The 144,179-nt window shown below is 38.2% G+C and overlaps 2 protein-coding genes across 3 annotated transcripts; one reads left to right on the top strand and one right to left on the bottom strand.

The window, feature by feature from the left end:
* Nucleotides 1–41,523: 41,523 nt before the first annotated feature.
* phf21b (PHD finger protein 21B) lies at nucleotides 41,524–96,217 on the bottom strand. The gene is made up of 13 exons (XM_084406757.1): nucleotides 95,727–96,217; nucleotides 69,187–69,405; nucleotides 52,129–52,221; nucleotides 49,194–49,538; nucleotides 48,917–49,042; nucleotides 46,647–46,698; nucleotides 46,105–46,181; nucleotides 45,965–46,019; nucleotides 45,679–45,701; nucleotides 44,518–44,676; nucleotides 44,113–44,179; nucleotides 43,927–44,030; nucleotides 41,524–42,367 (listed from the first exon to the last, which is right to left on the bottom strand). Exons 1-13 carry the CDS (start codon nucleotides 95,778–95,780, stop codon nucleotides 42,104–42,106), a joined length of 1,638 nt encoding a protein of 545 aa, XP_084262883.1. The 5' UTR covers nucleotides 95,781–96,217; the 3' UTR covers nucleotides 41,524–42,103.
* Nucleotides 86,586–133,158, top strand: nup50 (nucleoporin 50). 2 transcript variants are annotated; one of them, XM_084406759.1, is made up of 8 exons: nucleotides 86,586–86,597; nucleotides 114,482–114,562; nucleotides 114,858–114,941; nucleotides 115,026–115,218; nucleotides 127,118–127,660; nucleotides 129,172–129,253; nucleotides 129,337–129,455; nucleotides 132,127–133,158. In XM_084406759.1, the coding sequence occupies exons 2-8, from the start codon at nucleotides 114,494–114,496 to the stop codon at nucleotides 132,324–132,326; spliced, it is 1,290 nt and encodes a 429-aa protein (XP_084262885.1). In that variant the 5' UTR covers nucleotides 86,586–86,597; nucleotides 114,482–114,493; the 3' UTR covers nucleotides 132,327–133,158. The 2 variants fall into 2 exon arrangements, with proteins under 2 accessions (XP_084262885.1, XP_084262884.1); XM_084406758.1 differs by lacking the exon at nucleotides 86,586–86,597 and adding an exon at nucleotides 113,549–113,718 and having other exon boundaries at nucleotides 114,484–114,562.
* The last annotated feature ends 11,021 nt before the right edge of the window (nucleotides 133,159–144,179 follow it).

The following is a 144,179-nucleotide window of genomic DNA, read 5'->3' as shown; positions in this document are numbered from 1 at the left end:
TGTAGCCTATTTTTGTCCAATTTGGTAGCCAAGCAAAATCAGACAGTTATAGAAGTGCACAAGATGAATTGAAAAAACGTTGAGTCAAACCACAGAGTTCTAATTGCCTATTTGAAGTTTAGCTTTAATTTAGACCGTTTATATAAATTAAACGCAATGAGACGAATATTAAGTCAAAATATTGTTATGTCAAAATGATGATGTTAGATACAGTTAAAACATTATGTAAGATTTACACTTTATCAAAGACTTTTAGAGGATTATAAATGTAGGATTTCTATCATAAAGGCTAGTTTAGGGATAGTTTGTTATGCTAATGGATATGACAATGTCCATTTGATCTTGGCAGACTAGATCTGCTATGCATGCTACTCCTGCTGCTGTTATGGCTGCCCATAGCCACCTAAGCTATTTGTTTTGTTGTTGCTTTTTGGAACAATTTATTGTTTTTTGTTTTTTTTTATGCAAAGTGTGCAGCTTATGAGGCCCATTTGAACATTAAGTTCTCATTTCTTAAAGCATAACACATATTCTCACTCTTTACTTGTTCTCATGTATGACACTGCTAGTGTCTTTAGTTGACAAGATACAAAATCATTCACTGCAAAGCATTTCTAAAGAGAGTATTTCTTACGTCCAGTTGAACATGGAAAACGCATACTGCTTCTAATTTCCTGAACAAGTTCTCCAGTCTTCTCTTATCAAGTTATCTCTTCTCTTATCAATATACTCATTCATAGCATTTAAAAAATTGAGGTTGTAAAATGGGGTTTACACAGTGATGCCATAGAATAACCATTCTGGGTTCCACAAAGAACCTTTCAGCAAACAGTTCTTAAAAGCATTATGTTTGATATACACTCACCTAAAGGATTATTAGGAACACCATACTAATACTGTGTTTGACCCCCCTTTCACCTTCAGAACTGCCTTAATTTTACGTGGCATTGATTCAACAAGGTGCTGAAAGCATTCTTTAGAAATGTTGGCCCATATTGATAGGATATCATCTTGCAGTTGATGGAGATTTGTGGGATGCACATCCAGGGCACGAAGCTCCCGTTCCACCACATCCCAAAGATGCTCTATTGGGTTGAGATCTGGTGACTGTGGGGGCCATTTCAGTACAGTGAACTCATTGGCATGTACAAGAAACCAATTTGAAATGATTCGAGCTTTGTGACATGGTGCATTATTCTGCTGGAAGTAGCCATCAGAGGATGGGTACATGGTGGTCATAAAGGGATGGACATGGTCAGAAACAATGCTCAGGTAGGCCGTGGCATTTAAACGATGCCCAATTGGCACTAAGGGGCCTAAAGTGTGCCAAGAAAACATCCCCCACACCATTACCACTGGTGGTGGTTGAGGAGAGATCCCCTGACATGATTGTAAAGCGCTTTGGGTGTACAGTAGTACTGTACATATGAAAGCGCTATATAAATGCCCGATTCTATTCTATTCTATTCTATTACACCACCACCACCAGCCTGCACAGTGGTAACAAAGGCATGATGGATCCATGTTCTCATTCTGTTTACACCAAATTCTGACTCTACCATCTGAATGTCTCAACAGAAATCGAGACTCATCAGACTAGGCAACATTTTTCCAGTCTTCAACAGTCCAATTTTGGTGAGCTCATGCAAATTGTAGCCTCTTTTTCCTATTTGTAGTGGAGATGAGTGGTACCCAGTGGGGTCTTCTACTGTTGTAGCCCATCCGCCTCAAGGTTGTGCGTGTTGTGGCTTCACAAATGCTTTGCTGCATACCTCGGTTGTAACGAGTGGTTATTTCAGTCAAAGTTGCTCTTCTATCAGCTTGAATCAGTCGGCCCATTCTCTCTGACCTCTAGCATCAACAAGGCATTTTCGCCCACAGGACTGCCGCATACTGGATGTTTTTCCCTTTTCACACCATTCTTTGTAAACCCTAGAAATGGTTGTGCGTGAAAATCCCAGTAACTGAGCAGATTGTTAAATACTCAGACCGGCCCGCCTGGCACCAACAACCATGCCACGCTCAAAATTGCTTAAATCACCTTTCTTTCCCATTCTGACATTCAGTTTGGAGTTCAGGAGATTGTCTTGACCAGGACCACACCCCTGAATGCATTGAAGCAACTGCCATGTGATTGGTTGATTAGATAATTGCATTAATGAGAAATTGAACAGGTGTTCCTAATAATCCTTTAATTATATGCTCAATTTGTAAATATATAAATGGACCATATACCAAGTTTGTGATTGAACTCATTACCTTCTATTAGTATCCTAAGAATCAGTCAGCCTAATATGTTTAGTATGTATGTCATAATATGTGCTTTATACGTGACAAAGAATATTAGACACCTTCATTAAAGTTCACTAAAAGTAATCTTCATTGCCACACAGCTTTCACTAATTATCAGATCATTTTAATCTTTTCTTTGGCAGCTGACCACTGCATCTCTTTCTCCACCCACAAACTGCACACAGAGCTGTTATTTCTGTCCTGATGGGTTTGGAGGATTTGGATGAAGTACTATATCCTCATAATGTAGTCAAAGAGGGTGTTTATATAAAGTAACTTGCAATTAATTTATCACAGGAACCATTTTAGGAACACCGTGTGATCAGGAAATGTCCCAGGCTGGACTTACAGTAAACATGGGTCCCCAAGAGTCAACTGCTCTAATGTCATGAGCATGTACAGAGCCCACTGTGCCACAGCTTTCTGGAATTTGTATTTTTACAGAAAATGTTCTGTTTCTTGTTAGCACATCCATCATATTTTTCTTCATTTAAAGGGGTCATTCATTTCTTTGACCTTCCTAAGGCTGACGAACTTAGAACACACAAAAGCTTCTCCTGAAATGGAGCAGTTTCCACTTTGTTGGGACAATCTGTTGTTTGTGGATGAAAACTTGTAAGTATGTCTGTTGTCTAGTTGTGTTTTCTAATAACAGTTCTAAAAATAGCTGCAAGAAGCAATTATCGGGGCCAGTGTAAGGCATTGGCGGGACGAGCAGTTTTAAGGCATTTAAGCACATGCGTAAAAAGATATTATGTTTTATTTAGCAAGCCTGTTATCATCTCAATCATAGATGGAAATGACCATTTACAGCCAATGAAGTAAATTTACCATAGGAAATATATGGATTTAAAGTTTTTTCAGAGTTAATGATAATTCATTGGCCGCCGGCGGACATGTTTTTTGAGATACGTCAATGTACGTATAGACAATAATGGCAGCTCGGACAAAGACACGGCATGCCAATTTCCAAGTCAATCGGACTAACGGTTGCATAGTTATGACCATTTTCATGTCTTTTCAATTTTATAGCGTTGTAGGCAGTGTGAGTACTAGTACCAGCCCTCAAGTTTCAGGTTTCAAATAAAGTTATTGTCCAGCTAAAGTTAGTTTTGACTGATTCACTTTCATTGCAAAGATCATTAGTTATTAACTAATTAACTTAATAATAAGTGAATTATTAATAAGTTAATAATATTTATTTACTGATTTACTGATTTACTTATAACTTTATAACTTTATAACTTATATACTTATATACTTATAACTTATAACTTATTAACTTTAGTTATTAAAGTTATAAGTTATTAGTTATTAACTTATTAACAGTGCTAATATGACACCGTTCTAACAGAAAACCCTTAACGCGCTCCAACCTGCTCATTCGCACAACAACAGTGCCTGGTGGCTCGAGAACGCAAACCTTGAAATTGGTTCCAAGGTGCAAGCCTTGAAAAATGTTAGGAAAAAATAGGTTATCTCTGCGCAAACTTCAAAAACCAAACCTGTGAAAACGCTGACGGCATGCACGTGTATTAGGTGTTTAGTCTATAGGTATGCACGTTTGAATATATATGTGCACAGGCATGTGTAGTCTTTCTTTACAAACTGACCTCAACAAATTGGCCTTTTATATCTGGCCTTTTATAATATTTAAAATTATAATATATTTAAATAAATTATAATACAGAATTATTTATCGCTTCCGCATAGCCATGTGAACTGGAATTATTTTGACAACGTTTTATCTGTAGAGAGGTAAAGGGAAGGGAAGGGAAGGGAAGGGAAGGGAAGGAGGCCTTCACAGGGGAGAGACTAGTTGACACTTTAGGACTGCGTTGTCATCATGTCCAGGCGCAGGTCCTTCATCAGATCTGGATACAGCCTGGATCCGGCGGACTGTGGTAAACCTCTGGATAAACAGAGAGACTAATATTAGCGTAGACGCCATCCTTCTTATGATGTAACGAGTACATCAGGATTTACTAGGAAGTGTTCCCGGTTCCTGTTTGTCAATTACTGTTTGTTTTACCATAGTTTTCAGACAAATATCATGATAAAATGGTGGATAACATTGTACCTATAATGTACAAGAAAAACACACCACTCTGAAATGTCCTGTGAAATCCGTTATTAATTTAGTTCATTTATTTATATATATAGCCACTCTGGAGATGATGTCATCATCCAGCTCAGTTCAGTTCTTGTATAATAGTGTCAATGCAGGCAGATCAATATTATTGTTGAATATTCAATTAAATGTTACATTTACTGTCCCCAACTAAGCAAGCCAAGCTAGTGGCAACAAAGGTGGAAAAAGGCGACAGTAGCAAGGAACCCAAACTCCATCAGGTGGCAGAATGGAGAAAAAACCTTGGGAGAAACCAGGCTCAGTCGGGGGGCCAGTTCTCCTCAGGCCAATGAACGAACAGTGTATGATTATGATTCAGTCAGCAAAAGTCACTAAAAATACTATGTATATATTTATAATTGTAATTTGTATACAAAATATGCCATAGTCATTGCAGCACATAGCAGCACAGATTTATACCAACGAAAAAACAACAACTTTTAAACTAGAAATCATTACTGCGGTTTAACACTATGGTCATTGGAATGAATGAACAAATTATTTACCACAAACCACACACCAGCTATGTGGAGAGGAGAGAGAGTGATAGAGCCAATTCAAAGCATGGGGATTATTATAAGGAGGCCATGATTGATAAAGGCCATTGAAAGGAATTTTACCAGGACACCGGAGTTACACCCCTACTCTTTAAAGGGTTAGTTCACCCAAAAATGAAAATTATGTCATTAATAATTTTGCCAAGAATGAAAATTATGCCATTAATGACTCACCCTCATGTCGTTCCAAGCCCGTAAGACCTCCGTTCATCTTTGGAACACAGTTTAAGATATTTTAGATTTAGTCCGAGAGCTTTCTGTCCCTCCATTGAAAATGTACGTGAACTCACTCGAGGCCCAGAGAGAAGGAAATGAATAGTGGAATAAAGTCGTTATTTTTGTTTACTTTTTGCACACAAAAAGTATTCTCGTCGCTTGATAAACTTAAGATTGAGCCACTGTAGTCACATGGACTACTTTGATGTCTTTATTACCTTTTTGGACATGGACAGTATACCATACATACATTTTCAATGGAGGGACAGAAAGCTCTCGGACTAAATCTAAAATATCTTAAACAGTGTTCCAAAGACGAACGGAGGTCTTACGGGCTTGGAACGACATGAGGGTTAGTCATTAATGGCATAATTTTCATTTTTGGGTGAACTAACCCTTTAAGAGAAGTGCCATGGGATTTTTTAACGACCACAGAGAGTCAGGACCTCGGTTTAACGTCTCATCTGAAGCACAGTTCTTGTTACAGTATAGTGTCCCCATCACAATACTGGGGCGTTAGGACCCCACATAGTCTCAGCCTCAGATGTCCTGTTTAACCATTGGCTGAACGTCTGATGCAAATGGCACACTTATCTGGAAACACTTCTGGAGTTTCGAAGTCGTCATCTGAATGGTTGAATTCTACAGGATGTCTGGGAGACGTGTGTTGTGTTCTTTAACGGTCCGCCTGGAAACAAATGCCGTGACACCAAACTCCCTGATGGAAGAAGAATGCCGTCAACTGTGACAATAAGCGCTTACTGGGATCAACTAATGGCTGGATTTTTATAAGTATGTGAAATTGTGAGATTGTGTGCACATATGTCTACACCCCGTCTGATTATGCATATCCTCATCTGCATATTATTTGCATATGCATATTCATCCACGTGATACCATGTTTAAAGGTACAAGACATTAGGAAAATATGAGATACGGATGTGCCGTCACATTATGTTGCTAAATATCATTTAGTAGCCTACCCTTGCCTTTTTTTAAAATAAATTAATCAAATAGTATAAAATACATTTCTGAGAAAGTTTTTCTCAATCTTTTCCACTGGCCAAATAGTATTTTTAATTGCTTTATATTTTTAATGAAAACAGATAGGCCTTATTGTGCATTATTGATCACTATTTGCGTGAAAATATTTTCTTAGACCATGAGTTCTGCTATATCATGCGTTAAGCAATCCTCTCTGTAGTTAAAACATTAAAACACAGCAACCCACAGGAAAAGTGTTCAAAAGCATTGCATCCACTACAAATATTTCTATTTATTAGAATATATAAAATGTTGTAACTTGTTTTAATGATTTCATGTAATTTAAGTGCTTAACTCTATTAATGAGAATGGCAAATTTAATCTAAATGTGTATATCAGATGTAAAACATAGTTTAAATCATTCTTTTATTTATTTAAACTGTTATTGTGAACATGCTCTGTATTTATGATTAGGACTCATAATTAAGATTTAAAATGGTTTTCCTACATCTGCCGTCAGTCCCTCAGCTCACCATTGGTGTCGCCAAACTGCTCGTACAAATGGGTCAGAGTTTGTATGCAGGTGTGCACAATTTCCCGTCAAGTTTGTTTTTATAAATCACAACTTATGCGTCGGAAGTGGCGTACGCCTCTTTCGGGGCCTGTTTTGTGCTTACGCAACTGTTATAAATGAGGCCACAGACCTTGTGCCGTCAGAAGGTCTGGCTTTGCAAGACTAGGAGCCACACAGACTACAGGGTGAGCACCCCCTGCTGGCCTCACTAACACCTCTACCAGCAGCAAACTAGTTTTCCCAGAAGGTCTCCCATCCAGGTACTGACCAGGCTCAACCCTGCTTAGCCTCAGTGGAAAACCAGTCTCTGGCTACAGGGTGATATGGCTGTGGGCAAACAGGGGGCAAACAGGGGGCAAACAATGGGCAAAAATCATTCATTTGCTCATGGAGAGATACCAGCACTCATTTTAATTTGCGCATACACTCATTCATAGTTTCTGAAATAACATTTAGGCTTAACAAATCACTTTGCAGTTGCTATTTCTCAGTTGCTATGAGTGTGTGTACTATCAAGTTCATACCAAAGACCTGCATCTTTATATGACCCAACAGATAATTAGTTTTTTTCCCCTGTCCTGCTGTGTGAATGAATATGTCAGACTGATAAGGGAACCTCATTTTGTGTCTGGACGCTTGGGAACAAATATCTTGGCGCAAATAGTTTTGGAGGGAAAACCCCCTGAGACAAATAAACATCCTTCAATGTTTGAATTGTGTCCTCCAGGAACTCCTTGGGGCTAAAGAAAGCTTTTATTCAGTGATACAATTTAATCTGAACGTAATTCACCTCACAAATAATCCTTCCAAATAGTCAAGAGTTAAATAGTCAAGGTTTGAAATGAGTCAATGATTATTTTATTTTATTTAGTCAGTTCAGTTGTATGGTAGATGTTGGAGGTATAATTTCCCAAAGCTAAACTCCTGTTGTAGTCTTCAGACCCAAGTTTCCATGCATCCATTCTGTGCCCCAGATTTCATGACTCAAAATATCTGAAAACACATGTCGAACCTTCAGGCATTCAACAAAAAAGCATCCATGTGGAATATCTGAGGGGGAAAAAACAAATATATTAAAGTTAACAAATTTAAATGTTTTTATATTTCAAGGGTAAATGGAAAACAATAAATTAATCAATAAATTAAGACATTAATCAAACAATAAATTAAATAATCATGTGATATAAAATTTTCAGGCTTGTGGCCTTCTCTAAGGACAAACTATGATATTATGTGAAATAACATAGGCAAATAAACTGACATATTTCATATTTAAAAAAAAAGTTTTGAGGTAAATGAGATTCTCAGTTGGATGTGGTTCTTGGTTCTGTCAGAGTCACTCAAGGACATTAACCTCTCTGGTGTGATGTTACCCTAGGGGTTTTTTGCTGTATGTTTTGGATCAATGTCTCAGTGCACTCATGAATTACAGCACGCTTTCCTCCAGGGTTTCAGCTCCTTCTCTTTTTTTAAATTTTCCAGAAGAATCCCCAAAAGACAATGCTGTCACCACGAAAATTCACTGTAGGGATAGAGCTCTGTCTAGGTTGTTCTCAATGTTTTGCCTAAATGTATTGCTGAACATATTGCTTGCTTTCCATACTGAGTCAATAGAAGAGATGTTTTGAAGAATGGTCATGCTACTGTTGTCCATGTAATTACAATGAATGGGTTCGAAAGCTTAAAAGAAAATCACTATAAATGTCTCACAAAAGTCCAAATGACTTAAGAAATCCAATTGCTTTGTGTGAGGGAACGAAAGAGTTTCTGGAGGTCTCTTGAAATGCCTTCTCTTTATAATGTCATTTATGTTTTATGTGTACTAGGTTTGTCAAACATACCGGTACTACTACCGGTACCAGTTGGTACTAAACCTGCAGACAGAGTGAGAATGGCAGGGGAACAGACAACAAGTGGCAAGTATCTACATTTCATGTTTGACAGTACAGTTCTATGTACCGCTTGCCTTTGCCCTATGCAGATAATTCAGTGAGATTTAACTGTGTTGCTGCTATGTCCTTAAATAGCATATGAATAAAGCTGAAATACAGTGCATTCTTTCCTTTATGCCAAAAGGTCAACTTCTGAACTGAAGTCAATTCACAATCACATACTTATGCAAGCAAGCGCTTCTGTTTCTCCCCTCATTGTACTGTAAAATTTTCTCACCGGTGAATGACACATGATGTAATCCAATAATCCAATCCTGGTCGCCTTGCTTCTGGTCTGTGTGTGTTCATGTGTTTTGGAGGAGGCGTTTTGCAGGGAGGGTGGGTGCTTTCAATGCTAGAAGGCTAAAGTTAGCATTTCCCAGATCACCTATTGCACTTTTAAGACAGCTTTTTTAAAATATTGTAACAGGATTTTTCGAGAGAATGTAGACTTTAATGAGCTTGCTTTTTAGAGATTAACATTTTAGTGATTATAAAAGGAGGGCTCTTCTCTTGCTTTCTGTTTATTAACCGATAACAATCTGAATGCAAATTTTTCATAATGTTAAGTACACTGTAAGTTTCTGGATTGATAACTGTTTTTAAATGGGTGATTGAATCGGTAACTGCATGATTGACAGTGGTAACCAACGGACGAGTTTAAAGTACTTTTTTTTTAAGTACTTAATTCAACAGTTTTTGCTCTGGTACCAAAACTGGTACCAAGAACAACTCTGTACAGACCACTGAAATGTTGGTACTGTGACAACAACAATAAAAACTGTTCTCTTGGGCTTCTGGAATAATCTGGTGGAAACATGGTCATTTGAATTTATTGCATGTATTGGGGGTGAATTAAGGGTGATTGGGACATAAGGTCAAATGGGACAGTATAGCTATATAGAGTTTATTTTCTCGCCTGGTGAGTGAAAAAAAAAATATTAAGCTCTAGATGTGAGAGCACATAATCAAAATTGCATGCCCTCATTGGTGTGATATCATGTAGGTGGGCGGGGCAAACATCAAACTGGAAATTGACCCTGCTAAGCATAAGGTGATGAAAATTGCATGAGATTTAGCTTGTTTTAATAACACGGTCATAAAATTATCATAGCTAATATATTGCTCAAACCTTTGATGGAAACATTAATATGATGTAGCCTATAGCTGCAGCTAAATGTGTTAATATCATGTTTCTATTTTCAGAATTAGGTGGTTTTTATTTTCTCCCATCCACCCAAACACAATTTGGGAGAATGTAACAGCATGATTTTGGGACAGTGCTTAAAGGCTATGCTAATTAAGAAAATGATTAACCTTGCAATAGAGAACCATTGTGTATTATCTAAGTATGCTCTAAACTGGTGTTTCTCAGCCTCTTAATTTATGCAAACCATGAAACATTTTACACATTTTTACTCATTTTGTTGCAGTAATACACTATATTCATGTTTCCATGAAAGGTTTGTGCAATATATGAAATATGACAATTTACCCTAATACACTACCTAAGCTAAACCTAACACTAAGCTTAATTTTGACCTTTTAATACATTCCTAACTACATACATACATACATGCATCTTCTTCCGCTTATCCGGGACCGGGTCGCGGGGGCAGCAGTCTAAGCAGAGATGCCCAGACTTCCCTCTCCCCAGACACTTCCTCCAGCTCTTCCGCGGGGACATCGAGGCGTTCCCAGGCCAGCAGGGAGACATAATCCCTCCAGGTCTTCCCCGGGGCCTCCTCCCAGTGGGACACGCCCGGAACACCTCCCCGGGAAGGCGTCCAGGAGGCATCCAGAACAGATGCCCGAGCCACCTCAGCTGGCCCCTCTCGATGTGGAGGAGCAGCGGCTCTACTCTGAGCTCCTCCCGAGTGACCGAGCTCCTCACCCTATCTCTAAGGGATCACCCAGCCACCCTGTGGAGAAAGCTCATTTCGGCCGCCTGTATCCGTGATCTTGTCCTTTCGGTCATGACCCACAGCTCATGACCATAGGTGAGAGTAGAAACGTAGACTGACCGGTAAATTGAGAGCTTCGCCTTGCAGCTCAGCTCCTTCTTCACCACAACAGACCGGTACATCGATCGCATTACTGCAGAAGCTGCACCGATCCGTCTGTCAATCTCCTGTTCCATCCTTCCCTCACTCGTGAATAAGACCCCAAGATACTTGAACTCCTCCACTTGAGGCAGGAACTCTCCACCAACCTGAAGTGGGCAAGCCACCCTTTTCCGACTGAGAACCATGGCCTCGGATTTGGAGGTGCTGATTCTCATCCCAGCTGCTTCACACTCAGCTGCAAATCGTCCCAGTGCATGCTGAAGGTCCTGGTCTGATGGGGCCAGCAACAACATTATCCGCAAAAAGCAGACTGTGTCTTCGACTGTGTCCCTCGCTGGGAGTATGGGGCCCGGGGCCCTTTGCTAAGGGCTGCCCGGTCCCTGTACGACCGGAGCAGGAGCTTGGTTCGCATTGCCGGCAGTAAGTCAGACTTGTTCCCGGTGCATGTTGGACTCCGGCAGGGCTGCCCTTTGTCACCGGTTCTGTTCATAATTTTTATGGACAGAATTTCAAGGGCCGGAGGGTGTCAGGTTTGGGGACCATTCCTAACTAAACCTGATTAATTTAAGCTATTGCAGAGTAGAATGCCACAGGTGAGCCAATGGAATAAAAGTCCTTGCCCAGTAGAAAGGCAGGTCACTTCTTGTTATGGTTATACTTAATTTTCCGCGTTCCACATCATGCACAATCATGTCTGCATGATTACTATTATTAGTATACTCAACCGCGGATGAGGATGCACGCATTCAACACATGCGCAGTACAGTTGCTTTTTGATACTCTACCAGACCTCAGAGGGCAGCAATGAGTCTTGTCATTTGCAGGACATTTGCTCGGAAGAAGAAAAGAAGAAAAGTAGCGGATCTGTCATTGCATACAAAGTTTAGAACAAGAAAATCATGGAGAAGGATATGCTGCTTTGTTTACTGTTTTGTATCACTCATTCTGCTTTCTTCTTTGACTACTGAACAGTACATTACAATTGTGTGTATTGCCACCTAGTGGACACTTCTGTCTCAACACACACCTTGCGCATACGCTGTTGTCCGCGCACCGTACAAGCGGTCACAACAAGTGGGCTGCACATGGGTAGTGTGCGTGGACGTCCTTGGACCCTCCTGATGACGAATATTTACGTTACGCAGACCATCACAGAACGCTAAAGTACACTTTGGGCTCAAGGTGAAACCCAGGCCTCAGTATGAGGAAGCCAGATGCACACTCATCTACCCGGGTAGCCTGCTTTAACTGTGTTTCTGTGCAAAAATGCTTTGATTCTTGCAGTGAAATTATTACTGAGCCTGGGATCCAGGGTCTCCCAGGACACACCTGGAACTGCGATTAAACAGGCCTACAGGAACAATTTGTGTCTGCAAGAGTAGTGGCTTAAGAGAGATTGTCATGCTTTGAAATCACTGCAAATGAAATGGGAGAAACAACACTGCTAGCGTGTATCAGTGCAGCAGGAGAGAATGGCTCGCTACTTGTCATATTCAAAGGCAAAAGGCTTCTGGCTGAATGGTTTTTTGGGGAACCAATCAATACCCTTGTCAAAATATTTGACAGTGGATGGACCAACTCTGAGGTGTTTTTTGGACCGGAGAAAGCACTGTATAGATCACCTGCCCAAAAAAGATCCCCGTCCACATGTGCTTCTGCTTGACAGACACAGCAGCCATGTGTTTAACACTGAGTTCCTTACTCTTATGAGAAACAACAATGTGCATGTTGTGTGCTTCCCTCCTCATACAACACACATTCTTCAACTAGCTGACAGGGCATTCATCAAAAGCTTGAAACATCACTGGAGGGCCGGATCTACACCAGAGAGAATGGTGGAAGGAAGCTGCAGAGACAATTCTTCCTGCCACTGCTCTCAAAGGCCTGGAAAAATGCAGCAACACCACAGAATACACAAGCAGACTTTGAAGTCAGTGGGATCTACCCACTAGATCCCACCCCCATTGACCAAGCTCTTTTTTCTCCTAGTTTAACATAAGAACAGAATGCAGCACCTGAGGCCCCCCAGACCCTTCAGGATCCTCACTCAAGCCCTTCTCCAAGTCATAGGCCAAGTTCTCCTCCAAGCCCTCGTCCAGGTAATGCTTCATCAAGCCCTCGTCAAACCTCTGTGCAGAGCACCCCACACTTTGTTGACCTGGTTAATATACCCATCCTTGAGCCCCAAGCTTCCACCTAACAAGCAACACACATTTTAAATATGTGGCAAGCAAGTCCAAAGGAAAAACAACAATCCAAAATGCCAAGAAGGAAGAGTCGTGTGTGTTTTGTTTGCAGCAATATTGGGACAACCTAAAGAACAACCTAAAAAAGCTGAGGAATGGATCTCAGGTGTTATCTGGTGTCAGTGGTGGTTTCATGACTCCTGTGGAAAAGATAATGGCATAATTGATGATGACACCTCCTTCTCCTGCAAGGACTGCCTGTTTGTTTGTTTGTTTGTTTGTTTGTTTGTTTGTTTGTTTGTTTGTTTGTTTGTTTTGTTTTGTTTGTTTACTTTTATTGTCCCCCTTGGGGAAAACTAGTTTTGCAGCAAAAGGTAACAAACATACAGACATACATTAAAAAACACAATACAAAATACACATCACACACATTTTCATATATATATATTTATTATTATTATTATTATTATTAGTTTATATATATATATATATATATATATATATATATATATATATATATATATATATATGTATGTATATATGAATATATAAAACACAAAAACAGCTCCTATGAAGAGTTCAATAGACCAACAGCCACCGACACAAAAAAAAAAAACCTTAAATCGACAACTGAAATTCTTTAAATAAGGGATGATCAAAATTTTGTACAATTGAATGTGCCTTATTCAAAACTTGTCTATGATAAATATAAATAGGCTGAATTTGACTTACCCCTATAACTTTTCTTTCAACCTTAACAAGACTATTTAGCCTACTTCTATTTGTCAAAGTTAAATTGCCAAACCAAGCTACAGTACAAAAGGGAAAAACTGATTAAATAAAAGACTATTTGTGATTCTCCCATCTGAAAAGCTATTTTCTCTTTGAAATCCAAGGCTTATTGGTTGGGAATACTTTAAACGTCTTATAAGGAACAAATTCAGTGCAAAATATATCCACACACAACCTTTGTAAATTCATTCATCAATATTGCTTATTGATTAATTATATATTGCATTGCAATATTGCTCATAGCTTCTCCAAATACTGTCCAATCTTTACAATCAAAACATCCCTGTATAGCCAGTGAACTATATAGCTCTGTCCAAATTTGTCCCAAAAAAATGTTTTCCTTAACTTTCTCTCTACGCAGCACTGACTTGTACTGTACACAGGTAACAGGTGAACTGTATTATGATCAGAGAAACCCAAAGGTGGGCCAGCAGTAGATTTCATCGCCCCCTTAATAGAGCCATAACAGAGTATCTTATTTTATCTTGTCTTACAAGTAACATTGATAAAAAAAAGTACCGAATGACTCCTTTTGACTACAATTATTAAAATCCCCAAGAATAAAAAAAATTGGGAAAAAAGTTTTTGGTCTGATGGACTGGGGTAATTTTTGCTACAATTAAATGTGTTTGTTAAACAGTTTATTGGGGATGAGGGACAGTTCACCCAGGTTTTGATTCAGTTGACAAATGTTTTAATGAATTTTGGGGGGGGGATTTTTAATCTGTTCAATGAAATATGGGGTGTCAGGATGAAGATGATGAGTCAAAAGTTCCAATGCAAAACGTTTACTAATAATATAATTCAAACAGGTACAGACAGCCAGAAGGTTCACACACACCTAAATACAACAGAGAACAGACCAAGACTGACTGAACTGAAGGAACTTAAATACTAACACAGATGAATACTGATTAACAGAACACAGGTGATGTAGATGATGATGATAATGATGATGACACGTGACATGAAGACAGGCAGACAAGTCCAATGAAAACAAAGGCCCTGTCCCAAATGGCGCATTTCATGAGGACTTTCGGTCCCGTGGACTTAAATTGCGCGTGCTCACTGAGTCTACGAGTCCGTAGGCCGTCCCATTCAGCATTTTACCGCTCTGAAGTGTGCTCAGCAGCGCCCCCTTTGTACCCTTGAAGCGGTCTTCCGTGAAGCCCGCATAGATGCAGGCTCCACACACTTTAACTACCCAGGAATCCTTGCGAAAGGCCAATCAGACAACGGATGGGAGGAGATTTCGCTCACGAAGAAAATATTAAGTTTTTTATGACCTAGATGTACATTTTACCAGTTGTAACCTACAGTTTATACAAACATTATGGTCACCGAGCAGTGGTTGATGTCTCAAACATAATAATAGCGCGATGAATAATACGACCGCATTATGATTCATTAAATAAATAGAATCGAATGTCAGGGCTTTACTGAGTCATATATAAACATAGTATGAATATTGAAACCTGAAAATTCATCTGAAACTCATGCACATTTTCATTATGTGTTAAAATTGTAATCTTAGTTCAAATGGAACATTATGTATTATTATGTACAACTGTATACATCATTTAAATAAGCATGAAGCATTTATTGTCTAATACCCAGATGGCATGCATAATATCAAAATATAGAACTTTAAAATTAGGCTGTGTAGTTGATGTCTGAGCGCAAAAATTAGATTTCTCCTGTCCAACAACAACCAGACCGTTATTTCCGGTGTGACGATCGAGTCTGTCCCAAAAATATCTCTTAATGCGCCCTCGTGGACTCTGGGCCCTATAGGTCTGCACTACATGACGTCACCAAAGTGTGGACTCTGAGGAAGTCCACAAGTCCGGAGTGTGCCATTTGGGACGGGGCCATACTAAACAGAACACAACTGTGACATGGGGGAAGAGAATTCACTGTAATGTATGAATTGTGGATGTATTTAAACATTGAGTATTAAAATTGAACAGAAATAAACACGAAGTCATGAACAGAAAACGAAATCTTGCATATGAATTTATCTTGCGTAATAATTTACACTAGCTGCAATGATAAGATAAGTGCTGTCCAAATCACCCAAAGGTTGTGTCCCAATCACCCAAATGTTTAAATAAAAACAGGTTTAAATAAAAGGGTATGTCACACTTCCTTTCATTATTATATAACCTTGTTTGTTCCTCAAATGGATAGGTGACTTCAGTATTAAAGAAATTAATCATTTGTTGGGCTGTTTTTAATTTAACCTAAAAATAATATATATATAAAAAAAATTAAAAAACTGTCCCAATCACCATAATTCACCCCTATTTATCAAATACTCTTTTGCAGATGGAATTAAATTTCCTGACCAATCAGAACAGATTTTTATGCCATGGTTTCACTGACATTTTCAGGAAATGAAGGTAAATGAACACAACTTGTAATGTCTCTTTGTTTTACTAATGAATAACCTGATCAAGACAAAATAATACTTTTAAAAAAGAGTCTTTGTCTCGTAACAATTTTTTTTATAACAGAGTTCAAATATTTAGCTTAATGGACCTATTTAACCATTGATACGGAGAGATGAATGAGAAAGTTTGCTAAAACCATGCCCGGACAGCAACATAGTGTCGGCCCAGATCTGGCCCACATCTGGTACGCATGGAATCCTCATGTACCAGATGTGGCCCGGATCAGAGCCGACACTATGTTGCTGTCTGGGTATGATCAAGAACATTTTATAATGTCACTCAGAACAGAAATATCAAAAAGGGAAAGTTCACATAACGTGGTTGTTAGTGCAGATCTTGGGGATTGTAAGACTGCACTCTGTGTAATGGACATCAAGGTGAGCTCAGCAGAATCTTATACAGCTCTTCACTACACTGAGGTGTAATATTCCAATCAATATACTGTGTTATCTAGTCCATATTCCCTACATACCTACATTAAATATTTACACAGTACACCCAACTTAGTATGACACTGAGCAAATCTGTTCAATGAAATGTGGGGGAATGGGAAAAATGCATGGAATGGGAAAGCAGTGACATTGCTCAACATAGCACTCACCTTGTAAAGCGGTAATGCCCAGCTCATCATTACTGCTCCATTCTGATCACAGGTCACTGACTCTGTCCTATCTCTCCTTAACCACTTGAAGAAGAGCTTGCTTAGACAAGGATCTGTGATCTGAGAGTCTTTTTGCTCACATTCTGCTGATAGATGTTATGCTGATAAAATAATGAACAAGAATAACACTTTTATAAATTTAAAGGAACAGCAGAAAAAGTGAAAAGAAACTAAAACCAAAAAATGACAAACCATCATAAAAGTATAATACAACTATAATAAAAGTAGCCCATATGACTCAATGTCTCCTGAAGTTATATAATAGCTTTGAGTGAGAAACAGAACCCAATTTAACTATTTATTCACTGAAAATCTTCCTTTCTGTTGTAGCTCCCACATGTGGCTGTAACGTGTAAGCCGGGAGGAGGCAGCGAGAGAATCCAGATACTAACTAACTAAGTTTAATAGACAAAAAAACACAAAATAATCCAAGAACAAGGGTAAAATCTAGTGATGTTAGCCGTTACACTGAAGCTCCGAAACGTCTGTCAAAATAATGAAACGATTTTCAGTGAAGCGTTGTATCGATGCTTGATTCGTTCGATCAAAATCACATGACCAGTAATGTCCGAAGCTTCGTTTCACACACACACCCACGTGCCTGCTTCGTACTCTTATTCAAAAATGTGCAACACAGGGCTTGCACTCGTGGTTTGTTAAGGTGTATTGCGTTGCATTGAACTGTTTGTTGTAATGCGAGAGTTTATTGTTGCAGTATAAAATATTCCCATTCCACTGTGTTTGCATTTCTTAAAGCAGGGTTTCTCAAACTCGGTCCTGGAGGACCACTGTCCTGGGCTGCGTTTCCCAAAAGCATCGTAAGCCTAAGTTGATCGTAGAGACCATTGGTGGCAATTATTCTACGATCAACTTAAGCTTACGATGCTTTTGGGAAACCCAGCCCTGCACAGTTTAGCTCCAACCCTGATCAAACACACCTAGCTGTGAGTTTCTAGTGATCCTGAAGACATTGATTAGCTTGCTCAGGTGTGTTTGATCAGGGTTGGAGCTAAACTGTGCAGGACAGTGGCCCTCCTGGACCGAGTTTGAGAAACCCTGTCTTAAAGCAATGTCACTGTCATTTACATACATACTCCCACTGTTTCAAAGCACTGCACTGGTCCCATTTCAAAACACTTGAAGCACTACCCTCTCCCCAAGCACCAGTAATTCTAAAGAACACTTCTTACAGTGAACATTAAGCACAAAGCTGCCATAAGCCTTACGCATTTGGACTAGTACATTGTTGGTCTGTAGTACGCAAAGATTTACTATAATCGTGTGAAAGTGTGTGCGTGCGTGTGTGTATTTGTGTGTATGCACCTGCATTAATTTACTTCTTCTATTCATGAGTTTCATTTGTTAACTGATGCATGGAGGAGATCCAGTCGGATGATTAAAGCCCTATTCGGACGGGACCAATTTAACACATATATATATATATATATATAGGTTATATGTGTTTGCGCACGTGATATCAGGAAGCAACATGATACGCACATGACGACAGGAGAGTGACGGCGATATGCAAATCGAGTTACCCCTCCCACTTCTGCTAGTTTTACTGAGATATCTTATCTTGTGCGAATTGGCCATTAAAGCAACACCAAGTAGCTTTTGCTCTCGGGGTCCCCCTTCAGTTGGGAAACAGTATTGTCTAATACTGCGGTCGTAAAATCTGTCATGGTAACACCAGGGGATACACGTGCATTTGTTGACAAGCACCCCGAACTCTGCAGAAGGAGTTCTCACTAATGAGGGTAACTATGGTGACAAACAAGGTACAAGGCAAAACAGGAAGTGAACACAGAAAACAACTGGGAACTAAGAATACACTTTAAAAGTCCTACAAGACACAGTACAGGGATCGTTACAGTGGCGCCAATGATTTGGTCACAAGAACCAATGTCTTTTGATGTCAAATGGCATTAACACTCCATTTTGACACATTTTTTGAAAGGCCAAAGAAGCAGATATTTATCATTCCATTTAGGGCTCAACTTGTGCATCCCTTTATGAATTGGGAACGCAGTCAGACAGGTTACACCACACTAGGGTTAGTAGTGTGGCACAATAAGTGAGGAAAACTCAAATCTCTTTCCTCTTGAAACAATGTGAACCTCCGCCCTTCTCTTTTGTCATTTTTGGGCTTGACACTAAAATGGCAAATGAGCAGAGATTTAAAAAGAATCTACTCATACTCTGATAATCAAATTCATATCATTCCATTTAGGGCTCAACTTGTGCGTCCCTTTATGAAATCAGACAGGTTATGATAGTCAGACAGGTTACACCACACTAGGGTATTAGTGTGGTTCAAAAATCAAAAACACAAGAGGAAAACACAAATCTCTTTTCTCTTGAATGTGAACCTTCCCCCTTCATGAGCGTCTCAAGAATGTGTTTGTCATGAAACACTGCTCAGATATTTCTCAAGACTAATTGTTTTAAACAGCCAATGTCAAAATCTCAGTGCACCAAATTGATGGATGGCACCTATTTACAGGTTTTTTTCCATGTATAACTGGGATAATAAGAGCAGTTTAAGCTAACTTAACCACCAATAGATCCCCTCTATATGTATGTGTTGTGGTGGTAAATAGGCTATAAACCATAATTTACAAACAGGGTGGCGAGATAAAGCTGTAAACGGCAAAAAAGTCATCAGGTCCTTGTGGAAAATCAATGGTCCTGGTGCCCTCGCAGGACGTCGGTGGTGGACAAACGGGGTGGCCACTTGACTTTCAGCAGTACTGATGTCTCCCAACAGAGGTCAGCGCTTTTATTAGCCCATTCAAACCACAAACACAAGGACACACTATCAGCGCTCTGATCTGTCAATGCGCACGGCATCTAGGCCAGTGTTGTTGTTGGGAATTGTGTGCTATCACAGGAGATCAGATGTGGCTCAAGCAGGATTACGCTGGATGAGGAACCGCTCACACAGAGGACGTGACGGCCCTGGCGTGTCTTCAAAACCCCCATAACCTGTGTTAACTATCTGTGAGCCATAGTGTGACCACCACAGCCTGTTATATACACCGTACACAGACGATTCGACAAGTAGATGGTCCCTCAATGTCTCCCAATAGATGAACGCATGTGACACGTACACAACAAAATGATAATGAACCCGAAAAAGGGTATAACAAACATTGTTTTGGCTTTACATATGAGGCCAAAAGATGTTTTATGAGCATTTAATACAGTAAACTGCAATACTGCCACCTGCTGGACACCCTGAGTTTTTATTGTTAGACTTTAGAAACTAGCCTGCAATTTGATTGCAACAAGACATTACTCTGACAAAAACAGATATTTGAGGGTCTTATTCAGAAGGACAACTGTATATTTGCATTATGGATGACTTAACACAGTAGCTTAACACATGGAATTAGCAAACATGTGTTACAGTATGTATACAGTAACAGGAAGTGTTATCTGTCACTTTTTATCTGTTGTCTTTTAGACTTTTTTTGAGGTAAAACTATTACATTTTATGCTTTAAATGTATTTCAGGATGTCTGCTATTAACTAAAATTAGTCAAGTCAAGTCACCTTTATTTATATAGCGCTTTTAAAAATACAGATTGTTTCAAAGCAGCTTTACAGTGATAATAGGAAAATAATGCAACAAAGTTTGTTTCCAGAAGAAAATAGCGTCACAGTCCAGCTTAAGTAAATTCTTTGATGGTTCATTTTTGTTGTAAAAAAGTTATCAATTTAGTTCATTTATATATATAGCCACTCTGGTGATGTCATCATCCAGCTCAGTTCAGTTCTCATATAATGGTGTCAATGCAGGCAGATCAATAATATTGATGAATATTAAATTAAATGTCCCCAACTAAGAATGCCAAAATCCAAAGAGCCATTAGGGGTTTATATGCTGATCTGAAAGCAGTTTTGGAGACGTCTTTTACAGCACAGTTTCGGCATGACATCTGCCCAAACTCATTTAAACGCACACTCATTCACGTTTCACATTTCGCATTCATGTATTTATCAAAAGCCATTAGAAGGCAAGGCAGGGCAAGTTTATTTATATAGCAAATTCCATACACTATGGCAATTCAAAGTGCTTTACAGAAAATAATTAAAATAATCACAAAATAAAAGCAAGGAAAATTAAAACAGTTATAAAAGAATTTTAAAGAGATATATGGTACAGTTATAAAAATGATTTAAAAGAATAAACCGATGATACATAGATAAACTTCTCATCTGGCAAACCACTGGTGTATCATATTTTTCACAACTCCCAGTTTTACTCAGAGATTTTCCTATGGTGATTACGCTGTGTCTGTGGTGTTCTTTCGGCGTGCCTACGAAATCTATTGGACGTCTCTGATGGACCCGGTTTTCCCCTAAAATCAGACAGGAGGAGCTCTAGGACTGACTCACAGGGTTACCTCGGGTTCACTACCCCATCAGTCCGCACATCAAAAACCCATTTGTTCGGAAGCTCTAGGAATGGAATCAATCCAGTCCGCACCCCACAGAAACTCGAGTTTAATCACATCAAACTCACTACTCCAACACAGACCCAGGCCATCAGCATGGTTTCATCTCTCTTACCAAATTCTCAAAGTCTATAAGCGTCTTCCATTTGCTTTACTCTTTTATAAACAGCAACTATTTGAACAAGGTCTCTGTGAGTGCTCAACGCAGCCTGTCTGTATTCCCACGGTGCACTAAATATACATGAGAAATTGCCTAGCCCTGTGTCTGTGCTTATTATAACTTGATTATTCATATCCGAGTCGCGCTAGATTTGTGTGACCAATAATATCTGATTCTGTTTACATGAGTGTTAGGGGGTAACAGTTTAGGACCCAAGGATCAGATGTTTGAAAGAAGACCCGGAGTCAGAATTATAATAAATTGAAGAAAAGTTTTACTGAAGATAGTTTGCAGTTTCATCAGCAGAAGTCAGCTTCAAGACTCACACAGGAGTTCGTAGGCCGCCCCGCTTACAGTTACAAAGATCACAGCAGTTATACCCTACACCAAGATCTAAGCTACGTCATTGCTTCAGGTTGCAGTTTCTGATTGGCTAAGAAATAGATTAACATAGTAATTTTCCACACATACAGTATAAAGATAGACGGAAGCATATCTCCATCGGAAGCAAAAGTTTTTGGGGCAAACCTGACCTGTTGAAAAGAGATGGTATTCATCCCTCCTGGGATGGTGCTGCTCTTCTCTCTAGTAATATGGCACATAGACTTTAGAGCTCAAACATAAATTGGGGCTCAGGTCAGGAAGCAGACAGACTGGCTAAACCGACAGTCTGCCAGCCGTCTCATGTCACCAAGGTCAGATAAATCCCATCACATAGAGCCTCTTTCACCTAGATATCATCATAGAGACTGTGTCTGTTCCCCGAATTATGAAATACAAAAAACTTCCAAACCCATCTAAGGGTAAAAATGTAATTGATGTTCAACAAATAAAAAATAGATATAATACAGATGAGCAAATGATAAAGTTCGGGTTGCTGAATATTAGATCCCTTACTTCAAAAGCACTTATTGTTAATGATATGATTACAGACTATAATCTAGATGTGCTGTGTTTGACAGAAACGATTACATTACTTTAAATGAGTCGACCCCGCAAGATCACGGTTATAAACATGAACCTCGTCTGAAAGGCGAAGGGGGAGGTGTTGCAGTAATTTCTAGTAACATTTTCAAAATCACTGCATTGGCTCCCTATTAAACATCGTATAAATTAAAAAATATTGCTGATAACTTACAAAGCACTAAATGGTTTAGCTCCGCAGAACTTGAGCGAGCTCTTAACGCATTATAGTCCTTCACGTCTATTGCGATCTCAAAATTCCGGCCAGTTGATAATACCTAGAATATCAAAATCGACTGCTGGCGGTAGATCCTTTTCCTATTTAGCACCAAAACTTTGGAACAATCTTCTTAACCTTGTCCGGGAAGCAGACACACTGTGTCTGTCAAGCTCTGGCATTTTGTGCACAATTTCCCCGCTTGAAAGGAACAGACACATCATCAACGAAGGCCTTAACTGGATTCCACTCTTCTTTTTATTGCATCAATTATGATGAATGTTCAAATAGGTAGACAGAAGAAAGGTGAAAAACCTTTAACAGAAATAAAAATACAAAATATGTAAATGAATTGCAAATAAAAGCTTATTAAACATCCATTGTTGTCATTTAAGTCTGTATCTCTCAAATAATTCTCAAATAATATTATTAACATGCTTAATACACTTTTAAGTATAACCTGCAACATACACAATTCAGAAAATTAACATTAACACTTTATCACAATGTGTATATGAAATCAGATCACGTTATTTTAACGATCTGCTTAATCACACGTGAACTTCAGAAATAATATTTTATCGTCGCTCGATCTCTCCCGCGATTAAATCAAAATACAAACGAAGGTAAACAAATCAATACACCAGTAACTTAATAACATTAATATTTGCTACACAGAACTAAATTTAGCTTAAAATAGTCACGCACTGGGCAGTTACAGAAAGTAGGTCACAGAATCTTTCCGTGCCGAGCACAGACAGATAGATATATGCTGCGTCACAAACTAATTCGGCATCTGGCGCTACACTAGCGTCATATTCTCCCAATCACATAAACAAACAAATTATTAAAGTTCTCACCGGCTGCCACTTCGGGATTTGATGATGTATTCAATCTTTGTGCACTTTCTCCGTGTCCAGCTGTTCAGTTTTCGGCAGAGCTCGTCTCCGACTCGTCTCATACACACACTCTTTTTCCGGTTTTCCGCCCTTCGCCCCGATTGGCTGAGAGACTACTATAGTTTTTTCCTTTTCTTTTTTTTTCATAATTAATTTATATTTCTTTCAGTTTGACTTGACACCTCCCACTCGATTTTCCTTGGATACAAGAAGAAATCGCAATGCTTTGAAGGCAAACTGCCTGACACTATTAACTGTAGAGCAGTTACAATGTCACCTAAATTACTTGCTCATTTGCTCCTCAATTGGAAGGAGAACCACTAGTCGTCTGACGTCTCTGTGAAGAACAGTACTTGGGATCTTCACCTTGCGCCCTTTAGACACTGGATAGTCTTTTGCTTTAGCTTTTAAGGGCTTTGCCACAGGAACAGGGTAACTTGGGAAGGTTCGGACATTGACATCCCTTACAACACCCTTGCTGTCTTGATTGACACGAATTACTCTGCCAAGTTTAAACTGCCCTCTGAGTGCATTCTGATCCGCTATCCAAACAATGTCCCCAATTGCAACGTTCCTATGCATGGTATGCCACTTGGTCCTCAAGAATAAATTAGGACCCGCAAGTTGACTCCAGTGTCTCCAGAACTTATCCACCACTGACTGCATTGCTTGGAGGCGTTTGAATGGGTAACTGGAAAAGTCGAATGTTTTGACATCACCACTTTGAGATGCTCTCCCCAGCAGTAGTGCATTCGGAGTAACATACTGGATGCAGTCTTCCTGGGTTTGCGCTCTAGCATCGATAGGCCGTTCGTTAGCGAGATTAGCTGCCATTTGAAGGGCTGTTTGGAATTCACTGTAAGTCAGGGTAGACTCGCCTCCACAGCTTTGGAGCGCCCTCTTGACAATGCGCACTGCAGCCTCCGCAGCTCCATTCCTGTGTGGAGAATCGGCTGGATGGATTTTCCACATCCACTCTGTCCCATTTTGTGCTGCTATTTCCTCTAGAGCAGCCTTGTCGATGCCCTCCAGGAATTTGTACAACTCCTGCAAAATCGGTCTTGCTCCAATGAAATTGGTGCCTGGATCTGAATAGATCTTCTTAGGATAGCCCCTAACTGCAGTGAATCTTTGAAAGGCCATTAAGAAACTTTCGGTAGATTGGGTGTTAGCCAGTTCTGTGTGGATTGCTCTGCTCGACATACAGCAAAATACAATTCCCCAGACCTTCATCAAAGTTCTTTTCTTAACGTCATCCTTCACAGAGTAGGGCCCGAAGAGATCTACCGCTGTGAACTCGAAGGGAGCTGCAGGCTGCGATCTCTCTGGTGGTAAATCACCCATCACTTGCCGACATTTCTTTGCTTTGGTCCTCCTACACTGAACACAGCTGTCGACAACCTTTTGGGCTATTCTTCTACCCCTGATGACCCAAGCCTTCTTCCTCATCCTAAGTAAAGTTTCGGCCAATCCTCCGTGGCTTTCTCTGTGAGATTCTCGGGCTAGCAGTGTAGACACCCAGGCATTATAGGGAAGGATCGGAATGCTAAGTTGATCTTCTTTAAAGGCCTGCACTCTCCCACCACAAACCAATAGCCCAGAGTCTGGATCTTTATAGACCACCAGTCTGTCTCTGGTGGTGTTTGGAAAGGTCATGCCTTCTTGCATAGAAAGGAAAATGTCTCGCAGGGCATCTACTCTTTCTCTTACCGATATGGTTCCTGCTGAAGAGACCGCCTCCCACTTTGGGTTGTTTAGGGTTCGATTCCTGCCAAGGAACTTTTTTACTGCTCTCCAAACCCACGCTACTGTCTTAACTAATCTGGTTAGATCACTGAACTGCTTCATATCAATTAAGTTTTGGACAGCTGATCCTGCAGGTGGTCTCTTGGGTTCAATTTGAACTTGGATGACATCTTCATTTTGTCTTGATACTTCAGCTGGTTCCTGCTGTTTTGCTTTAGATCTCGTCAGTGCAGCTGCAAACGCCTTCTTTTGAAGCTTACTGATGCTTTCTCGGGCGTCAGCTGCTAGATCCTTAGCTGACTTGATTGGCCATTCATCTACTGGTAAGCTCAGGAACTTTGGCCCATTTTGCCACTCCGAATTTTCATCAAGATCTTGAGGATTAGCCCCCCTAGTGATTACATCGGCTATGTTTTGTGGACCTGGTATCCACCACCATTCTTGCGGCTTGGTAATTCCTTGGATCTCTCCAATTCTATTAGCGAAAAATGTCTTATAACCATAGCTTTCTCGCTGTATAGCACCAAGAACTGTTTGGCTATCAACCAAGTGAAACCATTTCCCAACTCGAATTCGGCTATGCTGCTCAAAATACTTCCGCAGCCGGGAGGCAAACACTGCTCCGCACATCTCCGCTTTGACAGCATCTCCTTTGTGGTCTAATGGAGTTAGTTTGGCTTTGGACTCCACTAGCCTGGTGATTGAGCCGTTATCAGAGTTCCACCTGAGGTACATTACCGCACCATAAGCATTCTCGCTTCCATCTGAAAAGGTTATCGCCCAGGGTTCATCACTGAAATTTTGGGGGGTTATAGCTCTAGTGAATTTAATCTGGCCAAGCTGGACGTACTCCTCAAAGAGTTTAACCGCATCTTCTCTGAGACCATCCGAGAGGGAGGAATCCCAAGTTTCACTGACTGGAACTCTTCCATCCTTTGCCTCTTGAAAAGCTCTGCGGACTAGAATCGCTCCTTTCTGCTTGGCTGGAGTCACTAGACCTACAGGATCATACACCCCCGACACCTGACTCAACAACTCCCTTCGTGTCAGTGGATTTGGTGTTTGGACTCTGACTTGCTCTTGCAAGAGATTCTGACCAAGTCTCATTTTCTTCTTTCTCTTAGAGAAATTGATGGATGTCATGACACGGAGCTTGTCTTCTTTCACATCATATCCCAAACCAAGTGCTTTGTTGTCATCATTGTGCATTTGGTTTGGTAAAACCATGATCTTATCTTTGGTTCCCAGGGGCTCATTCTCTGACTCGCTGCTCCCACTTTGACCTGAGAAGACCCATGGCTTGAGAAAAAATCCTCCCGCTGTTAAGATCCGTTCCACATTTGCTACAATGGACCTCAGTTGATGAAGATCATTATGGGACGTAAGAATGTCGTCAACATAGCTGTCTTGATGGAGCACTCTCCGTTCTTCCTCAAGGTGAGCAAAGGATGGCAAATTGGCAGTTTCACGCATTGCCAGCTGTGCGATGCAGCCTGCTGGTTTGTCGCCAATGTTGACTCTTGTGACCGCGTATTCCTCCAGTTCCTCATCTTCAAAGTCTCGCCAAAGGAACCTGTGCATATGCATTTCACGGTCCTCCAACCAAACGGAATTATACATCTTCTTGATGTCTCCTAATGCGGCGTACACTCCACTCCTGAATCTCAGCAGGACAGCACGTATCTGATTAAGAAAGTCTGGGCCCTTTACTAACAAATCGTTCATACTGACACCTCTGAATTTTTGGCTGCTGTTCCAAACAAGCCTCACTGGCGTCGTGACTGAGTGAGGGTTAGGAGCAATAAGATGGCTTACGTACCACACAGGCCCACTCCAGTTAGCTATCGTTTCTTCGGATAACTTGACTGCAGCCCCTCTATCAAGCATGTCCTTCACTTGAGCGCTATAGGCAACCTTCCATTCAGGTTCTTTGGCTAGTTGTTTCTCCATCCTCAAGAACGTAGCCTCAACCGCACCCCTGTTGTTTGGCAAGGAAGCTGGGTCCTCCAACCAAGGATATTTTGTGTGCCAATGCGGCTCTTTGCTGTGGTCGTCCTCCGTGACGTAAGTGAGGCCCTCTCTTACTATTCCGAGTTCCCTCTCCTCAGCAAGAGTCATCTCTTTCCCACCTGGTTGGCAATTTCCACAGCGGCAACCACCACATTTAGGCTCACACGCCGCACCAATGGAATCCCACTTCCACCACTCCAGAAAGTCTCGGCTGCTGGTCAGAGTGCTTGATTCATGAAACCTAGCTAATGGCTGGTTTGGTGGATAGTACTCCGTTATTTCCTCATATTTCACAGCTGCCATTCTCATCGACCTCGCAAAGTGCGTTTTGGATTTGTGGGCCGATACAGCTACCTCTTCGAAGAGCTCGGGGTGCGTTCCTCCAACCGTCTTTCCTAGCGGGCCGTCCCACAGCACAAGGTCTCCGACCACTCGGACCCTCTGCGGGGCTAGTTGCCCCTCTCGATGGCTTATAAGCAGTTCGACCACTTTAGGCCTCGCAAGTTCGATGAGAGGAACGTCTGGAAATAAATTCTGCAGTCGTTCAGGTGGCACTGTTTTGTGAATTTCAGCAATGCTTTCTAGTCCATAGCAGGCCAACTGATGTGACTTGAAAGTGCCCTGAGGAGTTTTTACTCTGATTTTTAGCAGATATCGTTTGGTTTTTACGCGAACTTTCATCCCTCCGACTCCATGGATGACAAGAGTAATTCTTTCACCGCTTAGGTTTAGACGGTTTGCAGCACTGTGTGTTATGTAATTTGTGTCTGATGCTAAGTCAATTAATGTCCCAATTCTCTGTCCAGCATTAGCTGTCACATTGAGAAGCATCATGATTACGGGAAGTTCCAGCAACCCATCTTCTGCCTGCAAACTTATCTGTTCTTTTGTGACGTTGAATGCTCTTGCTGCAGTGTTTGAGAACACACTTCGGCATTGCTGTGCTAAGTCTGGTGGAAGTCTACAGAGGAAGTCCTCCTGATCTTTAGTATAGCTCTTCCTGCTCTTGTCTCTGTCGGGACAAAGCTTGCTCTTTCTCTCATTAGCGCCTCTTTCCTTTCTTTCAGCATTTGGGCATAAATAAAAGTGATGCTCAGGAACACTCTCTTCTTCGCAGTCTTGGTTTTTGCATAGATAGCTGGGTTTGCAGAATGAATGGTCCTCGTGGACTTCGAGGCACCTATTACAAGCTCCCAGTTTCCTTACTGCAGCCTTCCTGTCTGCCAGCTTTAATGACCGGAACTGTTTGCAGAAGTAGAGCTTCCTTTTGTGCTTAACGTCACCACAGACTACACACCCTGATTGGTCGTTGCTTGATTTTGTGGATTTTGTTCTTGCCCATCTTGGCTCAGTTCTTAACTCCCTTTTGTTTGGTTCCTCATCCCTTAGTTGTTCAAGCTGCTCGTAAATGCTCTCTTGCTTTTTGAGGAATGCTAACAGATTGTCAAACCGGTTGTCTGGTGTGACAGAGCTCTGCTGGTCAGAGATGTGGATAAGCCATTCCTTCTTGAGAGACTCAGGAAGTTTTCCTTCAATTGACTTTGTCACTAGCGGATTTTTAATAGCGCCAGTATTTCCAAGGTCACTCAAATCTCCAAGTGCCTTTTCTACTGCCTGAATTAAATCAACTATTTTCCGTGGCTGGTGACTTCTGATAGCAGGCATTTTTTGCAAGTCTTCCACTATTTCAATTGCAATTGCTGTCACATTTCCATAGCGGTTTTCCAAGACGCGGAAAATGTCATCTGCTGTGTTATAAGCGGTTAGGCGGAGATCTCTTACAATCCTCTCATCGAGACTGTCTAATACCTGAATCTTCTTAACTTCCTTGGAACCGGTAGGCTCACCCTGCTTCTGAAGTGCTTCCCAGTCTCTCTTCCACCTATGAAAGTCACGTTTGTTACCAGTGAACTTTGGGAGGGCTGTGGGCTTTAACTTAATTGTAGCCACGGGGTAGTTGGAGATCATTGGTGGAGGTGTTGTCCTCTCTTTTTCCTCCTCTCGCCTCGCCCGAATGAAATCAGCTTTTCTCGAAACTAATCTGGTAACGTTGAGTTCGAGACTCCTCAGGCCTTGGCGGAAGTTATTCTGATCACCTGGTGGGATGCACCGCTGCCAATGGCTGTACAGGTCTTTTGCAGTCTTTGCTAAATTTTGAAGGTGACTGAGCATGAAGTCGTATGCTTCGTGATTGCCATCTGGAACTACTGCTGCGACACGTTCACTCTCAGCTTCGGCAACCTGCAGTGCTGTGGACAGTTCAACATCTCCATACTTAGCCCAGAGAGTTTCTTGAAGAAGACCTTTAACCTCCTTTAGTTTTAACTCACATTCGCTCGCAGTTTTTTCAAGGTCGGCTCTTTGCTGTCCTGTTAGCACAGCTGACTCGTCTGTGTCCAGCTCCTCCTCTAATTCTGCGATGATGCCTGATTCAAGATCGTCATTTGCTTCCATGACTTTCTCTGCTTGCATCGTGAGTTTATTTAAACTGCTCTGAAGATCCTCTTTTGTCATCTCTTTATAGGCTCTGGCTATGGTGTTGACTAGTCGTGTGAATCCTCTTTTCTCCACTGTTCTTTCTGCTTTGAGCTGCTCGAGTGACTTCCCGATCGCCTGCTCGGCCATTTTGAATTATCTTGTGGTTGGGAAGGAATGTATAATTCTTCTAATGATGTCTCTTTGGGTTTCACAGGTTTCCAGTTCCTACTGGTTTCCCGGTTTTTCACTGTCAAGCTCTGGCATTTTGTGCACAATTTCCCCGCTTGAAAGGAACAGACACATCATCAACGAAGGCCTTAACTGGATTCCACTCTTCTTTTTATTGCATCAATTATGATGAATGTTCAAATAGGTAGACAGAAGAAAGGTGAAAAACCTTTAACAGAAATAAAAATACAAAATATGTAAATGAATTGCAAATAAAAGCTTATTAAACATCCATTGTTGTCATTTAAGTCTGTATCTCTCAAATAATTCTCAAATAATATTATTAACATGCTTAATACACTTTTAAGTATAACCTGCAACATACACAATTCAGAAAATTAACATTAACACTTTATCACAATGTGTATATGAAATCAGATCACGTTATTTTAACGATCTGCTTAATCACACGTGAACTTCAGAAATAATATTTTATCGTCGCTCGATCTCTCCCGCGATTAAATCAAAATACAAACGAAGGTAAACAAATCAATACACCAGTAACTTAATAACATTAATATTTGCTACACAGAACTAAATTTAGCTTAAAATAGTCACGCACTGGGCAGTTACAGAAAGTAGGTCACAGAATCTTTCCGTGCCGAGCACAGACAGATAGATATATGCTGCGTCACAAACTAATTCGGCATCTGGCGCTACACTAGCGTCATATTCTCCCAATCACATAAACAAACAAATTATTAAAGTTCTCACCGGCTGCCACTTCGGGATTTGATGATGTATTCAATCTTTGTGCACTTTCTCCGTGTCCAGCTGTTCAGTTTTCGGCAGAGCTCGTCTCCGACTCGTCTCATACACACACTCTTTTTCCGGTTTTCCGCCCTTCGCCCCGATTGGCTGAGAGACTACTATAGTTTTTTCCTTTTCTTTTTTTTTCATAATTAATTTATATTTCTTTCAGTTTGACTTGACAGTGTCAGTTCAAATCTAGACTAAAAACACATCTCTTTGGCCTAGCATACACATAACAAATTATAGACTTCTATAATTCAATGTTAGGCTGCATAGATTAGGTCAGCCGGAACCGGGAACACTTCCCATAAATCCTGATGTACTCGTTACATCATAAGAAGAATGGCGTCTACGCTAATATTAGTCTCTCTGTTTATCCCGAGGTTTACCGCAGTCCGCCAGATCCAGGCCGTATCCAGATCTGATGGACCTGGCCCTTGGCGCGACGACAACTCAGTCCTGAAGTGTCAACTAGTCTCTCCCCTGTGAAGGCCTCCCTCCCCTCCCTTTACCTATCTACAGATAAAGCGTTGTCGGGATAATTCCGGTTTGCGTGGCTATGTGGAAGCGATTAAAAATTCTGTATTATGAATTTTAAGGCCAGACAAGTAGTATGTTGAGCGTCGATTTGCGAGGAAGGACTACACGCCTGCGCACATACCTATAGACTGAACTCGTAATACGCATGTGCACGCCATCAGTGTTCTCACAGGTTCGCGTTTTTGAAGTTTGCGCAGAAAGAACTTAAGAGTTTTCAGTTAAACCGTTGTCGTGTTAGCGGCCCCAAAGTTAATAACTAATGATCGTTGCGACGGAAGTGAATCAATCAAAACTAACTTTAGCTGGACAATAACTGTATTCTAGAGCTGCTATAAAGCCAAAACAATCTCTGTTACGTTAATTTCCTATTATCACTGTAAAGCCGCTTTGGAACAATCTACATTGTTAAAAGCGCTATATAAATGAAGATGACTTGACTTGACATCGATTAGGCAGCTGACACTCGGACCCTGAAGTTAGGCACGTCGTGACCTTCCAGTTCTCAGATTTGGGTTGCTGGGCACCAGCATGTCGAGAACAACTCAGTCAATCTCCCATAATGCCAGTGGTTCCTTAACCTGTAACCAAGAAGACTAACACACACACACCGACACAGCTTTTCCAAGGTTGGATTTGGCCAGGCTCTAACTATAAACAGGAGAGTCCTCTCAAAACATCAAGATAATGTGTTCTTTCTCTCAAAGAGAGCTACACTTTAGTCTAACTGGAAAGTAAGGCTTTAAAAAAAGAAATGGTCCCTTTAAACTTTTGACTTCAATGACCACTATGTTTTAACACTTTGAAGACCTTTCTCTAACACAAAACAATTCCCTATTTCATTTCTGGAAGCCGGGCTAAATAAGCAAGCACTGTTACTGCATTCAGATATCAAATACAGACATTAAATAATACATGAAAAGAGCATTTCAGTAATCACACTGGTAACTTCTATAACAAAGTAAAATCTCCAGAGAAGTCATTCAACTCATTTGATATTTAGAAGGAAAAATATTGATTAATACCTTGATTATAATCACTTACATATACATTGAAGCAGCAGTGGATTCCAATCCACCCCCTTCATGAGCAACACTGCACCAAAATGAAACTTGATGCTTTTCCATTCACTTTAAAATTCTTCAACTTTTGTTAAATTCTTTGACTTTTATTTAGTAAAGTTTTCAAATGAATGCATTTCAATGAATGCAGTTTCATCAAATTATTATACTGTAATGCAAAAAGAATCTTATTTTCATAGCCAGAATGTATCAAAATGGTACTTTTTTATTATTCACATAATCTATAAAGGTATACTGATACAGTTTCAGTGCAGCTCAATATACTGTATATATACTGTATGTATGTATATATATATACTGTATATATATATATATATATCTTAAAAAACAATCATTAAAAGATCACAATCTCGAGTCAAACACCCTTCTTCGCTACAGTTTTTCACAATTGTTAAGACACATTTCTTGAAAACTTCACCCTTTTTCTCACAACATAAAACACAAAACCAAATCTTTAAACTACATTCACAAAACCCCTGAGTCTTCTGGCAAAATCAAACAATGGGCCCAAAACCATTTCACTTGTACTCAAAATTAAACAATGCTTTCAGATCATACACACATCAGGCAATATATAAACACTACAGATCATTCAGTAGACACTACATCATAAAATGGAGAACACAACATCCAGAGCATCGTTACAGAAAAAAAAGAAATCTTTTTTTTTTATAATAAATACAGAAGACAAAATTTGCAATTATGTAAAAAGGTATTGTAATCGCAACTGAGGTGAACATATTGTATACTGTATGTACTGCAAGTATAGTATTATATTGAATATTGTAATGTATAGTATTGAATGTCTGTATATTCAGCATTTGCATACTGTAAAAATGCGGTGGTCAAACTGCAAAAGCCCAAAAGGTCAAAAAATACTCTAAATGAAAAGCATGTTACAGTACACTCCAAAAAGTGGTAAAAACTGAAAAATCAAGGTCAATGAGAGATTAATTCTGCCTCAGCATCACGTCTTCATGTTAGGTCCGGCCTGAGGACTTTGTCCATATCACAGGCAATGATGTTCACTTGCCAGGCAAAGGTAAAAACCCTCTGGTGTGCTGGATCCTATCTTGACAACACTGTCCACACCTTTCTCTTTCTCATCCTCTCCCTCCTCTCCCACCACCTCTTACATGCACTCTTCCTCCTCTTCCTCTCAGATTGTTTCCATCTATTGTTGGTATCAACATTCAGTGCACTTGAGCCGCTGTATGTAAAAGATGTTGGCTGTGTTGTAGTTGTTTAACTTTTGCCACTTGTGTTTACTGTTTTCAACTCAAGTGCATCACAGTGTGATGTGTTTTAGTGAGTGAGAATGTTTATAGTAGAGCTGTGAAATCGATTAAACGCATCTAACTTAAAAGTTTGTTTATATAATACATATGTGTGCATATATACTATATATATATATATATATATATATATATATATATACACTAGAGTTTTGCAAAAAGAGTGCATGAGATTTGCAGATAGTGCCTAACTGCCTGAACTTGTTTAAGGTTTTGCAGAACAAGTGATTTATTCGATTCATTGATTTAGGCCTTTGAGAATTTGGTTCAGAGAAAGTTTATTATTTTAGCAATTGTGAAAAAACTGTAAACCTTAACCTTGAAAAAAATATGATCACAGCAATTAAATCTGGGTTATCGCTGTCACTGACCCAGAGAGAGCAGTAATCACATATAGGTATGAAACAGTTTCACAAACTTTAACAACACAGTATCATTATTTTTGTTACAAATTATCACAGAAGTACTGCTCACTTGCTCACTCAAAAACACTCACTTGTGGGTAAATTAAGAGCAAGCACTGCTAGTTGCTGTTGTGACTTCACAATCTTGTTGCATTGTGGTCTATGGATCTGCCCTAAAGTGTACATGTTGAGTTGACTCGCTCCCTTGGTCAAAATCGAGGGGTCGAGGGTCTGTCCAAATAAACTTGCCATGTCCACTTGACGAAGTTGAACGCACTTTAAAATGGCTTTTTTTCCTGTTATCTCTGTAAAGCTGCTTTGAAACAATCTGTATTGTAAAAAGCGCTATATAAATAAATGTGACTTGACTTGACTTGACTAGGATGTCCTCCGAAAAAGAGTAGGGGTGTAACCTTGGCATCCTGGCCAAATTTGCCAGTTGGCCTCTGTCCATCATGGCTTCCTAAAAAAAACCTCTATATACTGACTGGCTTCATCACTCTGTCTCCTCTCCACTATGGAAGCTTGTTTCCGCCACAGAATAAAAGATAAAAACGGCAATTGCGACTTTTTATCTTTAACTTTTTTTCTCACAATTGTGAGTTTACATCTGGCAATTCTAACTTTTTTTCTCAGAATTGCATGTATATATCTCACAATTCTGACTTTATAACACAATTGGGAGATATAAAGTCAGAATTGCATGATATATTATAAAGTCGCAATTGTATGTTATAAAGTTTATATAAAGAATTAAAAAAATTCAGAGTCTTTTTTTCCTTAGAATTGGACTTTATAACTTGCAATTGCGAGTTTATGTCTCACAATTCTGAAAAAAGATGTCAGAATTGCAAGATAGAAAGTCGCAATTGCGTGTTATAAAGCCAGAATTTCGAGATATAGTCGCAATTGCTAGAAAAGTCAGAATTGCGAGTTTATTTCTTGCAATTGTGACTTTATAACACGCAATTGTGACTTAACAGTATATCACACAATTCTGACTTTATATCTTGTAATTCTAACTTTATAATTGTAAACTTTTAAAATGTTTTATTATGTGGCAGAAACAAGCTTCCAATATGCAACGGTGCAATATGGCTGCCGTCGCATCATCCAAGTGGATGATGCACATTGGTGGTGGCTCATGTCACACAGCATCACAAGGCGGGCTTGATCCCTCTGGAAATGAGGATTTGACTGCGTTGCCTCCCTCGGGAGTGCCAGCGTTAGTCGAGTCAGATCCAGAGCTGATGGCCATGCTTTCCCGGGCAGCTGAAAGCATCGGTTGGAGTGGCCCCGCCCTCCCCCGAACGCTGTAGGCTGGACGATTGGTCCCTGTGCACGGCGTGTGCTGCACTTCCAGCGCTCGCCCCCAGTGCCTTTCTTCCCAGACGTGCATCAGGACGCCACCGGGTCGCGTAAGTCCCCGTTGACTTTTTGTGGCCCGCGGGCGTCCTCCACCTTCACTGCCCTCGTTGGCGTGGCGATCATGGTCTGTATGTTCTCTGCCACTGTTGTGGCACAGGCATAGAGCTGTGGTTCGCCTGCGCCTCCGAGCGCGGGGCCACTCCAACCGATGCTTTCACACCGGGATGCTATGCCTCCCATGTCCTCCCCTCCTGCTCTGCAGCCTTCACCGGCCCCGGGCAGGAGGAGGTCGCAGGAGGACGGCACCACCCGTCTCCGCCCCTTAGCCGGCCAAAACGCCAGGCTAAGCAGCACTCCTGAGACAGGCAGCTTGGAGTTAGGGCTCAGTTCTTCTCAGGAGCTGGTAGCAGGGCCACTCCTTCCCCTGGTGGAGGGCCGGGGGAGAATCTCTTTTTTCAAGAAGTGATGCCCCTTCCTCCGAGCCCCAAGAGTCTGTGGATGACAGTGCGTGCCGCTCACGAGCCTCGCCACTCTCGCCAGACCCCTGCCAGAGCACGCCCCCGTGGAACGCTAGTCCTTCCCTGGCCTCCTCTGGCAGGACATGGCTAATGACCATGCCCCCACACCGGGACGCTATGCCTTCCGGCTGGTACAGTTCTTGGGAGCCTGGCCAGAGCTTCCCAACCTGTCCCGCTGGGTCGCAAGAACCATCAGGCTCGGCTATGCGATTCAGTTCGCACGGTCTCCTCCACTTCAGGGGAGTCCGCTCACTATGGTCGGTGGCTATGCCCCTGTCATGAGAGTGGAGGTCGCCACCCTACTGGCGAAGGGTGTGATCGAGACTGTCCCTCCAGCCGAAATGAGGTCCAGCTTCCACAGCCCCTACTTCATTGTACCCAAGTAAACAGGTGGGTTACGGCCAATCCCAGACCTGCGCGTCTTGAACCGGTCCCTTCACAGGCACCCGTTCAAGATGCTCACGGTCAAACGCATTTTCGAATGTGTGCAGCCACAGGATTGGTTTGCAGCGATCAACCTGAAGGACGCCTACTTCTATGTCTCCATTCTTCCTCGACTCAGACCGTTCCTACGGTTTGCTTTCGAGGGGCGGGCATACCAGTACGCGGTTCTCCCATTCGGGCTAGCCCTGTCTCCTCGCGGCTTCACGAAAGTCGTTGAGGCAGCCCTTGTGCCACTACGGCAACACGGGGTTCGCATCCTGAACCATTTCGACGACTGGCTGATCCTAGCTCACTCTCGAGACCAGGTTTGCGAACACAGGGACCTAGTGCTCTGGCACCTAGCTTGTCTGCGTCGACACCCAACACATTCGCGAGATTCTACAATCTCAGAGTAGAGCTAGTTTCTACCCATGTACTCGCTTCGACCAGCCGGTACTAGATTCTGCTCAGGTGTCTTCGCTTGCTCGCCATTCCACTCCACGGACTGGAAACGTGCGATATTCTCCTCAGGTGAGCCTCCCGAGAAGCCCTGAGTTCCTCCAGCACTGTTGACGTCAATGCCAGAGTTATGCCACCGGCAGCTTTTGCGATTGGCTAGGTACCGCCATGTGCATGGTACCCCCTCTGGGTGACCCCCACGTGTATTTCCAATGTAAGCCTCTCTGAGCATGTGTCTTTACCTTGGCAAGCCACCTTGCCACCCCTGGGGTTGAAATATTCCACCTGCGGCTGGACACCCCAGTGATTCTCCATATGCAGCCCCCTCCCGGGTCATATGTGTCTTCTGTAAGTCCCCCCTCTTCGGGCAGGCAATAATTACATATTTCCACTGAGATATGCTTCCCAGTGTACCTTGGTATTCCTGTGTTAAGTAGGAGTCCTTCGTCCGTGCTAGTCTCACGACAGGGAGCTCAGACTTACGCAGGGCACTGGAAGACAGCCAAGGTGGCGTGATTAGACTGGGAACCCCATTCGTCGTCACAATGTAACTCATAGTGACTACGAAAGGGAACGTCTCGGTTACATATGTAACCCTCGTTCCGAGTGCGTCTCCCTGCCACTTCCGCTGTACCGCTGGAATGCCGGAGTCTCGGCTCCTAAGCGAAGACATATCTGCATGTTGCCAGCGTACTTCCTTATATACCCATGAGGTAAGGCAGAGTTACACTATGCAAATTACGCAGACCCATGGCATTTCTTTGCCATTGGCTCGTTTTATTTCTCAAAGATGAGAGGCTTTCTGAGCGAAACCCCATTCGTCATCACGACGTAACGTCTCCGTTCCCTACTCAGGAAACGAGGGTTACATACGTAACCGAGACGTTCTGTCTCCACTGCATTGGCTCCCTATTAAACATCGTACACATTTTAAAATCTTGTTAATTACTTACAAATTAAATGGTTTAGCTCCCCAGTACTTGAGTGAGCTCTTAGCGCATTATAGTCCTTCATGTCTATTGCGATATCAAAATTCTGGCCAGTTGATGATACCTAGAATATCAAAATCGACTGCTGGCTGTAGATCCTTTTCCCATTTAGCACATAAACTCTGGAACAGTCTTCCTAGCATTGTTCGAGAAGCAGACACAGTTTGAAGTTCAGTTTGAATCTAGACTAAAAACACACCTCTTTAACCTGGCATACACAACACATTATACGTTTTTAAAATTCAAATAATGTAAGACTGCATAATTTTGGTCAGACGGAACCGGGAACACTTCCCATAACACCTGATGTAGTCGTGACATCATAAGAAGAATGTCATCTTCGCTAATATTGGTCTCTCTGTTTATCCCGAGGTTTACCGTAGTCAGCCGGATCCGGGCTGTATCCAGATCAGATGAAGGACCTGTGGAGATGCAACTACAGTGCAGCCCTGAAGTGTCAGCAGAGACCGTGTCAACTAGACTATCCCCTGCGAAAGCCTCATCGAAGCGGCAAAAGTTTTTTTTTCTCTGTAGATATGAGAACAATATCAAAACGATTCCCGTTCACACGGATCCACAGAAACGCTGTATTATGCATGTCAGACAAGTAATTGGTGATGTCACTTTGTAAAGAAAGATTATGCGCCCGTGCACATCCGCATTTAAACGTGCATGTCTATAGACTAAACATGTAATATGCATGTGCATGCCGTCACCATTTTCACAGGTTCATCTTTTTTAGGTTTATGCGGAGCTGATAACGGTATCACTTTTAAAAATCGTTTTCGTTTGCGTTCTCAGGCCACCAAAATGCTATTGTCGGGTAAATGAATGGCGAGAATAAAAGTTTTCAGTTGAAAATGGTGTCACATAAGTGGCCCTTAAGTTAATAACTAACGGATTTTTACAACGGAAATGAATCAATCAAAAACTTACTTTAGCTGGACAATATGACTTGCTTCTAGAGTTGCTATACAACCAAAACAATCTTTGTTGCATTAATTTCCTATTATCACTGCACAGCTGCTTTGAAAAAATCTGTGTTGTAAAATGCGTTATATAAATGAAGGTGACTTGACCAGAATAAGTTGACTAAAGTTAACTTTTAGTAAGTAGAATGTCTGAGGAGCATCAAAATAAAGTGTTAGCAGATGTTAAGCAGTCTACTAATACTCTCATGGCTGATGTAGTTGCAAAGTTAGACCTACTTATTGTGAGTATAATGTGTAAAGCTGACCATCGAAATAAAGTGTTACCATCTTAACATCTGTAATAATCCTTAACACACATTTAATGTTGTACCTAATTTTTCCATAATTCTCCAAAGCACAAAAAAGCAAGACAACTCTTACAATTGATGAACTTCCATCAATCAACTTTAATAGATCATTAGATGATGTAAAAACTACATTGGCATATGTAAGACAAACACTCTTCTATTTGTACTATCCACTGGACAGTCCCCTTCAAAATGACAAAGAAAAACACAGTCCAAAAACATCTAGCTAAACACCTCTGTGTTGTCTTATCTCCTTCGCTTTGCTTCCTTCTCCATTGCAAAAGGACACGTCACATATTGCAAGCCAAGTCAAAATGCATAATTAGCAAACAATAAAAAAAAATTGTCATTTTTTGTCTTCCGTCATTTGTTCCTTGATAAAAGAATATAATTTGTTTTTTTTGTTCAACGCAGTGTTGAGTGTAGTAAAATAGATCTGTATAAGCACTGCACAGTTTCTCCCGGAAATGGATATCTGAAGATATCTGAGGAACACGGGCCACAACGGGTCAACAGAAATCAGGGACGTGTCGCAATGTAGATGGAAGTGATATGAAGAACAGAGCACTGATATAGTTTCATTTAAACATTTCATGTATTCATGGAAAGGGCTGATAACATCAAATCCCACTCATTTTCTCAATCAGCGTTGTCTTGTTTTCCAATAAAAACATTTAAACAGCTGTAGAGCAAGAAAAAAAAAATTCTTTAGAAATTATTGTCTGAAAACAAGTATAAAGTAAATTAGGGAAATGTACCTATTTTACTGGAAAACATGAAAGAAGCTTGTTAAGAAAATAATTAGGTCTGCAGTCTGTACTCAGCAGGAGCGACTGTTATGAAACAATTCAACAGATGATATGCATTCGATTACATTCTGAATATGACAATACAGGACCCGAATGAGACATCCTGTGGGATGAGATTTAAAGTTTGTCAAGAAAACAAAAACAAACAGCACTTTTATGATGTCTGTATACATATATACAATACATACCCATTTATGGTTATACTTTAACATAATATTTTGTGTTGATCTTGTTTTAATGCATTGTACGTGTGACCATTAATAAGTATTAGAATTTGTGGAAATTTATATTGTATAAGTAACACTTTACAGTAAAGCTGTACATTTTAACATTAGGTAACATGAATTAACAATGAAAATTTTTACAACATTTATTAATCTTGGTGGAATTTAATTTCTACATACATATAACTTGATTTAACCTATAATTGCAGCAAAAAAGCTATAGTTAAGTTAACAAATGTGTTTAATTCCAGATTATAGGAACTAACAAAGAACAGTTGTATACATTTATAAATTACATAAATAACAAAGATTAATAAATGCTGTAAAAATACAATTAATTGTAAGCTCATAAACGTTAATGCAATAGCATATGTTAACATATATAACTGAACTGTAGTGTTACAACACAATATTGCATTACATATCCAGACTTCATAGAAATGCTACACAAAAGACAGACACTACCAAGTGTAACAATAATTTAGCTGCATATGAATTCAGTAGATATTCCTTTTTAACTGAAAGGGGGAAAATGATTCTGACTGTGGTTAAATACATGTTTGTTAGCCCTTAAATGTACACACAGATGGTGTTATCCATTATTTAACACTAAATAAATTCTTTACTGTGATCTCCTTTGTTTAGAATGATAGTGCTGTAGTTAACTGTGTACAACTGGTTATTTGCGCTTTTGCGTTGTTAAAGTTGTAACTTCATCAAAGATGTGGCGTCTGTTTTCGAACCACGCAGGAAGACAAACCATTCAGATGAACATGCTAAACTTTCCCTCCAAAAAAAAAGTACCATTCAAATGATCTCCTATTTTCCCCCATTGAGTGTTTTAGATATGAATTCTTTATTTTTATTCATCAGGCAGTGTTCACTTCTAATAATTAAAAATAATAATAATAATAATGCAACTTGTGGTATTCCTTGGAGTGACGTGAGATTAGTAAATGAAAATGTGATTCAACACTTCAGTGAAAAGTAAAAACAGACAAGAGCAAGATGAGATGGAAACGTTATACAGTTAACGGTACAAAAACACTCAGGGTTTTTGGCATATTTTATATGGTGGGGAGACAAAATAAACGTTTTTGGATTCCGGGATCAGGCACTCAAAGAACTCAAATGGCCTTTTTCGTTTCTGTTGTTGGGACAGCCAAAAAAAAAAAAAAAAAAAAAAATCATATATGTACAACGATCCCTCTCTCCAATACTAGTTTGAAATTATTAACAGGCATCAGCATGAAAATACTAAATTCGTCACTAAAAAGGCTAAATTCTGTTGTTATCTTAAATACTTTGTTCTTTTATCTCTATTAATACTGAAAAATTATTTTTTGTTGTTGTTGTTTGTTTTTTTTTTTATGTTTGTACGCTCGCAAGTACACACAAAATGAACAAAATGAAAACATTTCCCTGTCTCGCTTTAACCTGAATTATTATGGCAAACATTGTTCTTTCGGAAAATGCAAACGAGCATCTATTCGGATATATCAATGTACATGTACAGTGCTCTCCATTTCATATGTCGCTTGTCTTCAACTATAACTATGCTAACCCTCTCAATAACAAAATGTGAACAATTATCCCCCCCCCCCCCCCCCGAAACGCACACACCAAACCCCAGTAAAAAAAAAACGCAAAGCATAATAAGAAATGTTTCTATGTAGAATACTTATTTCATATATTTGCAACAGCATTGTAATCTAGTCATAAATACATTAAGGCCAAGAAAAATAATACATTAAAAAACAGTGGGTAAAAAAAAAATCTTGTGAGCACTGTGTGTGTTGGCTTTAAAAAATACTTATGAATCGAGTGATGCTTATTTCTTTTTTTTTTCTTTTTCAAATTTTCCGATTATTTTTTTGGTAAGACATTACCAGAAGAAAATGCACATCGGTTGGATATCACCGTCTGTGGTGATCTTGTGTTTGTGTGGGTTCGGGGTCAGTTGTTTCCTTGCGGCTGAAGCACGCTTTTGTGCAGTACTGCGGAGGGGCCAGTAGTGGGCGCTGTGGTGCTGGTGCTGCTGTCCGCGGCTTTGATCCACGGCAGCGAGAGCAGCGATGCTCCGGTGGTGGTGGTGGCCGTCATAGTCACTTGAATCATCTGGTCGCGCTGGATGAGTCGAATCAGAGTCTTGAGACGCTCCAGGGATGCCTGAGTCTCCTGCTGCTGACCCAGGAGACGCTCCTTCTGCTCAATGCATTTCTGTTGAGCACAAAATTAAAATCATTCACTTAGATTTTGCTGAAAACAGCTGACACAGCAACACCGGTTCAACCAATGGCGTGTGTTTTGGGGCAGGACTATCTGATGGAAGATTCGGAAAACCCTTTTTTTTATCATTCTCTTCAGTGATGCTAGCTAGTGGTACCGAAATTGCTGACTTTTAATCTGAGGTGAATAATAAGTTAATGTTATTCTATGGTCATCTTTTTTGAGTCGCTTCAGGTATGCATCAACCCTGTTACCATATTTTGCCCTAATAAAAGTAAAAAAATATATTCCAAAAATAAATAAAACTGTCATAATGATGACATTGTCCTTTTGGTAAAAGAACTCCTCAAAAAAGGAGTTACGCTGTGTCCAAATATGCCTACTTCCATAGGCCTACTAGACCCATTTAGCATACATATCCGGGCCTCATCTGGGCCAACTAGGGCATATATGGCTCAGTTCTGGTAGCGGCAGTGGCCATATGGTTTTATAGTGGCCACCAAGCCGGTTTTTGTGGTGGCTTGCTGTGTGTGGCCCATGGGACCTTTGCCGCTGCCAGAACTGAGCCATAGTTGGCCCAGATGAGGTCCAGATATGTATGCTATTGCCAGCCACACTCAGGTTGAGTCATCGCCGTCATTCCATGCAGTGGGCCAGAAGAATGTGGGAGATGTGGGCCACAACTGGGCCAGATGACATTTGCTATCTGGGTATAGTAGGTGAAAAATAGTATGTATTATAGTATATATAAATAGTATGTAAATAGAAAAGAGTAGTATGCCCAAATTCATAGTATTCATAAGCGAAAAGTACCCGGATGACATACTACTACTGGCGAGATTCTGAAGTGATAACATAGTGGATGTAGTATGTCCGAATTTTAAATCAAATGTAGTACCTATTATACAGTACGCAATTTCAGATGCAGGCTTCGTCTCTTCTTTAAAAAAAATGCAACCCTGTTACCATAATGATGTAACTGATCATTGATCAATTTATTTTTCTTAGAAGCACACTAGTTTTTTCAAGACTATTAATGTCAACCCCGTTACATTTCTAAAGGTATATCTAAATCATATTTAAATCACATAGATAAAGGTATTATAATGTATTATTTCTTACCTGATAGAATGTTTATAATCTTGCAAACTTTGCAAGATTATCTTGCAAATCTTGTACTTTTTTACAAAAAGAAATGTTGTTTTGAAAAAGACCAAGTTACGTAGCACATTTAGGGTGACAGCAACATGAACACATACATTTATGCTAAACAAAACTAGTAGAGCATGCTAATTTAAAAAAACTAAACCAGTACAACATTAAATACTTATTTGAGAAGTTTAGCACCAGGGCTGGGTACTGACACAGATTTCATGATTTGAATCAGTTCTGATTCACACAAGCACTCAATTCAGATGCGATATCGATTGTTGTTTTATTGACCAGTCGTCTTTCGCAGTTGAATCACAATTGGGATCGTTAAAAGTGAAGATCGATTAAAACTGTGTTCTCTAAATGGCAACCCAGCCCCATTTAGCTCAGTTACTTACAGAGAAAGAACTGCAGAGTCTCTGGTCCTCTTCGCTCAGATGTTCACACTCAAGTTTCAGCTCAGTGTTTCTCCTCATTAGCTTCCTGCGTTCCTCCTCTCTCACTGCACAAACACACATACATCATCATCACTGAGAACAGAGTCCTGAGAAGAGCTAGTGATTTATATTTCTTTGACAGCTCACCTGTTTTATGTGTAACATACGACTGGATGAAGTTCTGTGGCCAAGACAAGTTATCTTTGTTCAAAACCTTCAAAAGAAAACAGAACAGAGAATATGAGCAGATTGTCTTTGTCTTATTAGGTTAAACAACCTTTTAGTAAAAATATCGAAATATCCTTAAAACAAAAATCCACTTACTTTGATAACTACATAAGACTAAAATAGACACAACACTGAACTGATTTCAGCTGAACAACAGCCGAAATGCATTATTTTCACTCTAAAGCTGCTTTAAAACAATGTCATCTGTAATGTCTAAAGCGCTATAAAGGTGACTTGACTTGACTTGATCAATAGATGTCTTGCAGACTTCCCTGTGCTGTTGGGATCTTTAAAATGTGTGTTCGAAAAAAAAGAGAAGCATACTTTCTTCTGGCACTTGGGACACATCCAGATGCCCCGGGTGGCAGTTTTGAGAGGTGGGTTGAGGCAGTCGGGGTGGTAGGCGCGGGTACAGGTGTGGCACGGCTGAAGATCTCCTTCCTGTTTACACACTGCACAGTGATCATCATGCTGCAGCTCCTCCTGTGACACACAAATTTACAGAAACACACCACACAACAAGTTGTCAGCAATTCTTAAAATGTCCATTTTATTTTAACAATTAACTATTAACTCTTTCACATGCAAAACATGTTAAACTGTAAAAAAAAAACATATATATTTTTAATTTCAAATATTCAAACTAAGCCCTCTGCATGATTAGGAGTCCATTATTATCATGTTACCTTTTCCATGGCAATTAATTAATGTGTCACATGAAAGTTACCAACACAATACGTGTCTGACGTGAATAAAACATGTCACTGGAACTGGATGGGGTTTTTTTTACAAATAAAAATGTTTTAATTAGTAATTATGTGTATTTAAATGTCTGAAACAAAATCAAAATGATTTTTGACTAGACTTGTAAAGTGCTTAAATAAAACCGTAATAAAGTACGTAAATAAAGACTTAACTGGACTTTATAGTATTAAATGGACTGAATATTGCAGTTTTCCTCAATTGTATTTAAAGCATAAAGAACCCAAACAGTAAATTTGTTTGTGTGTGTTTTCCACTCAAAAAAGTCAAACAGGTATGGATGAATGCAGTAAGGCTGCGTTAACACTGGCACAAAAAAAAAACAGATTTTTTACTCACATCTGATCTGACACAGATGTTGCACACATGTAAACACAAAAATTTGCACGCTATCCGATTCAAAAACCTATTCAAAACCCGAGGGTCAACCATGTTGCATAGTGAAGTGATCACCAACAGAATCATTTTGGGGAGGGATTAATGTAAACACAGATATCGGATACCAGTCGTGTCTTAAGTGAATGTAAACGGTTAAAACAAAAAATCAGATATGGTAAAAGATCAGATCTGTGCATTAAGACTTGCAGTGTAAACGCAGCCCAATTCACGGTTTCCTAATATATTTTGGTCATTTTTGTACATTATGTTAAAAACATATCAAAAACTTTATCTTTACTTGCCACAGATTCACACATACAGAGTGATGTTAGAGTATAGACGTACCTTCCAGCAAAGCTCCTCAGAGTCTAGCATGTGAAAGCAGACAGCAGGTTAGTAGCGTCACACTGACAAGACTGTGTTATTAGGGTTATTCCAGTTCAACAGCAGTGCTGGTATGTGTTTAGCAAGTTAAAGCAGTGAGTGTTTGGTTTAATAACCTGTTAAACAACTAATTAAAACATGAGCACTTGGTGAATGTGCACATTTAATTCATTCTGTTCAAACATTTTCCTGTTTTCCGTGCATTATTTTTCAGCTCATTTTTGACAGAAGCAGAAATCTATTTTACCTCTCGCCGACAGAAACATGCCACTGTTCAGGTAATTGGATGCGAGTCGTTTGCGCTGAAAAGCAAGATACAAGATGTTTACAAATGAACAGTCCTAAAATGAAGTGATTATTTAAAGGAATTATGACTGGCAGACAGACCTCTGGTTCAAACAGTCCGCTGTATGCAGGGTTAGCTGTGCTTCGCCTTTTCCTTTCCTGCCGTTTACTCTGGATCTCTGATTCAAACAAAAACACCATCTATGATGAATCTTTACACCCCAACATCTCAGTTTTTGTTTGTTTCTGTGTTGAGTTTAAACAATTTCATTCAGAGTTGAGCAGAATTCAGAATAATTGGCTTGTTTCAAATATGAATTTGAAGGTAATTCGCAACATCACACATGATGGAACTGGAATTTGAACTGGTATGTATTTCAAACCAATTCAACACAACATACACCACTAATATTGACTGATTGTGAGGTTTTTTTTGTCCCCGATATGAATAATTCTTTTTTTTCAATTAACTAAACATATTTCTCCAAGATAACTACTATCAAAACAATTAACCATCATTGAAACTATTTCTAATTGTATCAGACAGCACCACAAAATGTCCTTAACAATAAAATACATTTTGACATCAAAATGTCAGTCTATTGATATTTAGCTCCATTTTACACATTTTACACATAACTCACCCTCCAAGTGTTCTGTAGTGACCAGGCCTAGCCCGACCATGAAGGCAATTTTCTGTAGGACAGAAGGTTAATTAAGTTAATACATTAAGCAGTATTCAATGTTCCATGTTAACTTTAGTCTTGCTCTTCTAGACTTATTTTACTTGGGCAAACACTGGCAACAGTTCTTTCACTGACTGTCTGATTCATACTGCACCCAAAACTAGGGCTGCCCTCCTAATAGTTGACTAAACGTTAGTCAACGAGAAGAGACTAAATTTGAATTAGTCGATTAGTCCAAAAAAAAAAAAAAAAAAAATCCACAGGAATTGGAAAAGTCACGCATTGACATGTGACATTGATCCATGTGGTAATATGTAAAATATACCGGGATACCCTGGCTTCTCTTGAGATTCCCCTCCTTCGATATGGTAAAACCCGCCCCCCATGTGGCGGGGTTGTTACAAGCTAGTTTTCACTGAAGTTTTAGAGAGAAAATACTCAGCAATGGTGTTGAGCAATTTGCACATAATTTGTCTTAAAACATATTAGAAACACCACATAGACATATAAACAACATTAAAAACTTGATTTTCACCACAGGGGGTCTTTAACTTCCACGTCTATGCCATCATAGTGCTCAAGACACAGAGTTCACTTCTCTCTGACAATGTGGACAAACTGTGTTCCTTTCTCATAATATGAGAAGACTGAGATTGGAGGACAAAAATAGCGATGGGGAGTCAGGTCTAGCCTAATTGTCCATATTGTTGTAGTGTTTCAGTTTGCTGCTATATATTTTATTTATTAGCTTTTTAGAATTTTCAAACGATGTTGAGGCTAAAGAAACGACTGATAGTCAACTAGGAAAATCTTTAGTCAGGGGCAGCCCTACTCAAAACTGACATTTTCTCGATCTGGCAACCTCTAATCTGATTGGCCACATGCAATTTTACAATTACAAGGTATCAAAATTCTACAATGATCAGTTTTTAAAGGGTTAGTTCACCCAAAAATGAAAATTCTGTCAGTAATTACTCACCCTCATGTTGTTCCAACCCCGTAAGACCTTCGTTCATCTTCAGAACACAAATTAAGATATTTTTTATTGAATCTGAGAGCTGGATCACTCCTCCATAGGCTTCTAAGGCATTATAACTTGCTGGCCCAGAAAATGTATTAAAGACATCGTTAATATAGTCCAAGTGACTACAGTGGCTCAATCTTAAGTTTATAAAGCGACGAGAATACTTTTTGTGCGAAAAAATAAATAAAAAATAACGACTTTATTCCACTATTCATTTCCTTCTCTCTGGGCCTTGAGTCTTTTCACTTAGTGTAATAGCGCAGCGCTTCTGTGTTGCACGTCACACGCATCACACACATGACCAGCGTCGGCCAATAGTGAGCCTACGTGTGACGTACAACACAGATGCGCTGCGCAGTTATACTACGTGAAAAGACTCGAGGCCCAGAGAGAAGGAAATGAATAGTGGAATAAAGTCGTTATTTTTGTTAGTTTTTTGCGCACAAAAAGTATTCTCGTCGCTTTATAAACTTAAGATTGAGCCACTGTAGTCACATGGACTACTTTGATGATGTCTTAATTACCTTTCTGGACATGGACAGTATACCGTACATACATTTTCAATGGAGGGACAGAAAGCTCTCGGACTAAATCTAAAATATCTTTAACTGTGTTCCGGAGATGAACGGAGGTCTTACGGGCTTGGAACGACATGAGGGTGAGTCATTAATGACATAATTTTCATTTTTGGGTGAACTAACCCTTTAAGAACCAGTCACTCAATTTTACAAAAGTTTTTGAGGGTAATAGCATATCTTGAATTCAAGGGAGAGTTTTGCTTGAGGCATTAGTAACAAGATATACTCAAATGTATATTCCACATAATATGAACTGTGATTCTGCGATAGACTGGCCATGCATAGGACTAGCAGTTTGGTAAATGAATGGCATCTAATTCAGTGTTGTTGCACTCAAGTCCAGACAAGACCAAACTCTGACTTAAGTTCGAGACCAACACCCTACTTTCAGGAGAATTTGGACAGCCTGGACTCGGACTCGAACAACCTGGTCTCAACTAGTCATAGAAAATATGGTTTTGGACTCGGACTTCACACAGACTTTGGTTGAGGTCTGGACTTGAGTACTACAATACTGATGTAATTGGTTATTTTCCATGCCAATCAGGTCAATCTCTTCTTGTCAAGAATTACCTGTAATGTGGACCAGACTTTGTGCTAACAGTCAAGACAAGTTGTGTGTGTACCTCTGGATCCTCCAGCTTTTTGGCTGGGGTCGAGGGGTCAGGGCTTGGCTCCTTCACAGGACTGTCAGTTTGTGAAGATGGAGAGCTCTTGCAGTAGCTGGGAATCTGTGGCTGAATGATTATAACCTGCATACACACATTAAACCTCTTAAACAGATCAACTGAACAGTATTCTGGGCATCTAAATTCATAATTTGTCACAGAGTGACAATAACAGCATCATGGAAGTTTAAAGCTGAGCATTATTAGGCAAGTAGGTGATAAGGGATCTTCAGACCTTGCTGTCTGGGCTGAAAATCAACGGTTGCACTTTGATGGCCTCGGTTATTCCTGACACCCCATGGGCGGCCGGCGAGGCTGCTGAGATGATGGCATATGCCACCCCTGGGCTGGCGGAGGCTGTGGACGCACTCGGCACACACAAGGGCGATGAGGAACTCTGTTCCTGCCCGCTGGACAGTCGCTCGTGACTGAAGGTGCTGTTGGCAGTTGGCAAAGATGCGCCTTGGCTTTTTGGGCTGACCACAGACATGCTCTGCGGCACGACCAGCGTTTGGCTGGACTGCTGCTCTCGGCATGGGCTGTGGGGAAGGCTGTCTGGAATGAGGGTCTTTGGCCTAACCTAAAGAAAAAAAGAGCACAAAGTTTAGTCCCCTGAGCAGACACCAGCAGCAGATGGTTCTTGGCTTTGGCTTAAAATATTTTCATTTCTTAAATGAAATCGTTCAATCTTTTCATTCTAGATTCTGTTAGCTTTTGGGTAATGTTCGCTTAGTTTCAAGGTGGTTCAGATTAAACCAGGGGTGCCAAACTTAGTTCCTGGAGGGCCACAGTCTTGCAGAGTTTAGGTCCTTGCACACAGAGTCTGACATTTTTGTGTGCGTTTTTTCGTATTCGTCATTCGGTGGCTCTGAATTGTCAAAACACCTCTCAAAATGCTTGCTACGGATGCGAAAAACGTATTTTATTAAAAGAATATTTTTATGATGGACGAAAGATTCGGAGGCAGTGTGTAAACGTGATTGACACAATGTGAGGTCGTTGGGTTTTTTTACCGTCCGAAATTTTCGACAAGAATTGCGGACTACAGTAATACATGTTGTTAATTAATATTACTCGGTACTTAAATGTATAATTCCACTGTAACAAGGACACCTTAAAAATAAAAACAAAACAAAACAAAACAAAACAAAACAAAACAAAACGGTCAACTGAAAATGAGCGGATAACACCGGAAAACTCTCAAGTAAATACACTCCTAGTATGTCCATGTGATGTGGACTAACAAGTGGAAGTGAAAAAAATTCAACATTAAAGACTAATCTTTCCAGCAACTACATTCCAGCCCCTGATTATTACACTAAAAACTGTAAAAATCACAATACAATCCAAATACATTATAATATTTACATTTATACATGGATATGTTGCATTATTATTTTCACACATAAATATGAGCACATGAATGTGTATGTGTGCAAATGTCCAATTCTGCAATGTGTGAGCAATCAATCTTTATACAAAGCTGGTGACAGAGGAATTTTCCTCCTGCCATCGTCATGTGTAGAGCAAGTGCAACTGAAATAATGTGATTCACGAGTCAACTCCAACACGAAGTACTGACTAGTGGCAGATCTAAACGACCAGCTGACTAATCAGTTTGACCTCTAGTAGGTCACTAGCAAGAGAAAAGATGGGACTGAGTACAGGGGGTCCAAAACAATCTCCGTGAATGCCCCAGCAATTTTTACAGAAGGACAATGATTTGTGTATTCATTTTTGTATTAATTAATTTGTGCATTCACTTTTAGTTTAATTCAATTTATTAATTAAGCAATTATTAATTCAGTTAACTCAATAGTTACTAACAATGCATATCCCTTCAAAGAATGAATAGTTTCTCAACTGGTGGGTCGCAAGACCGTTTTAAGTGGGTCGCAGTCAAAGAAACAACAACAGACATAATTCTATGTTTTTCTGATGCAAGACTTTTATTTTGAAGAAATTTTATTTTTATTGTGAGTGAAAGCTTTACTTAAAGGACAAGTTCGGTATTTTACACTTAAAGCCCTGTTTACAGATCGTTTCTGATGAAATAGAACGGTTAAGATTAAAATTTGGACACATGCTGCTGTCCCGAGAATTTTAGGTTTCTTTCGCTTTCCCCCCCACCTACAGAATGGCTGCATATGTGCACTGGAACAATCCTTCCTAAAACGCATTAAACTTTCGTTTACAAAGACGTGAAACTCACCGAGTGGTCAGGGGTGTTCACTGATATGCTCACACAAAAATCGCTGCAAAAGATGCTTTCCAAGAGGTGTTTTACCATTCGTTGTAAAACTGTGGACCTATTTTTCCAAACGCCTCACACCCATACATTCTTCCGTTGAGAGCTTGAATAATAGACACTCCAGCCCAGTTTCCGGCGGCGGAGTAATACCGTACCTCACAGCACATCCAATACAAGTCAATGGAGTTGGACAAAAACTACAATAAAACCTGTTGGAAAGCATCTTTTGTAGCGATTTTTGTGTGAGCATATCAGTGAACACCCCTGATCACTCGGTGAGTTTCACGTCTTTGTAAACGAAAGTTTAATGCGTTTTAGGAAGGATTGTTCCAGTGCACCTATGCAGCCATTCTGTAGGTGGGGGGGGAAGCGAAAGAAACCTACAATTCTCGGGACAGCAGCATGTGTCCAAATTTTAATCTTAACCATTCTATTTCATCAGAAACGATCTGTAAACAGGGCTTTAAGTGTAAAATACCGAACTTGTCCTTGAACACTTAAGTAAAGAGTGCCTGAGAAAAAGGCGTTGTCCTGATTCAGTATCTGCGGTCAGATGAGATGTTGTCAGGTTATATGTCAGTGTCATTATTCCAACATTATTTTCCTAACTTCCTAACGTTACGAAATAAAAAGTCTCACACCTCAGAAAAACAGAATAGGCCACTGTGCTTGTACAGCGCACTTTCTCAACGCGCAAATGCGGCGAGGCCTTGTTACAAATTGAAATAAAAGTGACTGCTATGAATCCCTCTCACTTTCAGCTGCTCCTGTTAGGAGTCACTACAGTGGATTATCCTTATATTTCTTCAGAATGTTTTAAACATGTCCGATAGAAATATTATTCATAATTAATAAGGCACTTTGTGGCATGTAAATGTAAAAAGGTTTGCTGAATTGTTCATTTAGTGTTGTGCAGTACCTGAGGTAGCATGCTGGGTGAGTGTCCTGCCAGTCGTTGCAGAGAGCTGATGTGAGGCACCTTTATCGGGAATGCCGTGAGGGCTCCCAACATCTGGCAGAGAGAAAGAAAACATGTAATGAGAATCATTACTTTACAAAGCAATCATTTCAGACATTAGAGGGACAGAATGAAGAGAAAAGATGTGTAATGGTGTAATTACAAAATCTATTGTTCATGCTAACCGGCCAAATAGTACAGAAGAGCCAGATTCACTTTCATCCTGTCCTTTTCAGTAAATGAACTCTAAAGGTGAACTCAAAAGCACATGCTCTTCGGTAGGACTCATTTCTTGGCAAATTTTGAGTCAGTCATGAGGTGGTGATTCAGGTGATGACTTTCGGTTTAGTGAGGTGGTTTGTTAACTCAATTATTGGTCAGAACAAATAACTGAATCAGTGGATGATTAATCCAAACTGTTATTTCTGACTAATTCATGATCACACTGGTGTCATTTGAAAATTCAAATCTGCATATGAAACAAACATTTAACCGTACAATATCTTTATTTCTTTATATAACAAACATTCAACTAATCACAGAAGTTCAACTATAAAAGTTTATAGTTTGGATCTAAACACTGATGTCTACAGTAGTGGTCAGAATGGATTAAATCACCCTTAGAAAGTAATTTTAAGTAATTCATAAATCCTCTCCCGCGGCCTCATGGGATAGTTAAGTGACCGTTTCAAGGCTCGAATTAGCGACCATTTTGGTCGCATATGCTACCGAAATTGAATCTGTGTGACCAGGGTTTGAAATTAACATCCGCCAACCCGCCAAATGCGGGCAAAAATGAACTGTGGTGGGTAACGCTGTCAAGTCACTCACTAGCCAATTTGGCGTGTTATTATATTTACTCACTTTGCTGGGGAAGTTTGTGTAAGCCAAATCTGCGCAGATTTAGCGCAAATATTCAACTCGTGAGTCAGCATGATATATTAAATACAGCGTATTGCGCAAATCTGCGCATATCTGGCTTACTTGAGCACGTGCACGCAACAAATAATGGCGTGCTTGTTCATTTGCATTGAAGCAATATCGAAGATTGAAAAGCATTTGGTTTACAGAAAAGACATTGTTATTTTCCAACATTACATGTTCTTTGTACTGTATTGATCTGTCCACCTAAAACACATTTTTGGTGAAAAGGATGAGGATAAAATAATTTAGTTTGAAGAATATATATATTCATTTATTTATTTTTATAGGCAGTGATGTAGTTAATTTCTTTTGGTAGCCAAATTGGCCGGTGGGTAAAAAAGTTAATTTCAAACCCTGTGTGCGACCTCAATTTATTTGGAAGCATTTGTGGGAGAGCAAATAATTGTTGTGGTGCGACCTTTTTTCTAGAGACGCACCGGTCTCTCACCGGTTTGTGCTCCAAACACAGGATCGGCAACCGGACAGTTTTTTGTTTTATTTTGGCTTATCTCTATTCCGGACTTCGGAAAATGCATTGCAATCATGTCCGAAATGCCATTTGTGTGAAAATATTACGAAGTCTGTTAACAGGACGTTAACACAGGCCAGAGAAGAGACACGCTGAAGACGGACGCAAAGAGGAGAGCGTGATGCTTTCGCGATGCTCGAAATATGGGAATAAAAACTGAAATATTGAATTGGGGTGGGGGTTTGTATGAATGTATCTCTTAAGGGAACTGACTGTCTTCAGAATAGTTTCGATGGCATTTTCTTTTCCTCTTACCTCCATAACTGACCCCCCACCCCCACATTCATAAAATCCTGGAATCGCCCCGCCTCCATATAAAGTAGTGTTTATCAGCACAGCTGCTTTGTTTACAGCAGTTCCAAAGAAACGCTTCTTTTCCATTAGCGCCATCTGCTGTCAGAGAGTGAATTTGTGTTTTCATTCAGTCCGTCTGTTTTTGTTTTGTGCAGGTGTCTTATGTAGCAATTTCACATGGGTAAAGTCAGCCCATTCTGCATTTGCTCTAAGTCTTGAAATTATGCAATCTAATTTAAATCAAAAACAGCTGCTCATGCTACATGTGTAGCATCTTAGTTTGGATTGTGATTAAAACACAGTGGTTGCCTCTAAGGCCAATTTGGCCCGTTATAGAGCAAATAAACAACAACAAAAAATTGCTTAAACAATGGAAGTAGTAGTAGGTCATCCGGGTACTTTTTGCCTACTGCTTGATGAATACTGTGAATTCAGACATACTACTCTTTTCACATGCAGTTTTTCATCTACTATATATCAGGGAAGTATGCATATTCAGATGCTGCCATCATTTTCATCCCCTCAGATAACAAGCTGGATGAGCAAATTGGTTTTAATTATCTTTGCCGAGATAGGCTCTCCCAGAAAGCATTTCAATTAAATGAACATTTAATCATTATACAAGTATAAAAATGATATATTTTAAAATACAAAATGTATTAAAAAATATATTTTATAACTACAATATCAGATTGTTTTCGCCACTGAATAAAACAATTTCAAAGATAATTGCAACCTTTTATCTCATAATTCTGACTTCTTTCTCAGAATTGTGAGATATTAAGTCCAATTCTGAGGACCTTTTCCTCAGAAATGCAAGTTTATATCTCACATTTCTGACTTTATAACTCGCAATTATGACTTTATATCACGCAATTATTTATATTTATATCACTCGCAAATGTGAGAAAAAAAGTCAGAATTAAGAGATAAAAAGTCACCTTTTTTGTATATTCTTTGGCGGAAACGAACTTACATAATTTTGTAATCCACTCAAATGTATAATAAATTATTAAAAAAAAAAATATATATATATATATATATATATATATATATATAATTATATATAATTAACAATAAAATTAACTCTTCAGACATGTTTCCATATTTTTTGTGACTCCAAAAGTGACTCCAAGTGACAAGTAACTTAAATGTGAATAACTGATTTAAAAGAAATGATACAAAAATTTCACTCTTTTTTTACATTTGCACTAAACACTCCATTTCAAGTTTAAACAGAAGACCTGAAAAAACGCTGACAGACGAATAAAGAATCATGAGAGGTGTGAGCTCTGTAATGTCAACAGTCAACCAGAATTGTTTTGTTAAATATACTTTTGTTTTTATAAGAGCAGTAAGACATTGAGGCTGTGCTGTAGCCTTAAATAAGGAATCATGTGAATGTTTAACTGAGTTTTCGACTCCCTTGACCCCTCAGCAATGAATAAGAGTATCATAAATACAAGAAGCTGGATTTTTTTTTTGCTGTAGCTCCACGGCCGCAGTGTGCACCGATTCCGCACTTTATGTCCTGCTGTCACAGGGGGGTTATATAACCAGAAGAATACAAGACAAGAGTTTGAGCTCTACTGCTTTAAAATCCCTCTCAGTCACTCATCTCTGTCTATTGTGCGCTAGCGAACCAACATGAGGAGGTGGGGCGGCCTGCGGCCTGTTCCCATGACAACGGTCCGAATGAAATGTCTTGCTCCGTCAGGGCTGTGATTTTAGTAATTGCTGAATCCCAGCAGAGAGAGAGAGGCTGTAACCTTGAGTTGCGGCATTCAGCTTGTATTTTGTGAAAGTACTGAATGAAACAGCAGGCCTGCATGAAATTACCCATCAGCCCCTGCAGCAAGACAGAAATGTCAGGTGAACGCTAACAATTCTGTTTTTGCCCGGATGGTCACGAATCAGAAGCTATAAAGCTGATTCTGGCCTGGAGCCTCAATATGCTTTTTAACTGTAAACTGAAGCACCTATTTTTAGCTGTTTATTAGAATTGTCTATTTTTGTGATCCACAAAAGAAAATAGTCAAATTATGAGAGCGCTTCATTTCATAACACGGTCATAGATCTATAAGCATTTAAAATGTACTTACGGACACACAAATCTGAAAAAATGTCTATAGTATGTGACACTCAGTGAGGGCGGTGATGAAAACAAATGAATTCATAATTGACCTTTTTTGACTTGTTTTCCAGTAAAATATCTAAAAATCCTTGAAGCAAGATGAATTTACTTGTGAAGCAACACTATTAAGTGTTGTGAAGCAACACTACTTGTGAAGTAAGATATTAAGTCTTGTAAACTTCTTTTATCTTAATACTAAAAACAAGTGAATCAGTTCCAAATATCACTGAATTAGCTGATTCTACAATTAATTTACTTCAGTCAATCAAACATCTGTCTTAGCATGCATTTTTTCTAAGTAAAAAGTTTATTTAGCTAAATGTTGTTTATTGTTATATTGCCACATATAAATATTCTTCCTTGTGTTAAAAATTGTACTGTATTTTTATATAATGGTGCCTCTAAAAAACATTCTTTATTTTAAAACCAAATACAGAAATATCGAAATCTATACTGAATATTATGAAAATGTCAAATGCTGCTAAAATATTTACAGGTAACAGTTCTACGGCAGAATAGTTAAAAGTTAAAAGTGTTTGATTCAAAAAGAAGAAAAAAGGAGGAATGTTTTAAAGAAATGGCACAATTACAGTCAGAGAGAGCAGTGAGTGTAAATTTGAGGAGAGAAACCAGATATTTCATGTGATATTGTTCATTAAATTGGGTGACCAGATATCAACGTCAACTTAAAATTACCATTTATTAAAGAATTTTATTAAACAATAACATAAAGTTTGCTGACCACTAACGCGGCATCCTTATCTTATGCATCCTACAAATGTTTAACTTGTTGAATGTTTAAACCAGGGCTATAGTTAAATAAGAGTGAAACTACACTAGCAAAATAAAATATGCATTCATTTGCATAATTAAGCTAAACTCTTGTCTTTTCCCTGTCGCTAGTTCAGTACCAGCAAACACCACATGGAGGCGCTGTGAGCAGTTAAAATTCCAGTTCATAAAGTTTAAATCTTCAGCAGGTGAACAGGAGAGGAAATGACACACAGATGAGTGTTTTATAGATAGGAATATATACAGTGAATATATACATGATATACAGACATTTACCTCAATACATACACTGCTGAAATGCAAGCATTATATTTGTTTTTCCACACAGAACAGATTCAGCTCTTTGCTGAAAAGGTCAACTGACTTCAGCCACAGAGACAGAAAAACAAACTTAAAAAGCTAGCATTACTAGCATTTATTATTTTACAGAATTGAAAACTCATGCCACACCAGGAAAAACGATATGTGACCCGTTAGCTGAACCAGCATGCTAATAATCTTTTTTGAAATGAAATGAAGCAGTCAAATTGCATAATCAGAACACCCCACTGCTCTTCTCTCTCTGCACATGTAGACGCTGTGCAATTCAATTAACACTTGGCATTTGCCGTGTCATTGGTGTGTGGGAGTTATTAGTGATGCCTTTTGGACCGGCGTGTGCGACTGTGGCTGTGTTTGTGGCACAGCACCCCAATTCTGACTTATCAGCGGGGCATAAACATTGGAACAGAGCCCGTCTTCTTTATTTAGGTGGTTTGAAGTGCCTCTGTAAGGCCTTACACAAGTGGTTCACAGACCTGGTCCTAGGGAAGTATTTGGTTTCAGATGCAGCAATGCTGTCAGACAGTGGTTCCCAACCCCGTGCAACACTGCACATTTTCTTATCTAAGTCTTCGGCTGCGTTTACACTTGGCATTAACATGCAACCTGTATCCGGATGTTGTCCACATACACATTGAAAAGACAAGTGTAAACGCGCTTCTAATCAGAATGTTATCATTATTTTAAATATATCTAGTCAGTGACAGAGTGCAGACATATTCGACATATTCAGACAGCTTCAGAATCATGAATATTTTTATTCTGGTGTCACCATTGTCCTGTGCACTGGGTAACCAGCATCAAGTCCAAGCCTATTCATTTATACCCGCAATGTAAAACCAAATTTAGCATTTTAAATCAACAGTGAATTTTTTTGTTAACCTTTTACCATACGTCTTGGAGTATCACAATAATATCTTATTGTAAGTTCAGTATCACAATATTTATCGAATCGTGACATGAGGGCATTGTTACATCCCTAGTCAAAACATTTACTAACAGTGATGAATGGAGAAGAAGGCAGGGTTTTGGGACAACTTTTAATTTGACAACATCTTGGTGCTCATGTGTGAGGCTCTGAAATCAGCGAGATGTGACAAGTCAAAGATGGCAACGCATGTTTATATAGAAAAATGACTGAAAAGCAACGCAGTGAAATACGGCAATGCTTTTTGTGCTATTTTTAAAATTCCTTGTGCCAATTTTTGGGCATAAGATCAAAAATATATTTTGAGGCATAAGGTACAACAACTGTTTCAAATAATAAAAGGCCTCAATAAAAGAATAAGAGTCTTAAAGAAACTTTTAGTTGTTTGACATAATATTTTATTAAAATAGGGATAATTTAGCAGTTTTGTTCTGCCTTCCAAATCAAAGCCAACAAGCTTTTTTGCATGCATACAGTATCTGGCCCTCAAGGGCCACTGACCTTACGGGACTTTCGCACCAGAGGAACGTAAAAAGTAAAAAAAATTAATTTACACAGAATTTAACTGGGAGCCAATGCAAATTTTGTATAACAGGAGAAATATGTTCAGAGATGGAAGTTTTTGGTATGACTCGAGCTGCGGCATTTTGTGCCAACTGTAATTTATGAAGAGATTCGGACGGAAGCCCATAAAACAAAGCATTACAATAGTCGATTCGTGATGTTACAAGAGCATGCACAAGTGTAACAGTACTCTTGAGTGAAAGGACAGGACGCAGACGATTTATATTCCTAATATGAAAGAATGCAGAATGGGTACCACTGTTAATATGAGCTTCAAAAGACAGTTCTGTCAAGAATGACACCCAAACTTTTAACCTGCTTCGACAGAGGAACAGAGCAATTATCTATTACCACAGAGGAAATATTTGACTTAGTTATTGTATTTTTTGAACCAACAAGAAGAATTTCTGTTTTATTACTGTTCAATTTTAGAAAAATTACTTGAAAACCAATTTTTTTTATTCACTTAAGCACTCACCAAGAGCAGAAGAGGGAAACTTTGAAGAAGGTTTAGAAGACAGATAAAGTTGGGTGTCGTCGCTCGTCGGCATAACAATGAAAATGAATATCATATTTTCTAAAGATGATGCCAATTGGTAAAAGATAAATAATAAACAAAAGAGGTCCTAAAACAGAACCCTGGGGAACACCAGTGACAACATAGGTGGGTTTTGATTTAAACTGTTTTAAGTTGTACAAATTGATTGTGGTCCAATTAATTATTTTAAACAAAATTAATAATTTGTTTAATTTGTTACATTTATATAGTGCTTTTCTTTGTACTCAAAGCACTTTACATATGGAAGGGGAATCTCCTCAAGTGTACTAAGTGTATAGTAGGTACTACATTTAGTTTGAAACTTCACAACAGTTAAAAAAAGTATGTTCTATATAGTATGAATGTGAATTCCTATAATTTTGACTTTATGACAAAGCAAGGAGTTATAGTTCCTATAACTATTGGCGGAAGTACCTGCTTTTTGGGACCACAGGAACTGGGAACGCTTTTAGTAATAGGAATGCCTTTTGGAGGGGTTCAATTAGCTCCTGCTTCAGAGTAGGGTCTAACCCAGCGCAATAGGAACTACCAGTGACATGAGTGCACGTTGATTGGCTAAACGCATTACGCAGAAGAGGGAAACTTTGAAGAAGGTTTAGAAGACAGATAAAGTTGGGTGTCGTCGGCATAACAATGAAAATGAATATCATATTTCCTAAAGATGATGCCAATTGGTAAAAGATAAATAATAAACAAAAGAGGTCCTAAAACAGAACCCTGGGGAACACCAGTGACAACATTGGTGGGTTTTAATTTAAACTGTTTAAGTTGTACAAATTGAATGCGGTCCAATGAATTAATTTTTAGATTTTAGATTTAATTAAATTTCAGAGTAGGGTCTAACCCAGCGCAATAGGAACTACCAGTGACATGAGTGTAAGCTCATGTTAACGGCATTTACTTGGCACCTTTGTCTGCAGCGTTTCGTTTTTTTCTCATCCACAATTATACGTAGAGCTGCTAGCTGTATCTCGTCTCTTAGCTCTCCTTTTTACTCTTTCAGTCGCATAACTTGAACGTCTACAATCCATGTCTGTTATCACGAAACCCACCAGCTGCAGACTGTGGTTAGATTGTTTTCAAGTGTTTTGATTAGGGTTGGAGCAAAACACTGCAGGACAAAGGATCTTGTGGGCCAGAGTTTCCCACTCTCGCTCACGACTGTGTCAAGGTCAATTAGATCATTTTGACTTTATGACAAAGCAAGGTTAGTTCAGGTTGTAAAATGTCATATGGTTTGACTCAACAAAAGCTTACTGATATGTTTACAATTATTTTTAAAACCATATAAATACAAAGAAAAGGCATTCCCTAACTTAAGGTGTGTTAAAGCGATGCAATGTACTGGGCGGTTTTTTGTGTAGACCGTGTCGCTGATTATAACGGGTGTGATGCAGTTGTGACGCATTGTAACATGCCACTCACTTTTCTTTACCTTAATTTATATAGCGGTTTTTACAATACAGATTGTTTCTAAGCAGCTGTACAGTGATAACAGGAAAATACTGCAACAAAGTTTGTTTCTTCAAGAAAATAGCGTCACAGTCCAGCTCAAGTAATTTCAGTGATGGTTCATTTTTGTTGTAAAAAAGTTATATATATATATATATATATATATATATTAGTGCTGTCAACGTTAACGCGTTAACGCATGCGATTAATTTTTGTCTGGTTTAACGTGTTAAAATATTTAACGCAATTAACGCAGCATCCGTCTTTTCTGCCATCCGTTGGCTAGCTTTACATTATATGATCACGCTCTTATTCATTTAAATGCTTTTAAACATTTCAAGCGCGGCAAGACAAAAGAGAATGCGCTGTCTGTGAATGTCCTTATGTGACACACACACACACACACACACACACACACATAGACAGGGCGCCAGAATCCAGTTCTCTTTCGCGCTTGAACTAACAATAACAATAACAATAATTTTGTCGATTATCCTCATAAGAGCAGTCTTAAATTATTTATATAAAGTCTAAAATGAACAAAGAGTTGCGAGAGAATGAGGCGCGTGTGAGATCCATAGACAGTATATAAACGGTGAGCTCCGCGTGTGTGTGTGTGTGTGTGTGTCTGCTCTTAAAGGGACAGCAGCCAATAAAGCTTCCTGTCAGTAAAGTTAAAGAACAAAGGGAACAGAGAAAATGACTCACTGCTGTTGACTAAATAACTTTTGTAGCTTTAATAAGGATTAACTATTTAATTTATAGTTTATGCAGTGCAGACTGCATATAACTTTGATAACTTTATTACATTTCTGTATATTTCCTAACTGTTAAGACAGGAAGGGCACGAATAAATATGACATTTATTATGGGTTTATGTTAGCATTGTTTTAAGTTCACTTAAATTAAAAACTTATATTTTTGAAGCCTAATAAATGTGAAAAAAAAAATCAGTAGCTGTATTAATATCAGTAATACTGGCCTTCATTCATAAAAAGATGCCATTAAACAATTATTTAAAATATACTGTCTTTATGTTGTTTCTACATTAATTTGATTAACTGTGAAATTATTACATTATAAAATATATTAAAAACGTACAAAAACATTTCTTTTTTTATTGCGATTAATTGCGATTAATCACAGAAAAAATGTGTGATTAATCTAGTTAAAATTTTTAATCGATTGACAGCACTAATATATATATATATACGCTCTGGAGAAAACCGTGATGCCATCATCCAGCTAAGTTCAGTTCTCATATAATGGTGTCAATGCAGGCAGATCAATAATATTGTTGAATATTAAATGTCCCCAACTAAGCAAGCCAAAAGCCAAAGTGCGACAAAGCCGAAAAAGGCAAAAGTGGCAAGGAACCCAAACTCCATCCGGTGACAGAATGGAGAAAAAAACCTTGGGAGAAACCAGGCTCAATCGGGGGGCAGTTCTCCTCTTACATCTTGAGCCCTTACGGAAAATAAACGGATAATGTGTCCCGGGATTTGTCCCGGGATCGTTTGATTTTGGTTCATTCACACTGCCAGTGATTTTCCGGAATCTGTGCGTGCGTTAACACACATCCCGTAAAGATCCCGTAAAGACACGTGACATCGATGTGACATGTAATGTCTCAGCAGTGTCTTAAGTTTGCTTATGAGCTGCGATTTCTCTCTCTTGTGAAAACCACGCTTGTGCTTTTTTTTTTTCTGATTCGATCATAAACTAGTGCATCATGTACCGTTTCATTAGCTGGCGAACGATCCCAGCTTCAGCGTCATCACTACGACACACCCCTTACGGCATTGATTACTGCTTTTGTTCACACAGAGCGCATTCCGGGACTGATCCCGGCAATGTTACTAGGTCCCAATCCCGGGATCGATCCCGGCATCAATCCCGGGACGTGTTTGCATTCACACAGAAGGCACTCTAGCAATTTTACAGCAATTTTTGTGAAAGGGACTGTAGACACTTCAGGCTAGAATTAATTCACTCCGTCATTCTGTGGTAGGGTCATATGCATATGCTCTGTTGTTTGAACAATCTAAGCACTTACTCTGACAGACTTCAAAAGCCTCTAATATACATGCACACAAATGAACAAAGCGATTTTTTTGCCATTTTCTTGTCACAAAATTGTTTGTTTCAACAATGGTAATTAAATCTATTCAACAGATTTCTGGAAACCAACATAAAGAACTTAAAATAAGACTCTTTTGTTATGCATTGACATCACTGGGAAACCGCACGGAGATGCTTTTGAGTGTTGCTAAACGAAAGTAAAGACATCTGTAAAAGAACGGTCAGAGGGAGGACAGAAAAACGGCCTTTCTGAAAGATATGCAGCTGGTCAGCATTTTTATGGACTCTGTGAATAATGAACCCAATCTCTGAGCTCAATCTGTTCTCTTTTGTGTTTCCTGTGTTGAAATGTATGTTGTGTCCTAGAGGAATCTTTTATGTTTTTCATCTCATTTGGACACATGAAAATACATGCATAATTTTATGTCTTTTTTAATAATACACGTGGATATTTTTCTTGCATTGTTTTACAAACGAATATGACAATCAGATACCCTAAATCCCTAATAATTCATTTAAAATCTGTCAAAATCATGTTTTATCTAAAAAAAACTATATATAATTTAAAAGTTATAACACTAAAGCTTTGATACATGAAAAATGGTTTGAAATCAAAATGTCATAGTGATATTTTTTCTTAAACTGTTTACATCTTGTTTCATCATGTCAAATTACACATCATTTGATAGATCTAAATTTCAAGCATAGATATTTTACAAACTATATATCATTTGAATTTTATAACAAACAAGCACTGTTAAAGCTATTTAAAAAAAAAAAAAAAAAAAAAAAACATTGATTTTCTTTATTATTATTATTATTTATTTATTTTTAAATAAGAATTTCAAATGTACTTGTAATTTTACTTGTACTTATTTCATAAGGAAAAAGTGAAAAGGTTCCAAAAAAAAATCTCAACAATTATGATCAAAAGCGATTTTTAATTTATGTCAGGAGTGGACATGAAAACATGCAACAGTCCTGACCTTTGCTGTCCACTGGCGACGCACAAGTCCAATCATACAAACTTTGATATAGTTTTGGCTAAATTCGTGTAATACAACCCTACAAACTACAATTATTTGCAGTTGTATTCTTGTCAGTTCAGTGTAGCTTGTGAAGTTGCTTCATATGGTGCATATGTGCTGAAATGAAGCTTTTATTATGTGCATCCACACCGGACCACAATCCACTTATTATCCAGTTCCAAATGACTGGCCAGGTGGTCTGAGATCTCTCCCCCCTCCCGCATTCATCAACAAAACAAAAAGCCAGTGATTGGTTCTCCTTCTCTAGTGCGATGGGTGTTTTAGGGTTTTGAATCAGTGGGCAGCTGGGAGAGCTGAAAACAGCTTCACTCTATCAAACAATACAGCCATAAAAGGCAGTAAAACAATCCCAGCGTTCCAGTCTGAAGGAGGGGGAAGGGAGAGAGAAGGGGGAGGACAAGTGAAAGAAGCGGTGGAGGGGGTGACTACTCATGCGAATGAAGAGTCTTTTCTGTTGGGAAGGTCTTTGCTATTATTTATTAAGACCTGCTTTGGGACACACTCCAACCAGAGTAGACAGTATTTTTCATTTGATATAAACAAGAAACCAGGGAATATGTTGGAATAACTCAAATTTCAAATACTGTTTTGATAACAGAAGTTTGTGGACAGTTTATTTTCAGTGATTTGTTGGATGAGTGATGGTACAACATTCAACAAACAGGTACAATAGTAGTGTGGGCAGCAAAAGTTGCAATCCTGTTGTACCTTGTGTGTCAAGTGTTGTACGATCTCTGAGCCAATAACACACTACATTTTTTTTTATGTTTGTCAACATAACATATTTGGACAAACATATTTGCAATGTTTTGTTGGCCGAGCAAGAGGCAAGAGGCAAGAGGCAAGACAGTACTGTGAGCTAGAGAAGATCAATATGCCATAATACAGTCCTATAATTGTTTCTAAACATTGGGTTTTGAAGTTTGTGGAGAGATTATTTTTGTTTTATCAGCTAACAAAACCTTCAACAGGCAGTTCACATCACACTGGTTACCTTGACAAAAACCCAATAGGATTTCCCCATAGGCTTTTGGATTATCGCTAAAAACAAGCTCTGTGATCAACAAAAGTTTATACTTGCACATTTTGTCCATCCAGATAATTATCACAGATAAACATAACTTGTATGAATTTTGAAGCCTAAAGTCAGTCGCTGGAAGAAAAAAGCTAAAGTTAGGCTATAAACGAACTACACCACGGTTCCACGTCTTTCAGTCTCTGAAACTCTTTCAGTTTTTATCTAAAAACATTTTCCAAGAACGTTTGACTTACAATAGTTTATAAGAGCACAATTATAAGCAAAACGAGGCTGTAAAAGCGGACTGAGTTTATCTGTTCGGCGAGATTTAATCTCCTCAACAGCCTCTGTAGTCCCATTTAACCACTTGTTAGCAACCGCCTTTTTCAAGACAGCTTAAAAAAAAACACGAGTGGGGTAACAATACTGATGTATTTTATGTTGTAGAATAAAACGTGAAAGTGTCTTGAGCTTGTGTTCACCACAGACCTTATTTCAGCCATTTAACCTAAACCCCGTTCAAAAAAAACATTGACTTCGGGACGATGGAACTGGAAGTGCTAAAATGCAACTCGCTTTCGTGTTTTGGCCTACAAAGTGATGTCATACCTGCACCACTCTATGTTAAACACACACAAACACATAGCTCTTTTGCAGTCTCGCTTTCAGTTTTGTTAAATTAGATATGTCGTCTACCCTGACTTAAAGTGCCCACTTTGCACAAGGATTATCGCTATGGTCCTTGTGACCAACACAGAAAAGGCCACCGTGCTGAATGTGTCATCTGTCACTGCGTGATAGTGTGCATTGCTATAATAATGCTGTGTGGTTGAGGGAGGCAGGACTCACGCCAACGTATTTCAGAAAGCTGGGGTTGTGATGGAGGTGCTTTTGTTGGTTTTTAGATGCGTTTATTTAGTTGTACCTGTGAGTGGCTGATGTTTTGCATAGTGTTGTGTTTGTGTTTAGTTGTGCCACCTGTAGTTGTACCTGTGAGTGGCTGATGTTTGTGCTGTGTATTTGTGTAGTATGAGTGTAACAGTTCTTAGTAAAAATTCCAACCGCACCGTTCTCCGCACACGGTTCAGAACGCACTTGCACCGCGGTTGATCTCAAATCTGATGCGCATCTATAATATAGTTTGTTGAAAATAACTAGGAATGCACCGATACCACTTTTTCCAGAACGAGTCCGATACCGATACTTTCATTTTTGGTACTTGCCGATACCGTATAACCGATAACTGTATTTTCACTGAATTTGTAATTTTCTAAATGTATTGGTAGAGAAACCAAAAGAATATAAATTATATTAGTTGGCTTAATTTGTTCATCAAATAAATATTTCCTTCAGTTATTTTCATGCTTAAAGCAGAACTTGGTCACTTTTTTAACTTAATAAAACTGTCTAGAAATAATTTGGATGGTTAAACAACCTGTTCTGGTGATATTGGTGACTTTCCCCGCTCCCCCCAGCGTTCCCAGGCGGAAAACCAACCTTGCAACTTGGGGACTACCGTCCCGGCAAGATAGATATTGGAAGTCTCGTGAGAAGCGAGAACGAGAATGAGAACAAGCGCGAAACACGAGAACATGCTTTACGGCAATTCGACATAAACACACACACACATGTATGATGTATTACCAGATTACCCACCTCGGTAGACATAGCTCCACACGATACAGTTGGCTTGCTCCGATCAAAACAAACGCACATGAGCAGCGGTAGAGAGGGGGAGGAGGCCGCCGCAAGTGAGTTTTTTACGACTGTGTTGTGAAATATACGCCCCCCCACAGCTGTAGGGGGAGCTCGTGGGGAAAACATGCGACAACAAAAGGGAAAATCAGCGAAGAAGTGACTAGAGTTCGCTAGAGTTGCCGAGTTCTCCTTTAATAAAGCCTGCTAAAATGCATTGCATGAGCTTCTGTTACTTTCACTCTTCATTCTATTGCGCTATCATATTTTATCTTTCATTTAACAGTACAGCACATATTTAAAGCTGCTCCAGAAGGGCTCAGTGCTGAGGACTGGGTCAGTGGTACAAATGTTTAGACACTAGTGAAATATCAATTCTTTATTCCAATTTTGATACTACAACAAAATCTACAGTAATCAATCAAATGTAAAAAAAAAAAAAAAAAAAAAAACTTTTTGTAAAGTTACAAAAGGTAGCCTATTTAGTCAAGAGCAGCGAGTAATTTATTTGTCCTTTAAAACACAGCAGCAGGTTTATTAGAACCCCTTTAAGACCGGACGCACGGACCCCATTTGAATATTCTGTCTTCGTTCACTTGAATTCGTCAGTACAAGCAAGAGACGTGAAAGACAATTAAATTCAGTATTCGCGCGCTGAGACGCTGGTTTTCGGGGCGCGCGCTTTGGATGTTTGCGTTCATGGAAGTTCTTGACTTGCACACGTCCTGTAATAATGTAAAGAACCACTCGTTATTCATAAATCAGGAAACAGTTCATGTTTTACTTACATATACGATTTAGTTTTAATCCAAATAACACGTGCTGAGTGAACGATCAGCAATCAAGAGCATTCAACAGAAGTTCTTTTTCTCTCTCTGTTGTCATTGTTTCTTTGTCTGGACACAAGTGTACAAACGCTGCCTGGTATCGGTTGTTGGTATGAAAGCGTTTTTACGAGTACGAGTACATGAACTCAGTATCGGGCCCGGTATCGGTGCATCCCGAAAAATAACCGTGTAAAACATTCCTCTAATGTATGTTTCCGTCGATGGATGCACACGCAGGCTCCCCAATAATGTATTACAACAGCGATAATCAAAAAACACGAACAAAACGGTCACTCTTTGTAAACTTTGTTCAATGCTAGTGACATATGTTTGAAACATGACCAGTCATTTACATCACCAGAGTGATCATAGTGAGACCCCTAAACTCATTTAAGCCATGCCAATTTAAACATTCAAGAGCAGAACGCGAAAGAGAACTAAAGCGGGCTGTGAGATTTGTGTGCGTGTGTGCGCACATCCGAAGCGCAAATATTGAGTTCTCTTTGAAGTCTTGCACTTGAATGGACAAATTCACACAAAAGTTATGTCAACATGTCCGTCTTGATGAACACACGTAGTCTGTTATGCCTTAAGTGAAATTATACAGTCGAGAAAGACAACGCATGTGTACTGAATCTGTGCATTCTGTCTTAAAGGGACAGCAGCCTAATATTCCTGCTGTCTGTGTTTTTAATGTTAATCAAACAACATAAGACAAGGAAATCACTCACTGCTCTTGATTGAATTGCTTTTGTAACTTTAATAAGGTATTCATCTTTCATTTATACGGTAAAATATGCAATGTGTTTTTACATTTCATTACTTTATTCAATGTCTGTACCTTAAACCTGAAAAACACTGTTTATTTTATTAGTATCTTTGCTCTATTGTCTTTATTTGTGCTGTTGCTTGTAGTTTGATTATTTGTTCTTTGTTTCCCTTTATTTTTATGACATTAGTCTTTTCTCTGAACACAGCACATACCGAACCGTACCGAAACCGTGAATCTAAAACCGTGATACAAACCGAACCGTAAGCAATTTGAACCGTTGCACCCCTATTGTGTAGCTGTATCTTTGAGTGGCTGATGTTTGTGTTGTGTGTGTAGTGTAGTTGTGTTACTGTACCTGTGAGCAATTGATGTGTGTGTAGTGTTGTTGTGTTACTGTACCTGTGAGCGGTTGATGTGGGTGTAGTGTAGTTGTGTTACTGTACCTGTGAGCGATTGATGTGTGTGTAGTGTATGTTGTGTAGATGTGTTGCTGTACCTGTGAGCGGTTGATGTGTGTGTTGTGTAGTTGCGTTACTGTACCTGTGAGCGGTTGATGTGTGTGTAGTGTAGTTGCATTACTGTACCTGTGAGCGGTTGATGTGTGTGTAGTGTAGTTATGTTACTGTACACGTGAGCGGTTGATGTGTGTGTTGTGTAGTTGTGTTGCTGTACCCGTGAGTGGTTCATGTGTGTGTAGTGTGTGTTGTGTTGCTGTACCTGTGAGCGGTTGATGTGTGTGTAGTGTAGTTGTGTTACTGTACCTGTGAGCGGTTGATGTGTGTGTAGTGTATTTATGTTACTGTACCCGTGAGCGGTTGATGTGTGTGTTGTGTAGTTGTGTTGCTGTACCTGTGAGCAGTTGATGTGTGTGTAGTGTAGTTATGTTACTGTACCCGTGAGCGGTTGATGTGTGTGTTGTGTTGCTGTACCTGTGAGTGGTTGATGTGTGTGTAGTGTGTGTTGTGTAGTTGTGTTGCTGTACCCGTGAGCGGTTGATGTGTGTGTAGTGTAGTTGTGTTACTGTACCTGTGAGCGGTTGATGTGTGTGTAGTGTGTGTTGTGTAGTTGTGTTGCTGTACCTGTGAGCGGTTGATGTGTACGGCGGGTGTTTGGAGGTTGATGGGGGACGTCGGGAGCGTCTCAGAACTCAACGCTTTTTGTCCATTAATGTGTGCTGTCACCATGGAAACGGGAGTCTTTGCTGGCACCACGGAGATGGCGATGCTCTGGCTGGGCGGCTTGATGAGGGCGAGGGGTTTAGCGGCCGTCCCCACAGGACAACTTCTGACAGCGAGCTTCTGTCGCACAAAACACACAAACAGCAGGTCATTAACCCTCAAACCACTGACAACCTTCAGGCCCCTGCGCTGGATTAAAACCTTAATGGTAGATCTTACAGGGGCATTTGTCTCAGGAGTTTTCCTTTTGAACCAGCACAGTTCATGTCAGTTGTGTACGCGCGTGCTAATTATCATGAATAATCAAAGTTTTTCCCCAATTTCCAGCACACAGAAGCTTGTACATAATAAAGAGAGCGCGAGGGCTGCTTTGATACTTGCTCGTGCTCTTGCATCAGCTCAAGTTCAGGGACTCAGATTTAAGAGTGCACTTTAATGTCTGTGTGTTTATTGGCTGTTCAAAGTCTTCTTCCATTTCCTCTCATTTATCGTGGGAAATAATACAGCAGATGATCAAACAGTCTTTAAAAGCAGAAAGTAGAGCAGCGTTCACTTTCATGTGTGTGGGGTGTAGACTTGTGTACACTGCAAAGAATATATATATATATATATATATTAATTAGTATTTTTTGTTGTTTTCCAATAAAAATATAAGCATCCCTAGAAAAACTAAAATTACATTTAATTTGAAAATTGTGTAAGATATTAAGACTCATTTAAACTCATCTGTTCTGTAGTTCTTGGCATTTTTTATGCATAAACATAAACAATTGGTTAGATTTAATTGCTTCTTATATATCTGTGTTGCATTCAATATATCTTGAAGTTAATTCAAAATAAATAATCTGACAAGTCTATTTCATGCAGCTTTTCTTCTCAATTAAATATATCTTGTTTTAAGGGTTTTTCAGGATTTCTTGGAAAATAACCACACACAAAAAATAGTTTAAAGCATAAATCGTTCAACAAAATTTCCGATAACTGTCAGAAAAAGTCTTTTCACTTCTTAAGTATTTTATCTTATTTTAAAGGAGCTGTATGTAAGAAATGTATTTCAATTAATCATAAAATGGCCCTGATATGTCACTAGACATTAAGAAATCATGTTAATTTCAAATACTTATATCACTGACAACAGTAGTCCGGCCAGGATATTGTCATTTAAAAAGTGAAGTTGCAGCCCTCAACTGATGTTGATGTTGTCATCTTGTGTTTTGGCCTGATGCTCCACCCTCCACCTATCTACCAATCACGAAGTCAGTAGTGTTTCAGCATCCGGGTTGCCAGCTCTGCTCTAGTTACACAGCTACGTAGCAGCCTACGTTCCTGCTGGATCCTGCAGCCTATCTGGCAACCTCGAGTCAGGGGGGAGGGGGAGGGGATACACCGCTCTACAGTAATTTGAAAGTGATTGCAGTACCAGTTTTGGCCACAATCTTACATAAGGCTCCTTTAAGGATATGGTGCTCTTCGCGTGTCGGTCAAAAATGGTCGATTTTTTTAAAACTATATTTTAGGTTGATAATGTTTTTTATTTAATATGTTGTATTTTTAGGGGATTTTTTAATAATAAATTATATTTGTGCTGTATTTATAATCCATTTATTAACTTTTTGAGCATAGACCTGAAAATTTCCAAATTAAACTGTCGTAAATCTTGAATGCTTAAGAGCACAGACTTTTAAAGACGACACTTGGCAGATTATTGCTGAAGTGAAAAAAGTTTTAAAAAGTCAACTTAAAAAAGTAAAAAATTTACGCGTTTTGTTATGAAAAATGTACAAAAATACTATTTTTTTTTATGAAATATATATTTAAAAAAATCACGTCTTACTCTAAAACTACAAGAAAATCAAAGCCATAATTCTAAACAAGGTGTGTTCAAAATTTGATTCTCAAAAAATGAGCTTTCAGTAAGATTTTGTTTGGCTGCAGTACCAAAGTTTTCACTAGATAAAATTCGTCTCCCATTCATTTCCAATGCGTTCATTTTTGACTGCGAGGAGCACAAGTGTGACTATTTTTTACAGGACCATTTAACCTTTTCGAATCATGTCCATGATTTTTGTTTTTGTTCACAAAGCAAGTGCCAAAACCTTTACCAAGTTTCATACCATTCCAATGAAGTAAAAAAATCGTACTAAATCTTCGGTCTAAAATGACCAAAGAGCTCCAGAGGGTTAAATATTTTAACTGGAAATTTGAAAAGACAAAATCCACTTTTGCACTGGGGTTCTAGAGTCTGATGGTGCACGTAAAAGTGTCGCAAATAATTCCACACACAGAAAACCTCTTTACCTGCTCCGATCAGCACAGTTCACACTTATAAGCGCTTTGAATATTTCATATTCCATTCCAGCGGCCTGTTCTCATTTCTGAACGGCTTTTATGGTTTTCTGAAGATTGTGAGGGGGGAAGGGAGCAAGAGAAAGAGCGAGACAGGTCTTTCATATTCAGCTTTTCATATTCAGAAGCCCATCTATCTGTAAAGGAGCGTTTTCAATATGTTCTTCACATGTGAGCATCTACAGCCAATAAACCCTGACAGACAGATGCATATATTCATAATGCTGCTTCAGTTTATGACTCTGAAGAATCGCATTGGCTCTGCAGGTTTATGTGTTTGCATTGCTAAAGGAAAAGTTATTTGCACTCAAAATTGCTCACTATTATCTGTCACCAGCTTTGTGTTTCTCATTATTGCTGGACAAAATTATCTAAAGCTAAGCATTCACCAAAAAACTCTTAAAACTCTTTCCTTATTTACGACAGTAAATCTGCTGAGAATGAGTGGTGAATTAACCCCAATCCAGAGCAGGTGAAGCAAAAGCCATTTAAAATCACTGCCCATGCTCACCACTGTGGTGTGAATAGGGAGATTATTCGTATGTTATTCATTCATTCTCTCACAATGCATGTGGTGAGCTCTATTGTTTCTAAGGATCAATGTTATCCACAGGAAACCTCACAACCGGCATCTGGACACAACCTTCCACTGCTGCCCCGTTCACCTTAAGACACTGATGATTGTTTCAAAGGTCACCGTATGAACCGACCCACCCCCACCCTCAAACCCAAACCAGAGCAAGGCAACATGGGTAAACTTGGTAGAAAATCATAGCTTTATCATAAGATGATCTGTTTTTTAGCAATTGCTGCTTTCAAATGAAACTTTATGTTGTAAAATGATTCCAGTAAATACTCCCATCAAATGAATGCCACAAAGATGTAAATTATTTATCTGTGAATCATTTTTGGAAACGGTAGTAAATGCAAATGAACCATTTAAACAAAGTGATTCACTTCTCAGTGCTCAAAGTCAAGTCACGTCACCTTTATTTAGCACTTTTTACAATACTGATTGTTTCAAAGCAGCTTTACAGAGATAACAGGAAAATAATGCAACAAAGTTAGTTTCAAAAATAGCGTCACAGTCCAGCTTAAGTAAGTTTATTAAGTAAAGTAAGTAAATTCATTTTATTTAAATTAATTAAATTTTAAATTAATATTAATTTATATTTCTAGCCACTCTGGAGAAAACCGTGATGTCATCATCCAGCTCAGTTCAGTTCTCATATAATGGTATCAATGCAAGCATCAATAATATTGTTGAAAATTAAGTGTCCCCAACTAAGCAAGCCAAAAGTCAAAAGGTAAAAAAGGCGACAGTGGCAAGGAACCAAACCTGCATCCGGTGAAAGAATGGAGAAAAAAACCTTGGGAGAAACCAGGCTCAGTCGGGGGCCAGTTCTCCTCTGGCCAATGAACGAATAGTGTATGATTATGATTCAGGCAGCATTATAGGTCAGAACATTCCGAATATTATCCAGTTCCATCTGGTTGAAGATCATATTCATCACGCCGATATGGAGACGGGTATATGGTAGAACACCATATGATAGAGTTTGAAAACCAATGTACCAATTTGCCACGCTACACTGCAACATATTTTTTTTAAAGTAGTTAATTTCATTATTTCTGAGAACAGCTGAGCTACTGTCACGCTAATGGTCGACTTTATCAGTCATATGAGCAACATCACTTCCTGAAGGCAAATCTGCAGGAGGTTAGTCAGCGTCTCAATCCATCCGTAAAATTTATTTACCATGTTTGACCTAATATTTAAAACTGACGTGGATATTCATCCACACAGTGAGGTGATTGACATGTATGTGTGACATTTCATAAACAAGGGTTATTTCCCAGCATGCTCAGCAGCAGTGAGTTGACGGTCTGACACAGACAAAGACTTTTACAGCGCTGTAATGAACCGCTCGGACCTCTCTCGCCTCGGGCTAAACAAATCAGCCACGTGTCTCGTGTCAACACCGAGCTTCCGGTTTCATTGTGCCCGATGAATGGAACGGGAAATAAATGCTCTCGGATATCAGAAGCCTTTTCAGGAGTCATTTTAACGCTCTTCTCTTTGACAGCATCATGATTCCTGTCAGAAAAACAAAAAATTAACAACAACAACCAACTGTGCTCAAAAATCTGCAAACTCTGATCTTCTAATATCTCCTCATGCCCCTCTGATGTCAATGGTTCCTGTGTAAAGACCTTCAGGTTTGCCAGATTGGGCAACAGCAGCTTGTTACAGGAAATTTGATGCCTTAATTGGGCATCAAATCCTCTTTTCAGAAGATCACGGTCCACCTAGGGCCCTATGAAATCTGTCCCAAATTCTGAGACACGCAGAACATGCAGACTTCATATTTAAACAGCAGTCTTTTGAGGTTTAAAGTGTATAGAAGTATACAGCCCAATTTTTGATTTATTCATCCAAATTTGGCTAAATTCCGTGACGTTCCATTTTATAAAGTAATTCCATTTTTATGACTGGATGTTGCAATTATGTAGAAGCCTATTCACCCCTTATAGAGCTAGAGATTTGCAGAAGATGTGAAGTAGCCTTCATCCAAATGACCTGACCTCGTCCTACCACATGAGGCGATCCCACTGGAGAACGGGATAATCTGGGACTGTCTTGTGCTGTGTGTTTTGGCCTCAGAACCAATAATCTCCTGCCAAACAACAGGCCATGAGCCCAATCCTCAACTCTCTGTGATGATAAGACTGTGTGGACGTAGAGCAACGTTTCAGAAGACACAAACCCCTCAGTCAGAGCTCTAAGATTTCTTCTCATTTTTGAACAGGGTCTTCAAGACTGAGCAATGACTATTGTAATAAAATCTAGTCCACATTGCAAGTTAGTCTGACCGTGAACCGCCAACTTGGACAGGAAATACAACCACAGTTTGTTGTTTTTATATTTTGTTGAAGGTAAATCTTCCAGACTAGACATATTTAAAATGAAAATATGCACCATAATAATACAATGAATTAAATGTCCAAAAGTAGTCAGGAATAGCTGACAACAGGTGGTTCAATTATTGAAAACTTTACATACATCCGCCATATGAGAGAAACTGAACTCTGTTTCAAAACTGCCATCTCACAACTCATGTTAATAGCCTTCTATAATAATCTGATAATCAAACACTATGAAAAGATATCTCAAGGCATTATTTCTTTGATTGTCTGTACAACAAGAATCCCATGGTCTCATGTAATAAACATCAAATAAACCTTGTGATGTGACCACAACAGGAATGAAACTGAATCCTGACTCCAGATTACAGTTGTCAGGGTGAGGAAATTTTCACACCAGTATATTTGTGACAACTCTGGTTTTATCGATAGCATCGGGGTATTTTGAATGCACACTCGCTTTTCACTTTCCCTTTTGAATTTGCAATCTCGCATACTCTGTGTATAGGCTTAAAATTAAAAAAGAAAAACTACAGTAGCACGGTGGCCAAGTAATGTAATCGGTGTATGGCCAAACACCATGTAACACCAGAAACATCGACTACCCTGGCAAGTAAACTCCCAATTTCCCCCAAACAGTTTTATTGTGTGTCTACTGCCCATCTGGGCCCTTCAGTGAGGCCCGCTTTAAAAACCTGACTGACCAATCCAATCTTGGCAACTGTTGGAATGGTTGCATTAGAAAACCATTTCTAACATAAGACTATTGAGAAGTGTGTTTCTTTGTATAGTTTTAAACTCAGAAATGATCCAATAAGACAGTAAAACATTATTGCCAGGACATTTATACTGTAATAGTAAGTAACACAATTGTAGCCAGAGAGGATACAAGCTGTTTTTTCTTCTTCTTTTTCAAATTTTGGTAACACTTTATTTTAATGAGTCCTTGTTACACGTTACATGTTTTTTCTATAGTAATAACTATAAATTAGGCATAATTACATGCAACTAACCTAAACCAAACCGTAATCCTGCCCTTAACCATATAGTAAGTACATGTAATAACTTAATATTACCCAGTACTTAAATATCTAATTACACTGACATATTAAAATAAAGTGTAACCCAAATTTTTAATTACATCTTCAAGAAGTTCATGCTGTGTATCAAACTATGTGTTCCCAAATTTTCATGAAGAACATAAGTAATGTTGTTCTACATTTTCTAAAAGGTAAATTTAATATTAATTACTGAATGTAATTTCCATATTGATTCAGGTGATTGTGTGGTCCTATAATAACTATGGGTGTAAGCAAACATTAATTAAATATCACAATATTATGTTTGACAATACTGTATTGATTCTCAATACAGTGTCGATATGTTTACTTGAGAAATTAAAAACTGGCATACGGTGAAGCTTTAAAGCAGAATCTAAGAATATATACAGCAGAATCCTGCAAGCACTTTTATTATCCTTTTAATTCTTTTTTTATTGCCAATACACAGCTCTACATATACAGTAACTAAAGAGTTTAAACTAGCAAACTTAAAGATCTCCCTTAAGTTTTCTGTACCAAAATGTAGAAATTAAGAGAAAAGTATATTATTATTGTAATAGTATTACTGTACTGTAAAATAAAAACTAATATTCAAAAGCAATTATTATTATTATTTAAAATGAATTACTTGAGATCCTTTGAAAAATCAACAGTGTGAAGGTAAAGTAAAGAAGAAGAAAAAAACAGTTAAATCACTAGTTCCCCAGCTGTTAAGTCCAAAATGTCTCCAACGCCTGCCAGTCAGTTACATAACACCAAGTAATGAAGTAATATTCAGGTGACACCTTAGCATGATTTGTAAGTACAGCATAAGAACACAATCAATAAACTAATCAAAATCAGAGTCAAAGTCAAAGTCTGTTTACTGCCTCCATCTCAATGATCTCAAATCCCAAAAACTCATTTCTTTAATAATGCGTCTGATCGATGAAAGCACAGCTCTTCCATTCTTCAGCACAATGAAATTGGGTTTGAGTATTGTATTGTATTGTATTCAGAAACTGGTCATTTTCTTGCTTTAATAAAGATGCAAATCAATATTCAGACCGCTGCCCGTGTTTCTGTGAGTTTCAACATGGCACTTCATCTCAGAGCGAATCACTATTTCATTACACGCACACAAAATGAAATGCCACATGTGAGCTCCTGCTGTATGTCTGCTGGAGAAATCAATCTTTACTGGACTATCGCAGGCGTTGGCGTGTGAACGTGACGAGTGAAACTACATCTTGTTTCTTTTATTGTGTGTGGTGGAGCACGACGGCAAACTGAGTTCAGTTTTAGTTTGACTCTTCTGTTTGCTGTTAACTGCTTGCATCATTTCCAGAACGATTTTCCAGGTGAAAATGTGCCGTACGCTTAACATTTCCTCTACGTTTGCTAAAATTAATTTCCACTGAAAGGGTACATGAAATCTTGATTGGATTTCTCTCCTAGGAAAACTGCCTGCAATACTGTGAGGGGGAAAAAAACCCTGATTGTTTCTCAAACATTTCTGGATTGATCGACATAAAAAAGAATAATTGGAATTTTAAGTAATTATTAATAATTCTGGTAACAACACACAAGGTGCATATGCAGTAGTATATACACCATGAAAGTGTAAATATGCTTCATGGGCGGATCTACAGGGGGGCAAGGTGCCCCTCCACTCTAGAGCCTTGCCCCCCCAGCTGCCCCCCTAACTTTGGTGATCCAAAAACTGTACTTGTAAAAACAACCCGCCACTATGTCCACAAGCTTCTCAAAACAGTGAACTAAACAATACATTTACCAAAAGTGAACAATTTCATTTTTAATTTTAAATGTATTATTAGCCCCTCCCCCCTGCGTGCAGAGCGGCGTTCGCTCAGTCTGGCTCACACACAGTGAGTCTGCTGCAACACGACTGGAGAGACTGAGCTGCCCCAGAGCCTCTGAAGGTGAAGTGAGTTTCCCCAGTGTGTAGTTTAAACACATGTTTAACTTAAAGTTACATTTGTAATGAATGTATTGTATGCTAAAGACGATTCAGCATCAGCAAAAACAGAGAGTCTATTACGTTAGCCAAAATCAGCGGTCAAATCGCTCCCTCGTGATTTGTAAGAGCACTCTTCCCTTTGATTAGCCTAATTTTGATTTTAGTAAAGACAAGAACAGCTTAATAAAAAATATAAAATATTGTTTGTATCCATAACGTTTACTGATGGTCGCCGTTACGCTGACGTACGTTACGTTACAACACACAATACAGTGCCAGTTAGGAGATCGATCATTTGATTAGCTAAGCAGTCCTATTAAATCCAATTCCTCTCAGATATCACAGCAATGAAACCAGGTTACAACTGGGGAAATAACAAATACAATAGGATTAAGTATGGGCGTTAATAGTTGGGAGAAAATATGATGCGTAATAATGATTAGATCTGCATTTGGTCTTAAAGAGGCAGCAGTCTAATAATCCTGCTGACGATTGCTCCATTAATGTGAATCAAACAACAAAAGGCAAAGAGAAAATCAGTCGCAGCTCTTGAATGATATAAGCTTTAATCTATCTATGATAAACTATGCAGTGCTATTTTAAATCTGACATTATTAGATGTTTTTTTAGCCCATATTACTCCTGAACAGTAATGTCAGTAGACATTACTGAAATTAAAGCACTGGATATATAATTTGTATATTTGTTTAATTGTATACTTTTTTTGTTTGACCGTGTGTTTGTACTTTGTTTTTGGTGTCCTATGTCTTCTGAATATAAAACACAAAAGCCTGCACCCTTCTACATAACATACATGTTTTATTTGTTTTGTTAAAGCATTGCTTTTTCTTTTGCTATACATATTTATTTTACATTTCAAAATATAAAGCAATATTAATTGTGTTCTAAATTATTTTTTTCCCTTTTTTTTTTATATAACAAAAAGAACCGATAGTAATACTGTTAAAGTACCGGATCGATAAGGAGTATTGGTAAGAGTAGTAATACCAAACGATACCCATCCCTATTGGCAGCAACGAATTAAAAGTTATGGCCAATTTAACTGTGATTAAATTCAGTATATACGTCTGCCATATGTTGCCACCCCTCAAAAATTCCTGCCCCCCTCTCGCCACCCCATAAATATTTTTCTAGATCCGCCCCTGATATGCTTTCAGATAATTTTAACAACCAGGGAAAAAAGGCTAAATAAGCTTCATTCAGCATCATGAACGAATTCACATTTTTATCAAATAATAAATGTATTTATCCCACAATGTCTTACACTTGGCAGTTGATAATTCTCATTCACGTCCACAGAAAACAACATTTCTACAAAACAAACTGCATACGATTGAAGGTTATAGCTGCTAATACTCAATTTCCATTGATGGGTCCAAACAGACATATCTGAATACAAATAAGGGGCTGTTTACACGACAACGTTTTCAACTAAAAATGTAAAACTTTTTATGCATTTTGGCCGTTCGTTTACACAACAGCGTTTTGGGTGCCTGATAACGCAAACTTTTGAAAACGGGTTTCACAGTGCAAGTTTTTGAAAACGCTTTCCGTGTAAACAATAAAAACGCGAATCTCTGAAGACGATGACGTCATGCACATGCACATGCGTATTACGTGTTCAGTCTATAGTGTTTCATCGCCATCTAATGGCCTGGCAGGAGAATACAATGTTTTTTGTCGTTTTTTTTCGCGGATCTGTGTGAATGGGGATCGTTTTGACAATTGTGTTGTCTGTACGTGAAAAACTGAAAGGAAAAACTTCTCCGTTTTAAGCATATCGTGGTTGTGTAAACGTACCCTTAATCTTTACCCAGTATTTAATATGTATCGAGAATGATTCTTGAATTAAAGTTTGACTCCCTGAATTGAAATTTAAACAAATCATGAGGTAAAAATAAAAAAAAATACAAATTTAAACAAAACAAGTAAAACAAATTGACCAATGGGGAAGAAAAGGTTAGTCCTAAACCAAGTCAAAATTATATTCACAAGTAAATGTATTTTCTTTTCTTACATTAGTGTTAATAGCAAAACTCAAAGCGCATCATTCTGAAGAGATGTATTGATCGTCGCTGATCTTTTGTTTGTGAATAATCCACACTATGAGGCTACAGATCTGTTATGACAAACTCATAACTGCTTTATGACATTTAAAAAAAACGCTGTCACGTTCTTTAGTCTTTACTATAACCTTTTCAGCTTTTATTCGATTGTTTTAGTTTTTAGCTCTGCTGTTAAATACGGTTAATGGATCCCGGATCAGGATATGACAGGAACAGCACATCCACAGGAAAAACATAAGCCTGACAAAGCTTTCTGTGCTGCATGATAGATTATTCTCTCAGATCTTCATGTGCCTGTGCTCTACTTTTCTTTTAAGGAGCATGTCTCTGCACTAAAAGTGTCGAAAACATAAAACATACAAAAAAAAAGTGCATTAATACTTTATAAATACCACCACAAACAGTCACAAAGTAAGCACTTTTGTCCTTTAAGGCCCACAGTAACGACTATGATATGTACATGAGATATATGAATGCAACAAGTTTGAAAAACAAGACTGCAAGATAGCAAGATAAGAGTGTTAGTCGAGGGAAAGATTTGATCAAACTTTATTTTTATGTCTTTGTAATTACACAATTATGGAGTAATATTAATTAGCAACATGTACTTACTATAGGTTTAGGGTCAAGGTTTGGTTTAGTGTTATTTAATTTGAGTTATGCATAATTAACTGTTAGTAAATACATGTAACATGTATATACAGAACATTAAAATAAATGGTTACTGAAGATTTTCATTGAGTAACTGAAATGTAGGCCCCTTTCTCACATAAAGCTATTTTATGACTTCAGTGTACTTGGAATACAGTCCACCAGTCTTATGAATGGCTATTATGGTGCTTTTTAGATCTACTTATAGGAGCAAACTGTAAACGTTAAAATACTCAATGTTTCAATAGTATAAGTACAAGACATTAAGCCTTATGAAGTTGTAAAATTGAATACAATTTTGCACAGTAAACACCAAATTCATGTTAACATGCATATTCACCTTCCATTGTGAGTTCCTCATCAAAACCTCATTACTGTTTTAAGAAAGTGAGGGATGAGTCCTTATTTTTTAATTAATAAACATTATTCCTCAAATACTGTCGATTGAGTTTAAAGGGATAGTTCACCCAAAAATGAAAATTCTGTCATTAATTACTTACCCTCATGCCGTTCCAAACCCGTAAGTCTTTGAAACTGATGAAGTCTGATGAAATCTTAGAGTTTTCAATCCCACTGACATGGTACGCAACTACCACTTTAACGCTTAAAAAAGTTCATAAAGAGATCGTAAAACTAATCCATATGAATTGAGCGGTTTAGTCCAAATTTTCTGAAGACATGTTTTATAAATTGAATCGCTGGCCAGATTTAATTTAGTATTTTAATCATGTATAAACATTCATCAACTCACACATCAGAAATGGTAAACGGAAGCTCAAGTATGTTCGCTTGACATGCGAGAACCAATGAGGTTCATTCTCGTGTTACGCAGCACGTTTGAGCTTCTCCAAGAACCAATGAGGTTTGTTCCCGCATGTCAAGCAGGTTCGGTTGAGCTTCTGTTAATGTTTTCTGATTAATGTTTATATGTGAATAAAAGCCTAAATTCAAAAGAAAGTTTGGACTCAACCGCTCGATTCATATGGAATAGTTTTACGATCTCTTTGAACTTTTTGAAGAGACAAAGTGGTAGTTGCTTAGCTGTCAATGGAGGCTGAAGATGTATTGAATCTGGAATATTCCTTTAATGATGACAAAACAATTTTTGGGTGAACTATCCTTTTTAACATCGCTGTAGTGAACACAAGAACATTGTTCATCTCACAAATGCAGCTTTTGCACAGTATAAAAGTCAGGAGGAAAACGTGCATTTGGAGTACAAATGCAGAAGAAAGACTGCTTAGGCGTTTTCTTGCTCGTATGTGTTCAGGCAAAGTGCTTGCAGTGACCTTGTCAGGAAAAAAACAAATCAAAGTCTCATTCATTACGATGGGTGACTCTTTGTTCTGCCCGTGTCTTTGAGTGACAGCACAAGGACGGCCTCTCTTTCCTCAATTATTTCTGTCCTCTTCTGTTTTACTGTCACCCTAACAAAGACAGATTGTGAAACTGGAGCTTTCCGAGACACAAGCTACACCTCATTTGAAGTACTTTTCAAGCTACTTTTCTCGGAGGAGTCTGTCGTCATCTGACTGTTCGGCGGAAAAATGCATCTGATGGGTCGAGCTGATGTCACTATTGATCATCACAGTTAACATGGTCAGATTACCATGGTTTAAAGATTCCCTACAGATTCCAAAGCTTCCTGGGAATTCTCCATGGATCTGAGAAGTCGTCCGATAACCATCCACATGAGACACCGACTTCCACCAACGCTGATCAATGAAAACGATCATGTCACCCTTCAGTAGTACTGTTTTAAAGTGGTTTATTTTTGGCCCTGCGTCACATGGCATGGTTTTGAACTCCAGTTTGGATAAGTCCACCATCATATTGTGATCTGAATACTTTTTTGTGTCTGTAATGAAGATATTCTGCCCAGTTAAAGGTCTTCAGTCACACTTAAACCCACATGAGGTGTTCTAAATTAAAAAATGGAGTTAGATCAGCGGGCAGGAGATGTGAAGTGTCTTTGAGAGCCTGTGAGGCTCTCTTTATTTACAGTGAGTCACTCAAGCGCTCTCGCTACTCTTTCCTGACGGGCGGTGTGTATTTAAACTGTCCTCAAGCTATTAATAGCTCCGCTGCTTCATCTGTGAATGCTGAATATGAAGCATGCCACCTTCCGGCTGCTGAATGCCAACGACGCCAAGAGAACATCTTTACAAAGAAGACGGTCATGAATCCTGAAGCACCATGTGCTAGATGCCAAATGCCAAGATAACACCGGATAAAGCATATAAATAAACAAAAACATGCTTCTATCTATAGTGACATTTATAACCTGAGACATGAACACAGTACTCTTTGGTGTCCCATGACTTTATATGAAGTATTTAAGGCCCAAAATCCCATCTTTTCTTGTTGTGAGAATCATTAGGTTTGATAAACTGTTAAAATGAACCAAGCAGGAAAAGTAGCTAGTTTTCAAATGTTCGTGTCCGCCTCCATAAAAGTGTTTTGAGATTTTTGCTCGTTTCAACTCAAAGGTCTGAACCGTGTCGAACAATCGTACAACAGTGTCATCATTTTGACTATTTGTTTAATTAATATTTAATTCATTGCAGAGAAAAGTTAATTGAATTATTTAAAAAAGTAATTTTAAGCTGTGTCCCACTTTTTGTGTGCAAATCTGATCCCACATGATTTTCCAAACATTGCAAAAATTGTCTGTCCTTAAAATTGCTGACACGCTGGATGTGACATAATTTGTACCCTTCCAAAAGCATGGAAAGAAGACAAGTAAATGGTCTCATTTCATTCTCTCAATTTTAACACAAATAATCGTGTTATATTTCACCATGTTAATGTACAGGGAGGAAAAAGGATAAAACAAATGCTTTATCAATAAGTACAAACTAAAATTTGGTCCCAAACTAGCTAAACCCTTACTGAGTGAAAGCGTTCAATCTAAATCTGCAGTTTAATTTTAATTTTTCAACACTTTAAACCATTCTCTCTAACAACATATATAAGTGCTGATTGGTTCAGACCAGCTCAGTGCTTTTAACGCAACAAACTGCTGTTCCTCCTGTTGTGATCCTTTTATTGAGCTGTGTTTCATACAAGATATATGACTTACACATCACTCTGACAGTAAAGGCATGAGCAAACTGTCTTTACATGAGTGATGTAACTACCAATAACAGAAATAGGTCAGTGGTTCTTATAAATGACTTCTAGTTATGTATGTATTTAGACCTGCAGTCCATATATACAGCTGCTAAATCTGTAAGCTGTTAAGCATTTTAATTAACTAAGAGAGATAAAATATCTACATATATCCAGCTATTTTTATGATTCCTGTCTTTCTAAAAATAAATGATAAACATCTTACAGATTCTGCATGTGAATAACTGCGTAAATGAGTTATTGAGTCATGAGAGTTCAGTAAAGCAGCATTACTTAGAATTATAATTAGTTTGACTTCCCATGAATTGTGAAATATGAATCAGCAGTCAAGCCTTCACTTTACTAGAACAAAATCAATTCTGTGAACATTTTGTTCCATGCAACACTGCATGTTTCCTCTAGAAATTAACCTTCATTACTGTTCTTTCACATTCAACTGTGTTTTTATATAAGAACAGTTTCCTGTAGAAACACAAGCTGAGCATTTGAATACCAAGGTATGACTGTGCCATCATAAAGGTTGAGTTTCAATCCCATAATGCTACTGAACCCTTGACATGGAAAGAAAGGTATAAAGTGTCTGCTCAGTATATAAGTGCGGTGGTCAAAAGTCAAAGTCACTGTTCCTTCCTACTTGGATACAGTTGTTTATGATGTTCACTACGGTTTGGTGGGAACACATGCATACTACGATCCCAATATTAGGTGAAATGGGAGAATTGTTGTTTTTACTCAACCTTCAATTTGATGAGCCAAGATCTTTCAGTCTATGCTGTGTTCTTTCGATGCATGAACAAAACTTCACTAAACACCGCAATGAGCTAAGTCTCAGCTTTTAAATTCTGTCAATTTTATAACGAAAATTCAAACAATAAATGTCATTTTGATGCTCTTTAATGTGGTGTCAAGTAATGTTATATTTACCTCAGGAAAACTCATTAGTCAGCTACAAAAAAAAAATAACTCTAGAGAGGAGCATTTTGCTAGATATATGCACTATATTATATATTCATAGTTGTCTTCATTATTTAATACGCTTGAATAAATCTGTTATGAAAACAAGTTTGTATTACAGCCCCCATTTAAATGTTTACATTTCAACAAATTGGAGTAGAAACATAAATATATCAATTCAAATATGACATAAAAACTGCCTTATGTGCAATTTAAATGCTTATATACGACTACATTTTTGGAGTGTGAAACGATTAATCGCATCCAAAATAAACGTTTGTGTTTACATAATATATGTGTGTGTACTGTGTATTATTATTTTGCATATATAAATAAACACACATGCATTTTTAAGAAAAATTTGTTATTTACATATAAAATATTTATATTTATATATAATATAAATTATATATAAATGTATACAGTATATACATGCAAATATTTTTTAAATATATACATGCATGTGTGTGTGTATTTATACTGTATATACAAAGTAATTACAGTACACACACATAGGCTATATTATGTAAACACAAACTTTTATTTTGGATGCGATAAATAGCGATTAATCGTTTTACAGCCCTAATTGATTATTATATAAACGTTATTTTCGGTTTCTGTTTTCATCAAAATGAAAACTTTAATTTCGGTTTAAGTGTTTATATTTTCGGTGCATCACAATCAAAAATTCTTAGTAAAATACTACAAATTCAGTCATATGTGCTTTTCATTTCATAAAGGCTCTTTTTTGGACTGGAGAGGACATTTTGAGTGCTAAATGTAACAGTGTGTGTTCAGTTTTATCTGATCATAATCAAGAAAAATCTGTTTTTCATGACACGATTCCAAAGCTGAATCAGGCTTCAGAAGTAAATGAGCTCACAGATTGCAGCAAAAGCAGTTGTTTTATATTTAAAAGGATGTGGGTGGTAATAAACACCCACACACATGGAATACAGTACCAACCGTTGGTGACCTATTAAAGCCCTGCCCTGTCGCCCCAATAACACTAGAGCATAAATATACATAAGCGTAAAGACAAAACCTCACATATCATCAATCATTAAACAGTCTTTATGTATTTTAAGGGTACCTCAATAATGCATCAACTACTGACGGCCTAGAAGAGCGTACAGATTAGAAGAGGGAAAGAACACGCCCCCTGGACTTTACTACAGTGCACTAAAAAAACAACATCACAGCACAAGAGCATGCTAATCACTTCTAGCCTTTACAAAATGGTATGCTGGGTAGACTCCAAAAACACTGAGGCCTAGATTTCTGTATTTGAATTGCACATAAACTTTCCATCCATTTGGATGACAGTGTTTTAACATAAACTTAAAGTGATGCATTTTCGTCAGTCATACATAAATAAAACTGGTAAGATTTCAGTAATAGTACTAATAACTTAATGCATTTTGAATCCACAACAACCAGGTTTATATTTACCATCACTTCACCATCAATCCAAATGGACTGAAATTAAATAGGCCTACTCAATTCAAATATATAAATCTTAAATTTAGGCCTAAATATTTATGACCGTTTATTTCTAGCCTAAAACAGATAAAACAGGGCCATAACTGGCAAATTTGTGTTGGTAACTATAAGGTTTTAAGTTCAAATAACTTACTATTTATTACTAGTTGATTCATAAACTAATACCTTCTATTATTGATCAGGATACTTCTAGGGTGCCTGCAGTACGGTGGCCCAGTAGTGCACAACACAACGAAATTTAAAAAGCAATCATAAGTTCACTTCACAACGGAAATAAGCCACAACACAACGAAATTAAGCCACAACACAACTGACTTACTACAGAAGTCTTTATTTACTCACTGTGAACTTATGTTTGCTTTTTCAATTTGGTTGAGTTGTGCAGTACTGGGCCACCGTACTGTAGTATGAGTCATATATATATATATTTTTTTTTTTTTTTTAAGTACAAGATAAACAGGGTTCATGCAAATTACATGTCTTACTATATTTCTGATGGTCAGAATCTGTGAAACAATAAATTATTGATCAAATGAAGACCTTTTCCCAATCACTGGCCATAGTAATGCTGACTCAAACACATTTAAACTATTCAGGCATCATATTCCATCATATTAAGTAGTGCAGGAAATGGACCGGAACATCAAAACCAGTAAAGCAAGTTGAGACTTCATCTTTTGAGGAAATTGTGTGGTAAATCTAACAGACAGTTGGGTTCTGTTCCAAAATACTAAACAGCCTCGCTGTATATTATAGGCAGTTGCCTTCTGAAACAGCATTATCATTGAAATAACAAACATAAATGTATGGCATGAAATAAGATCAGTTTAGCTATTCGTATTGATATATTATTTGGTACTAAATTTGAAGAATATTTCAAATTGCGTCAAGAGACTTTTTTCACAAGCTCATTACAATGCTTTCTTTAAAATTGGCCGAAATATTATAAGGCACTGTAAGTAGGTTTTGGAACAGGGCCAAGAGTCATCACGTTGACTTGTTCAAACAAAGTAATCCTATTGGTCATCTAACGTGATCTAATCTCGTTACCTTATTAGTCTCACAGCACAGAAAGCCAGAGCGTTGAAGCAAATGTCACGCTCAGTGACGGAATGGGCCTCATGCACTCTAGAGAAATTTACTACAGGTCTTAGTGAGCACATCTGTCAAGCTCTAAAAAGGATTAAAGAAACATCATAAAAATGGTCCATATGACTTGGGCACTATATTCCAAGTCTTCTGATGTTATATGATGGCTTTGTGTGACGAACAGACAGAAATATAAGTCCTCATTCACTGATAATGTCCCCCCCTTCCTTATTGAAATTCAACAGTTACAACGGAAGAGAACATTCTCATTAAATGCCACTTGGGACTGTTCCTCCCAAAAAAAATTTGGTATGAATTTGGACAAATTGGAAATAGTTGTGGATAAGAGCAGCTTTGTTGTTTTACTAAATATCTCCATTTTTGTTCCTTAGACAAAAGAAAGTTAAACAATGACAAATGATGACATTTACATTAACAAGACACAATATGAGTACATACTGGCTGCATGGCATGTGTTGTTACAGTATATAAGAACATATACTTTTTTGGAATGATATTTAAATAGAAGACTCATTAAATAAGGTAAAAAAAAAAAAAAAATCAATTTATAGGATCTGGAGATATTTCCAACTGGACACACAGATCACATGTCTTTGAAAAGCCCTGCTATCTCAAGAAGAATATTAAAGTCCCTCTGTAGTTAATCATTTTATCCATTAAAACTCATCTTTGATCACCAAAATGACATTTTTTAAAGTTTTTTTCCTTGAAAAAATATTCTTCATGCCTTAAAATAGCTTGAATGTAACTCTACACACTTGCCTCATTTAGTAAATTCTAAGTAAGTTCTATAAATATATGCAAACTAGCCCCGCCTCCACTCACTCACACCAGCTCAGAGATGCACTCGTTGACGTTCACACATTGATCTGATTGGTTACAAGGTAGTTTGTGACCTAGCGATTTCAAATCGTGTTTTTGAGATTGTCTTTGGTTCACTGCAGTTTTAAGGAGAAAATACTCAATACGTAATGTGTTGACATGAATTTGCACATAGTTTGTCTTATAGCATATTAAAAACACCACATATACATATAAACAACATTAAAAGCTTGATTTTCAGATTCAGGTCTTTAAGACAATGGAGATGATGACAAACTTGATCACTTCGGTCTGAAAGGCTTTAATGCTTCACAAATATTATAAAGCAAGGCATAAATCACTTACATGATTTAATGTCTTATGAGATTGTGTATGAATGGCTCTAGAAGTGTTTCACAATAATAGAGTGAAATACATCAACAGAAATAACCGCATGAATGATTTACCGCAGACGGTGTTGCTATGAGACACAAGGACAGATCAAAAACACTGCTAGAATCATTAAAATGAAAAGCTTCAACTGGTCGTCCATCATGTCTTTTTCCTACAGGTCTTATAACCTCACACACTGAGCTCAAACATCATGTCTGAACATGAATGATTCGCACTGTTGTCCTAGTATCAGACTGTGTTGCCATTGTGTTTGCCTAATCAAATCTGGATGAACTTTGCAAAAATATCAATCTTGTCGATAAAAATGGATTGCGTGTAGTTTAGATGATGTTGTGACATCTAGTGACTTTGATATTCTGCTGAAAAAAAAATAAAAAATACATTTTCCATATCCTGTGAAGTGATGCAATCGAAACCATGTTTTAACCAAAGGCCTTTTTTCATCTCCATATCTGAATGTTCTGTACAAAAAACAGGGAGAACAATTGAAGATGCTTCATGATCCTCCTTTTCATAAAATGATAGTCAGTTATGACCAGAATAAAATAGTGGAATAGTAAAACACCATAAAACTCATCATTAAAGCACCAGTCAGTCCACATAGCTCGCATGCTATTATTTCAAGTGTTCTGAAGCCTTATGAAAGCTTTCCGTTGGGAAATGACCCACTAAAGCTCTGAAATTGACTGAATACATCATATGGACTAGGATTGGGTAAAAAAAAATATATAGATTTTTCGATTTTAATCGATTTTTATTTGATAAAACAATAGTAGGCTAATTCTTAAACCCCAAGAATCAATCTTTTGGTCTATGATGTTTTCAGCTGATGAATGAACAAAACTTTGTAGCATGGCTCCCAATAAGCTTTGTGCTTTGTTACTTCTGATATGAAACATTGAATTAGCTTTCAAATTCTGTCAATTTTATTACGAATTTCAAACAATAAATACCGCATTGACTAGGGGGTGTGAATCACAGGGTACCTCACGATACGATACACGATACAGCAATTCTGTGATAATCGATATATTGCTAGACAATCCTATAATGATACATTATTATATGTATGACCTATGAAAACAAAATGCCTGTGAAAAGGTTAAGTGCAGGTTCTCTCTTTATTAAAGGTCCCGTTTTTCCTGTGTTTTTGAAGCTTTGATTGTGTTTACAGTGTGCAATATAACATGTGTTCATGTTTCGCGTATAAAAAAACACCGCTTTTTTCACACAATTTACTTATCTGTATACCGCTGTTTTCACTGTCCTAAAAACGGGCTGATAACTTCCTTGTTCTATGAAGTCCCTCCTTCAGAAATACGTAACGAGTTCTGATTGTGCCAGCGGTTCCTGTGTTGTGATTCGACAGCAGCTTAGCGCACGTTGCCCGGAAAGGTCACGCCTCTTACCATAACGTGGAGATGCATGCGCTCAGTGTTATTACATGAAAATAACAGCGTCTCGACGACATGGCGACAAACACACTCTACAAACGCAACTCTTCCTCTTCTCCGTGGGAGCGCAACAAGACCACGTCCCCTTTTTTTGTGGGCGGAGGTTAGTCAAAAAACTGTTCTAGTGACATCATTAAAGCAGGAAGTAGAGGGATGAAGTCCAAACCGGCCGTTCGCTGTATGCTTTGAAAGGGGACTTCTGTTAAATAAAATATCTCGCTTGGCATTGAACTTTGAGCTTTATAATTTTACAGGTATTATTTATGCTCTAACAGCAACATTACACACTAACTAAAGTTTGAAAAATGGGATCACGAAGAACAGGACCTTTAAAGTCCAAACTGTTAGAAAACAGTACAAAATGTTTTTCAGTCTGTGAATTAAATTGAACATTTGAAGTAAATTAAACATTTTCAGTGAGATCAGGGTTGCATGTTCGTGGCACTGCCTGTAAACTTTACTTTTATCAGGCAAACATAATCCAGCCAGTAACTTGTGTCAATACCCAGCCCTAATATGGACTATGCCAGGTTGATGTCAAGCACTGATTTTGACCTCAAACCTGTGATATTTTTTGATTTAAGAAATGCAGAGTGAAAAACAACTTCAATTTGTGTGGTTTATTAGCTAACATACGACTTCCGAAAACTTGAAATACAGTGGACAAGTCATGGATAGTTTTTGTCCTTTTTATATGGAAAAACAATTATGGAATTGTAATTTTTGGATAAACTATTCCTTTCAAAGCAGGTCAGTAATCTCACTCTCAAACTAACCTCCAGCTCCAGGAGCTCGTACATGTGTCTTCATTAACATCAGGATCATTTAGCAGGGCTTTCCCGACCACAACGCAAAAAAAACGAGGAACTCGCGTCCTGGCCAGGACTGCACGGGAAAACAAACGAAGAACTCACTACATCTACACAACTGATGCTTTGTGATTTCCTCGAGTAAAGTACCTCACATAAAAGTACCAGAGTTTTAACATCCTGTTCCAGACGAGAATAAATCAAACCCACACAACATCAATAATTCAATTTCAATCCATATTTGGCTTTGAAAATATGGGTACTGTAAAGCACAAGACGGATACGAAAAATATGATATTTGTGTCCATTCGACTTTGTGTTCAATGGAAGAGAGAAAAGGTTTGAAGAGAAGAGAGAAGAGAGAAAAGGTTTGAAGTGAATGGTGACCATTTTCTTTTATGGGTTATCGGTATTTACACTTCCGTGTCTTATTACATAATATGCACATAATAGATTTTTAAAATTACACAGATTCTTTTTAGGGCTGAAACTAAAGATTTTTTTATCGATTAGCCTAATCTATAGATTATTTTTCAGATTAATCAACGGTTATTTTTCCTAGTTAACCTATTGTTTATTTTCTGAATAGTCGATTCATCTTTTGGTTCATTTACCAATAAATAATAAACATAACTAATCTATGTATGAACTTTTATCTAATGATACTATTTATGACTAAAGATCAGGTTTATGCAGTATAGGCGTTTACTACGGCTGCGTTCACAGTCACTTTTTGGGATTTACAGCAGCAACTGCTTACAAGTGTGAAACCTGAAATGTTTTGTTCAGTCTTGAGATTAAAGTAGCTGTTTGAATATGTTAATTCACCCATATGATCAAACAGCTCAAGTCACAACAGCATTCTAACCATCCATAGCAGTAACCATAGCGACAATATCAAAAATAAAACGGTGAAGTTTAACAGTGATTGTCAGTGAGTTATTAAATAAATGAGTCCTATCGAGGCGTAAGTTCATCCATTAGATACAATTACGTTAAATGCTTTGTAACTGGTTGCAGAGAGTATGCTTGAGCCATGCGTCTCGCGGCAACGCACCCCCTGCATTCGTATAAAACCGGATGCTGTATAAACAGCCGTATTAAAGGGATAGCTAGTTCACTCAAAAATCTAAATTAGCCCATGATTTACTCACCTTCAAGTCATCCTAGGTGTGTATGACATTCTTCTTTCAGACGAATACAATCGGAGTTATATTTAAAAATGTCCTGGCTCTTCCAAGCTTTATAATGGCAGTGAATTGCTGTTTCTGTTTTGAAGTCCATAAAAGTGCATCTATCCATCATAAAAGTGCATCTATCCATCATAAAAGTGCATCTATCCATCATAAAAGTGCACCTATCCATCATAAAAGTGCATCTATCCATCATAAAAGTGCATCTATCCATCATAAAAGTGCTCCACACGACCCCGGGGGGTTAATAAAGGCCTTCTGAAGCGAAGCAATGCATTTGTGTAAGAAAAATATTCATATTTAACACAAAGTAAAATTCTAGCTTCCGGCCAAATGAACATACTCAGTCTACTTGCGTCTATGACATCAGAAATAGCGTAGTGAGTCATGGAATAGCCTAAATATCAGCAGTACGTCGCATAAGTTGCGCGTGCATTTTCATTCGGCTGGAAGCTATTTTACTTTATAAAGTTTTAAATTTGGATATTTTTCTTGCACAAATGCATCACTTTGCTTCAGAAGGACTTTTTTAACCCCCCGGAGCCGTGTGGAGCACTTTTATGATGGATAGATGCACTTTTATGGACTTCAAAACAGAAACAGCAATTCACTGTAGGCCTAAAGCTTGTAATATAAAGTATTTTTTAATATAACTCAGATTGTATTCATCAGAAAGAAGAATGTCTTATACACCTAGGATGACTTGAGGGTGAGTAAATCATGGGCAAATTTTCATTTTTGGGTGAACTATCCCTTTAAGCACAAAATATAGGACTGACAACCGTATTCTAGTGCCGTGTAAAAAAATCACTATAATAGTCTAAATACATACACTGCTGTTTGGTTGTTTTGAGGTAGAGAAGCCCTGAGAAGTTGTGCTGCTGTGGTAGGCCTGTGCCATTTCAGTTTTACACCATTTTATTTGGGCTCTGTTAAAAATAAATCCTGCCCTTTAGATCGGGCTCAATATTTCTGTGATAACAGTTGATTTTCAACAAGCCCAAGAGTCAGAGCCACCATCATTGGATGACCATAAGCAACGCAGCGATTAGACGCATTCAACGCAAATCGACTCATTTACGCAATCGATTATGTCGACGCGTCGATCCAGCCCTAACGCTTTCACATATGAACATTACAGCTGCTGTCAGTCTGTGGGACAGAGTTACATAAATCACTCTGGACAGAACGCTGAACTGCTTTCAAGCTAAGAAATACAAGTGCTAATGCATCAAACTTATTCAACCTTTAAACATTTACTTTCAAATTCTTCTGTCTCTATAAAATGAGATTTTGGGTGAACCATTCATTTATCACATGGAAATGTGTGTCACATCTCTATGAATCTGAATAAACAGACATTGCAAATGTTTTACTGCAAACTAACGAAAACAGGGATATTTTTGCAGGAAGCAAAACCTTATTCTATTGCAAAAGACAAAAACAGCACAATTAATTTTCACTGTGCATAAGGGACACACACAGGGATCAGTTTAGGAAGGATTTGTGAGCCCTGAGAGAGACCAAAAATTGAGCAAATCAAAGCTCAAGACTTACAGCAAGTTTATGAGTGTTTCTGGATCAGTGATGCAACAACTAGCAAGAAGACAACAATACAAAACCCTCTCGCATAATATGTGTTAAAAACTCACAAGCTAAGACAGATATTTATATATGAATAAAAGTTTTTTGCCCTGCGGGGAACACAAGATACTTACAAAGGCTTCACACAATTATGATGTTCTCAGTTAATAAATACTGGAGGGTTTGCTTCCTCCCATCATCTGCATTCATTTACAAGCCTCCTTCAAATGAAAGTTCGGGTGAAATATGAAAGAGGATGGGTCAGTAGTACAGACCCAGATGACAAAAATATCATCTTCAGTTACATATTTCTAGCAGTCGCTTATAAATGTGGTGGTTAGGTTTGCAACATTCTGGATTTTCTACGTACCACACATTTAGAATTCACTTCTCAAAGACTTTAATGGTTAAACAGGGAAAAACTGTTAAATAAATTATAAATTGTACTACAAAGTCACAGCCTTTGTTGGGGTTATGAAAGCCTAAACATGAGAATGTCTTGAGAAAGCAACGTTTTATGTTTTAAAAGGTTTACATTTAGCGGTGAATTATGACACCTTACTTTAAAACCTCTGGAATTAGATCTCTGAATGCGATATATGGGTATGATTATTGCATTATAGAGACATCACGGTGCCTTATAATACTGTATATCCTTTGATATAATCACACAATAACAAATATATCATACTTGTAGCCCATTATGTGTATTTACATGTATTTGAATGCTTTCCCTCTAGTATTTACTGCATTATTTGACTCTTAAGCATGAATAAGTTAGTATTGTTAAGCATTTAAACTGTGATAGACACTATTAATTAGGAGAACCTCATAAGGAGTGTTATAAGGCCTACAGAGGCTTGTGTGTAGTGTCTTGTGTGATGCTGACTAGTGTTTTCTCCTCCCTTCCCCCTCTCCAGAATGGCCATGAATGAGCCCTCCCCCCAGCCAGAAACTCTGCAGACTTTTGCTCCATGTTAGGAAGAAACCAACACCCCTTCAGCACAAAATGGAAGCTTCCACTATCAAACTGGGGTACACCAAAAAAAAGCCTCACAACAAACATTTCACACAGTGGCAACATTTGACATTTAAAACACGTTGAAATGCAGGCGCGCGCCGCTGTCCGAGGTGCTGAAACTGCGTTACGAACTGAAACTCACAATCGAACGGACTCGAAATTCAGTCATTCTGACAGGCGAATTCAGTGAAGGATTGAGAGCTTGTGTCTAACAAACCAACAAACCAAGGCCAAGCAGACGAATTACCAGTGAACACATGAATAATTGCTATCGGAACGCTATAGTATTGATGACCTTGCTTTTTGAGTCGCGATTATTAAAAAAAAGTGAAAGTGAACTGCAGAGATCGAATCAAATTCTACCACGTCGTCATGTGACCAAGAAATATAACCCACCGGGAAGACTGTCGATAAAGTATCGAATAAGTGCGTTGAGGTTAGGTACACACTGGACAGCGATGTTTTAATGCAACATGGCCGAGGAAGTGAGCAACTTTCCTTCACAAACTCTCTGGAAACATGTCGACCTACTAAAAATGGACGCTACAATTTACTAAAGAACCAAGACGATGTTCATGTGCACATAAAGCAGTTGTTGTTTATTATGATTTCACTGAGCCCAGCTAATTTATAGTATTTTTAATGTGTTTTTCCTTGTATGAAAGGGGGATTTGTTTCCAAAATGTCGCTTAATGCATTCATGAGGCCAAATATAATCCCTATTAAATGAATTATTACTTGTTTTTCCACTTAAAGCAGTTATTCTGCTTTGCCTTTAATGTAGTTGTTTCTTAAGCTCACCGTTATAATATTAAACACATTTAATCAACACGATTCTTCCCCAAAAACAACCTAAATGTTTTCAGAACTTCACAAACCCCCCTTGTGTTATTTGGCAAAGTCACGTAAAGGACAAAGCGTTGAGAACGTCCGTAAGAACTAGTGATGCCGATAAAGTTTCTCGCCCCAATGTAAATGCCCCATTCTTCAACGCTTCAAATAAAATGAATTACCTGTGGGTCCCGCTTCATTAGTGCAACTAGTTTCTAAACGAAGTAAAACAACGAAAATGCGTTTCGTTGAAAGTGTTTCAAGTTAGGATGTGAGGGAGGAACAAAGCGGCGAGCAGCGAGTCCGTTTGAACCTCATAAATATTCAAGTCTCGTCCCGATCGCTACACAAAACCGCCGCATTATTAGTGCAAATCGCTAAAAACACGCCGCACGCGTGAAAGTGCATCAAAGAACGTTTTAACAATATGCGCTCAAAGTGATTATGGCGTCATAAAGGCGAAAGAATGTTACCGTTGTATGACTCTAAAAGGCTACGAATTCCACCCGAATTAAAGCGTTCGAACACGGCTGATGTCCGTCTTATAGCGTTTTATTCACGTAAGAATCCCAGGAAAGCTTGAACAAAATGCCATTTTTATTTACCTGATGACATTGGACTTCTACTTTGAGTGCTTCTTGAAGGCCTTGTAGCTCCATATTCCGACTTCAGAAGCACTTTTCCTCCACTTTCGACGCGATCCGCGTTATTTGTGGCGTAATACAAATATTTTAAAAGCAACAATAACAATCGCAAGAACTACTCGGGCTGCACAGCAAGTTCTCGCTTCTTTACTGGCCGTAAGACTCATCACCCACTTTACGCCAGTATAAACAAAAGTGCTCAGAAAGCGACCTAAAGGTTCCAGCAGTCACGTAAATTCACTCCGTAATCCACACGGCAAACGCCTGAACGACCTATCCGTAACGTACGGCTTTATTTCTTAGTCTTTGAGTTGAAAAATGTGGAACTATATTTTGTCCGAGTGCGCGGCGTGATTTCACTTTGCCTGGGGAAAAAGTTGCGCTTCGGTTGTCAATGCTAATTCGGAAAAGTTCCCGGATGGAGCAGTGAAAGAAGAACTCTCCCTTCCTCTGTCGCGTGCACGCGCTTCCCTCAGTCATGGAGTCATGCGCGCTCCCGCAGTTCTCTACATAAACCAATAGCACCAGCAGAACTATAGGCATAAAAATCAAACAATACGGATGAAATTCCATATTTCTGTTACTTGCTTTGTGGATAAGAGAAGATAAGTATTCTTAACTGAACAGAGCTGCTCACACTTACATGTTCTGTTAAACTAAAAAGAGAAAAAGACATGATTGTTAGGAAATATATATATATATATTTTTTAACACATTTTAAGAAAGAAATCATTTACCTGTTGAGAGTATGTTGACAGTCTGTGAAGTTGTAAAGCTGAGCTCCAGAAAATCAGTAATGAGGTGGCTTTGACAGTTACAGATTCGTATTTCGTATTCGTATTTTCAGATTTAGTGAAAAAAGTTCATTATGGAGTGTTGAGTTTTAGTGGCAAATGAATGGAATTTCTTCCAGTGAAAATCTGTTTCAAATTGTGCAAAATGTGTTTTTTTGATCTGTTATTTTGGTCTATGGAGACGACGAAAACAAAGGCATCGAATTGATTGGCATAACCTTTTTTTTAGCTAAATACTATTTTCATTTTAAAATAACTAAACAAAAAAAGTTTGAAAACTTCTAGAATTAATAGAAAAAAATCTGACATTTTGGTAAGGTACTGGTTTTATATTCTCATAAATAATCATAGTCACAATGCAAAGTTTATTAGATTCTGCATTAGTATGTATATGTTATTCTAGCAATAAATTATATGTAAATCAAACACTGTGGCTGAATTAAAATGATCTGATTTGATTATGAAGGAGACCAAAGAGAGTGTGTATTATGATTAAGTGTGATCTGTATGAATGATTTGGGGGGTGTATAGACACACAACCCCCTCATAGACCCTCACAGACCTCTGTATAACCCCCACATCGCGTAAATGAACACAAATCCCTCCAGCTATTAAAATGCAAATATGGGCCTCTGTTCTGCTTTTATTAGTCAGTAACATAGTGCTTGCTGCATTACTTCACATTTCCCTTTATCATAAAATATTTCTGTTGCTAACATAATTTGCTACATGAAATCTGGCGTCTAAAGATAAATCTACTGTTTACTTCTATAGTTTGGTTCAGCTGCTCCAATAATGAAGCAAAACTCTGAACATGTATTAATGTTATTACTCATTTACAGCTAAAGTTATAGAATGAGCATACATACTAATGTGTTTTGTATTTAACAGCTGATCATTTTGATCCTAGTTGGGTTTTACTCCACCCTGTCCTCGTCCCAACCCCCATCCAACCTCCCAGTGGTGCGCCCTCCGCCCCCTTCGATCCTCTAAACACAAGTCACAATGCCATTGGAGCTTTACAGCGTGCTCACGCACTGCTTTGCCCTGCCGTCCAATCAGGAGTTGCGGCTGTGGCATATGCATCCAGACAGAAGGGATGAGAGCCAATCAGCTTTCAGGACAGGAGGAATGTGATGTGGAAGTTAATGTGATGCAGAAAGGGCAGTCCAGTGCATTTACTTACAACTGACTGGAAACCTTCTTCTGCTTGATGTGTGTGCTTATGAAGGAAGTCAAAAAGCATTTTGAACAGAGGATATTTGGAGATTTTCCAGCATTTTAATCATTGTTTTGCTTTCGTTTCACATGGTTGTGACTAATATTTCATTGGTGTTTGTTTTAATATGGTCGTAAAAAAAGTCAATCATCATGGTCAAAGCACTAATGGCCCATGTGGATCATTAGCAATCTAATTAAAATGCATCTTATGATGTGGTTTTTATAGCAAAGTCCATCTTGAATCTTTTAGAGTTTGATGGAACGGGTTACAGCAACACAGGTGTCAAAAGAGCAACTGACTTTTAAAGGAAATCAATCCCTCTTACTGTGAGATTAAAAGAGAAGTAAAAAAAAATACCCCTGTTTAAAAAGCTGTAAGGCGTGCCATGTGATCATAATATGTGAGGACTCATATTTTACATTTACATGTCATAGAATGTCACAGGACAATGTGAAGACATCATTTGTAGCTCAAACCCTTGTTTATCCTTTTCATTTTTATAATTTATTTGTGTTGCCTTCTATCCTTATGCTTGTCGTTTAACACATAAGAGTTTGTTTTTATTATTCATACCACAACAGTAAAGAAGTGTCTTTATAGAAATTGTATAATATATAGCATCTGGATAAAGACACAAAATTGTTTCTTTATTTTAAACGAACAGCGATATTTGTAATCATGTCTAATAAAGTGAAAAATGGTGTGTATTAAATTTAACCCTCAATCTTCCATCGGGTTCCCCGGAATTATATATATATTTTTTGACATTTTGAAAAATTGAGTGTTCATCGGAGGGGTCCAAGACCCTAGGACTTTTGTCGCACTTGAACCACCAAAAAAAAAAAATTACCGTAAATGGATTCGAGGAGTTTTGTGGTTAAATTTTAAAAAGTAACAAATCCTTCCCTTGCGGGTCAATTTGACCCCCTTAGAAATGAATGGAATGCGAGGAATGCTTCGGTACACATAGAAAAACCTAAAAATGCTCAAAATTAAATTACCTTGCATATTGAAAAATAACTGACTTTAGGGCCCAGCGGAACAGCTCATTTGCTCCAAATAATGCTATAAGGCCATCTAGTGGCAACAGTCATGAAACATCATGTTATATAAAACATTTTCCACAAGAGGTCGGCAAAGACACCCAATGTAAAATATGTTGAGCTGAATTAAAAGATTTATGCATGAAATTGTTAGTTATTTTGAATTTAAGTTGAAAGAATTAGAGGAATTTGCTTAAATTACGAAATTACTATTTATTTATTTATTATTTATTGATTAAATCTAGTAATTAAAAGGTAAATAAAATGAAAAAAAAAAAAATCTCCACACAAAAAAATGCATTACAAAATAGAAAAAATAGTATCAAAATGAAATAAAATAAGCTTTCTGGGAAAAAAATAAAATAATAATTTTAGGGCTTGGGGTCATTTTGACCCACGAGGGAAGGATTTGTTACTGGATGCGAGGGAAGGATAAATGAAAACATTTAACAGATTTCTATGTACACTAATTAAATTGAACTATACTCTTAGTACACAATACTTATACAAATGAACTAGATAAATGAATTTATTTCTATTTAAAGGGATGGGAACCGATTGGGAAAAAAAAATAAAGATTCCTTATCATGTGGCTCCCTCTACTGGACAGCATTAATTCCACTGCCTTCATCTCAATATAATGTAGATGATAGATGTTTTGAGAAGTTTGAAGATCTGACAAACACCCTAGGAGGATTTTGTAAAAGGATTTTTGTTTTGTTTTTTAACAAATTAGAGTGGTGGATAAAGAAAAAGAATCATAGATTTTTTTAAATATTGTTCCTGCTTAAAGCAAGCATTTGGAAGAAATACGATTTTTGATTCTTCCACACACGGTTATGGAGTTATAAGCTCAAATGTAAAGTTGCTTATAATAGCACCACTTTGTGGCTGATTTTCACAAATATTCTGTAAACATATTCATTTTATGATATACAGATTTTATATTTATTAATATATTTTATTAGCTTCTAAAATTGGATTGGCTGCTGGTGGCCATGTTTATTTATTTTTTACATATATTAGATGATATGTTAGGAAGTCCACTAAAGAAGATTCGTACCAATTTTCCATTCCTTGGGTCATACGATTGTTGAGTTATAGGGCCCTATTTTAACAATCTAAGCGCATGGTCTAAAGCGCATGGCTTAAGTGCACTTAGGGCGTGTCCGCATCCACTTTTGTTAGTTTAACCACGGGGAAAAATGGTCGGCGCTCCTGCCGCATGGTCTAAAAGGGTTGTCCCTATTCTCTTAATGAGTAATGGGTGTGTTTTGAGCGTAACTTGCAATAAAAAAATCAGAGTCTCATCTCACATTCCCTTTAAAAGCCAGTTGTGCTCGCGCCATGGCGGATTCGTATTTACATGGTGGAATTTGCAAGCGGAAAGACTGAACGCTTAATTTATTTATAATAATTTTTATATTGTAATCCTTTTATTTTTTATATTTGGCTAGTTTGTGTGCTGCTGCCCTGTGTACGTAATAAGCAGAGTGTACGCGCGTGTTGGACCCACCTGTAGGCGCACATTACTAACGTGCTCGAGAGAGAGAGAGAGCTGGTCCTGCTCTAGGCAACAAAAAAAAGACTGCGCCAATGACTTAAGACCAGGTTTCTTTTGGTCAATGGCGCAGTCAATTTCAGTTGCCTCAAAATAGCAACGCGCCAACAATGCGCCTGAACACACCTCGTTTTCAGCCCATGGGCACACAAATAGGCGCAAATGCATTTGCTATTTAAATAACGTGTCGCAGGACGTGAAAATGATAACTGCGTCGGGCTGAAACTAGAAATAACACTTGCGTCGCGCCTGGCGCTGCATTGCGTATGATAGGACCCATAATGTTTTTACGTTGTTGTTGTTGTGGCGGAATTTTACGAAACTTGGTGTGCGCCCTCAGAATGTTCAAAAAAAAAAATTTATTTGTGTGTCAAATTTCGTAATGCTTGGACATTGCATTCAGCAGATATAGGTCAACTCATAAAAATGGGCGTTGCATGACCAATTAGTTAACTTATATATTTGCAATGCTTTGACTTTTTGCCAGCACTGCTAGCTGCTTTGGTGAAGATCGGACCAACAGCCTAGCAGGAGTTTTTTAAGTAGGTAGCTTTTTAAGAAAATCCATGACGGTAAAATTTTATAGGCGGAAATCGGAGATGTACATTTTGTAGGGTTTGACTCAAGGATTTAGCGGAAATAACAATTTGGTGTGATCCAACATGCAAACTGCCTCATTATAGCGCCACCTAATGTCGGACAGGTGTGCACCTGAGTAACGTTGCACGATTGTGATCCATCCTGCCGAGTTTGTGGTTTCTGACAGCCATACACTTTTAGGACAGAAAAATAATGAAGAAGAAAATCAGTACAAACACCTTCAGTGCTTGCACCACTAATTAGCAATTTTTTAAAGGGAGTTTATTATTAGGAATTGAGGGTTCGGAAGGACAAATCTCATTCATTTTCTCCATAAAGAAATATATTTTTTAACTTTTTTTTTTTTTTTAAGAAAGAACTAACAATCATAGTGTAATTTCAATTTAATACCAGTAGCCTATGAGATATGGTAATACTTCTTTCAGTATACCACACTTCTACTACATCTAAATGAACACATATTATAAGTATAACACACATATACTTAACCACTATATTTTGCAAAGCAGAAGTTATTTTCTGTGAATATATGAGACTTCAGAACCAGTGCATTTATAAACGATATATGCACTTGATCACATTGATCATTACACAAACACTGTATGTAATGTCAAGTACTTGTACAGCTTGATATGGTGTCATTTAGAGATGTATTATCATTTTAAATGATTACTGTCCTTGGTAACAAATTGTTCTCATAAACTGGATGCAGCATCTGGGACAAACTTCTAGTATCACCTATACTAATAAAGCCACAATCTGTCTACTCTAAACAAACCTCCTCTGGAGCTCACGGATCTGTTACCATGACAACAACTCCAAGATCAGAACAGAGCAGTCTAACCCTAACACACAAAAGAACGGGGCCCTGAACACTAACCATAATAACTAACAATGCTTATATATTTAGAAATGAAGCATTAGGTCAAACATGTATTAAATAAATAAAAAATATCATGATTTTAACAGTAACACACTGTAAAAATGCTACACTGGAAACCTGTTATTTGGTTAACAGATAGTTTTTTTGTACCATATACGGTGAATAACTGTGATAGATCTAACTGTACATTTAATGTAATTTTACAGTAAAATACCAGTTTTTGGAAGTGAAAAAGAACAAGTCATTATTAATATTAAGTCTGTAAAACCTAAAGTGTTGCTTCCGTATTTTTTACAGTAAATTTCTGGCAAACACAGCTGCCGTTTTTTTACCCTAAATTTAACGGATTTTTTTTTTTTTTACAGTGTACATTTTGTTTCATATTGACTTTAAGCTCATGGTACAGTAAAACAACAAACGTTACATTAGCTATATGACACATAACACAAATTACATTTCTTTGACACACGTGAACAGTCATGACATCAGATCTTTGATGTCCTGAAACACACTCTGACTTTAATAAGAGAGTTTCCTGGAATAGATGAGTGTGTGTCACTTGAGCTCGGCTCTTACTGTAAGCATCACAGCTGAGAGAGAGGAGATCTGATCGCACCGTAACCTTCATCAGCACATGCCAGCAGGAGTAGTTTTAGAATGAACTCATGTGCCAGTCAGGGAAACATGACAAACATGCAATACCTTAAAAACATCAATATTCTAAGTACTGTATTTCCACCACACGTATTTTAGGCAAAAATGAGCATAGTTTTCTTTTAGAGAAAAACATTGCAATCATAAGTGCTAATCTAACTTGTCAACAAATCAATTAGGACTGGCAAATGTTGTCACCTAGTCAATATTCCTGAGACAGGCTGGTTTTATGAATATTCAAATGAGATGATGCAGTGGTTTAGTGCACATGTGGGCTCTACAGGTTTGAGTCTAAAGCTGTGCCTTGCTCTTTTATTCATATTCTGTTCTCTTACAGTTTTTTTCAATCGCTAACAAGCGCTTACCCATACTTCAGATACTTTTTCTAAACTCTTAACACAGACTCACACCTACAAAACACAATTGGCCAAATGGTTAATTGTCTTCTCAAAAACACATTTTGTTAAATATATACTAACTCTTCATTTCAAAACAGAACACATGTTTCTCTGCACACACTAACTTTACCAAAACACTGGAAATCTGACTCAAAATGAAATTTTTCTGTCAAAGAACAACACTTGTTGTCACTTCACAAGGTACATGCACTCAATCAAAGTACACCAGGTTTCAAAATACTGGCTATTGTTGACATTACTAAAACTGCATAGACTTTTATGTTTCAGTTTTACAGGTATTTGCATGCAAAACGTGCAATCCACCGTTTTACACTACAGTTTTTTACAATCGCTATGACAGATTTTTCAATACATTTAACAAGTTTCCTAAACTCTTAACGCACCAACACACCTAAAACACACAATTGGCAAAACGGTTAATTTCATGCTCAAAATCACACATTATAAACTAAACTGCAAAACTAATTTTCAAAATACAATAATACACTAACACAATACACTATGTCTACCAAAACATTAACACATGTTCTCTTCCACCAGGAACATATAGTCAATCATAGCACAATGTCATAAAAAACACTAACATCAGATGGAATTACAGAAACTGCATTACTTTATATGTGTCAGGTCTGCCCTTATACAACAGACATATTATTCTATAGGTATATTATACTATATCTATTATATCTATAGATATTGTATTGATCATAGATTGTGTTTTGCACTGCAGTTTCTTTTGAAGTCTCTCTACATTTTTGTTTTGTTTGTAATGTAAATGCATTTTGTTGTTGTTTTTTTGCAGCAGAAATTCAATACAACAAAATAAATGACCCTTCTTAGAGTAGCTTTATGGAATGTATGGTTTATGAGAAAAAGAAGACAGAATTACTGCTGTAACGGCTTTATTTGCAACAGGACATTTCTGCAAGATAACAAAAATATGCAATATAGCTGCCATTTACAGTATTACTGTATGTGAAAATACAAAATATACAAACAGAAAAGGTCATCTTCTAATCTGCCCGGTCTTCTGCATTTGTCCACATGTTCTCATCCACATCACACCTGATATCTTCCCTGGCAAGGTATCTTGGGAAGAATCTTTTACAGTAACATGCCTTATCCACCCCTGGCAGTGTTCAGCTGTGATGTCTTGGTATACAGCATCTTTTGCATACAGGAGGGACATTTGGTCCTGTGGACTATGGTCAAAAACCTTTCATCTCCAGGCTGAGAAAACTCCTCAATGGGGTTGAGGAAAGGGAAGTAAGGGGCAAGGAAAATGGTCATCATCCTCTGATGGGCGTCAAACCAGGCTGTGACTAGACGGGAATGGTGGAATGCCACATTGTCCCATATTTGCATAACTTCAATCAGCTGTTTCTCACTAGCAATGGAATGATGTGAAAATACAAAATATACGAACAGAAAAAGCAGAAGAATAAAAAAAATAAAAAGATCTTCTAATTATTTGCATAATTCAATCAGCTGTTTCTCAGTAAGAACAGAATAAAATACAGGGGATATATTTGTGTTTCAATTCACAATATAAGCAGCTGTTTACTTTGACTTTAGCATGTAAGGTTAGGTTTAGAACATGGTGTTATCTGTTCTGACATACAGTGTTACAGCATTGGTAAATTTGGCAGTAAAAATCCATTGTTTTGGTCTTGTTTGAGCTTGTGTGTAAAAGAAGTTCAAGCATTTTAAATTTGTGTTAATTGTATGCATTTTGTGTTAAAGCAACAAGAAATGTGTTAATAGTATAGCTTACACAGACGGATGTAGTGCTAACTGTGTTAAGAGTTTTGGAAAATTGTTAAATGTATTGAAAAATCTGTCATAGCAATCGTAAAAAACTGTAAATTCTTGGTTGGGAACTGTCCACATGTACAGTTCTGTTCACATTCATAAGCATTCCAGGTCATAAACCTTCCACCTTCACATTACATTTTGTCCAGGTTGACGCCTTTTGGCCAGATTGAATCCTGCCTCATCTATATGTATATGAATTCATGAGGGGCCTGGCTGGCCTCCAATTCCATAACTCTCAAAACAAAGTTTATGTAAATCATGTCATTACTGTATACTGTACTGTAACCTATTACTGTGTAGGTTACCTACTTGCAAAGTGCAAAGCTTATAGAACTGGACATTGAATTGAATATACAGTACACTATACCTGGACATATTGTCGTTGTAGCTCCTTGACTCTCACTGATATATTGTTTTTGAACTGATATCATTGCAGAAGCAGAGGTTTTTATAAACTTTCATATTGTGAAATATTAGTACAATTTGAAATAACTGATTTCTGTTTAAAAATATGTATGTCATGTAATAAATTGTGTAAAATGTAATTTATTCCTGTGATGAAAAGCTGAATTTTCAGCATCATTACTCCAGGAAGATGCATATGGACTCGAAAAGCTTGTTTCTTCATGACATTGTTCAAAAGCAACACATTTTGCTAGCAATCAAAATCACATTTTGCTAAAATCATGAAATTTACAAAAATGGTAAAAGTTAATGTAAATGGTAAATAAATAAATGCAGTCCATACTGTATCTAAGGTTTGGAATATTGTTTTTGCTATTGTGGGATGTTGTGTGTTAACATTTGTAAATACTACAAAAACAATCCATCATTTTGTTGGGAGGTATAGATTGTCTGTTAAGAAAATGTAAGCATTATGGAAACGTGTTCACTGACTGCATATTGTGTGAAAACGACAAGAAATGTGTGAATGGTATGGCCACAAAAGACCGATGCTGTGCTAATTGTGTTTAGAGTTTTGAAAATGTGAACACTGATTGGACAAACGCTTGTTAGCGACTGAAAAAAACTGTAATAACATTCTTGTCAATGTAAAGTACAAAAAAAAAAAAAAAAATTAAATATCTGACTTTTTAAAACTTCACAAACTGCATACGCTAAATATCCTGAGATTATATTAAGTAATGCTGAACTGCTGGAATTCCAGATCTGAGGTGGTTTGAGTTGCCAACGCAATTTATATGAACAAATTAAAACACGCTTCGTCAGCTGTAAATACTAAATTCGACTTGGCAGGCAGATGTATTTGAATGCATATCATCACAGTTTTTGACATTTATGGTTCATCTCTCCTTGCAGAGGCAGAAACAGAGAATCAAAACATCAGAACAGATCTGAATAAACATCTATGTGTTATGCTAACATTGCATATGCTATATATATATATATATATATATATATATACACACAAAAGAAATGTATTTGAAATATATTTTCAGAATATATTTTTGGAATATATGCAAATATTTGAAATTGGCCCAATAAATATATTTTAGTTAAATATATGTAAATTTAAAAAGTCAACATCTTCACAAACAAACAACACATTTTCAATTTATTTTTTAAATAGACCACTTCAGCCGTGGATGTGCGCATGGGAGAGAGCAGTGCTCTACTTAACCCACCCACATTTTTCCTACTGGTTGGGGATCGAACCAGCAACCCTTCGGTTACAAGCCCGAAGCCCTAACCAGTAGGCCACAGCTGCCCCTTAACTGACTTTATTGGCCTAAAAATAAATATACACACAGAATGCAGAGTTTTTTTCCCCATTTTTACAGAATTGAATACAGTTATTTAATAGTGTGTGTATGCAGTGTTAGACTTCACTTCACTGGACTTCACTAGACTTGCACTTCACTGTTGGAGTGTCACTGTTATACTTGCATCATAAATATTGTGCATATTTTCAATATTTAAATGACTTCAGGAAAGATGTCAATAAAACAACAATAAATCTAATAATTGCACTTAGTGTTAGGTACGTGCCACCTAATATGGCCTAATAGTCCTAGGAAAGCAACTATCTGTCATTTTACATTGCAGTAATTTAAATGTAAGTACAGTATTTATTATAGCTGTGTGTCATAATACAGTAGTGAAATATGGTATCCTACTGTTGTGTATAGGGGAAAAGGTAGAGGAATTACTATGATCAAAATACATTTTCGACCCTTCTTTAGCAAGCTAAACATTTTATGACCATATATTTTGTCATATATTTTACATTACATGTTATAAATGTAAATATATTTCACACTTGACATCATATATTTTTGTTATATTTCAGAATATATTTCAAAATGATAAATATAAGTGAACAACAATGCAAATATATTTCAATATATTTGGAATATATGCCACATATATTTTTGACACTTTAAAATATATTTCAAATTTATTTATTTTTTTCTGTATGGGAATATACAATTGTGTACTTTGAGTCCTGTTTAGTTTTAATATCCATCACAATCGCTTACAGATTTCACGTCTACAGGCAAGTGTTCTTGCTATTTTAATGTAATGGTTGTTTTGGATGACAACTTTCATTTAAATGATTAAAAAGATTGTACCGCAGTAGCTTTATGGTGCTGAAATATGGTTGAAGACATGCAGATAATGCCAGAGAGATGGTTCCATTAAGAGAAACCAATTAAATTTCCTCTTAATTTGTCCATTCACTCCTATAATTACAGCATGTTAACTAAATCTGCATAATTAGACTTTCACTGATCTGTGGTGCCTGATTGACATTTAAATATGTCATCTGAACAAATTAGCAATTAGAGACGCATACCGCAAAAAAGAAAAGATAATCAGCCCACGACTTCATTAAGACACTAGTGAGGAGAACCCAAGACCGCTTTGAGTCACATATAGGTAGAAAGTCAGATTTTTTCTAGTTAGAACACCTCTACAGACTGCCTGCTATTATTAAACTGTTTAAAAAAAAAAACTTAAAAGGGTCTAAGTGAGTGGATATTGGCTGCAATAAGCTGCAATATGGACTCAACCATATGCTAATAGTCAAAGGTCTATACATGAGCATATTGGAAGTTTATTCCCATCAGATTTACAAACATTTTCGTCTTTCTTTTGATGGAACCAGCAAAAGTGATCAAGAGTGTTCCACTGTTCTGCTACTTATATTTAACTCTTCATTCTTAAATACAAACATTCTATTTAGATTTTTTTTAATGGTTTGACAGTTGACAAGTGTCTTAAATGATTCTTTTTAGTAATTTTTATTAAACAATCTAAGTGCTGGAGCTCTAAAGAACAGGGGGTTTCGAACTTTTTGATGCCAAGGTCCCCCAAATATATGGATTCAGTTGCGAGGAATATAAAAGGCAGCTATTCATTTTCAGTAAAGGACCCATTGTGTGAGAAAAATACTGTGATGTGTGTTTTCCCTCAAAAATTAAATAATGGGCTTGTATATTGTTATTGTTCTAATAGCAAAGCAAATTATTGAAATATGTTCTTGTATTATGTTGACAGAATTTACACCATCTATTCCCAACACATTTTCAATTAAATTAAAGTGATTTTTTTCCCGTTTTCTTTTCTTCTCTCCAATAAATATGATTTACAGAGCATAGTGCCATTAAAGCTCCCAGAAAACAAACCAAAGTGTGACTATGATGAGGAGAAACTCCACTGACGGTTAACACAAACCATTCTTGAACATATTGTGAGTGTGACCACGCTACAAATAGTTTGGGTCACAAAAATATTAAATTATTTGTATATATATAATTTTTTATCTGCATATATTTCTATGTACATGTAGTATACAAACGTTTTAATTTAAATAATTTGAATGTATTATAATGAGTTTGCACTGAACAGTTCAGCTGTATTTTCTGAATTCTGGGTGGCAGTTGAGAGAGTTACCGTGGCGACTGAAGCACATCCTCAGATCAGACAACAAAGAGGACTGTTTAAGCAACCACTAACTCTTGTCTCTCTCTCTCATTTACTGCTAACTTAAGGTTAGTTAAAATCATAAAATTTCATATCAAACTGAAATTTTGATAACATCAAAGCTGCTGCTAAGTTTTTCACTGCTTACTGTCCTGCTTACTCCCCGGGACCTGGAACAGTTTGTACAATACAAGGAAAAAGATATATATAAGAAATATTTTATTGACAAAATTAAACAAATGGGGTTATGTCTTACTGTTATAAATAGGGTTGTCAATAAAATAAAATAATAGCAATAAAATGTTATATCATACATATGAAAGCAATGTCTTTAGTTTACATGTTTTGACAGCCCTAAAAACTGCTAACCATATTAGCAACTCAAGGACCCTATACAGTGGGGGTAAGAGGTTCTTGATAAGAAGAATGTACTAACTTGTTAATAAAACCCCTTGTCTGCTCATTTGCATCTGGGTCCTATCTCTTGCAGAACTGTGACAAAACGAATCGGCCAACACAGGACCCAGCAATGAGCATCCGTGTAGTTCCCCCCATAACTGCCCAAGAGAGACTGGCACTCCAGCGTGGATGTTATCGCTTCGCCAGCAGGGCCTGGATGTGCAGCCTTTTGCCCTGTTCTTCTGGACTATGGGTAAAGGCATTAAGTACGATGATGCGTCCCTCATGGTTGCTTTTAACCTCTGCCTGGATGACCCCTTGCCACAGTGGGAGATGAAGCAACTGGGAATTTTGGATTTTTGGAACTTCACCCACTATCTGCATCACCGCTAGGACTGGCAGATACTGACACCACCAGAGTCAGCTTGCAGTGACAAGATCTTTCTCTGACTCCAACTTTAAAGCGTAGACTGAGAAGGAGGAGGGCAGCCCAGACCACTGTCTCTGAGTCCACGGAGTCAGTTGCAGTCATAGTAAATGCAATCCCTGCAGAAGATTCCAAGTCCTTTCCAGTTGTCTCAGAGTCTGTCACGTCCATCCTAGTTACTCCCGAGTCTGTCAAGTCTAGTCACCCCAGGGCCATCCATGACAGTTCCAGCCATGCCAGATCCAGTCAAGTCTGCCGGGTGTCGGCTGAGACGTTCCTACAGTTTCTCAATCAGAGTCAATCAAGACCACTGCAGTCATCCCAGAGACTGGTGAATTTTCTGTAGTCATCCCTGAGTCTGTCAAGCCTGCCCCAGTACCTCCAGAGTCTGTTTGCAGTGACCAACTTGCTCTCCCACCTTCGAGTCAAGTCCTGAGCCAGTCGAGCCCGCTCCTGCCAGTCCTGAGCCAGTCGAGCCCGCTCCTGCCAGTCCTGAGCCAGTCGAGCCCGCTCCGCCAGTCCAGAGCCAGTCGAGCCCGCTCCGCCAGTCCAGAGCCAGTCGAGCCCGCTCCTGCCAGTCCAGAGCCAGTCGAGCCCGCTCCTGCCAGTCCTGAGCCAGTCGAGCCCGCTCCTGCCAGTCCATAGCCAGTCGAGCCCGTTCCTGCCAGTCCTGAGCCAGTCGAGCCCGCTCCTGCCAGTCCTGAGCCAGTCGAGCCCGCTCCGCCAGTCCAGAGCCAGTTGAGCCCGCTCCGCCAGTCCAGAGACAGTCGAGCCCGCTCCTGCCAGTCCTGAGCCAGTCGAGCACAAATTGTCATGCCCTCAGAAGCAGAGGTAAAGGAGGCCCCATGTTGGCAAGTAAAATACCCTTCTTTTAGAAGCCCCTAGCCCATTGGCCCAGGAGGGCCCAGGTTCAGAGATTCCCAAGTCATTGGTCCAGGAGGACCTAAGTTATGAGGTTCCTAAACCATTGGCCCAGGATGGTCTGAGCCAAGAGGCACCTTGCTTAGTGGTCAAGGAGGACCTCATTCAGATGGTCCAGACTCCAGCTGTCCCAGAGCCCGCTGCGGAGGAAGCTGTCCCAGAGCTTTTGCTCTTGTGCTTTATAATCTAGTTTGAGTTCTCTTTTGTTTTAGAATTTTATTTTTAGTTATTTTCTTCAGTTCTTATTTTTCCTGTCAAGTGGAAGTCTTGGTTTTCTTTTGCAAATCCAGTTTTTTATTTCTGGGATCTTATTTTTTTTTTTTTTTTTTTTTATGAATCGTCTGCCCTGCCCTACTGTCTGAACTGTGGTTCACGCTTCACTCTCTCTGCTGTCTCAAGTTTTCAGTCTTGTTAATAAAAAACCCTTGTCTGCTCATTTGCATCTGGATCCTATCTCTTGCAGAATTGTGACAAGAATACAAAAATAGGATGCAGGAGAAAAAAGTTTAACACTTACTTTACCAATAAAAACAAAAAGATCTAGTCATTTTTGTATCTAGTAAGTACATGGACAATAAAGTGAGATTAAATGCATAAAAAAAATGTTTTATTTAACATATTTAGTTATTGGGGGTTTGCATAGTATTCTGATTCTGAATTTCACTGATTTTATTCATTGTGAGGAATATTGATTTTTTTTTTGTTGTTGTTCAAGTGAGATGAGTAAATGCACGCTATGGACCATCAATTTTACTTGATGCACGCTCACATTTAGTCTAGAACTACAATAACCATCATGTTTACACACAACGCCTCTGCACTTCAATTTCTCTCAACATGGGCAAAAGAGAGCTGTCAGTCAATAAATGGGAAAACAAAGAAACTTGCGTTACTTGTTTGAAAAAGTAACTCAGATATTTTGTTGTACATTTTAAAAGTAATGCGTTACTTTACTAGTTACTTGAAAAAGTAATCGGATTACGTAACTCAAATTACTTGTAATGAGTTACCCCCAACACTGCTAACTTACTCTAGTACTCAACTGAAATACGGTATTGTATTGCTTGAACAATCAAAAAATATATATATATTCAAAAAGGATTATTCAATTTGATGGAATTTTACTATTAATTAAATTGCGTAAACCTTAAAAAAGGCTTAAAATTGTTGCTTTGGATGAAAGCACCTGACAAATGAATAAACCTAAATGTGTTTGGCTACAATGACAGAACCTGTCAAGACATTCAAAGTTTCGTCAGTGCTTCACAATATAAAGTCAACCTTGAGTCAAAGGGTTTGTTAACACTATAAACATTCCTGTAGCTCAAAGCATGTCACAATACCAAGGTCACAGGCTCAATTCCAAGGAAATGCAAGAACTGATAAAATGATTACCTTGAATGCAAGGTAATTTACTTTCATAAAAGTGTCTGCCAAAGACATAAATGTAGGCTAAATTTGACAAACGCCTGAAAGGCCTTCTACGTTGTTTAATGAATTTTTCACTTTTAGTCATTTGAAATGATTGTAAACATGGCACAGTCAGTCTCGTATTATGGCTACAGTCACCTCGGCTTTATCCCATCCATCTGGTGAGGGCTCTCCTGTGGCCACCAGGACCTCTGGCATAGTCCATATCCTGCTTTCTGAAACACCTGCTTCTGAGTTGGCACAGAAGTGTGGGATCCTGAGAGATTGGAACACAGCCATCTGTTTCTCCATGCCACTGTGACCAGAAGTGCCTGTAATCTGCCTACAGAAGGAAACAAGGCTGAATAATATCCACACACACACACACACACACACACACACACACACACACACACACACACACACGCACACACACGCAGGTTGACCCATGCTGTAGCACTACAAAGCCATCTCACACATAGATCAACTGTAGATGTTTGCTCAAGATAAACATCATCATGTAGAAAGTAGAAAGAATACCCAAATGCTCATATCCAGCAGTAGAAACCTCTCCATAGCCAGACTGACTATTAAAATGAGTTTACTTGTAAAGACTAAATCGTGTGAGAATGAAATACATTGAGAATTTGCTTATAAAATAATGCTTTAGGGGAAATAAATTGAGTTTTATAACAGCAATAAGGTTGTGCTACTGTGAATAATGTATGCTATCCCTTACAGCACCTTTGAATATTTACATAATTTATTTCTTAAATATAACGTTGAAACAAAATAATTGACGCTATATTACAGTTTTTTTCAACTGCTTACACACAAAATCCTTACTTGTCACACAATTTCTGAAACCTGACACTCGAACACCAGAACCACACACCAAATCTGCAAACCCATACACTAATTCTCGGCCTTCGACTCAGTTTTCAATTTCATAAAACACTTTTTGCAAACCACAACACACAGGTCTCTATGTAACACACACAAATCTAACAGGACGTATCTTGATTTTATTTTTTCAAACACAACCTATCAAAATGCCACAGTAATTCATCAGTGCCTCACATGAACTCCTCACATGTGCAAACACTCACTGCTTTACTTAACACCAACCAATCATGGCTTTAGAATAGGCCTATAAATAGGCCAAAGGTCAAGTTATATGTTTTTCAGACTGTGTAATACTGTATTCACAACCACAAATGCTTACAGTAAAAAACAACAACAAAAAACATATACATTATATATATATATATATATATATATATATATATATATATATATATATATATATATATATAGCCCTTTATATATAGTTTGGTTTCAATCTTGCTTTCCTGTTTGCCATGAATTTTTCAACATCTCTCTGCCAATTACTTTTAATCTTGAGATGTGTTTGTGATATTTTGAATGCAGTGCTTCATTTTAGAGATGTGAGGCATTTTGCATTTTGTGTGTGCAATTCTTGGATTTGAGTGTAAAGTTTTGAAAAAAAGAGGCAGAGGTTTGAAAATGTGTTAAAGCAGTTAAAAAAAAAAAAACTGTAAGCGAATTTAAATTTTATTTTATCTTCAGCACTCCAGACATGCCGCATTCATTGAGAGACTTCATTTCCCACAGACTCCTGCGGCCGTTACTGCTCTTCGCACATGCGCAGTGTGAGATTCTCTTTGCACATGCGCAGAACACTTCTCTGTGTGCACATGCGGAGTGTGAATGCGTTTGTAAGATGGCGGTGTGAGCGCGCGGCCTGCTTCTGTATGCGCGAGATTGAGATTCCCGCGGTCATCATTCAAGCACAAGCAGTCGAAAAACTGTGTGTGTGGCGCGAACTTGTGTGAGGTATGTATATAACTTTATTAAATAGTGGTTTGTTTCACACTGATCCATGATACGTCGTATTGTCTTTATTTAAGAGCCGGCCCGTCATTAGCACGTTTAAACCATCGTATTCACACAAACGCACCATATAAACAGATAATATCGCTGCTAATATAGTATAATGCGATTTGAGTCCGAAATTAATCGATTAAAATCATGTTTGAGCTATTTAATATTCATCTGCCGGTAGTTGCTCAATCTGTCACGTCATTCAAATGAAATGCGCTTCAAAGTCGTAATTAATGACTCATGTTGCTAAAATCTTTCAGATTTTAAAAGAATTTGAAAGAATTTCAGCATTATTTCATTTGTTTAGATATTATGTGATTTTGAATGTGGTCTCTTCTTTAGTGAGTCAAATGTGATGGTTTGGTTGACCGATACAATTTACCTAAATAGGACTCCTTCCTGGTCATGAACCCGAGACCTCAACCGAACCTCGACCTCAACTGATCCACACCGTAGACCTAAACTAACCCTACACGTATTGTGTACTTAAGATCAGAGGACTAAACCAGGTGTCTACTAGGATCAGTTGATTTTTGATCCAAAATCTCCTACTGGTGTAACTTGCGTCACAAGCTTCCTTTACTTTGTAATCTAATCTGGCATTTTTCCATTTAGTTCCAGTTCTAAAGGAAATTCCAATAATCCCAACTCTGTTTCGTTTGATTTGTCTCTATCGTGTTTCCTGAGTAAACGTCTGCCATGCATTTTATTTGACAGCTGAGCTGTGATGGCCAAGAGGATTGCAGAGAAAGAGTTGACGGACAGGAACTGGGACCAGGAAGATGAAGGAGAGGAGGTGTGCAACCTTTCAGTATCTACACACTTTCACTATGAAACATCTTTACATTCCCAGTGGAAATGCTTTTATCCATAGTGTCTAAAAAGACACTTAACCACACTAGCCTATTTCCGCTCTGTATCCATTTCTGCAAATCCCACAACTACTCAGATTTAATTTTACTTGTACATCCTTATGAGAGATGATTTTATTTCAGATTCAAGCATGCCAAAAAAAAACCCCGGTGTTTAAGCGGTTAAGTGCTTAAGCCAAGAATAATTGAACGTTTGAATATATTGTTTTGTGTCTTCAGGCAGGAATGTTTTCAGTTGCAACTGAAGATGTGATGAAGAATCGCTCCATCAAGAAAGCCAAGCGTCGTAACGTCGGCTTAGAGGTAACACTCCTCCTGTGTCCCGGCAGGCATCCGGTCATGTGTTTTGAGGGTGATTTATAGATGAGTTTTGTTGTTTTGTAACAGGGAGAGAGTGGAGGGGCCTTCAAAGCTTTTAAGGGCTTCTCTCTGACATCGGCCGCAGGGACAGCGTCATTCTCTGGCTTTGGTAATGGCGCTGGTTTCAAACCTATGTCCAGCCTGACCAATGGCAGTGTGGCATCAGTGGCTCCATCTTTTGCCAGTTTTAACGTTCCCTCGTTTGCTAAAACTAACAGTGGTAAGTGTTTTTATTCTTTTTTTTTTCATTCATGAAAAAAAGTTAATTGTAGATGTAATCTAAACAATGATTAAGGTTTATATATAAATCTTATACAAGTTGTTTAGATGTGTAAATAAAATAAAATATACAAGAAATTAAATATAAAATTAAAAGAGGTTTTTTTTAATGTATTGTGCTGCATTTTAATGGGGTAACTATCTATGATAGATACGACAGAACAAGATAGGCTTTTAATAATCTTTTACTGCGCAAACTGCTTATGTGTGCATAATGTCAATTCATGTCCTCTCACACCAGTGTTGTGATCTAACAGACACCCGGTAGTGATTACCACATCATTTAGGGTGTTCACACTGCAAGCCTTAGTGCTCAATTCCGATTCATTGCTCAGATCTGATTTTTGTATACCTGTTCACATTGTTGTTTTAAACATGGCCAATATCAGATTCCAGTGCGAACAGATCATGGTACTGAACTGACCCTCATGCGCAAAAGAATGGTAAAAAGACGTCACACAGAAGGCTGCCATATGGAAGAAAACACATAGGACATTCAATTATTGTGTGATCTGCCGCAGAATCCAGGGAATTAATGCACATGCAATATTAAAAACAAAGACGAGAATGCGAAAAGAGAGTTTTAAAATATTTATGATACGAGCCCCTCGTATCTTTTATGAGGCGTCGCTTTAATACTTTTGCTCTGACGCATCACTGTCCTTCACTGACTACCTTTCGCAACTGTCTTGATAACTGCAGGTATGCAAAATCTCAATATGACTGTTCAGATTGAGGTCGCATTATGTAACTGCACTCTGAACGTAGCCTTAGAAACATCAATAAACTCCATCAAGAGACATTTTATGCAAATCCACAATATAAAGATCTTTATAAACCAATCAAGTATAATAATGGGAATATTGAATTTCGGAGAGAGTTTTCCCATGCTGACTGTCGTAACCGAAGTATGACTGACAGCCGCAGAGGAGAGAGTGTTTCAGTGAAACCTAAATTTAACGATGTAAATATTCATCTGTCCTTTGATACAGATGTCTCCATTTCCAATTCGCGAGATCTCCATTTTCACTTCATCAAAATTTTACTGGCCCCACCACAAAGAAAGTTATAAAATAGTTATTGTTTTTGACCCATGTAACCTTGTATAGTAATAAGGTTATGACACCAAAATGTTAGATACCAGTGAAATAAAACAATGTCAGATTTAAGTGCTTTTCAGGATCTTCAGGTAGTTCTAACAGTAGTTTTCAGGTACAGATATTGAATAATCAAATCAAAAAAGTTAAATAGATTTGAATAGTAGCGGTCGAACAATATCTCGCCAAGGCCTATATTTGGCATTTTTTTAATATCTCGGCCGATACGTTTTTCTGATTAGCCGGTGTTAGAAGCGGTTTATTTTCGATGGCACACCTGACTTTTATTTTGACGAGCGGCCCTGAGAATGGTAGTGTCTGAACACAGCCCTCACATTGTTCGTCTTCATTAGTTTATGATCTCTGTTTAACAACAGTCATATCTCATACTAGGGCTGGGCGATATGGCTGAAAACTGTATCACGATATAAGTGTTTCATATCGGTCGATATCGATAATTATTGATATTTTTTATGACATATTTAAAATAAGGACCAGTCCAGGAGACAAATACATTACATTTAAAGATTTTTTATTTTAAACTTTCTGATTATAATCCCATCAGTTATAAAGGCAGAAATGTCAACACGACCATGGAAAACACTGGGCGATATGGCAAACATATAATATTACGATTTTTCAGGAAAATCACGATTAATGATTTTATCATGATTCTTTTTTATGTTGGTTTTACTATTTTGTGGCTGTTTTTAAAATATGGACATTAGTTTGGCTGTAATGCTCAAAGCCTTAGGTAACAAAATGTAAAATAAAAAAGAATGGCAGACAGGGGCGAAGATAAAAAAGTTCTCATTATGTTCTTTGTTATTAAATATTAAGATCAAAGATACACATTACACGTACACACAAGCTAATATACAGATTAAATAAACAGTGCTTTATGTTTTCAGCTACAGTAGGTGTATTTAACAGTAGCATTGAACAAAGTAATTAAATGAACAAATATGAAAATAAAACAAAACAGACTTCACTGTATAAATTATACATTGATACGTATTAAAGCTACTATTAAAGTTATCAGTCAAGAGCAGTGAATGATTTTCTCTTTGCATTTTGTTGTTTTATTAACATTAAAGGGATAGCTCTGTTTACTGTTTGGATAGCCACATTCTTCAAAATATTAATATTTGAAAATATAAGAAGGAAATTAATACAGGTTTGGAACAACATTAGAGTGCGTAAATAATGAGAGAATTTTTATTTTTGGGTGAACTATCCCTTTAAGGACAAGCGGCAGCGTGTTTACTATTACTATACTGTCTCTTTAAGAGCTGCGCGCGACGCGTCTAATATACACGCATTTGACAAGCAGATTTTCTCTCAATTTTCTCAAGTTTGCTTTCACTTTAGACATATCCGACTAGTTTATGTAAACCTTGTGTGTATATAACAGTATTAGCACAATAAGACTCGAAATATAGTCCAGTAGGCGCTGGTAGACAGAGTGCATGTGAGCTTCACATGTACGCGCTGAGAAACGCACACGTTAAAACAGCTAATAAGCACGCGAATAACAGAGAAACTGACGATGGTCTTGCATAATTTGCAGACGACATGGTCTGACTACGGTCAGACTTGAAGTCAGGCGAGCTGACTTTTCCTGTTTTATCAACAATCGCTGTATCACTACACGCCGGTTCTGTTACTGAAGAATCCAACACGAGACAACAATATTGCGCAACCATACTGACTGGCTGTTGCGTGTCACCCCCTACGTTGCAAGGTTACCAGAGAGTTGAGTGCCTTTGTTCATGCAACCAAATTTGCTTTCGCAACCTCTGGTTTCTTCCGACGAAGAAAAAAAAAAAATTATCGAAAGTTTTATCGAACGCATTTTTTATTGATATTGATTACGTGTCTATCGCGATACATATCGTTATCGTTTTATCGCCCAGCCCTATCTCATACATTATTAGACAGAACTGTTAAACAAAGCAAGTAAACGGTATGCGAAAAAGTATAGCGTTTGCTTTTATTTTATTATTATTAATAGGAACTCAGTACTTTCTGATTTCAAGTCAACATTCCGCAAATTAAGGATGGGCATTTTTCTAAAATATTGCATTCGATTATTCGGGCTCATAAAAATCGAATATTCGTTTATTGAAATGACGTTTAACGAGAAAGACGTTATTTTTTAAGTAGAAATTGTTTTTGAAGTTAAGTTTAAGTTTTTGTCACCATTTCTGAACAAGCTTACGATTAGGCAATATACACAACAAGCTTGCTATATATCTTAAGGTTTTCTTTTAGTTGAAAACATTAAAGGGCACCTATTATGACTCTTTTCACAAGATGTAAAATAAGTCTCTGATGTCCCCAGAGTATGTATGTTAAGTTTTAGCTCAAAATACCCAACAGATAATTTTTTACAGCATGTTTAAATTGTAATTTTTTGGGGCTCAGATAAACGCGCTGTTTTAGTGTGTGCCCTTTAAATGCAAATTAACTGCTGCTGCACGGCACAGGGGGCGGAGCCTCACAAGCTCGTTCTCAGGACAACCTCAACAGAAACTCTCAGTTGCGGTGTTCATTTCGACTCGGAGTCGGACAATAATGCCCACAGAGCCAGAGAATATATGCTGTATGGACATAGAACAGGTATAGTTTAGTTTAATTATGGTTATAACTTATTTGTCATCTGCTTTTATCCACTAATACAAGCCTGCTGTAGCAAAACCCGTCCGAATAATGATCGCTTAGGAGACATTCTTCTCTACAGCTGCTCAAGCGTCGAACTATGGCGGACTCTGTGTCCAGCTCACTCAGGGCGGGTCTATGCTCAAACTGAAGTGTCACTCAACAGTCGTGGGAGGGGCCTGCTCAATTCTACGTCACATTGCACCGATTCTGAGACAGTGCTTATGATTTATTGAGATAGTAAAAAAACCACTGGGTGGATTTTTATCATTCTAGGGTGGTTTTGCTCACACACTGCCAACACACATTTATGTTCAAACACCATGTAAAAGTGAATTTTGCATAATAGGTGCCCTTTAAACAATTTGTGTAAACAAAAAATATAAAGAACAATCATTTAAGCTCAAGCAGCGGTAACGAAAAAAAATGCTAATAAAGCAGACTGCGGCAATTATCGTACAGAATGTACACTCGAGTCAGCATATGGTTATAGTGTTTATATTTTTTCACATTCATGTTGAGAAAAACAATAATATCCACATGCTCGAGTGAGAACGCGCTGCGCTGACAGACGTTGCAGAGACACAGTGTGCTAAGCGAAGTTTCTAACAGCACTTTGCATTTTCCGTTCTCCTTTCTCCCTCAACGAAACTTAAAGGAAGTATAAGTCTCAAAATTATTTTGCTATCTGATAAGGTAATGTATCATCTCGGCTAACTTGGGTTACAGCTGCGCTTGCCTGCAGTCGTGAATGCAGTGATGAACAGCTGTCTTTCTTCATGTGATTTCTCATTGTGGTGATATAAGTCATATTCATTCATTTGATCAAAAGGAATTCCATTTTGTAAGATCATTTCAGGGTTTTTCCAAAATTGGTCTTCGGTGGTGGCTGACCGACATGGTCATCCACACACAGCAAAGAGTACTCTAGTACCTACATGATCCGCAAGCCCAATATTGACAAATGTTAAATTTAAAATAAATACAAAGAAACAGTTTGTGATTTTTTTCTTAAAGAAAAGAAAGTAATTAAATGAACAAATATGAAAATAAAACAAAACATAGACTTCACTGTATAAATTATACATTGATACTTATTAAAGCTAAAGTTATCAGTGAAGAGCAGTGAGTGATTTTCTCTTTGCATTTTGTTGTCTTATTACGGATAGTTCTCCTAAAAATTCAAATTATCATAATTTACTCTCTCAAGTTGTTTTAAACTCGAATAAGTTTCTTTCTTCTGTTGAAAATAAAAGTTATTTGGAAGATTGTGGGTAACCAAACAGTTGATGTACCCCAGTGACTTCCATAGTATATTCTCCTATGAAAGTCAATGGGGATCAGCTACTGTTTGGATAGCCACATTCTTCAAAATATTAATATAAAAAAAAAAAGAGAAGGAAATTAATAGAGGATTGGAACGACATTAGAGTGCATTAATGATGAGAAATTTTATTTTTGGGTGAACTATCACTTTAAGGACAAGCGGCAGCGTGTTTAACTATAACTACTGTCTCTTTAAGAGTTGCGCGCGACGCGTCTAATATACACGCATTTGACAAGCAGATTTTCTCTCAATTTTCTCAAGTTTGCTTTCACTTTAGACATAACCGACTTTATTTATATAAACCTTGTGTGTATTTAACAGTATAAGCACAATAAGACTCGAAAGATAACTTAGTCCAGTATCCAGGCGCTGGTAGACAGGCTTTTAGTGCATGTGAGCTTCACAGCACACGTCAGAACAGCGCATCAGCACGCAAATTAAATGTTTAACCGACAAGGCATTAAAGCACATGCAAATTATGAACTGCAGTGTCCCGTTCCGCTGCGTTAACATTTATGTGAACATACGTCGCGTTGTTTAGTATGTTGGGAGGCGCCAGAACAGATATAATGCACGATTCTACGATATTTCTTCAAAAGCAGATCGTGGAGACATTTTAATCGTCCACGATCAAAAATCGTCATATCGCACACTCCTAAAAAACCACTTCAAACTGGATAGATTTTTTTTTTGCGTTTATTTAAAGTTATGTCAGCTGCATGTGCGGAATGCTTGTCACAAGCTGTAAGAGAAGATAAGGCAACTTTTTTTGACTGCAATTCACACCCAGCGCTAATTCAGCAAAAATATTCTCCGAATGCACCACGTGAAACATGGATTCGGTCTTCCGACCTTTATGATCAGTTGATTTTGATGCGATGGAGAGAGCAAAGACAGAATTGAAGACGGAGACTGCCCGTGCGGGGGTGGGGCGCTGTGATCCGTCACTCCGTCAGTAGCCTGCTTCACTCACAAAACCCAATTACTGATCAAATAAGGCTTTGGCGGGACAAAAAAATCTTTTTGGCGGCCGCCAAAAAATTTTCAATGTACGAAAAACCCTGCATTTTCATCAAAGTAATTCCAAACTTCACGAGGCAGATGACAACATTATGTGATCAAATACAATCAACTTGTTAACACGCTCCACAGCGCCACCACATTTAATTATAACTGCAAGTTAGTGCTTGGGATTTATCATGGATTCATTTACGGCCAGCAAAGCAACGTAGTAAAATTCGAATCGTATTTTATTTTTCAAATATTAATTACAGATTGAATATTCGTGCACACTCCTAGTTAAATGCAAATGTAGATTTATTATTAATTGATTGATTTTTTTTGTGTTATTTGGACGTACAGCACATATGCTGTGCTACTATTTGTCTTGAAGCCAAAGATGAAGCGAAAGAGTCGTGCGCTGACAGTACTGCTCTTTCCACCTTAATAAATAATCCAGTTGTTTGTGGCTCACTATGGATATGGTCTCAATTCATTGTCTATTTTGGGCAGCAGTATTCTCAGATCTCCACAGCTTTTGTATTTGTGCTTTATTCAGTTGGCAATCACAGAGACTGTTTACCTCATCAACCACAAACTGGTATTTTTAGTGTTGTGGCACCAACCCAGTCTGACATGATGCCCAGCAGTGAACACTTTGAGAATTAGCTTCCATTACACTCATGAGTTTGAACTGTCACACAACCAATGAGATTCATTAGTGCACCACAAGTTTTGACATTTTTACGTTATTAATTGCCTAGTTATGCATATTTGTTCTCTAAAGAAATTGTTTCTGACTGATAGGACATGTATTTCTATGTCAAACAATTAAGTCATCAAAAAACATTTCAAATGTCATCCAAAATGTTTTCAGGGAACTTTATAAATGAATATTGCCATCAGAATTGTTATCTTTTGATTTTGCATTAATGTTTGAAGGGGTAAATTATAAAGAATAATAAGTTGGGCATTGAAACAAAATTCAACATTCTGGTTCTGATTCAATATGTAATACATGGGTTGGCATTATATAATTGATGTTAACTCAAAACCATATTACATTAAATATTATTATTACTCTGGTCTATGTTCAATTGTTCAATCACCAAAAAACAACATAAGGTGAAGTTTTTAGATTTCCCAAACTTTATGTATTTTCTCAATCTACTTTTGAGATTGTATTCCTATCTTGATCTAATACCATTTTTTTAAATGTATTTCGTAAACATTTTGATACCTGGCTAGTAGAGGTCTAACGATATTCAAACTGAACTGGAAATACTCTCATGGCATACTGAATGGGCCCCGCCCAGCTCTAGCCCATTGTTGAGGTTTACCGTATGTCACAAAACTAGTTTTTCTTCCTTGACATTTGATGAAATCGTAATTAGGGGTGTAACGGTACACGTATTAGTCTCGTGAATTTTCGTGTCGTGTACAAGACGAATACAGCGTTGTAGCATAACACCATTAACTAACAAAACACGGAGCTTATTGCAATTATTGGTACTTTCGACAAGAAACAAAGTGCTATTTTTTTTACATTATGTCCATTTTATCACGTAATTCAAACAATAGGCTAAATGCTGTTTTGACTCTCTTTAATGTGGCGTGGCTGATCACTATATAGGCGCTAGGGGTGGTGAAAAAAATCGATTATTGATTAATCGCGAGTATGTTATGGACGAGTATGAATCGATTATTAAATTTTCAAAAATCGATTTTTTATAAAAAAAATAAAAATTGGATGCCACGATAAAAAAATTAAATAAAAAATCCACTCTGCGTGCATTTAGAGCATGTTATGAGAGGCGAATCACAACTACTTCAGAAAACCCAGCACAATATAGGAACTACCAGGCAGTGACGTATGTGTATTCTGAAATAAAAAGTATTTCACCTCAGAAAAACGGACGTTCCTGTCCTGTCAGCCGTTATACTGTACTCGTAGTAGCGCACACTCTTCAATTGCACGCGCAAATGCGGAGGGGCGCGCCGTGTATCGCTTCACTGTATAGTGCAAAGTGCAAAGGAAACTACGAGCATGCAACGTTGTTACGTTGTAAATTAGTAAGTCATGAAATAAAAGTAAAATACCAATAAATCACGTTACTGGTACATCGTGTGTTAGCTGAGAAGGATTTGCATGCAGGTATGATTTTCATTCTATTCACCAGGAGCAGTTTCCATGTTTCATTAACAGTTCTTGTTAGTATTGTGTATTCACCATGGTAACTGTCGTTTCAATATTAACGCCAAAATGCCACTTTATTTTCACTTTGTATTTGTAAAATACTGTGGTGGCTCATACCAACATTGTATTAACAAAAGCTAGTTTGGGACTGCTATTTAATATCTTTAGCTGAACACCTTGTCTTTCTAGAAGAAAATTGTCCAATTTCTACAGTATGTTGGTTCTGATCTACTTCCTAAAGGAAATAAGCCTTTCATTTATTTGTTATTGTTTAGTTCAACTTGATGAGTCACAACACAATGTGATGTATTCATTTCTGTGTTCTACAGAACATAAGCTACATACAAATAATTCTGAAGTTATAACTACACGACACAGAAAGTGCTTTGAGTTGTTACTCAATAAAAGAGTTAAGTAATTCAGCAGCTGACTTTTTTTAATACTGCAATCACTTTGTAGTGTATTTTCGTTTACTGTTGTGAACTGGAAAATCAATAATCGCTAATCGAGAATCGTTAATAATCGAAAATCGACTGTAATCGAATCGGGACTTCAATAATCGTAATCGAATCGGGAAATCAGACAGATTAACCACCCCTAATAGGCGCCTATATAGGTAAAAGCAGCGCAGCATGGGTGATCATGATCATCTCTTCCTAATAAATGTGATTGAACATCTGAAGTTATGTTCAAAGATACAGTACAACTTACTGAAACATATTATATTTCATGTAATCGCTCTGTGTTTTTACTGCGGAAAGACATCAGTAAAACAGCTTTAAAACAATATCCCACGTAGCATTACATTTACCTCAGGAAGACCATTCAGTGTCCACAGCTTGTTAGTCAGCTAGAGAAATTAACTCTTCACTAAATGTATGCACTATATTAGCCTATATATTTTCATTTTATTTTGCTTAACCGGTTAGTGATTTCTTGATTATTTAATGTCTTTAAAATATCTGTCTTGAAAATGACTATTTCAACAACGAATTGGAGTAAAAACATAATTAAATGTAGAAGTTAATGCAAAAACTTCCTTATGTGCAGTTTACATGTTTGCATACAGTTTGTTATTTGAGTGTTCCAACTTAATTTAGGCAAATAGTCTGGGCTCTGTTGTTAACCTTTAATATTATAATAGCTAATGTGCAAGTAAGGGATCCCTATATAGTTTACAGCATTAGCAGCATACAGTATTTTTTATCCTTAAGAAACTTTTAATTTCAACTGAATTAATTCAAAAACAGAGACACAATTTGTTTAGTAAACCACTGTTTAAAGGGGTGGTTGAATATTTCACTTTCCTCACTTACTTTAGTTAGTGTGTAATGTTGCTGTTTGAGCATAAACAACATCTGCAAAGTTATGACGCTCAAAGTTCAAAGCAAAGGGAAATATTTTATTTGAAAGAAATTGCTTTTTAAGGACTACAACAAATGGCTGGTAGGGACTACACGACATTCCTCCCGGGTTAGTGACATCATGAACCCTAAAATGTACATAAACCCCGCCCCAGAACACGATTTTCTCCATCTTTCTGACTTTGGGTTGAACATAAAAGGCTAAAAGTTGTAGAAATGTTCAGTGCATGTCTGTGTGAGGTAAAAGGACACAAGCTGTTGAAACTCCGCCCTCTGTGTTGGTAGCAGCAGCTCATTTGCATTTAAAGGGACAGACAAAAACTGTGTGTTTTTGCTCACCTTCAAAAAGCGACAATTTTAACATGCTATATAAAAATATCTGTGGGGTATTTTGAGCTAAAACTTCACACACTCTGGGGACATCAAAGACTTATTTTACATCTTTCGAAAAGCGCATTATACCACCCCTTTAATATAAAAAAAGCAATTTTATGTTTGTTACAGGGTTTTTCCTGGGTCAAAATTGGTCTTCGGTGGTGGCTGACCGACATGGTCATCCACACACAGCAAAGAGTACTCTAGTAACCACATGATCCGCAAGCCCAATATTGACAATAAATGTTGAATTTAAAATAAATACAAAGAAACAGTTTGTGATTTTTTTCTTAAAGAAAAGAAAGTAATTAAATGAACAAATATGAAAATAAAACAAAACATAGACTTAACTGTATAAATTATACATTGATACTCATTAAAGCTAAAGTTATCAGTGAAGAGCAGTGAGTGATTTTCTCTTTGCATTTTGTTGTCTTATTAGGGATAGTTCTCCTAAAAATTCAAATTATCATAATTTACTCTCTCAAGTTGTTTTAAACTCGAATAAGTTTCTTTCTTCTGTTGAAAATAAAAGTTATTTGGAAGATTGTGGGTAACCAAACAGTTGATGTACCCCAGTGACTTCCATAGTATATTCTCCTATGAAAGTCAATGGGGATCAGCTACTGTTTGGATAGCCACATTCTTCAAAATATTAATATTAGAAAAATATTAGAAAATATTAGAAGGAAATTAATAGAGGATTGGAACAACATTAGAGTGCATTAATGATGAGATCATTTTTATTTTTGGGTGAACTAGGCCTATCCCTTTAAGGACAAGCGGCAGCGTGTTTACTATAACTACTGTATCTTTAGAGTTGCGCGCGACGCGTCTAATATACACGCATTTGACAAGCAGATATTCTCTCAATTTTCTCAAGTTTGCTTTCACTTTAGACATAACCGACTTTGTTTATATAAACCTTGTGTGTATTTAACAGTATAAGCACGAAAGATAACTTAGTCCAGTATCCAGGCGCTGGTAGACAGGCTTTTAGTGCATGTGATCTTCACAGCACACGTCAGAAAAGCGCAACAGCACGCGAATTAAATGTTTAACCGACAAGGCATTAAAGCACATGCAAATTATGAACTGCAGTGTCCCGTTCCGCTGCGTTAACATTTATGTGAACATATGGCGCGTTGTTTAGTATGTTGGGAGGCGCCAGAACAGATATAATGCACGATTCTACGATATTTCTTCAAAAGCAGATCGTGGAGACATTTTAATCGTCCACGATCAAAAATCGTCATATCGCACACCCCTAAAAAACCACTTCAAACTGGATAGATTTTTTTTTTTTGCGTTTATTTAAAGTTATGTCAGCTGCATGTGCGGAATGCTTGTCACAAGCTGTAAGAGAAGATAAGGCAACTTTTTTTGACTGCAATTCACACCCAGCGCTAATTCAGCAAAAATATTCTCCGAATGCACCACGTGAAACATGAATTCGGTCTTCCGATCTTTCTGATCAGTTGATTTTGATGCGAGGGAGAGAGCAAAGAGAACTGAAGACGGAGAGTGCGCGCGCGGGGGTGGGGCGCTGTGATCGTTCTCTCCGTCACTCCATCAGTAGCCTGCTTCACTCACAAAACCCAATTACTGATCAAATAAGGCTTTGGCGGGACAAAAAATCGTTTTCAATGTAGGAAAAACCCTGTGTTAGTGTTCTTATAATAGGCCATGACGCAGCGTTGAATTGGCTGGCCAACACACTGTAAAGTCAGAGAGGGAGGATGGGCGGCAGTCGTCACACTGTTAGAAATGCTGCCTCTTCAGAGCTCTTAGTCACCCAGCGTCTCTCTCTTCATCCTCAGGTCCCTTAACCTTCAACAGCTCCACCCCCTCCAAGCCCACGGTTGATGTCACCTCCAACGGCTCCGCCCCCAGCAGTAAAGAGTACAACCGTCAGCTCACCGCGCTCAACTGCTCCGTGCGCGACTGGATCACCAAACACGTCAACGACAACCCCCTGTGTGACCTCAACCCCATCTTCCGGGACTACGAGCGGCACCTGGCCAGCATCGAGAGGAAATACGGCACGTCAGACAGTGGGGCGGAGAAGCGGCTTGTGTCAAGCGGAGCAGGAACCACCGTCTCCAGTCCTGCTGTCAGTGGAGCAGCACCGCAGCTCTTCTCCTTTAAAGACAAGGATGATGACAAACCAGCAGCTGTGGCGGCTCCGGGCGTCTCTTTTAATTTCGGCCAGAAGGTGGACAGCTCTGTGCTCGGTGCGCTGGCCTCCAGTGGAGCGCCATCTTTCTCCTTCTCCACCTCCTCCTCCTCAGGCGTGTCGGTGTTTGGATCAGCGGTCAGTAGTGTCAGTCCTGCGGTGTCAGCCAGCAACAGCCAGACTGCAGGTGTGTGTGTTCACTTGTTCACTAATACAGCAAGCGCACTGATTCATAGGTTTTTGCTGTAAGGTTGTAAGTGGTGTTTAGTTTATTTCATGGCATCTTTCGGTTTCATTTCAGTCTAGTGGAATATAGGGTTTATTAGGCAATTTTTCTTGATATATTAGCTGTTTGAGCTATAGGGAAATTGTGTAATGGTACATTTCAGTTGAAATGTGGGAGAAAATGATTTATTCTTTCTGTAGAGATTCTGCAGAAATGGACCATGTTTAAAGGAATAGTTTACTTAAAAATGTTATTTTGTTTCAAACCTGTATTAATTTCTTTCTTCTGCTGAACACAAAGGATGATATTTTGAAGAATGTCATCAACCAAACAGTTGTTGACCCCACTGACTTCCATAGTATATTTTTTTTTCCTACTATGGAAGTAAATGGCTACCATCAACTGTCTGGTTTACTGACATTCTTCAAAATATCATCTTTTGTGTTCAGCAGAAGAAAGAAATTAATACAGGTTTGAAACAACTTGAGTAAATGACAAAATTTAAATTAAGTGAACTATTCCTTTAACATACCCGAGTTATGCATCTCTATAATCCCAGAACATCATTCATCTGCTTACAGAAAAGGGCGAAATAATGTTTATACAATAATTCAAGATGCACCTAACAACTATTTTGATAGTAGTTTATCAGAATTAAAAAAATCCGGATTTTTATTTTTAGATTTGGCATAAAATAGTTTTAAATAAATATTAGAAAAACACATCTTTATAAACCTCCCCAATTTTGCACAGTATTTTTTTTATAAATATATGCAAATTGAAGGCTGTAAAAAATGTAAAAACATGAATGTATGCTGTTGTGTGCATATATATATAGATATATATATATATAATAATTATTATATATATATATATATATATATATATATATATAATAATTATTATATATATATATATATATATATATATATATAATTATTATTATTATTATCATTTTTTTACATGTTGCATTTTATAATATTAGTAATGAAGTCAACACCATTATTCAATATCCTGCAGAAACTATCGATGTACATAAATAATAGTCTAAAAAGGTCATAAAACACAGTTTCACCATGGCTGTAACGCAATAGTCACTAATTTTTCTCTTTAGACAAAACGTAATGTGCAATGGAGGTGTATGTTTTCAATATCCACTGGCTAAATCTTGTGTACCTTCCTCAGGGGAAGAACATGCGTTCAAGATACATGTGACTGATGAAGGGTGTAATTGTTACTGAAATTATCTGGACAATTTTCATTTTTGATTTATCAATTAGAACTTGCAGATTACATGATTGTGCTCCCACAGAACACGCTTATAACAAGAATATTTATGATTATTGCACAAATGCTGATAATGAATATAAAATCAGCAGAAGTCAGACTCGCATTTAGAGTATCAGTCAGCACATTTCAGTAAAATGCTGCAACATGTTTTTTCATGTGAATTTCCTGTGCTTCTGTTTTAGATGAAAATGGGGAAGAATCAGAGGAGCCGCCTGTTCCTGTGGTGAAAGAGATCAAGGAGAAAGATGCCTTCTACTCCAAAAAGTATACATCACGTACCCGTCACTCTTTAAACACAACACTCGTGTCTCTCGTATATGTTATGTTTCAAAATTATCTTTCCGCAGGTGTAAGCTGTTTTATAAGAAGGATGGAGAGTTTAAGGAGAAGGGGGTCGGGACGCTGCATCTGAAGATGGTGGCTGAGAGCAAGCTTCAGTTGTTAGTGCGCGCCGACACAAACCTGGGTAAGTCATCATGCATACATCAGTCAACTAAAGCAAGATACTTGACATTGTCTGTAAAGAACCTTTTTTAGGCTGATTATATTGATGACAATAGTCTGGCTCTGTTAATTGTGAGATGTAAATTGTGTGATTAAAAAGTCACAATTACAAGAAATAATCAGTTACCACTTTCTCAATGGCGCCTTTTTATCATATTAAGTGTGAAATAAAATTGCAGTTATTAGATGAAAGGTACATGGTGTGTTTGTTTGCCATGATTAGAGAAGATCTGGATCCCCCTGCAGGATATTTCATGAAATGCAGTCATCTAGCTTGTTGTTTAAAGTGATAGTTCACCCAAAAATGAAAATTGTCATTAATTACTCACCCTCATGTCGTTCCAAACTAGGGATGTAACGGTATGAAAATTTCACGATTATAGTGACCAAAATTATCACGATTATCAATATTACGGTTTTGTTAAAATGAAACGAAAATGTTCAAAAAGAACAAATAGGCACACTGAAAACATTTCAACAAGTTTTATATTTTGAAATCAACAAATAAAATTAGCAGCTCTATGCACTTTTGTTAAGCATACACATTAAATGATATGACCGTCGTCAATAGTAACACATTATAATAGCGCATATCTCTTCTCTAACCGCAGACGCGCTCTCTCGTTTTATTAAAATGCTATTATAAATTAGGTCAGTGGATAATTCAGCAGCAAATGTTATTATAGTTATTATAGTAAAAAAAATTTAGTTTGGAACTAATAGAAGGTAAAATGTTCCACATTGCTCTTTGTATTGTTCTAAAATACATATAAATAAATAAAATAAATGTATTTGCATATACTATAAAGTGAAAGACGTTTATTTTAAATGTATAGTGCCGCTTTTTCATGAGGCAACAATATTTGATAGGTAGGACAGAACAAGACCATTAATAATCTTAATCTTTCATTGGGCAAAAGTATTGTAGGCCTAATATGAAAGGCTTCAATATAGAGCACATCCCGTGCACAGAATGATGCGCTTGATGCGGCGGGGAGGATTATGGGTGATGAATCTCCCGAGCGCTGTCACTGCTTTCCGCCATGTCTTCTCGTACAAAAAAACAATGTTGCGCTGCGGCTGCGTCAGACTGATGCTGGACAGGATTTACTGCGAGTTTTCAAAATCACCATAATCAAACACGGTTTTCGTGATAATTAAATTTTAAACGATAATCCTAAACATCAGGACATTTTATCGTGGTTTATTGTGAAACCGGTAATCGTCCCATCCATAGACTTTCGCTCATCTTCAGAACCCAAATGAAGATCTTTTTGATAATCTGAGAGCTTTCTGTCCCTCCATTGACAGCTACGCAACTGACACTTTTTTTCAAAAAGTTCATAAAGAGATCATAAAACTAATCCATATGATTTGAGTGGTTTAGTCTAAATCTTCTGAAAAGACTCGATCGCTTTATCATGAACAGATTGAATTGAGGCTTTTATTCTTATATAAACATTGATTAGTTTTACGATCTCTTTATGAACTTTTTGAAGCATCAAAGTGTCAGTTGTGTAGCTGTCAACAGAGGGACAGGAAGCTCTCAGATTTCATCAAAAAGTCTTACGGGGTTTGAACAACATGAGGGTGAGTAATTAATTACAGAATTTTCATTTCTGGGTATTATTATTATTATTATTATTATTATTATTATTATTATTAATACCTTATAATATATTATATTATTAGTCATAGCCAGGAGGGCTGTGGATGATATCGGTCAACACAGTTGTCAAGTCACTGAAATATACCCAGATTTTGTGTTAAATAAATGTATTAAATAATGGGTATTGTTTATATGCACACAAATGATTTCTAAAAGATCATGTAACATTACAGACTGTAGTAATGGCGGCTGAAAATTCAGCTTTGCCATCACAGTAATAAATATATTCAAACAGTTTTTTTTTTGTTTTTTTTTTGTATTTTTGATCAGATAAAAGCGGCCTTGGTGAGCAATGCAGAAAAGACATGCATTACAAATCTTAATCCAAGCTTTTGACCAGTACTGTAAAAACAGTAAAAATCACACTACTGGTTAAAAGTTTGGATACATTTTTTATATATATAGTTATATTATAATTTTTCACTAATTAGTAAATATATAGGTAAAATTGCTGTTTTTATTTTGTTGTTTTATTATTTTAAATATTCTTGAATGAAATGATGGTTCCTCTGCAGGGCTCAACTTTAAGGATTTTTTTTTCTGTCGGGCCAGTGGTTTATTTTTATTTTTATTTTTTTAATAAATAAAATAGGCCTAGTTTTTGACCCATAACCTTTATAAATTAGGTTGTGACATCAAAAACTACTAGCCTAACTCATATAAATTTCAAATGTTGTAAAAGACAAGTAAACTGTCAGTACTGAAATAAGAATAATTGCGAGCACAAATACAATAGAACACATATACAAATAAAATAATGTTTTTCAGGCAAGTATACCAGTAAAAAAATCAGGCAAGTGACAGTTGCGTCAACTTTCCCGAGTGACGTTTACGATTGACACAGTCCTTATTGTCGAGCCCTGCCTCCAAATTTAGCTAATACCTACATTTTAAGAGATATGCATCATAACTAAATCTTTCTGGCTATTTGCTGTGCTTTACTGGCTCTTCTGGTTCTTCATAGGGAACATCTTGCTGAACATCATGGTGCCCTCTTCCATGCCCTGCTCACGAACTGGCAAAAACAACGTGATGGTGGTGTGTGTGCCAAACCCTCCCGTGGACGACAAGAACCCCAGCACACCCGTCCCGCTGCTCGTGCGTGTGAAAACGGCAGAGGACGCAGACGAACTGCATGGGATCCTGCAGGAAAAGAAAGCCTAACGCATCATCCACCCTCGTTCTTATGTGTTTGACTGAACGTGGCTCTCGCACGACCCACACACCTACTCTGTCCGTCTGATCTAGAACTGTTTTTTTGCGTCCCGTTAATCGTCTAGAAGAGTGATGGAAACCAATGGGTTCTTCTACTGTGAAATCACTCGTGGTCCTACTGTAAACGCTGCTCATCGTATCAGAGAGGCCACATGTTATAGCAAAGACACGAGTCTGGATTCATCGACATTCCTTTGAGTTTTAATTTAGCTGCTATTTAAGGAATTCTTCGAGGTTTAGACAGAGCCGACTGTTTTACGTGGATTGATTTGTTTTTAATTGGGAATCATTTTTCAGAGGCAAGTACGTGTAAGATCTTTTCTGTACGGTTTTCCAATGCTTGCTGGAGGAGTAATTAGAGGTCAGTATTACATTTGAAATGTTTTTTTTTTTTTTTTTTAGAACAATATATGCATCAGATTTCCACTGCTCTAATCAAAAATAATCCCCCACAGTTCTTCATAGGATGAAGTGATCAGATATACCTGGTGTTTTTTTTTTGTTTTTATGGCTCATTTTCTCGCAGTACTTGCTGTGATGGTATTTATTTTGGTTGAGGGCATGTGTGGATGTATGTAAACCACAGAACTGCTGAGGTTGAGAATGAATGCTGGCTTTATGGCAATCTGTCCTGAAGATGACCTCTGGAAGTTTTTTTTTTTTTCCTGTAAGTGGCCTTTTTTACTGCCTTACACAATGAGGTATGTGTTTAAAGTGTTGAGCAGCACTCGATCTACCTTACATTCATTTACTGGTGAATAAATCAACTGAACCTGACAAATGACTCGTTTCATTTCCAGCAATCATGGCAATAGAAATGGTTCTTTGGCACAAATGAATTTCCCACTTACTGACCTCGAGCGAATCGAACAATTAAAGGGATAGTTCACCCTCGTGTTGTTCCAAACCTGTATGAGTTTCTTCTGTTGAACAAAAGATATAGCGAAGATATATACCATTAATTAATTGTGCTTATAAAAGCGATAAAAGCATTAAACGCACTAAGCATTTAAAGTTCCCCAACGGACCAATTATCTGCGTATTATGACCGTTTATTTGTCTGTGCTTGAGTGGCGTGTGCGAATCACAGTATACTCTGCGCGCGTTCACCAGCGCGCTACAAAAGTGTGATAAGATTTGCACAAGCCATCGCGACGCTGATGATAAAATGTGCAACTTATTTGAAATCTATTGAGAATTTGCTGCTTTAAAACACAATGGAGAATGTCAAACATAATCTAAAACAGCCACATAAACTAAAAAAGACTAATGAAAAGGAGAAAACATCATTCTGCACCAACATAAATTAGAAAGCTTTTTATACTCATGACCACCTTTACTAGTTTATCAAATTCTATTGTTTGTATTGTGGTACATTTTTACTAACTTGTAGAATTTATAATAGATTAGCCTATTTGTTAATGGATTAGATTTTTCAATAAAGATTTATATTACAACTGTGGCATGTTGTGTATATATAGTTTCTAAATGTGAAGGTAGCTATTACAACTGAAAAAAGGAAGAAAAAAGTTAACATTGGCCGTAGCATGGTAATGCGGAGCCATCAATGGTCTTACCTGTAATTATGTCCTTACTGTAACAAATGCAGCCTTATTGTTAAATGATTACAAGACCTATGTCACTTTTTAGGCCAAGTACAAGTTCGAATCAAGAGGACCCTCTTAAAGTATTGACTTAACAATGGGTTTTCCCCGATATGTGTTCTGCTAATAATGACAGATATTAGGAAAAACCTGGCTTTCAGATATTCCAAGAGATGACAAGAAATTTACATTTTCAATATAAGAAAATGTTAAAGTTAGTTTGACCCCATGGCACTTTGATTAAAAAATTCTGTGAAACTGATACTGTTTTTAGGTGCTTGAATAAAATAAAATACACTAGTATCCTATGTAAACAAGTAAACGCTAACTAGGCTATTACTTTATTGCAGTTATGTTAGCAATGCATGTGCAATTTGCAATAAACAAACAAATAAATGAATCTCATGAGGGAGCATGTCCCGGGACCCCGCTAAACGGTTCACACTTCAACTGTTCAAACCAAAACTTCACCCATGCCGACATTCTTCAGAATATCTTCTTTTGTGTTCAACAGAAGAAAGAAACTCATACAGGTTTGGAACAACATGAGGGTGTGTAAATGACAGAATTTTCATTTTTGGGTGAACCATTCCTTTAGATTTATACAATCATAAATTGTATCATAAATCATAATTAAGTCTGTTGTATTTGATAATTTATTGTAGAAAAATACTTTTTATTTTAGAACACACAATAACATTCTGCCTTCAACCTCTTTAACCATATTTCAACTTAGTTAGAAGAGTACAACTACAAACCAACATTTGATCAAATGAATTGCTAGTACTAATTAATAGTTCACCCAACAAATAAATTGTCATTATTTACACACCTCCATTTGATTCCAAAGCTGTGAAACACAAAAGATACTTTGATGAATGAATTTGGTGATCACTAACCATTTTATGGACACAAAAATATCAGAAACCGGGGTTGTAAACCTCTTATTAAATAAGTTAAAAGTTGAATATAACAGCTTGTGCATTGTTTGGTGGTTTTATGCGTTTAGAGGATAAACAACATGTTCTGAAAGTTAAGCACGCACTTTCACAGGCATTTACTATGACTATCTGTAGATTTATGATGTATGGTCAAGCACCAAGAAGAATCAGTTGAAGTGCTGCCCCCTTGTGTTTCTGTGAGTTTTGACAGGACTGACTAAAGCCTGATGATGTCTAGTCTCGCGGAGCCAGACCTTCAGCCAGCCGGCCATCAATATTTAGGAATATTACATAATTTGTAAAGGAGTGAAACTTGCAAAATGAGGGGGACGGCAATATTATTTTTCGGTAATTATTCAAATTAAAATAGATTTTCACTATAAGGAATTTACATTATTCTAACTTTAGAATGCACAAACTTTTCTTCAGGGAGAGCATTTCCCCCGGACTCCCCTAGAGGAACCTCCAGACCCCATAGTCTCTCTAAAACCTGTGGGGAACACTGTTTATTCTATGAACTACATTCCAGCATAGTATAAAGTTTGGTTTTAGTAAGGCTGTTTATGCCAAATTCCTACCCTACCTATCTTATGTAACTTGAAAATAGTTACATCAGACAATGTTTGGCTCTTTTTAGGTGGCAGGAGTGAAACTTTGACATCCTCAAATGTGTTGTATGCTTTCAGAATAATGAAGGCAGAGAACAATTAGAGAAGGAAAAAAGGTCATATAACTGCCATAAATGTGGGAAAAATGTCCCCGGACAAACTAGATTTGGGCTAAGCCCCGAATGTTTACAATGTCTGGCTCCGGCCCTGAACCAGACTATTATTCTAAAGTCCCCCTGTAGTCAACAACTTAAAACTCATCTTTAATCACCAAAATAACATATTTAAGTGTTTTTTTTCCTTGTAAAAATTATTCATGCCTTAAAATGGCTTGAATGTAACTACACCCTTGCTTAATTTAGTATACGTGGATCTATGAATATGCAAATGAGCCCCGCCTCCACTCACTTACTCCAGCTCAGAGATCCACTCATTGACAATCACACATTGATCTGATTGGTTACAAGGTAGTGTGTAGAAAATTAATGAATAAAATGATAAAACTGTATTTTAAACTAACCATGATTCTAACAGTAATAACACATAAACTTTACTTCCTCTTTCCAGGGCTAACATTCTAACACTTGGAAACACATTGTACTAAAAAGTTCTGTTTTTGTCTATTTGAGTTATGGAAAATTGTCTGGTGCTGACTATAACAAAAGCAAAAATATACTGTCTCTCTTGTCCCATGACATATTGAATAATCAACAGAACTCTTAACCCTTTACTTGTGTTTTTTCTATGTTCCAAGATATTTTTGCATAGGCCACTAACAGAGGGTGAAAAGGAGGGGGCTTGCTTCATATTAATAGAAGGTGACAATATTAAAGTCATGAGTTAGGCAGGTGATTTGTTTTCTATGTGTCATGTCTTTATCCTATAAAACCTGATGTATTAATCTATGTGGCTGAGAGATTTCTTTGAGAACTGCTCGAGAAACTCTCCCGGCCGTAATTAAAGCATTTGAAGGACAATTGCTAGAGTTTGTCTGTCATTTATGCTGCGCAGCAACAGAACAAGTAAGTCAGGAAAGTGAGTTAGAGTAGGACTCGGCCAGTTGTCGACTGAAGACGCAAGAGCTAGAGTATAAAGGTATTGGGTGTCGATTAGTAGACGCCCCAGTTTAAGGTATTGGGTGTCGATTTGTAGACGCCCCAGATAAAGGTATTGGTGTCGATTTGGAGACGCCACAGATAGTAAGATCAATTGGCTGTCGATTTGGAGACGCCCCAGAATAGTTAGGTTTAGGGAAAAATCTACCACATTTTGGCGAGCCAGCCAGGAGCCCAAGGATCCTCCCTTCGTCGGCTGGGGTTTCCGGTCAAGCGGACAAGACTAGATAAGTTCTGATAAAGAGGAACTTTGTTTTATTTCTCATCTTGTATCATTTAATTCTGCCAACTTTGCAGCAGCAGACCCCACACCGACGGAGGAACCATCCCAGACGGGCAAAGAAAAATAACTTTTAGAGTGAGGTAGGAAAACACAAACTCTAGTTTTTTTTGCCTTTAATGTGTAATTTTTTTTTATTTTAATTCTCTGTTTATCTGAAATTTGAAAAGAGATTTTGAAAGTATGAAATTTTTATAATTTAGAAGATTGAAAAAAAGAAAAGAAACACTGGCTACACCCAAATTTAAACGGTGTTATCCTATGGAGAAGACGAAAGCCAACTAAATTCACTACTATGATATACTTTTTATTTAACAAGATATACGTATGTACGGCGACGTATAGGATTGAGATTAAGTGGTCAGATAGAACAAATATTTGAAGAAGATTGTTAGGAGTGTTAGGAATCGGATGCACCAGAGCGTGGCATCAACCTCACCCAGAACCAGAGTTACTAATAGGGCAAACATCTCTATATTTAATTACCAAGCCAAATTTAAGACCTTATATAGATAGGGCCACAGGAGAATTAGGATTAATTCCTATTGCTACCATTCCAAGATATCCACAAATTTGGGCTTGGAGATATAAATCTGATATATACCCAGTAAATTTAATGTGTAAGATTGTTTCCTTTTGTTTTGTTTCCTTTCTGTTTCTGCAACGAAGTACTTGCTTTTCTTTGTTTGTATATTGTTTATTTCTATTAAATTGCTTTTGCCAATTTTTCTGCAATTGAGAAAGTTCATTGTTGCAACAGTTAACTAGTTGAAGAACTGCTTCTAACTAAAAATGGGGAACTGTGGTTGTGGTAAAGAAGGAACTAAAAAAAGTAATATTCAGGGCCCTTTGAAAGAGTTGATCAGGAAGTGGAATTTGAGGGATGAACAAATTGCTCAAGTTCAGCTGTGGTCAAAATTTACAAAGGGACAGTTTGCTGATTGTGGGACTTTCAGCATTTCAATTTTAGGAGAGACACGGCACCTCCTTGAAAATTTGCCCATAAAGAAACGGAAAAGGATTGACTGGACACTCTTCCGAAGATGGGAGCGAGAGGCCGAAAGACAAATGGAAGGTGCGAAAGCTGCAGATTCTTTGATTGCTTTACAGACGAAAAAGAGGAAGCAGGAATTGCACGACATGCAGCCACTGCCCGTCGTAAAGCCTCCTCCATACAGCGTGGATGCTGCTAAAGATGAAGATGGGGAAGTTGGACACGTGTCAGGAGCTGGAGGCTCTGCAGGCCTGCTCCAGGAGAAAGAGGAAGTGGAAACGGAGGGCGAAAGTTCGGATGGGGACGAAGGTGATTCGGGGGTCATCTACAAGGAAGTAAGAAAACTATAAGATGAGGCAATGACACCAGAACTCAAAACACCACTCAAACGTGTGTTTAAAAGTCTCAAAAGAAAAGCAGCTGAAAAACCATCTCTCCCACACCCAATGAAAACTCGGTAGTTGGGGAAAAACCCAAAGAAGCCTGTAACCTACCTATGCTTCAGTTTCCAGGTGCAGATGGGCCTGTGTGGATCTGGAGGAACTACGAAATGTGACAGCTGCCCTTCCAAACCCAGAAAAGGGAGTGGAACATTTCATAGTCGCAGTAACAAATGTTGATGTGACTTATAAACCCACAGGTCGAGACTGGGCTGCCATTTTCAGTGGCAAATTGGGGCTGAAGTGGGATGAAATTCGTGGAGTCATTCCAGCGGCTGTGTTCAACCCCGCCCTGCAGCGCCTGGACGAAGGAGGAACTGAAACTCAAGAATGGAGAGCTCAGTGGACAGCGATGATTGAAAGACTGAGATTGGCCTTCCCCATCAAACCAGACTGGGCTGCCATCACTAACACAAAACAAGTGAAAGGTGAGGCTGTTACTGCTTATCTTGCATGACTAAAGACTGTTGTCGATGAATGGGCAGGTCTTCCAGAAGGAACTGACAACACTGGAGTTCTAAAACTCCAGTTTTGTCAACGGCCCTGCTTCCGAACATTCAGGGAGCTGTGCGACTGACCTGCATTGCGTGGGAAGCGCAAGATCTGGAAGTGGTGATGCAACACCGAAGCATGCCGAGCAGAATGATGAAAAAAAAGAACACGGAAAAGGAGAACAAATTGCAGACTGCCCAGTATATGTGTCAAGTTACTTTTTGGATTTCACACATCAGTTCTGCCTCTAACTTGAAAAAGGGCTTAGTCAACAACGGACACAGGAATCATCTCAAAAAATGGCTTTTACTTTCTCTTCAATAAAGTTGTTACAATCTTGATTTGCAGTCTGTTGATTTCATTCATATCACAATAGATTGGAACAGATGAACTTTGTTTGCAGTTAGATTAGTCTTGAAACAGTCATTCCTTTTGTAGAAAAGCTCAAGCTCAAATTAGGTTGATAACCTTTAAAGAAGAAGAAGAAAGAAAAAATAATACAATTCCTAATTACAATCAGACACTTGACAACCTATGCATTAACACACAAGATGGCATTTATCTGAATATAAATTAATTGAGCATCAAACAGTCATCCTACCAGCAGCGTCTCGGGTTGATTAATCACTGATGCGCATCCAATTTCTGTTGTACTCTTTCACTCATACCTCATAACTTTTTCCAGTAACAACGTTTTTTCCTCAAAAGGAGATAAACTGGATAAAACCGCAGGACAAGCGCTCTCACTTACGATTGTTTCTGCCCGTGTTTGGTGTTTAATGTGCTCTAATTACAAGCGCACCTGATAGAGATTCATCACGAATTGAGTTCGGCTTTTTCCGACGGATGACGGACGACGTCATCTGGATGACGACGCTCTTCGTGGCTTTCCGTAACATCAGTAATCAGTTCGGCATACAAGTTTTTTCTTTTCAGTCGTCCCCAATAATGTTTGAACTAATATAAATAAATGTGTTTAACTTCACACCTCCCACTTGACATTCTTGATTCTTAAATCCAAGAGGTCACAATCAACTCCTTTCTTCCAAATTCTTGGATTGCTCTTCCACTGGGATCAACACAACTAACCGCCGAACATCCCTATGAATAACTGTTGATGGAATTTTAGTGCTTTCACGTTTGGTGACCTTTTTCGTGTCTGATTTCTCAAGACCCGAACAAAAGACTGGGTGACTTGAGGAAACTCTGACGTCAACATCTCTCACAATACCTTTAGGATCAGCATTCGCCTTGATGACTCTTCCTAACTTGTATTGACTCCTCAGAGCATTCTGGTCTGCAACCCATACAATGTCTCCTTCTGCAACATTCCTTTCCCTTGTGTGCCACTTACTCCTTATGAACAGGTTTGGTCCTGCTAGCTGGCTCCACTTTTCCCAGAACTTGTTAATTTCTCCTTGGATAACCCTTAATCTCTTGTATGGGTACCCTGCAAAATCGAAATCACCTGGATCTCCTTTTGGATTTGCTCTTCCCAACAACAGGGAGTTCGGTGTAACATACTCCAAACAATACTCACGACTGAGTTTGTGCGTCTATGGGCCTTTCATTTTCCAGATTTGCTGCCATGTACAGAAAAGTCTGGAATTCTCCCCACGTGAAGATACCATCACCTCCTAGATTAAGAAGAGCTCTCTTCACCACACGAACAGCAGCCTCAGCCGCTCCATTCCTATGGGGTGAGTTAGCTGGATGAAACTTCCAAGACCACTCGGTTCCATGTTTCCCGGCTTCCTCTTCAAGTTCTGGTTTCTCTACTCGCTTCAAAAATTCATAAAGATGCTCCCACAAAGTTTAAGCCTAGATCTGACCACACTTTTTTGGGATGTCCTCTCAAAGCAGTGAACCTCTTGTAAGACAACAAGAAACCCTCAGTGGATTGATCGCTTACAACATCTGTGTGAACAGCCCTTGAAGCCATGCAACAATACACAATCCCCCAAACCTTCAATCGCACCCTTTTCCTCACTCCATCTTTCACTTCATAGGGACCGAATAGATCTACTGTAACAAATTCAAAGGGTGCAGCTGGTCCAATCCTTTCAGGTGGGAGATCACTCATAATCTGCTTGCACTTCTTTGCTCTTGCTTTCCTGCAGATGACACAACTTTCCACCACTCTTTTGGCCAATCTCCGACCTTTTACTACCCACGCTACTTTTCTCATCCTAAGAAGTGTCCCAGCAATCTCCTCATGGTTTGCATTATGCGCTTCATGAGCCAGTAGCAATGATACTCGTTCTTCCATGGGTAGTAATGGAATGGTGAGTCTATCTTTCCCAAAGACTTCATATCTTCCTCTACACACAAGAAGTCCGGTGTTTTCTTCTTTAAACACAACCAGTCTACAGAGTGTGGTCTCAGGAAAAGTTGTGCTCTTTTGTGCCGCCAAAAAGAGTGCCTTCAAAGCGTCCTCTCTTTCCTTCACTGTTAGCACAAATCCACTGATTCCAACTATATCCTCTTTTCCAAATGCTGAATTTTTATCTCTTATCTCCAGCCATTTCCTCACGCTGCGCCACACCCAGCCGATGACCCTTGCCAACCTTGACAGACTACTGAACTTTTCAACATCCACTAGTCCTCCAGTGATTAGTCTGCTCAGCATTTTCATTCGAAAAGACTCCTCAGGTACTGATACTTTCTTCTCTTCAGTTATTTTCTCCATCTGAGCTCTAGTCACTGCCGCTAAGAAGACTTTCCTCTGGATGCTTGTTAACTCTTTCTCTAGCATCATCAGCAATTTCAGCTGCTGATCTCTTGGGACATTTTTCCACTGACCTTTTAAGGAACTCTGGTCCATTCTGCCACACGGAATCTTCATCAAGATCTTTAGAGCTTGCCCCTCGTGTGATAATATCTGCGATGTTCAGATTCCCTGGAATCCACCACCAGTCGCTCCTGTCTTCTGAATCTCTCCGATCCTATTCGCAAAGAAAGTTTGAAACCCATAGCTGTCGTGCTGGATGGCTCCCAGTACCATCTGACTATCCACAAGATGGAACCATTTCTCTACTTGGATTCGTCCATGTTTTTCGAAGTATTTCCTAAGACGTGTTGCAAAGACTGCGCCACAGACTTCAGCTTTTACAGACTCCCCCTTCGGTTCTAGTGGTGTCAGTTTGGCTTTAGACTCAACTAAGCGAACATCCACTCTTTGGCTTGTATCCCACCTAAGATATAATACTGCACCATAGGTCTTGTCACTCCCATCCGAGAACGTGTCTCCCCATGGCTTTCCTTTCCAGTTCGAAGGCGTAAGACTTCTGTGGAACTTCACTTTCTGGAGTCGTACATACTCCTCAAACAAATCAATAGCTTCTCCCCGGATTCCCTCAGAGAGTGCAGTGTCCCATGTATGTCTTGTTAGACATCCACTTCCAGCTTCCTGGAATGCTTTTCTAACGAGAATCGCGCCCTTCTGTTTAGCTGGTGTGACGAGACCAAGTGGGTCATAGAGTCCTGCCACCTGACTCAATAGGTGTCTTCTCGTCAATGGATTTGGTGTCTTCAGCCTAACTTCCTCTTCAAGGAGATCCTGCTCAGTCCTCACCTTCTTTTTCCTTTTGGAAAAATTGACAGAAGTCATTATATACAACCTATCCTCCTCTGCCAGGTATCCAATTCCAAGGGCTTTATTATCCCCTTCCCCCAGTTGATTAGGAAGCACTACAGTTTTTTCAGGAATCAGACTTGAAAACTCTGTTTGTTTTTTCAGATCCAGACCTCCCACTTTGACCAGACCAGACCCATTCTTTCAATGAGAATCCACCAGCTTCCAGGATTTCCTCAATGCCCTTCACTATCTCGACCAGCCTCTTCCGATCATTTTGAGATGTGAGGATATCATCCACGTAGCTGTCTTCTTCTAGGACTCTCCGCTCCTCTTTCAAGTGAGCAAAAGCTGCTAAACCAGCGGTCTCCCTCATTGCCAGCTGTGCGATACAACCTGCCGGGTGATCTCCAATGTTAACTCTGGTTATGGCGTACTCCTCTATTTCTTCCTCAGGTGTATCCCGCCAAAGAAATCTGTGGAGATGCATTTCTCATTCTTCCAGCCATACCGAATTATACATCTTTCTGATGTCTCCCAACACTCCGAACACTCCCTTCCTGAACCTGATTAGGACGGCTCTGATAGAATTCAACACATCAGGTCCTTTCAGCAGGAGGTCGTTCATACTCAGCCCCTTGAATTTCTGGCTGCTATTTCACACAAGACGCACAGGCGTGGTGACTGAATGTGGGTTTGGTGCAACTAGATGACTTACGTACCAGACTGGACCTGTCCACTTGTCAAGCACTTCTTTTGTTAGCTTTACTGCGGCAACTCTTTTAACCATTTCATGAACCTGTGCCGTGTAAACTTTTTTCCACTCAGGCAACTTACCAAGCTGCTTCTCGGTTATCAGGAATGTCGATTCCACTCCGTTCCGGTTGTAAGGAAGAGAAACAGGGTCTTGGATCCATGGGTACCTTGCGTCCCAATGGGGTCGATCACTATGAGAATCCATTTGCACATAAGTAAGGCCACTTTTTATGATCTCTAGCTCTTTCTCCTCTGCCAAAGTCATCTCTTTTCTTCCTGGCTGGCAGTTCCCGCAGCGGCAGCCTCCACACTTTGGCTCACATGCAGCTCCGATGCTATCCCAGCTCCACCATTGAAGAAATTCTTTGCCACTTGCAAATGTGCTTTTTGCATCAATGCAGCCATTTTGTTTTCTTTTGGGGTTTGGGAGGTAAACAGTGGTTCACTTTCTCTAAGAACTTCTTTATACTTGACCACAGCAGTTCTCATTGACCGTGCAAAGTGTGTCTTCGACTCAAAAGCTGTGATACTTACTTCCTCAAACAAGTCTGGGTGCGCTCCACCCACCATTTTCCCAAGTGGGCTGTCCCAAAGAACAAGATCTACAATTTTTACTCTTTGTGGTGCAAGCTTTCCTTCCCGATGACTGAGAAGAAGTTCTATCTCTTCAGGCCTCCTTAGCTCTGCCAAGTCTACATCTGGAAAGAACTTTTTCAGTTGCTGTGGACTCACACTCTTATGCATTCTTGCGATCTCTTCTAAACCATAACAGACAAGCTGGTGGGATTTCTCTGTTCCTGCTGATGTTCTTACTCGAATTCTGAGGAGATACCTTTTGGTTCTTACACGGATAGCCATCTTACCCATTCCATGAACAACCAGGTTGATTTCTTCTCTGCTCAATCCGAGCCTGTCGGCAGCTTTATGAGTTATTTGTATCAGATGCCAGGTCAATTAGAGTTCCAATTGTTTGTCCTGCATTGGTCGTCACCTCTTTG

The sequence above is a fragment of the Rutilus rutilus genome (genome assembly GCF_951802725.1).
Source record: "Rutilus rutilus genome assembly, chromosome: 4".
Taxonomy (NCBI): Eukaryota; Metazoa; Chordata; class Actinopteri; order Cypriniformes; family Leuciscidae; genus Rutilus; species Rutilus rutilus.
The sequence above is the reverse complement of the archived record's forward strand: the minus strand, read 5'-3'. Positions and strand labels throughout refer to the sequence as shown.

Coding starts and splice junctions, on each gene's coding strand:
- nup50 (XM_084406759.1), top strand. CDS start 114,494: ATGGCCAAGAGGATTGCAGAGAAAGAGTTGACGGACAGGAACTGGGAC. Junction 127,661..129,171: donor CAGCAACAGCCAGACTGCAG/GTGTGTGTGTTC, acceptor CTTCTGTTTTAG/ATGAAAATGGGGAAGAATCA. Junction 129,456..132,126: donor GCGCGCCGACACAAACCTGG/GTAAGTCATCAT, acceptor GGTTCTTCATAG/GGAACATCTTGCTGAACATC.
- phf21b (XM_084406757.1), bottom strand. CDS start 95,780: ATGGAGCTACAAGGCCTTCAAGAAGCACTCAAAGTAGAAGTCCAATGT. Junction 52,222..69,186: donor TACACATCAACCGCTCACAG/GTACAGCAACAC, acceptor TCTCTCTGCCAG/ATGTTGGGAGCCCTCACGGC. Junction 49,043..49,193: donor TTTTCAGCCCAGACAGCAAG/GTCTGAAGATCC, acceptor GTGTGTATGCAG/GTTATAATCATTCAGCCACA.